General features: G+C 41.7%; 2 protein-coding genes across 2 annotated transcripts; both read right to left on the bottom strand.

The window, feature by feature from the left end:
- Window positions 1-67,541: 67,541 nt before the first annotated feature.
- On the bottom strand, window positions 67,542-119,259 carry LOC306854840 (chromodomain-helicase-DNA-binding protein 5-like; the record flags this gene model as incomplete). The annotated part of the gene is given in 41 exon segments (XM_079393088.1): window positions 67,542-67,669; window positions 70,333-70,459; window positions 70,571-70,734; window positions 72,970-73,165; window positions 73,240-73,372; window positions 74,796-74,904; window positions 75,069-75,221; window positions 76,157-76,243; window positions 76,330-76,525; window positions 76,606-76,685; window positions 77,767-77,926; window positions 78,189-78,333; window positions 81,672-81,805; window positions 81,898-81,986; window positions 82,368-82,454; window positions 82,545-82,719; window positions 84,617-84,800; window positions 84,802-84,824; window positions 84,827-85,114; window positions 87,465-87,589; window positions 87,953-88,070; window positions 88,664-88,795; window positions 90,926-91,067; window positions 91,183-91,356; window positions 91,532-91,653; window positions 94,360-94,497; window positions 94,715-94,915; window positions 94,990-95,181; window positions 95,306-95,414; window positions 97,710-97,841; window positions 97,952-98,163; window positions 98,276-98,482; window positions 98,966-99,184; window positions 99,294-99,460; window positions 99,942-100,071; window positions 100,348-100,460; window positions 100,873-101,114; window positions 101,460-101,578; window positions 101,673-101,864; window positions 108,563-108,720; window positions 118,967-119,259. Coding segments are annotated over 41 exon segments (6,069 nt in total). The 5' UTR covers window positions 119,034-119,259.
- Window positions 119,260-120,366: 1,107 nt separating this feature from the next.
- Window positions 120,367-128,291, bottom strand: LOC306854645 (large ribosomal subunit protein eL22-like). The gene is made up of 4 exons (XM_079392825.1): window positions 128,212-128,291; window positions 127,470-127,574; window positions 124,679-124,803; window positions 120,367-120,555 (listed from the first exon to the last, which is right to left on the bottom strand). The coding sequence occupies exons 1-4, from the start codon at window positions 128,221-128,223 to the stop codon at window positions 120,414-120,416; spliced, it is 384 nt and encodes a 127-aa protein (XP_079248951.1). The 5' UTR covers window positions 128,224-128,291; the 3' UTR covers window positions 120,367-120,413.
- Window positions 128,292-132,480: the final 4,189 nt, after the last annotated feature.

Genomic DNA, 132,480 nt, shown 5'->3' with positions numbered 1-132,480 from the left:
GTTCTCTTTCTGCATCAAAGTCCGCAAAAAAGTTGTAGTCCACTGCTATAGGAATATTTAATGATATTAGGTGTGACCTCTTCTAGAAAAAGAGGTAAGGGAAAAACGCTGATATTAGCAGCTCCTATTTGATCTGAGTTTTTGGTTTCAAAACGGCTGAACAGAGTTAACTTAATCCACTCGGAGTATGTTGACTGAGTTTAGCGCGTACACCACGACTTTGAAAAGCCATGATCAATGGAGTGCCAAAATTACAATTCACCATGGCAATAGCTCCCGACAAAAAGACTTCCACACACACTATGCAATACATAACTTTAAGTCTTAATCACGATGATAATATTGGAGGTGAAAACTGGCAGAACGGTAAGTAATCTTCAGCTTCAGGTAAAGCTTCAAGTGTAATAGGTTCATGGGTGTAGGCTACAAGACGTTATAAACACTTGACATTCAATATTCGTGTCTATTTCACGGTGCAGCGGCTTTTTCCACAATCTGATGTTCTTCAAATAATTAAATATTCTCTAATCCAACATTACTTAATTAGGGTAATGAAATACACATCTGACTTTTATTCAGTCAACAGCAAGGCAGAGACTCGTAAAATGAGGGGAGAACTTGCACCACTGACAAATGAAGAGATGGCCACAATACCAAGACTAAAATGAATAATTGTTGCTTTTGTATTTGTAGGAAATTAAGATGACCAAATTAATTGTGAATAATTTATTTAACAGCTGTGGTGGTTTTGGCATATATTTCACACTACCCTTCCATCTGGCATCCTTCCATTCGGAAGGCGCGATGATAGGAATATGAGTGTCATCAATGCATCCAACCACACTGGAACTCCTAAAGGAAATTCTAATTATTAGGTTACTTCAAGAGGTCGCAGCAAGGTGAACTTCATTTAAAAGTGGTACCGCTCAAATAAATATGCATGTGGACATGGCAAAATAAAATAAAATAAAATCCTGATGTAAATATAACTCCCAACAAAATAATGCAGCCTCCTCATCTAAAAGTAAAGTCGTGACGTATTGTCAAGTATTTTTTTCACATTTACAGTGTCTGCATGATTAAAATGAAAGTGGTGTGGTTATGATTTAAGGTTATGGGTTTATAGGTTATGATTGGCACTTGATTTAAGAATTTTTAGATATTTGTACTTGAAATTAGGCAAAAATCGCAGCAATAAAAGCATTTTTGCAGCATTAATGAATGAATGAGGTATTTAAACATCGCTTATGCTTTAAAAAGGGGGAGCAGACCCAAAGAAACCCTAGGTTCACAGAGTAAGATACTATGGTAACTTACAGAGAGGTTTAGTTTTGTCATTTATTGGAACTGAAAACCCTGAGTTTCCCTTTTCTGGGGTTAACAAGCTCTGAGTTTCCAACAAAGCCCACTTTCTGGAATACACCCCAGCAGGGGCGGCGTTTCCTTATGACAGAGTATGGTGGTCGCCATAGCCCAGTCAGGTGTGCCGTGGAAAATCCAAACTCGTATTTCGTTATTATTGTAAATCATTGCTATTGATCTTCCTTATGTCTGTTTGAGGGTTTCACAAATATTTAACCAATGAAAAGCATTCAAAAGAGCTTGTCACTAAACTTTGTAATGCTATGGATCCTCAAAATGTCAACTTGTAACTTCAAATGTAACTTCTAACCGCCTCCATTCAGAATGAAGCACCACGCAGCGCACACAGCCTGGAAACAGATCGCGACTTATTCGCAATGCAAGGGTAAATAATAAATAACATGTTTGAATAAGTACAGCGTTTTCTTCACTAAAACACTGTCTGTGGCCTAATGGGGCAGTCGTGGCCTAATGGATAGAGCGTCGGACTTGTAACCCGAAGGTCGTGGGTTCAAGTCGCAGGTCCGGCAGGGATTGTAGGTGGGGGGAGTGAATAACCAACACTCTCTCCACCCTCAATACCATGACTGAGGTGAGACCCTTGAGCAAGGCACCGGACCCCCAACTGCTCCCTGGGTGCCGCAGCATTGGCTGCCCACTGCTCTGGGTGTATGTTCACTACTGTGTGCACTTGGATGGGTTAAATGCAGAGCACAAGTTCTGAGTAGGGGTCACCATACTTGGCCACACACCACTTCCCTTTAAAGGCTAATGTTTTTTTTGTTTTTTGTGTGTTTGAAGAGCGGAGAAGAGTCTTAGCTTTTGCCGTCTAGCTGTAACAAATATACTTTTGTACGTTTAAAATATCCTGTGCATATAGCGCTTCATCATCTATATCATGAGATTTTGGCCAAGTCTATTAAACGACAAGAAAAACTAGGTGCCCATATAGCGCCCATATAGCTAATAACCTGTAAGTTGATGAAAGCGTATAATGAGATGCATTGCTGCCTCAGATGCGGTCATTGTAATGACAGACAAAACACAGCTCTCCGTCATTCGCTGGCCAAAAACCTTGTTAACGCCATTTGAGCTTGATTTTCATAAAATGTTAAGTGCAAGTGTCTGATAAAGCCACATACCAACTCTGACGATCCAGTGTTTAATTATTTAAACAAAATTAAAATAAAAAAATAAAAAACTGCAGCAATAGTAGCAAAACATGTGAGCGTATGCGTAATGCAGATTTTACATCAATAACATCTGTTATGTATGTATGTATACTTGACCAAATCAATTCTATAAGACTTCTGAACAGTCAGCAAACTGTTGCTTGCATGACTAGAGAATAAAACAGTAGCTGATCAGAGCTGTAACACCTGAACCTAATTATTTTGTATTACAGGTTTCCATGACAACTGATTGTTGGGAAACAACTGGTAAATGGCAGGTGCAGGCACTATAAAAGGACTAGTTCAGTACCACTAATGTGTGGGGGGTCTAACATAGTTTATATGGTTCTAGAGCGGTGTTGCTGAAGTAGGGAACTGGTATCTGTCTGGTTGGATATGGAGGATACCATTAGACGACTCTTAAGGTATGATGTTCAATCATAGTCTTTGGTTTATTTGTTTCTGTCAAATACTGAAGACAAGTCTTTTGTTTTACAGTTTTTCTCTGGCCTTTCTCGGTCTCTGTGTCCATGGTCAAATTGGAAGTGGTAAGTTTTATTCAGTCAAGTTCTACAGTATAATCCAGGTTTATCAACATGTCTACTTAATTAGTTTTTTTACCCCCCATTCCTAGCTGATGGCTTTATCAGTAGTCGAGGTTCTCCTGGATACTATGAGGCTGGTTCCCCTTTTCAGGATGTGCAATACCAAAGTTCCAGCTGGTATGGCCAAGGAGATGTATCTGATCCCATCAAGCCTCTAGAAGCCGAGTATATCCCTTACAGTGCTTCAGTTAAGGGTGTATATAGCAGTGTAAGCTATAATCCTCAAACTGGCTCTGGTCCAGTTATAAGTGTTTATACTCTTGGTTCTGACTCCAATGCTAGAAGTCAACATCAAGGCTCTCTGAAACCTTCAACTGGTAGTGGCAGTCTTGTTTCTGGTTCTGTGGTGACTGCATTGGGTACAAGTGTGAGCAGTGAGTCTGTACCCCAGCCAGCGCAGCTCATTTCTCAAACTCCATTGCAGACTTGTAATGAGTCTGTAGGGTCTAGTACCCAGCAACAAGTGAAAACCAGCTCCCAGTCCGGTGGCCAACAGTTAGCACAAGCCAGATACCAGTCTGTGGCCCAGTCCAGTGTCCAGCAACCAGCACAAGCCAGATACCAGTATGTGGCCCAACCCAGTGGCCAAAAACCAGGACAGGCCAGGTACCAGTCTGTGCCCCAGTATAGTGGCCTGCAGTCAGCACAAGCCAGCTTCCAGTCTGTGCCCCAGCCCAGTGGCCAAAAACCAGGACCGGCATGGTACCAGTCTGTCTCTCAGCATAGTGGACTGCAGTCGGCAACAACCAGCTTCCAGTCTGAGCCCCAGCTCAGTGGCCTGCAGTCAGCACAAACCAGCTCCAAATTAGAGCAAGCCAGCTTCCAGTCTGAGCCCCAGCTCAGTGGCCTGCAGTCAGCAAAAACCAGCTACCAATTAGCGCAAGCCAGCTACCAGCCTAGTGGCCTGCAGTCCGCACAAGCCAGCTACCAGTCAGTGCCCCAGCCCAGTGGCCAAAAACCAGGACAGGCCAGGTACCAGTCTGTGCCCCAGCCTAGTGGCCTGCAGTCAGCACCAACCAGCTTCCAGTCTGTGCCCCAGCTCAGTGGCCTGCAGTCAGCACAAACCAGCTCCAAATTAGCACAAGCCAGTTACCAGCCTAGTGGCCTGCAGTCAGCACAAACCAGCTCCAAATTAGAGCAAGCCAGCTTCCAGTCTGTGCCCCAGCCCGGTGGCCAAAAACCAGAAAAGACCCAGTATCAGCCTGTCTCTCAGCATAGTGGCCTGCAGTCAGCACAAGCCAGCTTCCAGTCTGAGCTCAGTGGCCAAAAACCAGGACCGGCATGGTACCAGTCTGTCTCTCAGCATAGTGGACTGCAGTCGGCAACAACCAGCTTCCAGTCTGAGCCCCAGCTCAGTGGCCTGCAGTCAGCAAAAGCCAGGTACCAGTACGTGGCCCAGCCCAGTGGCCTGCAGTCAGCACCAACCAGCTACCAGTCTGTGCCCCAGCCCAGTGGCCAAAAACCAGGACCGGCATGGTACCAGTCTGTCTCTCAGCATAGTGGACTGCAGTCGGCACAAACCGGCTTCCAGTCTGAGCCCCAGCTCAGTGGCCTGCAGTCAGCACCAACCAGCTACCAATATGTGGCCCAGCCCAGTGGCCAAAAACCAGGACTGACCCAATACCAGCCTGTCTCACAGCCCAGTGGCCTGCACTCAACTCTAGCCCGCTACCAGTCAGCACAAGCTACCTACCAGTTTGTGGCCCAGCCCAGTGTCCAACAACCACCACAAGCCAGCTACAAGTCTGAGCCCCAGCTCAGTGGCCTGCAGTCAGCAAAAACCAGCTACCAATTAGCGCAAGCCAGCTACCAGCCTAGTGGCCTGCAGTCAGCAAAAACCAGCTCCCAATTAGCACAAGCCAGCTACCAGTCAGTGCCCCAGCCCAGTGGCAAAAAACCAGGACCGGCATGGTACCAGTCTGTCTCTCAGCATAGTGGACTGCAGTCGGCACCAACCAGCTTCCAGTCTGAGCCGCAGCTCAGTGGCCTGCAGTCAGCAAAATCCAGGTACCAGTATGTGGCCCAGCCCAGTGGCCTGCAGTCAGCACAATCCAGCTTCCAGTCTGTGCCCCAGCCCAGTGGCCAAAAACCAGGACAGGCCCGGTATCAGTCTGTCTCTCAGCATAGTGGCCTGCAGTCAGCACCAACCAGCTTCCAGTCTGTGCCCCAGCTCAGTGGCCTGCAGTCAGCAAAAACCAGCTCCCAATTAGAGCAAGCCAGCTTCCAGTCTGTGCCCCAGCCCAGTGGCCAAAAACCAGGACCGGCCCGGTATCAGTCTGTCTCTCAGCATAGTGGACTGCAGTCAGCGCAAGCCAGCTACCAGTCTGTGCCCCAGCCCAGTGGCCAAAAACCAGCACCGGCATGGTTCCAGTCTGTCTCTCAGCATAGTGGACTGCAGTCGGCACCAACCAGCTTCCAGTCTGAGCCCCAGCTCAGTGGCCTGCAGTCAGCAAAATCCCGGTACCAGTATGTGGCCCAGCCCAGTGGCCTGCAGTCAGCACAATCCAGCTTCCAGTCTGTGCCCCAGCCCAATGGCCAAAAACCAGGACAGGCCCGGTATCAGTCTGTCTCTCAGCATAGTGGCCTGCAGTCAGCAAAATCCAGCTACCAATTAGCACAAGCCAGCTACCAGTCTGTGCCCCAGACCAGTGGCCAAAAACCAGGACAGGGACAGTACCAGTCTGTCTGTCAGCCTAGTGGAATGCAGTCGGCACCAACCAGCTTCCAGTCTGAGCCCCAGCTCAGTGGCCTGCAGTCGGCACCAACCAGCTTCCAGTCTGAGCCCCAGCTCAGTGGCCTGCAGTCAGCACAAGCCAGCTACCAGTCTGTGCCCCAGCCCGGTGGCCAAAAACCAGGACCGGCCCGGTATCAGTCTGTCTCTCAGCATAGTGGCCTGCAGTCAGCGCAAGCCAGCTACCAGTCTGAGCCCCAGCTCAGTGGCCTGCAGTCAGCGCAAGCCAGCTACCAGTCTGAGCCCCAGCTCAGTGGCCTGCAGTCAGCACAAGCCAGCTACCAGTCTGTGCCCCAGCCCAGTGGCCAAAAACCAGGACCGGCCCGGTATCAGTCTGTCTCTCAGCATAGTGGCCTGCAGTCAGCGCAAGCCAGCTACCAGTCTGTGCCCCAGCCCAGTGGCCAATATGTGTCGTCTCGGCCTGGATTCCAGCTCTTTTCTACACCAGAGCAGTCAAGTTATGCGTCTCTTTCCAATTTTGGTTCCCAACCCCTAGAGCAACCCAGTAATGTACAACTTGCTTCAAGCTATGATTCTGTGCAGCCTGACCTTCAAGATGCAGCCCTACTGAGCTCCCAGACTACTCGAAACAAGTACTTCTCGCCTGGCATGTTGAGGCTGTTGGAACAAGTGAAGTCATAGCTGCATAGGTGATTAACTTGTTAATTTAGCGTGTTGCTCTGGGTTTTTTTGAAAATAAATATCACTTATACAGACTTGTGGTTTCTGGTGTTTTGCTGGGTTCTCTTTCTGCATCAAAGTCCGCAAAAAAGTTGTAGTCCACTGCTATAGGAATATTTAATGATATTAGGTGTGACCTCTTCTAGAAAAAGAGGTAAGGGAAAAACGCTGATATTAGCAGCTCCTATTTGATCTGAGTTTTTGGTTTCAAAACGGCTGAACAGAGTTAACTTAATCCACTCGGAGTATGTTGACTGAGTTTAGCGCGTACACCACGACTTTGAAAAGCCATGATCAATGGAGTGCCAAAATTACAATTCACCATGGCAATAGCTCCCGACAAAAAGACTTCCACACACACTATGCAATACATAACTTTAAGTCTTAATCACGATGATAATATTGGAGGTGAAAACTGGCAGAACGGTAAGTAATCTTCAGCTTCAGGTAAAGCTTCAAGTGTAATAGGTTCATGGGTGTAGGCTACAAGACGTTATAAACACTTGACATTCAATATTCGTGTCTATTTCACGGTGCAGCGGCTTTTTCCACAATCTGATGTTCTTCAAATAATTAAATATTCTCTAATCCAACATTACTTAATTAGGGTAATGAAATACACATCTGACTTTTATTCAGTCAACAGCAAGGCAGAGACTCGTAAAATGAGGGGAGAACTTGCACCACTGACAAATGAAGAGATGGCCACAATACCAAGACTAAAATGAATAATTGTTGCTTTTGTATTTGTAGGAAATTAAGATGACCAAATTAATTGTGAATAATTTATTTAACAGCTGTGGTGGTTTTGGCATATATTTCACACTACCCTTCCATCTGGCATCCTTCCATTCGGAAGGCGCGATGATAGGAATATGAGTGTCATCAATGCATCCAACCACACTGGAACTCCTAAAGGAAATTCTAATTATTAGGTTACTTCAAGAGGTCGCAGCAAGGTGAACTTCATTTAAAAGTGGTACCGCTCAAATAAATATGCATGTGGACATGGCAAAATAAAATAAAATAAAATCCTGATGTAAATATAACTCCCAACAAAATAATGCAGCCTCCTCATCTAAAAGTAAAGTCGTGACGTATTGTCAAGTATTTTTTTCACATTTACAGTGTCTGCATGATTAAAATGAAAGTGGTGTGGTTATGATTTAAGGTTATGGGTTTATAGGTTATGATTGGCACTTGATTTAAGAATTTTTAGATATTTGTACTTGAAATTAGGCAAAAATCGCAGCAATAAAAGCATTTTTGCAGCATTAATGAATGAATGAGGTATTTAAACATCGCTTATGCTTTAAAAAGGGGGAGCAGACCCAAAGAAACCCTAGGTTCACAGAGTAAGATACTATGGTAACTTACAGAGAGGTTTAGTTTTGTCATTTATTGGAACTGAAAACCCTGAGTTTCCCTTTTCTGGGGTTAACAAGCTCTGAGTTTCCAACAAAGCCCACTTTCTGGAATACACCCCAGCAGGGGCGGCGTTTCCTTATGACAGAGTATGGTGGTCGCCATAGCCCAGTCAGGTGTGCCGTGGAAAATCCAAACTCGTATTTCGTTATTATTGTAAATCATTGCTATTGATCTTCCTTATGTCTGTTTGAGGGTTTCACAAATATTTAACCAATGAAAAGCATTCAAAAGAGCTTGTCACTAAACTTTGTAATGCTATGGATCCTCAAAATGTCAACTTGTAACTTCAAATGTAACTTCTAACCGCCTCCATTCAGAATGAAGCACCACGCAGCGCACACAGCCTGGAAACAGATCGCGACTTATTCGCAATGCAAGGGTAAATAATAAATAACATGTTTGAATAAGTACAGCGTTTTCTTCACTAAAACACTGTCTGTGGCCTAATGGGGCAGTCGTGGCCTAATGGATAGAGCGTCGGACTTGTAACCCGAAGGTCGTGGGTTCAAGTCGCAGGTCCGGCAGGGATTGTAGGTGGGGGGAGTGAATAACCAACACTCTCTCCACCCTCAATACCATGACTGAGGTGAGACCCTTGAGCAAGGCACCGGACCCCCAACTGCTCCCTGGGTGCCGCAGCATTGGCTGCCCACTGCTCTGGGTGTATGTTCACTACTGTGTGCACTTGGATGGGTTAAATGCAGAGCACAAGTTCTGAGTAGGGGTCACCATACTTGGCCACACACCACTTCCCTTTAAAGGCTAATGTTTTTTTTGTTTTTTGTGTGTTTGAAGAGCGGAGAAGAGTCTTAGCTTTTGCCGTCTAGCTGTAACAAATATACTTTTGTACGTTTAAAATATCCTGTGCATATAGCGCTTCATCATCTATATCATGAGATTTTGGCCAAGTCTATTAAACGACAAGAAAAACTAGGTGCCCATATAGCGCCCATATAGCTAATAACCTGTAAGTTGATGAAAGCGTATAATGAGATGCATTGCTGCCTCAGATGCGGTCATTGTAATGACAGACAAAACACAGCTCTCCGTCATTCGCTGGCCAAAAACCTTGTTAACGCCATTTGAGCTTGATTTTCATAAAATGTTAAGTGCAAGTGTCTGATAAAGCCACATACCAACTCTGACGATCCAGTGTTTAATTATTTAAACAAAATTAAAATAAAAAAATAAAAAACTGCAGCAATAGTAGCAAAACATGTGAGCGTATGCGTAATGCAGATTTTACATCAATAACATCTGTTATGTATGTATGTATACTTGACCAAATCAATTCTATAAGACTTCTGAACAGTCAGCAAACTGTTGCTTGCATGACTAGAGAATAAAACAGTAGCTGATCAGAGCTGTAACACCTGAACCTAATTATTTTGTATTACAGGTTTCCATGACAACTGATTGTTGGGAAACAACTGGTAAATGGCAGGTGCAGGCACTATAAAAGGACTAGTTCAGTACCACTAATGTGTGGGGGGTCTAACATAGTTTATATGGTTCTAGAGCGGTGTTGCTGAAGTAGGGAACTGGTATCTGTCTGGTTGGATATGGAGGATACCATTAGACGACTCTTAAGGTATGATGTTCAATCATAGTCTTTGGTTTATTTGTTTCTGTCAAATACTGAAGACAAGTCTTTTGTTTTACAGTTTTTCTCTGGCCTTTCTCGGTCTCTGTGTCCATGGTCAAATTGGAAGTGGTAAGTTTTATTCAGTCAAGTTCTACAGTATAATCCAGGTTTATCAACATGTCTACTTAATTAGTTTTTTTACCCCCCATTCCTAGCTGATGGCTTTATCAGTAGTCGAGGTTCTCCTGGATACTATGAGGCTGGTTCCCCTTTTCAGGATGTGCAATACCAAAGTTCCAGCTGGTATGGCCAAGGAGATGTATCTGATCCCATCAAGCCTCTAGAAGCCGAGTATATCCCTTACAGTGCTTCAGTTAAGGGTGTATATAGCAGTGTAAGCTATAATCCTCAAACTGGCTCTGGTCCAGTTATAAGTGTTTATACTCTTGGTTCTGACTCCAATGCTAGAAGTCAACATCAAGGCTCTCTGAAACCTTCAACTGGTAGTGGCAGTCTTGTTTCTGGTTCTGTGGTGACTGCATTGGGTACAAGTGTGAGCAGTGAGTCTGTACCCCAGCCAGCGCAGCTCATTTCTCAAACTCCATTGCAGACTTGTAATGAGTCTGTAGGGTCTAGTACCCAGCAACAAGTGAAAACCAGCTCCCAGTCCGGTGGCCAACAGTTAGCACAAGCCAGATACCAGTCTGTGGCCCAGTCCAGTGTCCAGCAACCAGCACAAGCCAGATACCAGTATGTGGCCCAACCCAGTGGCCAAAAACCAGGACAGGCCAGGTACCAGTCTGTGCCCCAGTATAGTGGCCTGCAGTCAGCACAAGCCAGCTTCCAGTCTGTGCCCCAGCCCAGTGGCCAAAAACCAGGACCGGCATGGTACCAGTCTGTCTCTCAGCATAGTGGACTGCAGTCGGCAACAACCAGCTTCCAGTCTGAGCCCCAGCTCAGTGGCCTGCAGTCAGCACAAACCAGCTCCAAATTAGAGCAAGCCAGCTTCCAGTCTGAGCCCCAGCTCAGTGGCCTGCAGTCAGCAAAAACCAGCTACCAATTAGCGCAAGCCAGCTACCAGCCTAGTGGCCTGCAGTCAGCACAAGCCAGCTACCAGTCAGTGCCCCAGCCCAGTGGCCAAAAACCAGGACAGGCCAGGTACCAGTCTGTGCCCCAGCCTAGTGGCCTGCAGTCAGCACCAACCAGCTTCCAGTCTGTGCCCCAGCTCAGTGGCCTGCAGTCAGCACAAACCAGCTCCAAATTAGCACAAGCCAGTTACCAGCCTAGTGGCCTGCAGTCAGCACAAACCAGCTCCAAATTAGAGCAAGCCAGCTTCCAGTCTGTGCCCCAGCCCGGTGGCCAAAAACCAGAAAAGACCCAGTATCAGCCTGTCTCTCAGCATAGTGGCCTGCAGTCAGCACAAGCCAGCTTCCAGTCTGAGCTCAGTGGCCAAAAACCAGGACCGGCATGGTACCAGTCTGTCTCTCAGCATAGTGGACTGCAGTCGGCAACAACCAGCTTCCAGTCTGAGCCCCAGCTCAGTGGCCTGCAGTCAGCAAAAGCCAGGTACCAGTACGTGGCCCAGCCCAGTGGCCTGCAGTCAGCACCAACCAGCTACCAGTCTGTGCCCCAGCCCAGTGGCCAAAAACCAGGACCGGCATGGTACCAGTCTGTCTCTCAGCATAGTGGACTGCAGTCGGCACAAACCGGCTTCCAGTCTGAGCCCCAGCTCAGTGGCCTGCAGTCAGCACCAACCAGCTACCAATATGTGGCCCAGCCCAGTAGCCAAAAACCAGGACTGACCCAATACCAGCCTGTCTCACAGCCCAGTGGCCTGCACTCAACTCTAGCCCGCTACCAGTCAGCACAAGCTACCTACCAGTTTGTGGCCCAGCCCAGTGTCCAACAAGCACCACAAGCCAGCTACAAGTCTGAGCCCCAGCTCAGTGGCCTGCAGTCAGCAAAAACCAGCTCCCAATTAGCACAAGCCAGCTACCAATCAGTGCCCCAGCCCAGTGGCAAAAAACCAGGACCGGCATGGTACCAGTCTGTCTCTCAGCATAGTGGACTGCAGTCGGCACCAACCAGCTTCCAGTCTGAGCCGCAGCTCAGTGGCCTGCAGTCAGCAAAATCCAGGTACCAGTATGTGGCCCAGCCCAGTGGCCTGCAGTCAGCACAATCCAGCTTCCAGTCTGTGCCCCAGCCCAGTGGCCAAAAACCAGGACAGGCCCGGTATCAGTCTGTCTCTCAGCATAGTGGCCTGCAGTCAGCACCAACCAGCTTCCAGTCTGTGCCCCAGCTCAGTGGCCTGCAGTCAGCAAAAACCAGCTCCCAATTAGAGCAAGCCAGCTTCCAGTCTGTGCCCCAGCCCAGTGGCCAAAAACCAGGACCGGCCCGGTATCAGTCTGTCTCTCAGCATAGTGGACTGCAGTCAGCGCAAGCCAGCTACCAGTCTGTGCCCCAGCCCAGTGGCCAAAAACCAGCACCGGCATGGTTCCAGTCTGTCTCTCAGCATAGTGGCCTGCAGTCAGCAAAATCCAGCTACCAATTAGCACAAGCCAGCTACCAGTCTGTGCCCCAGCCCGGTGGCCAAAAAGCAGGACCGGCCCGGTATCAGTCTGTCTCTCAGCATAGTGGCCTGCAGTCAGCGCAAGCCAGCTACCAGTCTGAGCCCCAGCTCAGTGGCCTGCAGTCAGCACAAGCCAGCTTCCAGTCTGTGCCCCAGCCCAGTGGCCAATATGTGTCGTCTCGGCCTGGATTCCAGCTCTTTTCTACACCAGAGCAGTCAAGTTATGCGTCTCTTTCCAATTTTGGTTCCCAACCCCTAGAGCAACCCAGTAATGTACAACTTGCTTCAAGCTATGATTCTGTGCAGCCTGACCTTCAAGATGCAGCCCTACTGAGCTCCCAGACTACTCGAAACAAGTACTTCTCGCCTGGCATGTTGAGGCTGTTGGAACAAGTGAAGTCATAGCTGCATAGGTGATTAACTTGTTAATTTAGCGTGTTGCTCTGGGTTTTTTTGAAAATAAATATCACTTATACAGACTTGTGGTTTCTGGTGTTTTGCTGGGTTCTCTTTCTGCATCAAAGTCCGCAAAAAAGTTGTAGTCCACTGCTATAGGAATATTTAATGATATTAGGTGTGACCTCTTCTAGAAAAAGAGGTAAGGGAAAAACGCTGATATTAGCAGCTCCTATTTGATCTGAGTTTTTGGTTTCAAAACGGCTGAACAGAGTTAACTTAATCCACTCGGAGTATGTTGACTGAGTTTAGCGCGTACACCACGACTTTGAAAAGCCATGATCAATGGAGTGCCAAAATTACAATTCACCATGGCAATAGCTCCCGACAAAAAGACTTCCACACACACTATGCAATACATAACTTTAAGTCTTAATCACGATGATAATATTGGAGGTGAAAACTGGCAGAACGGTAAGTAATCTTCAGCTTCAGGTAAAGCTTCAAGTGTAATAGGTTCATGGGTGTAGGCTACAAGACGTTATAAACACTTGACATTCAATATTCGTGTCTATTTCACGGTGCAGCGGCTTTTTCCACAATCTGATGTTCTTCAAATAATTAAATATTCTCTAATCCAACATTACTTAATTAGGGTAATGAAATACACATCTGACTTTTATTCAGTCAACAGCAAGGCAGAGACTCGTAAAATGAGGGGAGAACTTGCACCACTGACAAATGAAGAGATGGCCACAATACCAAGACTAAAATGAATAATTGTTGCTTTTGTATTTGTAGGAAATTAAGATGACCAAATTAATTGTGAATAATTTATTTAACAGCTGTGGTGGTTTTGGCATATATTTCACACTACCCTTCCATCTGGCATCCTTCCATTCGGAAGGCGCGATGATAGGAATATGAGTGTCATCAATGCATCCAACCACACTGGAACTCCTAAAGGAAATTCTAATTATTAGGTTACTTCAAGAGGTCGCAGCAAGGTGAACTTCATTTAAAAGTGGTACCGCTCAAATAAATATGCATGTGGACATGGCAAAATAAAATAAAATAAAATCCTGATGTAAATATAACTCCCAACAAAATAATGCAGCCTCCTCATCTAAAAGTAAAGTCGTGACGTATTGTCAAGTATTTTTTTCACATTTACAGTGTCTGCATGATTAAAATGAAAGTGGTGTGGTTATGATTTAAGGTTATGGGTTTATAGGTTATGATTGGCACTTGATTTAAGAATTTTTAGATATTTGTACTTGAAATTAGGCAAAAATCGCAGCAATAAAAGCATTTTTGCAGCATTAATGAATGAATGAGGTATTTAAACATCGCTTATGCTTTAAAAAGGGGGAGCAGACCCAAAGAAACCCTAGGTTCACAGAGTAAGATACTATGGTAACTTACAGAGAGGTTTAGTTTTGTCATTTATTGGAACTGAAAACCCTGAGTTTCCCTTTTCTGGGGTTAACAAGCTCTGAGTTTCCAACAAAGCCCACTTTCTGGAATACACCCCAGCAGGGGCGGCGTTTCCTTATGACAGAGTATGGTGGTCGCCATAGCCCAGTCAGGTGTGCCGTGGAAAATCCAAACTCGTATTTCGTTATTATTGTAAATCATTGCTATTGATCTTCCTTATGTCTGTTTGAGGGTTTCACAAATATTTAACCAATGAAAAGCATTCAAAAGAGCTTGTCACTAAACTTTGTAATGCTATGGATCCTCAAAATGTCAACTTGTAACTTCAAATGTAACTTCTAACCGCCTCCATTCAGAATGAAGCACCACGCAGCGCACACAGCCTGGAAACAGATCGCGACTTATTCGCAATGCAAGGGTAAATAATAAATAACATGTTTGAATAAGTACAGCGTTTTCTTCACTAAAACACTGTCTGTGGCCTAATGGGGCAGTCGTGGCCTAATGGATAGAGCGTCGGACTTGTAACCCGAAGGTCGTGGGTTCAAGTCGCAGGTCCGGCAGGGATTGTAGGTGGGGGGAGTGAATAACCAACACTCTCTCCACCCTCAATACCATGACTGAGGTGAGACCCTTGAGCAAGGCACCGGACCCCCAACTGCTCCCTGGGTGCCGCAGCATTGGCTGCCCACTGCTCTGGGTGTATGTTCACTACTGTGTGCACTTGGATGGGTTAAATGCAGAGCACAAGTTCTGAGTAGGGGTCACCATACTTGGCCACACACCACTTCCCTTTAAAGGCTAATGTTTTTTTTGTTTTTTGTGTGTTTGAAGAGCGGAGAAGAGTCTTAGCTTTTGCCGTCTAGCTGTAACAAATATACTTTTGTACGTTTAAAATATCCTGTGCATATAGCGCTTCATCATCTATATCATGAGATTTTGGCCAAGTCTATTAAACGACAAGAAAAACTAGGTGCCCATATAGCGCCCATATAGCTAATAACCTGTAAGTTGATGAAAGCGTATAATGAGATGCATTGCTGCCTCAGATGCGGTCATTGTAATGACAGACAAAACACAGCTCTCCGTCATTCGCTGGCCAAAAACCTTGTTAACGCCATTTGAGCTTGATTTTCATAAAATGTTAAGTGCAAGTGTCTGATAAAGCCACATACCAACTCTGACGATCCAGTGTTTAATTATTTAAACAAAATTAAAATAAAAAAATAAAAAACTGCAGCAATAGTAGCAAAACATGTGAGCGTATGCGTAATGCAGATTTTACATCAATAACATCTGTTATGTATGTATGTATACTTGACCAAATCAATTCTATAAGACTTCTGAACAGTCAGCAAACTGTTGCTTGCATGACTAGAGAATAAAACAGTAGCTGATCAGAGCTGTAACACCTGAACCTAATTATTTTGTATTACAGGTTTCCATGACAACTGATTGTTGGGAAACAACTGGTAAATGGCAGGTGCAGGCACTATAAAAGGACTAGTTCAGTACCACTAATGTGTGGGGGGTCTAACATAGTTTATATGGTTCTAGAGCGGTGTTGCTGAAGTAGGGAACTGGTATCTGTCTGGTTGGATATGGAGGATACCATTAGACGACTCTTAAGGTATGATGTTCAATCATAGTCTTTGGTTTATTTGTTTCTGTCAAATACTGAAGACAAGTCTTTTGTTTTACAGTTTTTCTCTGGCCTTTCTCGGTCTCTGTGTCCATGGTCAAATTGGAAGTGGTAAGTTTTATTCAGTCAAGTTCTACAGTATAATCCAGGTTTATCAACATGTCTACTTAATTAGTTTTTTTACCCCCCATTCCTAGCTGATGGCTTTATCAGTAGTCGAGGTTCTCCTGGATACTATGAGGCTGGTTCCCCTTTTCAGGATGTGCAATACCAAAGTTCCAGCTGGTATGGCCAAGGAGATGTATCTGATCCCATCAAGCCTCTAGAAGCCGAGTATATCCCTTACAGTGCTTCAGTTAAGGGTGTATATAGCAGTGTAAGCTATAATCCTCAAACTGGCTCTTCTGGCTCTGGTCCAGTTATAAGTGTTTATACTCTTGGTTCTGACTCCAATGCTAGAAGTCAACATCAAGGCTCTCTGAAACCTTCAACTGGTAGTGGCAGTCTTGTTTCTGGTTCTGTGGTGACTGCATTGGGTACAAGTGTGAGCAGTGAGTCTGTACCCCAGCCAGCGCAGCTCATTTCTCAAACTCCATTGCAGACTTGTAATGAGTCTGTAGGGTCTAGTACCCAGCAACAAGTGAAAACCAGCTCCCAGTCCGGTGGCCAACAGTTAGCACAAGCCAGATACCAGTCTGTGGCCCAGTCCAGTGTCCAGCAACCAGCACAAGCCAGATACCAGTATGTGGCCCAACCCAGTGGCCAAAAACCAGGACAGGCCAGGTACCAGTCTGTGCCCCAGTATAGTGGCCTGCAGTCAGCACAAGCCAGCTTCCAGTCTGTGCCCCAGCCCAGTGGCCAAAAACCAGGACCGGCATGGTACCAGTCTGTCTCTCAGCATAGTGGACTGCAGTCGGCAACAACCAGCTTCCAGTCTGAGCCCCAGCTCAGTGGCCTGCAGTCAGCACAAACCAGCTCCAAATTAGAGCAAGCCATCTTCCAGTCTGAGCCCCAGCTCAGTGGCCTGCAGTCAGCAAAAACCAGCTACCAATTAGCGCAAGCCAGCTACCAGCCTAGTGGCCTGCAGTCAGCACAAGCCAGCTACCAGTCAGTGCCCCAGCCCAGTGGCCAAAAACCAGGACAGGCCAGGTACCAGTCTGTGCCCCAGCCTAGTGGCCTGCAGTCAGCACCAACCAGCTTCCAGTCTGTGCCCCAGCTCAGTGGCCTGCAGTCAGCACAAGCCAGCTTCCAGTCTGTGCCCCAGCCCAGTGGCCAAAAACCAGGACCGGCATGGTACCAGTCTGTCTCTCAGCATAGTGGACTGCAGTCGGCAACAACCAGCTTCCAGTCTGAGCCCCAGCTCAGTGGCCTGCAGTCAGCACAAACCAGCTCCAAATTAGAGCAAGCCAGCTTCCAGTCTGAGCCCCAGCTCAGTGGCCTGCAGTCAGCAAAAACCAGCTACCAATTAGCGCAAGCCAGCTACCAGCCTAGTGGCCTGCAGTCAGCACAAGCCAGCTACCAGTCAGTGCCCCAGCCCAGTGGCCAAAAACCAGGACAGGCCAGGTACCAGTCTGTGCCCCAGCCTAGTGGCCTGCAGTCAGCACCAACCAGCTTCCAGTCTGTGCCCCAGCTCAGTGGCCTGCAGTCAGCACAAACCAGCTCCAAATTAGCACAAGCCAGTTACCAGCCTAGTGGCCTGCAGTCAGCACAAACCAGCTCCAAATTAGAGCAAGCCAGCTTCCAGTCTGTGCCCCAGCCCGGTGGCCAAAAACCAGAAAAGACCCAGTATCAGCCTGTCTCTCAGCATAGTGGCCTGCAGTCAGCACAAGCCAGCTTCCAGTCTGAGCTCAGTGGCCAAAAACCAGGACCGGCATGGTACCAGTCTGTCTCTCAGCATAGTGGACTGCAGTCGGCAACAACCAGCTTCCAGTCTGAGCCCCAGCTCAGTGGCCTGCAGTCAGCAAAAGCCAGGTACCAGTACGTGGCCCAGCCCAGTGGCCTGCAGTCAGCACCAACCAGCTACCAATCTGTGCGCCTGCCCAGTGGCCAAAAACCAGGACCGGCATGGTACCAGTCTGTCTCTCAGCATAGTGGACTGCAGTCGGCACAAACCGGCTTCCAGTCTGAGCCCCAGCTCAGTGGCCTGCAGTCAGCACCAACCAGCTACCAATATGTGGCCCAGCCCAGTGGCCAAAAACCAGGACTGACCCAATACCAGCCTGTCTCACAGCCCAGTGGCCTGCACTCAACTCTAGCCCGCTACCAGTCAGCACAAGCTACCTACCAGTTTGTGGCCCAGCCCAGTGTCCAACAACCACCACAAGCCAGCTACAAGTCTGAGCCCCAGCTCAGTGGCCTGCAGTCAGCAAAAACCAGCTACCAATTAGCGCAAGCCAGCTACCAGCCTAGTGGCCTGCAGTCAGCAAAAACCAGCTCCCAATTAGCACAAGCCAGCTACCAATCAGTGCCCCAGCCCAGTGGCAAAAAACCAGGACCGGCATGGTACCAGTCTGTCTCTCAGCATAGTGGACTGCAGTCGGCACCAACCAGCTTCCAGTCTGAGCCGCAGCTCAGTGGCCTGCAGTCAGCAAAATCCAGGTACCAGTATGTGGCCCAGCCCAGTGGCCTGCAGTCAGCACAATCCAGCTTCCAGTCTGTGCCCCAGCCCAGTGGCCAAAAACCAGGACAGGCCCGGTATCAGTCTGTCTCTCAGCATAGTGGCCTGCAGTCAGCACCAACCAGCTTCCAGTCTGTGCCCCAGCTCAGTGGCCTGCAGTCAGCAAAAACCAGCTCCCAATTAGAGCAAGCCAGCTTCCAGTCTGTGCCCCAGCTCAGTGGCCTGCAGTCAGCACCAACCAGCTACCAATATGTGGCCCAGCCCAGTGGCCAAAAACCAGGACTGACCCAATACCAGCCTGTCTCACAGCCCAGTGGCCTGCACTCAACTCTAGCCCGCTACCAGTCAGCACAAGCTACCTACCAGTTTGTGGCCCAGCCCAGTGTCCAACAACCACCACAAGCCAGCTACAAGTCTGAGCCCCAGCTCAGTGGCCTGCAGTCAGCAAAAACCAGCTACCAATTAGCGCAAGCCAGCTACCAGCCTAGTGGCCTGCAGTCAGCAAAAACCAGCTCCCAATTAGCACAAGCCAGCTACCAATCAGTGCCCCAGCCCAGTGGCAAAAAACCAGGACCGGCATGGTACCAGTCTGTCTCTCAGCATAGTGGACTGCAGTCGGCACCAACCAGCTTCCAGTCTGAGCCGCAGCTCAGTGGCCTGCAGTCAGCAAAATCCAGGTACCAGTATGTGGCCCAGCCCAGTGGCCTGCAGTCAGCACAATCCAGCTTCCAGTCTGTGCCCCAGCCCAGTGGCCAAAAACCAGGACAGGCCCGGTATCAGTCTGTCTCTCAGCATAGTGGCCTGCAGTCAGCACCAACCAGCTTCCAGTCTGTGCCCCAGCTCAGTGGCCTGCAGTCAGCAAAAACCAGCTCCCAATTAGAGCAAGCCAGCTTCCAGTCTGTGCCCCAGCCCAGTGGCCAAAAACCAGGACCGGCCCGGTATCAGTCTGTCTCTCAGCATAGTGGACTGCAGTCAGCGCAAGCCAGCTACCAGTCTGTGCCCCAGCCCAGTGGCCAAAAACCAGCACCGGCATGGTTCCAGTCTGTCTCTCAGCATAGTGGACTGCAGTCGGCACCAACCAGCTTCCAGTCTGAGCCCCAGCTCAGTGGCCTGCAGTCAGCAAAATCCCGGTACCATTATGTGGCCCAGCCCAGTGGCCTGCAGTCAGCACAATCCAGCTTCCAGTCTGTGCCCCAGCCCAGTGGCCAAAAACCAGGACAGGCCCGGTATCAGTCTGTCTCTCAGCATAGTGGCCTGCAGTCAGCAAAATCCAGCTACCAATTAGCACAAGCCAGCTACCAGTCTGTGCCCCAGACCAGTGGCCAAAAACCAGGACAGGCCCAGTACCAGTCTGTCTGTCAGCATAGTGGCCTGCAGTCAGCGCAAGCCAGCTACCAGTCTGAGCCCCAGCTCAGTGGCCTGCAGTCGGCACCAACCAGCTTCCAGTCTGAGCCCCAGCTCAGTGGCCTGCAGTCAGCACAAGCCAGCTACCAGTCTGTGCCCCAGCCTGGTGGCCAAAAACCAGGACCGGCCCGGTATCAGTCTGTCTCTCAGCATAGTGGCCTGCAGTCGGCACCAACCAGCTTCCAGTCTGAGCCCCAGCTCAGTGGCCTGCAGTCAGCAAAATCCCGGTACCAGTATGTGGCCCAGCCCAGTGGCCAAAAACCAGGACAGGGACAGTACCAGTCTGTCTGTCAGCCTAGTGGAATGCAGTCGGCACCAACCAGCTTCCAGTCTGAGCCCCAGCTCAGTGGCCTGCAGTCGGCACCAACCAGCTTCCAGTCTGAGCCCCAGCTCAGTGGCCTGCAGTCGGCACCAACCAGCTTCCAGTCTGAGCCCCAGCTCAGTGGCCTGCAGTCAGCACAAGCCAGCTACCAGTCTGTGCCCCAGCCCGGTGGCCAAAAACCAGGACCGGCCCGGTATCAGTCTGTCTCTCAGCATAGTGGCCTGCAGTCAGCGCAAGCCAGCTACCAGTCTGAGCCCCAGCTCAGTGGCCAACAGTCAGCGCAAGCCAGCTACCAGTCTGAGCCCCAGCTCAGTGGCCTGCAGTCAGCACAAGCCAGCTTCCAGTCTGTGCCCCAGCCCAGTGGCCAATATGTGTCGTCTCGGCCTGGATTCCAGCTCTTTTCTACACCAGAGCAGTCAAGTTATGCGTCTCTTTCCAATTTTGGTTCCCAACCCCTAGAGCAACCCAGTAATGTACAACTTGCTTCAAGCTATGATTCTGTGCAGCCTGACCTTCAAGATGCAGCCCTACTGAGCTCCCAGACTACTCGAAACAAGTACTTCTCGCCTGGCATGTTGAGGCTGTTGGAACAAGTGAAGTCATAGCTGCATAGGTGATTAACTTGTTAATTTAGCGTGTTGCTCTGGGTTTTTTTGAAAATAAATATCACTTATACAGACTTGTGGTTTCTGGTGTTTTGCTGGGTTCTCTTTCTGCATCAAAGTCCGCAAAAAAGTTGTAGTCCACTGCTATAGGAATATTTAATGATATTAGGTGTGACCTCTTCTAGAAAAAGAGGTAAGGGAAAAACGCTGATATTAGCAGCTCCTATTTGATCTGAGTTTTTGGTTTCAAAACGGCTGAACAGAGTTAACTTAATCCACTCGGAGTATGTTGACTGAGTTTAGCGCGTACACCACGACTTTGAAAAGCCATGATCAATGGAGTGCCAAAATTACAATTCACCATGGCAATAGCTCCCGACAAAAAGACTTCCACACACACTATGCAATACATAACTTTAAGTCTTAATCACGATGATAATATTGGAGGTGAAAACTGGCAGAACGGTAAGTAATCTTCAGCTTCAGGTAAAGCTTCAAGTGTAATAGGTTCATGGGTGTAGGCTACAAGACGTTATAAACACTTGACATTCAATATTCGTGTCTATTTCACGGTGCAGCGGCTTTTTCCACAATCTGATGTTCTTCAAATAATTAAATATTCTCTAATCCAACATTACTTAATTAGGGTAATGAAATACACATCTGACTTTTATTCAGTCAACAGCAAGGCAGAGACTCGTAAAATGAGGGGAGAACTTGCACCACTGACAAATGAAGAGATGGCCACAATACCAAGACTAAAATGAATAATTGTTGCTTTTGTATTTGTAGGAAATTAAGATGACCAAATTAATTGTGAATAATTTATTTAACAGCTGTGGTGGTTTTGGCATATATTTCACACTACCCTTCCATCTGGCATCCTTCCATTCGGAAGGCGCGATGATAGGAATATGAGTGTCATCAATGCATCCAACCACACTGGAACTCCTAAAGGAAATTCTAATTATTAGGTTACTTCAAGAGGTCGCAGCAAGGTGAACTTCATTTAAAAGTGGTACCGCTCAAATAAATATGCATGTGGACATGGCAAAATAAAATAAAATAAAATCCTGATGTAAATATAACTCCCAACAAAATAATGCAGCCTCCTCATCTAAAAGTAAAGTCGTGACGTATTGTCAAGTATTTTTTTCACATTTACAGTGTCTGCATGATTAAAATGAAAGTGGTGTGGTTATGATTTAAGGTTATGGGTTTATAGGTTATGATTGGCACTTGATTTAAGAATTTTTAGATATTTGTACTTGAAATTAGGCAAAAATCGCAGCAATAAAAGCATTTTTGCAGCATTAATGAATGAATGAGGTATTTAAACATCGCTTATGCTTTAAAAAGGGGGAGCAGACCCAAAGAAACCCTAGGTTCACAGAGTAAGATACTATGGTAACTTACAGAGAGGTTTAGTTTTGTCATTTATTGGAACTGAAAACCCTGAGTTTCCCTTTTCTGGGGTTAACAAGCTCTGAGTTTCCAACAAAGCCCACTTTCTGGAATACACCCCAGCAGGGGCGGCGTTTCCTTATGACAGAGTATGGTGGTCGCCATAGCCCAGTCAGGTGTGCCGTGGAAAATCCAAACTCGTATTTCGTTATTATTGTAAATCATTGCTATTGATCTTCCTTATGTCTGTTTGAGGGTTTCACAAATATTTAACCAATGAAAAGCATTCAAAAGAGCTTGTCACTAAACTTTGTAATGCTATGGATCCTCAAAATGTCAACTTGTAACTTCAAATGTAACTTCTAACCGCCTCCATTCAGAATGAAGCACCACGCAGCGCACACAGCCTGGAAACAGATCGCGACTTATTCGCAATGCAAGGGTAAATAATAAATAACATGTTTGAATAAGTACAGCGTTTTCTTCACTAAAACACTGTCTGTGGCCTAATGGGGCAGTCGTGGCCTAATGGATAGAGCGTCGGACTTGTAACCCGAAGGTCGTGGGTTCAAGTCGCAGGTCCGGCAGGGATTGTAGGTGGGGGGAGTGAATAACCAACACTCTCTCCACCCTCAATACCATGACTGAGGTGAGACCCTTGAGCAAGGCACCGGACCCCCAACTGCTCCCTGGGTGCCGCAGCATTGGCTGCCCACTGCTCTGGGTGTATGTTCACTACTGTGTGCACTTGGATGGGTTAAATGCAGAGCACAAGTTCTGAGTAGGGGTCACCATACTTGGCCACACACCACTTCCCTTTAAAGGCTAATGTTTTTTTTGTTTTTTGTGTGTTTGAAGAGCGGAGAAGAGTCTTAGCTTTTGCCGTCTAGCTGTAACAAATATACTTTTGTACGTTTAAAATATCCTGTGCATATAGCGCTTCATCATCTATATCATGAGATTTTGGCCAAGTCTATTAAACGACAAGAAAAACTAGGTGCCCATATAGCGCCCATATAGCTAATAACCTGTAAGTTGATGAAAGCGTATAATGAGATGCATTGCTGCCTCAGATGCGGTCATTGTAATGACAGACAAAACACAGCTCTCCGTCATTCGCTGGCCAAAAACCTTGTTAACGCCATTTGAGCTTGATTTTCATAAAATGTTAAGTGCAAGTGTCTGATAAAGCCACATACCAACTCTGACGATCCAGTGTTTAATTATTTAAACAAAATTAAAATAAAAAAATAAAAAACTGCAGCAATAGTAGCAAAACATGTGAGCGTATGCGTAATGCAGATTTTACATCAATAACATCTGTTATGTATGTATGTATACTTGACCAAATCAATTCTATAAGACTTCTGAACAGTCAGCAAACTGTTGCTTGCATGACTAGAGAATAAAACAGTAGCTGATCAGAGCTGTAACACCTGAACCTAATTATTTTGTATTACAGGTTTCCATGACAACTGATTGTTGGGAAACAACTGGTAAATGGCAGGTGCAGGCACTATAAAAGGACTAGTTCAGTACCACTAATGTGTGGGGGGTCTAACATAGTTTATATGGTTCTAGAGCGGTGTTGCTGAAGTAGGGAACTGGTATCTGTCTGGTTGGATATGGAGGATACCATTAGACGACTCTTAAGGTATGATGTTCAATCATAGTCTTTGGTTTATTTGTTTCTGTCAAATACTGAAGACAAGTCTTTTGTTTTACAGTTTTTCTCTGGCCTTTCTCGGTCTCTGTGTCCATGGTCAAATTGGAAGTGGTAAGTTTTATTCAGTCAAGTTCTACAGTATAATCCAGGTTTATCAACATGTCTACTTAATTAGTTTTTTTACCCCCCATTCCTAGCTGATGGCTTTATCAGTAGTCGAGGTTCTCCTGGATACTATGAGGCTGGTTCCCCTTTTCAGGATGTGCAATACCAAAGTTCCAGCTGGTATGGCCAAGGAGATGTATCTGATCCCATCAAGCCTCTAGAAGCCGAGTATATCCCTTACAGTGCTTCAGTTAAGGGTGTATATAGCAGTGTAAGCTATAATCCTCAAACTGGCTCTGGTCCAGTTATAAGTGTTTATACTCTTGGTTCTGACTCCAATGCTAGAAGTCAACATCAAGGCTCTCTGAAACCTTCAACTGGTAGTGGCAGTCTTGTTTCTGGTTCTGTGGTGACTGCATTGGGTACAAGTGTGAGCAGTGAGTCTGTACCCCAGCCAGCGCAGCTCATTTCTCAAACTCCATTGCAGACTTGTAATGAGTCTGTAGGGTCTAGTACCCAGCAACAAGTGAAAACCAGCTCCCAGTCCGGTGGCCAACAGTTAGCACAAGCCAGATACCAGTCTGTGGCCCAGTCCAGTGTCCAGCAACCAGCACAAGCCAGATACCAGTATGTGGCCCAACCCAGTGGCCAAAAACCAGGACAGGCCAGGTACCAGTCTGTGCCCCAGTATAGTGGCCTGCAGTCAGCACAAGCCAGCTTCCAGTCTGTGCCCCAGCCCAGTGGCCAAAAACCAGGACAGGCCAGGTACCAGTCTGTGCCCCAGTATAGTGGCCTGCAGTCAGCACAAGCCAGCTTCCAGTCTGAGCCCCAGCTCAGTGGCCTGCAGTCAGCAAAAACCAGCTACCAATTAGAGCAAGCCAGCTACCAGCCTAGTGGCCTGCAGTCAGCACCAACCAGCTTCCAGTCTGTGCCCCAGCTCAGTGGCCTGCAGTCAGCACAAACCAGCTCCAAATTAGCACAAGCCAGTTACCAGCCTAGTGGCCTGCAGTCAGCACAAACCAGCTCCAAATTAGAGCAAGCCAGCTTCCGGTCTGTGCCCCAGCCCGGTGGCCAAAAACCAGAAAAGACCCAGTATCAGCCTGTCTCTCAGCATAGTGGCCTGCAGTCAGCACAAGCCAGCTTCCAGTCTGAGCTCAGTGGCCAAAAACCAGGACCGGCATGGTACCAGTCTGTCTCTCAGCATAGTGGACTGCAGTCGGCAACAACCAGCTTCCAGTCTGAGCCCCAGCTCAGTGGCCTGCAGTCAGCAAAAGCCAGGTACCAGTACGTGGCCCAGCCCAGTGGCCTGCAGTCAGCACCAACCAGCTACCAGTCTGTGCCCCAGCCCAGTGGCCAAAAACCAGGACCGGCATGGTACCAGTCTGTCTCTCAGCATAGTGGACTGCAGTCGGCACAAACCGGCTTCCAGTCTGAGCCCCAGCTCAGTGGCCTGCAGTCAGCACCAACCAGCTACCAATATGTGGCCCAGCCCAGTGGCCAAAAACCAGGACTGACCCAATACCAGCCTGTCTCACAGCCCAGTGGCCTGCACTCAACTCTAGCCCGCTACCAGTCAGCACAAGCTACCTACCAGTTTGTGGCCCAGCCCAGTGTCCAACAACCACCACAAGCCAGCTACAAGTCTGAGCCCCAGCTCAGTGGCCTGCAGTCAGCAAAAACCAGCTACCAATTAGCGCAAGCCAGCTACCAGCCTAGTGGCCTGCAGTCAGCAAAAACCAGCTCCCAATTAGCACAAGCCAGCTACCAGTCAGTGCCCCAGCCCAGTGGCAAAAAACCAGGACCGGCATGGTACCAGTCTGTCTCTCAGCTCAGTGGCCTGCAGTCAGCAAAATCCAGGTACCAGTATGTGGCCCAGCCCAGTGGCCTGCAGTCAGCACAATCCAGCTTCCAGTCTGTGCCCCAGCCCAGTGGCCTGCAGTCAGCACCAACCAGCTCCCAATTAGAGCAAGCCAGCTTCCAGTCTGTGCCCCAGCTCAGTGGCCTGCAGTCAGCAAAAACCAGCTCCCAATTAGAGCAAGCCAGCTTCCAGTCTGTGCCCCAGCCCAGTGGCCAAAAACCAGGACCGGCCCGGTATCAGTCTGTCTCTCAGCATAGTGGACTGCAGTCAGCGCAAGCCAGCTACCAGTCTGTGCCCCAGCCCAGTGGCCAAAAACCAGCACCGGCATGGTTCCAGTCTGTCTCTCAGCATAGTGGACTGCAGTCGGCACCAACCAGCTTCCAGTCTGAGCCCCAGCTCAGTGGCCTGCAATCAGCAAAATCCCGGTACCAGTATGTGGCCCAGCCCAGTGGCCTGCAGTCAGCACAATCCAGCTTCCAGTCTGTGCCCCAGCCCAATGGCCAAAAACCAGGACAGGCCCGGTATCAGTCTGTCTCTCAGCATAGTGGCCTGCAGTCAGCAAAATCCAGCTACCAATTAGCACAAGCCAGCTACCAGTCTGTGCCCCAGACCAGTGGCCAAAAACCAGGACAGGGACAGTACCAGTCTGTCTGTCAGCCTAGTGGAATGCAGTCGGCACCAACCAGCTTCCAGTCTGAGCCCCAGCTCAGTGGCCTGCAGTCGGCACCAACCAGCTTCCAGTCTGAGCCCCAGCTCAGTGGCCTGCAGTCAGCACAAGCCAGCTACCAGTCTGTGCCCCAGCCCGGTGGCCAAAAACCAGGACCGGCCCGGTATCAGTCTGTCTCTCAGCATAGTGGCCTGCAGTCAGCGCAAGCCAGCTACCAGTCTGAGCCCCAGCTCAGTGGCCTGCAGTCAGCGCAAGCCAGCTACCAGTCTGAGCCCCAGCTCAGTGGCCTGCAGTCAGCACAAGCCAGCTACCAGTCTGTGCCCCAGCCCAGTGGCCAAAAACCAGGACCGGCCCGGTATCAGTCTGTCTCTCAGCATAGTGGCCTGCAGTCAGCGCAAGCCAGCTACCAGTCTGTGCCCCAGCCCAGTGGCCAATATGTGTCGTCTCGGCCTGGATTCCAGCTCTTTTCTACACCAGAGCAGTCAAGTTATGCGTCTCTTTCCAATTTTGGTTCCCAACCCCTAGAGCAACCCAGTAATGTACAACTTGCTTCAAGCTATGATTCTGTGCAGCCTGACCTTCAAGATGCAGCCCTACTGAGCTCCCAGACTACTCGAAACAAGTACTTCTCGCCTGGCATGTTGAGGCTGTTGGAACAAGTGAAGTCATAGCTGCATAGGTGATTAACTTGTTAATTTAGCGTGTTGCTCTGGGTTTTTTTGAAAATAAATATCACTTATACAGACTTGTGGTTTCTGGTGTTTTGCTGGGTTCTCTTTCTGCATCAAAGTCCGCAAAAAAGTTGTAGTCCACTGCTATAGGAATATTTAATGATATTAGGTGTGACCTCTTCTAGAAAAAGAGGTAAGGGAAAAACGCTGATATTAGCAGCTCCTATTTGATCTGAGTTTTTGGTTTCAAAACGGCTGAACAGAGTTAACTTAATCCACTCGGAGTATGTTGACTGAGTTTAGCGCGTACACCACGACTTTGAAAAGCCATGATCAATGGAGTGCCAAAATTACAATTCACCATGGCAATAGCTCCCGACAAAAAGACTTCCACACACACTATGCAATACATAACTTTAAGTCTTAATCACGATGATAATATTGGAGGTGAAAACTGGCAGAACGGTAAGTAATCTTCAGCTTCAGGTAAAGCTTCAAGTGTAATAGGTTCATGGGTGTAGGCTACAAGACGTTATAAACACTTGACATTCAATATTCGTGTCTATTTCACGGTGCAGCGGCTTTTTCCACAATCTGATGTTCTTCAAATAATTAAATATTCTCTAATCCAACATTACTTAATTAGGGTAATGAAATACACATCTGACTTTTATTCAGTCAACAGCAAGGCAGAGACTCGTAAAATGAGGGGAGAACTTGCACCACTGACAAATGAAGAGATGGCCACAATACCAAGACTAAAATGAATAATTGTTGCTTTTGTATTTGTAGGAAATTAAGATGACCAAATTAATTGTGAATAATTTATTTAACAGCTGTGGTGGTTTTGGCATATATTTCACACTACCCTTCCATCTGGCATCCTTCCATTCGGAAGGCGCGATGATAGGAATATGAGTGTCATCAATGCATCCAACCACACTGGAACTAAAGGAAATTCTAATTATTAGGTTACTTCAAGAGGTCGCAGCAAGGTGAACTTCATTTAAAAGTGGTACCGCTCAAATAAATATGCATGTGGACATGGCAAAATAAAATAAAATAAAATCCTGATGTAAATATAACTCCCAACAAAATAATGCAGCCTCCTCATCTAAAAGTAAAGTCGTGACGTATTGTCAAGTATTTTTTTCACATTTACAGTGTCTGCATGATTAAAATGAAAGTGGTGTGGTTATGATTTAAGGTTATGGGTTTATAGGTTATGATTGGCACTTGATTTAAGAATTTTTAGATATTTGTACTTGAAATTAGGCAAAAATCGCAGCAATAAAAGCATTTTTGCAGCATTAATGAATGAATGAGGTATTTAAACATCGCTTATGCTTTAAAAAGGGGGAGCAGACCCAAAGAAACCCTAGGTTCACAGAGTAAGATACTATGGTAACTTACAGAGAGGTTTAGTTTTGTCATTTATTGGAACTGAAAACCCTGAGTTTCCCTTTTCTGGGGTTAACAAGCTCTGAGTTTCCAACAAAGCCCACTTTCTGGAATACACCCCAGCAGGGGCGGCGTTTCCTTATGACAGAGTATGGTGGTCGCCATAGCCCAGTCAGGTGTGCCGTGGAAAATCCAAACTCGTATTTCGTTATTATTGTAAATCATTGCTATTGATCTTCCTTATGTCTGTTTGAGGGTTTCACAAATATTTAACCAATGAAAAGCATTCAAAAGAGCTTGTCACTAAACTTTGTAATGCTATGGATCCTCAAAATGTCAACTTGTAACTTCAAATGTAACTTCTAACCGCCTCCATTCAGAATGAAGCACCACGCAGCGCACACAGCCTGGAAACAGATCGCGACTTATTCGCAATGCAAGGGTAAATAATAAATAACATGTTTGAATAAGTACAGCGTTTTCTTCACTAAAACACTGTCTGTGGCCTAATGGGGCAGTCGTGGCCTAATGGATAGAGCGTCGGACTTGTAACCCGAAGGTCGTGGGTTCAAGTCGCAGGTCCGGCAGGGATTGTAGGTGGGGGGAGTGAATAACCAACACTCTCTCCACCCTCAATACCATGACTGAGGTGAGACCCTTGAGCAAGGCACCGGACCCCCAACTGCTCCCTGGGTGCCGCAGCATTGGCTGCCCACTGCTCTGGGTGTATGTTCACTACTGTGTGCACTTGGATGGGTTAAATGCAGAGCACAAGTTCTGAGTAGGGGTCACCATACTTGGCCACACACCACTTCCCTTTAAAGGCTAATGTTTTTTTTGTTTTTTGTGTGTTTGAAGAGCGGAGAAGAGTCTTAGCTTTTGCCGTCTAGCTGTAACAAATATACTTTTGTACGTTTAAAATATCCTGTGCATATAGCGCTTCATCATCTATATCATGAGATTTTGGCCAAGTCTATTAAACGACAAGAAAAACTAGGTGCCCATATAGCGCCCATATAGCTAATAACCTGTAAGTTGATGAAAGCGTATAATGAGATGCATTGCTGCCTCAGATGCGGTCATTGTAATGACAGACAAAACACAGCTCTCCGTCATTCGCTGGCCAAAAACCTTGTTAACGCCATTTGAGCTTGATTTTCATAAAATGTTAAGTGCAAGTGTCTGATAAAGCCACATACCAACTCTGACGATCCAGTGTTTAATTATTTAAACAAAATTAAAATAAAAAAATAAAAAACTGCAGCAATAGTAGCAAAACATGTGAGCGTATGCGTAATGCAGATTTTACATCAATAACATCTGTTATGTATGTATGTATACTTGACCAAATCAATTCTATAAGACTTCTGAACAGTCAGCAAACTGTTGCTTGCATGACTAGAGAATAAAACAGTAGCTGATCAGAGCTGTAACACCTGAACCTAATTATTTTGTATTACAGGTTTCCATGACAACTGATTGTTGGGAAACAACTGGTAAATGGCAGGTGCAGGCACTATAAAAGGACTAGTTCAGTACCACTAATGTGTGGGGGGTCTAACATAGTTTATATGGTTCTAGAGCGGTGTTGCTGAAGTAGGGAACTGGTATCTGTCTGGTTGGATATGGAGGATACCATTAGACGACTCTTAAGGTATGATGTTCAATCATAGTCTTTGGTTTATTTGTTTCTGTCAAATACTGAAGACAAGTCTTTTGTTTTACAGTTTTTCTCTGGCCTTTCTCGGTCTCTGTGTCCATGGTCAAATTGGAAGTGGTAAGTTTTATTCAGTCAAGTTCTACAGTATAATCCAGGTTTATCAACATGTCTACTTAATTAGTTTTTTTACCCCCCATTCCTAGCTGATGGCTTTATCAGTAGTCGAGGTTCTCCTGGATACTATGAGGCTGGTTCCCCTTTTCAGGATGTGCAATACCAAAGTTCCAGCTGGTATGGCCAAGGAGATGTATCTGATCCCATCAAGCCTCTAGAAGCCGAGTATATCCCTTACAGTGCTTCAGTTAAGGGTGTATATAGCAGTGTAAGCTATAATCCTCAAACTGGCTCTTCTGGCTCTGGTCCAGTTATAAGTGTTTATACTCTTGGTTCTGACTCCAATGCTAGAAGTCAACATCAAGGCTCTCTGAAACCTTCAACTGGTAGTGGCAGTCTTGTTTCTGGTTCTGTGGTGACTGCATTGGGTACAAGTGTGAGCAGTGAGTCTGTACCCCAGCCAGCGCAGCTCATTTCTCAAACTCCATTGCAGACATGTAATGAGTCTGTAGGGTCTAGTACCCAGCAACAAGTGAAAACCAGCTCCCAGTCCGGTGGCCAACAGTTAGCACAAGCCAGATACCAGTCTGTGGCCCAGTCCAGTGTCCAGCAACCAGCACAAGCCAGATACCAGTATGTGGCCCAACCCAGTGGCCAAAAACCAGGACAGGCCAGGTACCAGTCTGTGCCCCAGTATAGTGGCCTGCAGTCAGCACAAGCCAGCTTCCAGTCTGTGCCCCAGCCCAGTGGCCAAAAACCAGGACCGGCATGGTACCAGTCTGTCTCTCAGCATAGTGGACTGCAGTCGGCAACAACCAGCTTCCAGTCTGAGCCCCAGCTCAGTGGCCTGCAGTCAGCACAAACCAGCTCCAAATTAGAGCAAGCCAGCTTCCAGTCTGAGCCCCAGCTCAGTGGCCTGCAGTCAGCAAAAACCAGCTACCAATTAGCGCAAGCCAGCTACCAGCCTAGTGGCCTGCAGTCAGCACAAGCCAGCTACCAGTCAGTGCCCCAGCCCAGTGGCCAAAAACCAGGACAGGCCAGGTACCAGTCTGTGCCCCAGCCTAGTGGCCTGCAGTCAGCACAAGCCAGCTTCCAGTCTGAGCTCAGTGGCCAAAAACCAGGACCGGCATGGTACCAGTCTGTCTCTCAGCATAGTGGACTGCAGTCGGCAACAACCAGCTTCCAGTCTGAGCCCCAGCCCAGTGGACTGCAGTCAGCACCAACCAGCTACCAGTCTGTGCCCCAGCCCAGTGGCCAAAAACCAGGACCGGCATGGTACCAGTCTGTCTCTCAGCATAGTGGACTGCAGTCGGCACAAACCGGCTTCCAGTCTGAGCCCCAGCTCAGTGGCCTGCAGTCAGCACCAACCAGCTACCAATATGTGGCCCAGCCCAGTGGCCAAAAACCAGGACTGACCCAATACCAGCCTGTCTCACAGCCCAGTGGCCTGCACTCAACTCTAGCCCGCTACCAGTCAGCACAAGCTACCTACCAGTTTGTGGCCCAGCCCAGTGTCCAACAACCACCACAAGCCAGCTACAAGTCTGAGCCCCAGCTCAGTGGCCTGCAGTCAGCAAAAACCAGCTACCAATTAGCGCAAGCCAGCTACCAGCCTAGTGGCCTGCAGTCAGCAAAAACCAGCTCCCAGTCAGCACAAGCTACCTACCAGTCAGTGCCCCAGCCCAGTGGCAAAAAACCAGGACCGGCATGGTACCAGTCTGTCTCTCAGCTCAATGGCCTGCAGTCAGCAAAATCCAGGTACCAGTATGTGGCCCAGCCCAGTGGCCTGCAGTCAGCACAATCCAGCTTCCAGTCTGTGCCCCAGCCCAGTGGCCAAAAACCAGGACAGGCCCGGTATCAGTCTGTCTCTCAGCAAAGTGGCCTGCAGTCAGCACCAACCAGCTTCCAGTCTGTGCCCCAGCTCAGTGGCCTGCAGTCAGCAAAAACCAGCTCCCAATTAGAGCAAGCCAGCTTCCAGTCTGTGCCCCAGCCCAGTGGCCAAAAACCAGGACCGGCCCGGTATCAGTCTGTCTCTCAGCATAGTGGACTGCAGTCAGCGCAAGCCAGCTACCAGTCTGTGCCCCAGCCCAGTGGCCAAAAACCAGCACCGGCATGGTTCCAGTCTGTCTCTCAGCATAGTGGACTGCAGTCGGCACCAACCAGCTTCCAGTCTGAGCCCCAGCTCAGTGGCCTGCAGTCAGCAAAATCCCGGTACCAGTATGTGGCCCAGCCCAGTGGCCTGCAGTCAGCACAATCCAGCTTCCAGTCTGTGCCCCAGCCCAATGGCCAAAAACCAGGACAGGCCCGGTATCAGTCTGTCTCTCAGCATAGTGGCCTGCAGTCAGCGCAAGCCAGCTACCAGTCTGAGCCCCAGCTCAGTGGCCTGCAGTCAGCAAAATCCAGGTACCAGTATGTGGCCCAGCCCAGTGGCCTGCAGTCAGCACAATCCAGCTTCCAGTCTGTGCCCCAGCCCAGTGGCCAAAAACCAGGACAGGCCCGGTATCAGTCTGTCTCTCAGCATAGTGGCCTGCAGTCAGCAAAATCCAGCTACCAATTAGCACAAGCCAGCTACCAGTCTGTGCCCCAGACCAGTGGCCAAAAACCAGGACAGGCCCAGTATCAGTCTGTCTGTCAGCCTAGTGGAATGCAGTCGGCACCAACCAGCTTCCAGTCTGAGCCCCAGCTCAGTGGCCTGCAGTCAGCGCAAGCCAGCTACCAGTCTGAGCCCCAGCTCAGTGGCCTGCAGTCAGCACAAGCCAGCTACCAGTCTGTGCCCCAGCCCAGTGGCCAAAAACCAGGACCGGCCCGGTATCAGTCTGTCTCTCAGCATAGTGGCCTGCAGTCAGCGCAAGCCAGCTACCAGTCTGTGCCCCAGCCCAGTGGCCAATATGTGTCGTCTCGGCCTGGATTCCAGCTCTTTTCTACACCAGAGCAGTCAAGTTATGCGTCTCTTTCCAATTTTGGTTCCCAACCCCTAGAGCAACCCAGTAATGTACAACTTGCTTCAAGCTATGATTCTGTGCAGCCTGACCTTCAAGATGCAGCCCTACTGAGCTCCCAGACTACTCGAAACAAGTACTTCTCGCCTGGCATGTTGAGGCTGTTGGAACAAGTGAAGTCATAGCTGCATAGGTGATTAACTTGTTAATTTAGCGTGTTGCTCTGGGTTTTTTTGAAAATAAATATCACTTATACAGACTTGTGGTTTCTGGTGTTTTGCTGGGTTCTCTTTCTGCATCAAAGTCCGCAAAAAAGTTGTAGTCCACTGCTATAGGAATATTTAATGATATTAGGTGTGACCTCTTCTAGAAAAAGAGGTAAGGGAAAAACGCTGATATTAGCAGCTCCTATTTGATCTGAGTTTTTGGTTTCAAAACGGCTGAACAGAGTTAACTTAATCCACTCGGAGTATGTTGACTGAGTTTAGCGCGTACACCACGACTTTGAAAAGCCATGATCAATGGAGTGCCAAAATTACAATTCACCATGGCAATAGCTCCCGACAAAAAGACTTCCACACACACTATGCAATACATAACTTTAAGTCTTAATCACGATGATAATATTGGAGGTGAAAACTGGCAGAACGGTAAGTAATCTTCAGCTTCAGGTAAAGCTTCAAGTGTAATAGGTTCATGGGTGTAGGCTACAAGACGTTATAAACACTTGACATTCAATATTCGTGTCTATTTCACGGTGCAGCGGCTTTTTCCACAATCTGATGTTCTTCAAATAATTAAATATTCTCTAATCCAACATTACTTAATTAGGGTAATGAAATACACATCTGACTTTTATTCAGTCAACAGCAAGGCAGAGACTCGTAAAATGAGGGGAGAACTTGCACCACTGACAAATGAAGAGATGGCCACAATACCAAGACTAAAATGAATAATTGTTGCTTTTGTATTTGTAGGAAATTAAGATGACCAAATTAATTGTGAATAATTTATTTAACAGCTGTGGTGGTTTTGGCATATATTTCACACTACCCTTCCATCTGGCATCCTTCCATTCGGAAGGCGCGATGATAGGAATATGAGTGTCATCAATGCATCCAACCACACTGGAACTCCTAAAGGAAATTCTAATTATTAGGTTACTTCAAGAGGTCGCAGCAAGGTGAACTTCATTTAAAAGTGGTACCGCTCAAATAAATATGCATGTGGACATGGCAAAATAAAATAAAATAAAATCCTGATGTAAATATAACTCCCAACAAAATAATGCAGCCTCCTCATCTAAAAGTAAAGTCGTGACGTATTGTCAAGTATTTTTTTCACATTTACAGTGTCTGCATGATTAAAATGAAAGTGGTGTGGTTATGATTTAAGGTTATGGGTTTATAGGTTATGATTGGCACTTGATTTAAGAATTTTTAGATATTTGTACTTGAAATTAGGCAAAAATCGCAGCAATAAAAGCATTTTTGCAGCATTAATGAATGAATGAGGTATTTAAACATCGCTTATGCTTTAAAAAGGGGGAGCAGACCCAAAGAAACCCTAGGTTCACAGAGTAAGATACTATGGTAACTTACAGAGAGGTTTAGTTTTGTCATTTATTGGAACTGAAAACCCTGAGTTTCCCTTTTCTGGGGTTAACAAGCTCTGAGTTTCCAACAAAGCCCACTTTCTGGAATACACCCCAGCAGGGGCGGCGTTTCCTTATGACAGAGTATGGTGGTCGCCATAGCCCAGTCAGGTGTGCCGTGGAAAATCCAAACTCGTATTTCGTTATTATTGTAAATCATTGCTATTGATCTTCCTTATGTCTGTTTGAGGGTTTCACAAATATTTAACCAATGAAAAGCATTCAAAAGAGCTTGTCACTAAACTTTGTAATGCTATGGATCCTCAAAATGTCAACTTGTAACTTCAAATGTAACTTCTAACCGCCTCCATTCAGAATGAAGCACCACGCAGCGCACACAGCCTGGAAACAGATCGCGACTTATTCGCAATGCAAGGGTAAATAATAAATAACATGTTTGAATAAGTACAGCGTTTTCTTCACTAAAACACTGTCTGTGGCCTAATGGGGCAGTCGTGGCCTAATGGATAGAGCGTCGGACTTGTAACCCGAAGGTCGTGGGTTCAAGTCGCAGGTCCGGCAGGGATTGTAGGTGGGGGGAGTGAATAACCAACACTCTCTCCACCCTCAATACCATGACTGAGGTGAGACCCTTGAGCAAGGCACCGGACCCCCAACTGCTCCCTGGGTGCCGCAGCATTGGCTGCCCACTGCTCTGGGTGTATGTTCACTACTGTGTGCACTTGGATGGGTTAAATGCAGAGCACAAGTTCTGAGTAGGGGTCACCATACTTGGCCACACACCACTTCCCTTTAAAGGCTAATGTTTTTTTTGTTTTTTGTGTGTTTGAAGAGCGGAGAAGAGTCTTAGCTTTTGCCGTCTAGCTGTAACAAATATACTTTTGTACGTTTAAAATATCCTGTGCATATAGCGCTTCATCATCTATATCATGAGATTTTGGCCAAGTCTATTAAACGACAAGAAAAACTAGGTGCCCATATAGCGCCCATATAGCTAATAACCTGTAAGTTGATGAAAGCGTATAATGAGATGCATTGCTGCCTCAGATGCGGTCATTGTAATGACAGACAAAACACAGCTCTCCGTCATTCGCTGGCCAAAAACCTTGTTAACGCCATTTGAGCTTGATTTTCATAAAATGTTAAGTGCAAGTGTCTGATAAAGCCACATACCAACTCTGACGATCCAGTGTTTAATTATTTAAACAAAATTAAAATAAAAAAATAAAAAACTGCAGCAATAGTAGCAAAACATGTGAGCGTATGCGTAATGCAGATTTTACATCAATAACATCTGTTATGTATGTATGTATACTTGACCAAATCAATTCTATAAGACTTCTGAACAGTCAGCAAACTGTTGCTTGCATGACTAGAGAATAAAACAGTAGCTGATCAGAGCTGTAACACCTGAACCTAATTATTTTGTATTACAGGTTTCCATGACAACTGATTGTTGGGAAACAACTGGTAAATGGCAGGTGCAGGCACTATAAAAGGACTAGTTCAGTACCACTAATGTGTGGGGGGTCTAACATAGTTTATATGGTTCTAGAGCGGTGTTGCTGAAGTAGGGAACTGGTATCTGTCTGGTTGGATATGGAGGATACCATTAGACGACTCTTAAGGTATGATGTTCAATCATAGTCTTTGGTTTATTTGTTTCTGTCAAATACTGAAGACAAGTCTTTTGTTTTACAGTTTTTCTCTGGCCTTTCTCGGTCTCTGTGTCCATGGTCAAATTGGAAGTGGTAAGTTTTATTCAGTCAAGTTCTACAGTATAATCCAGGTTTATCAACATGTCTACTTAATTAGTTTTTTTACCCCCCATTCCTAGCTGATGGCTTTATCAGTAGTCGAGGTTCTCCTGGATACTATGAGGCTGGTTCCCCTTTTCAGGATGTGCAATACCAAAGTTCCAGCTGGTATGGCCAAGGAGATGTATCTGATCCCATCAAGCCTCTAGAAGCCGAGTATATCCCTTACAGTGCTTCAGTTAAGGGTGTATATAGCAGTGTAAGCTATAATCCTCAAACTGGCTCTTCTGGCTCTGGTCCAGTTATAAGTGTTTATACTCTTGGTTCTGACTCCAATGCTAGAAGTCAACATCAAGGCTCTCTGAAACCTTCAACTGGTAGTGGCAGTCTTGTTTCTGGTTCTGTGGTGACTGCATTGGGTACAAGTGTGAGCAGTGAGTCTGTACCCCAGCCAGCGCAGCTCATTTCTCAAACTCCATTGCAGACATGTAATGAGTCTGTAGGGTCTAGTACCCAGCAACAAGTGAAAACCAGCTCCCAGTCCGGTGGCCAACAGTTAGCACAAGCCAGATACCAGTCTGTGGCCCAGTCCAGTGTCCAGCAACCAGCACAAGCCAGATACCAGTATGTGGCCCAACCCAGTGGCCAAAAACCAGGACAGGCCAGGTACCAGTCTGTGCCCCAGTATAGTGGCCTGCAGTCAGCACAAGCCAGCTTCCAGTCTGTGCCCCAGCCCAGTGGCCAAAAACCAGGACCGGCATGGTACCAGTCTGTCTCTCAGCATAGTGGACTGCAGTCGGCAACAACCAGCTTCCAGTCTGAGCCCCAGCTCAGTGGCCTGCAGTCAGCACAAACCAGCTCCAAATTAGAGCAAGCCAGCTTCCAGTCTGAGCCCCAGCTCAGTGGCCTGCAGTCAGCAAAAACCAGCTACCAATTAGCGCAAGCCAGCTACCAGCCTAGTGGCCTGCAGTCAGCACAAGCCAGCTACCAGTCAGTGCCCCAGCCCAGTGGCCAAAAACCAGGACAGGCCAGGTACCAGTCTGTGCCCCAGCCTAGTGGCCTGCAGTCAGCACAAGCCAGCTTCCAGTCTGAGCTCAGTGGCCAAAAACCAGGACCGGCATGGTACCAGTCTGTCTCTCAGCATAGTGGACTGCAGTCGGCAACAACCAGCTTCCAGTCTGAGCCCCAGCCCAGTGGACTGCAGTCAGCACCAACCAGCTACCAGTCTGTGCCCCAGCCCAGTGGCCAAAAACCAGGACCGGCATGGTACCAGTCTGTCTCTCAGCATAGTGGACTGCAGTCGGCACAAACCGGCTTCCAGTCTGAGCCCCAGCTCAGTGGCCTGCAGTCAGCACCAACCAGCTACCAATATGTGGCCCAGCCCAGTGGCCAAAAACCAGGACTGACCCAATACCAGCCTGTCTCACAGCCCAGTGGCCTGCACTCAACTCTAGCCCGCTACCAGTCAGCACAAGCTACCTACCAGTTTGTGGCCCAGCCCAGTGTCCAACAACCACCACAAGCCAGCTACAAGTCTGAGCCCCAGCTCAGTGGCCTGCAGTCAGCAAAAACCAGCTACCAATTAGCGCAAGCCAGCTACCAGCCTAGTGGCCTGCAGTCAGCAAAAACCAGCTCCCAGTCAGCACAAGCTACCTACCAGTCAGTGCCCCAGCCCAGTGGCAAAAAACCAGGACCGGCATGGTACCAGTCTGTCTCTCAGCTCAGTGGCCTGCAGTCAGCAAAATCCAGGTACCAGTATGTGGCCCAGCCCAGTGGCCTGCAGTCAGCACAATCCAGCTTCCAGTCTGTGCCCCAGCCCAGTGGCCAAAAACCAGGACAGGCCCGGTATCAGTCTGTCTCTCAGCAAAGTGGCCTGCAGTCAGCACCAACCAGCTTCCAGTCTGTGCCCCAGCTCAGTGGCCTGCAGTCAGCAAAAACCAGCTCCCAATTAGAGCAAGCCAGCTTCCAGTCTGTGCCCCAGCCCAGTGGCCAAAAACCAGGACCGGCCCGGTATCAGTCTGTCTCTCAGCATAGTGGACTGCAGTCAGCGCAAGCCAGCTACCAGTCTGTGCCCCAGCCCAGTGGCCAAAAACCAGCACCGGCATGGTTCCAGTCTGTCTCTCAGCATAGTGGACTGCAGTCGGCACCAACCAGCTTCCAGTCTGAGCCCCAGCTCAGTGGCCTGCAGTCAGCAAAATCCCGGTACCAGTATGTGGCCCAGCCCAGTGGCCTGCAGTCAGCACAATCCAGCTTCCAGTCTGTGCCCCAGCCCAATGGCCAAAAACCAGGACAGGCCCGGTATCAGTCTGTCTCTCAGCATAGTGGCCTGCAGTCAGCGCAAGCCAGCTACCAGTCTGAGCCCCAGCTCAGTGGCCTGCAGTCAGCAAAATCCAGGTACCAGTATGTGGCCCAGCCCAGTGGCCTGCAGTCAGCACAATCCAGCTTCCAGTCTGTGCCCCAGCCCAGTGGCCAAAAACCAGGACAGGCCCGGTATCAGTCTGTCTCTCAGCATAGTGGCCTGCAGTCAGCAAAATCCAGCTACCAATTAGCACAAGCCAGCTACCAGTCTGTGCCCCAGACCAGTGGCCAAAAACCAGGACAGGCCCAGTATCAGTCTGTCTGTCAGCCTAGTGGAATGCAGTCGGCACCAACCAGCTTCCAGTCTGAGCCCCAGCTCAGTGGCCTGCAGTCAGCGCAAGCCAGCTACCAGTCTGAGCCCCAGCTCAGTGGCCTGCAGTCAGCACAAGCCAGCTACCAGTCTGTGCCCCAGCCCAGTGGCCAAAAACCAGGACCGGCCCGGTATCAGTCTGTCTCTCAGCATAGTGGCCTGCAGTCAGCGCAAGCCAGCTACCAGTCTGTGCCCCAGCCCAGTGGCCAATATGTGTCGTCTCGGCCTGGATTCCAGCTCTTTTCTACACCAGAGCAGTCAAGTTATGCGTCTCTTTCCAATTTTGGTTCCCAACCCCTAGAGCAACCCAGTAATGTACAACTTGCTTCAAGCTATGATTCTGTGCAGCCTGACCTTCAAGATGCAGCCCTACTGAGCTCCCAGACTACTCGAAACAAGTACTTCTCGCCTGGCATGTTGAGGCTGTTGGAACAAGTGAAGTCATAGCTGCATAGGTGATTAACTTGTTAATTTAGCGTGTTGCTCTGGGTTTTTTTGAAAATAAATATCACTTATACAGACTTGTGGTTTCTGGTGTTTTGCTGGGTTCTCTTTCTGCATCAAAGTCCGCAAAAAAGTTGTAGTCCACTGCTATAGGAATATTTAATGATATTAGGTGTGACCTCTTCTAGAAAAAGAGGTAAGGGAAAAACGCTGATATTAGCAGCTCCTATTTGATCTGAGTTTTTGGTTTCAAAACGGCTGAACAGAGTTAACTTAATCCACTCGGAGTATGTTGACTGAGTTTAGCGCGTACACCACGACTTTGAAAAGCCATGATCAATGGAGTGCCAAAATTACAATTCACCATGGCAATAGCTCCCGACAAAAAGACTTCCACACACACTATGCAATACATAACTTTAAGTCTTAATCACGATGATAATATTGGAGGTGAAAACTGGCAGAACGGTAAGTAATCTTCAGCTTCAGGTAAAGCTTCAAGTGTAATAGGTTCATGGGTGTAGGCTACAAGACGTTATAAACACTTGACATTCAATATTCGTGTCTATTTCACGGTGCAGCGGCTTTTTCCACAATCTGATGTTCTTCAAATAATTAAATATTCTCTAATCCAACATTACTTAATTAGGGTAATGAAATACACATCTGACTTTTATTCAGTCAACAGCAAGGCAGAGACTCGTAAAATGAGGGGAGAACTTGCACCACTGACAAATGAAGAGATGGCCACAATACCAAGACTAAAATGAATAATTGTTGCTTTTGTATTTGTAGGAAATTAAGATGACCAAATTAATTGTGAATAATTTATTTAACAGCTGTGGTGGTTTTGGCATATATTTCACACTACCCTTCCATCTGGCATCCTTCCATTCGGAAGGCGCGATGATAGGAATATGAGTGTCATCAATGCATCCAACCACACTGGAACTCCTAAAGGAAATTCTAATTATTAGGTTACTTCAAGAGGTCGCAGCAAGGTGAACTTCATTTAAAAGTGGTACCGCTCAAATAAATATGCATGTGGACATGGCAAAATAAAATAAAATAAAATCCTGATGTAAATATAACTCCCAACAAAATAATGCAGCCTCCTCATCTAAAAGTAAAGTCGTGACGTATTGTCAAGTATTTTTTTCACATTTACAGTGTCTGCATGATTAAAATGAAAGTGGTGTGGTTATGATTTAAGGTTATGGGTTTATAGGTTATGATTGGCACTTGATTTAAGAATTTTTAGATATTTGTACTTGAAATTAGGCAAAAATCGCAGCAATAAAAGCATTTTTGCAGCATTAATGAATGAATGAGGTATTTAAACATCGCTTATGCTTTAAAAAGGGGGAGCAGACCCAAAGAAACCCTAGGTTCACAGAGTAAGATACTATGGTAACTTACAGAGAGGTTTAGTTTTGTCATTTATTGGAACTGAAAACCCTGAGTTTCCCTTTTCTGGGGTTAACAAGCTCTGAGTTTCCAACAAAGCCCACTTTCTGGAATACACCCCAGCAGGGGCGGCGTTTCCTTATGACAGAGTATGGTGGTCGCCATAGCCCAGTCAGGTGTGCCGTGGAAAATCCAAACTCGTATTTCGTTATTATTGTAAATCATTGCTATTGATCTTCCTTATGTCTGTTTGAGGGTTTCACAAATATTTAACCAATGAAAAGCATTCAAAAGAGCTTGTCACTAAACTTTGTAATGCTATGGATCCTCAAAATGTCAACTTGTAACTTCAAATGTAACTTCTAACCGCCTCCATTCAGAATGAAGCACCACGCAGCGCACACAGCCTGGAAACAGATCGCGACTTATTCGCAATGCAAGGGTAAATAATAAATAACATGTTTGAATAAGTACAGCGTTTTCTTCACTAAAACACTGTCTGTGGCCTAATGGGGCAGTCGTGGCCTAATGGATAGAGCGTCGGACTTGTAACCCGAAGGTCGTGGGTTCAAGTCGCAGGTCCGGCAGGGATTGTAGGTGGGGGGAGTGAATAACCAACACTCTCTCCACCCTCAATACCATGACTGAGGTGAGACCCTTGAGCAAGGCACCGGACCCCCAACTGCTCCCTGGGTGCCGCAGCATTGGCTGCCCACTGCTCTGGGTGTATGTTCACTACTGTGTGCACTTGGATGGGTTAAATGCAGAGCACAAGTTCTGAGTAGGGGTCACCATACTTGGCCACACACCACTTCCCTTTAAAGGCTAATGTTTTTTTTGTTTTTTGTGTGTTTGAAGAGCGGAGAAGAGTCTTAGCTTTTGCCGTCTAGCTGTAACAAATATACTTTTGTACGTTTAAAATATCCTGTGCATATAGCGCTTCATCATCTATATCATGAGATTTTGGCCAAGTCTATTAAACGACAAGAAAAACTAGGTGCCCATATAGCGCCCATATAGCTAATAACCTGTAAGTTGATGAAAGCGTATAATGAGATGCATTGCTGCCTCAGATGCGGTCATTGTAATGACAGACAAAACACAGCTCTCCGTCATTCGCTGGCCAAAAACCTTGTTAACGCCATTTGAGCTTGATTTTCATAAAATGTTAAGTGCAAGTGTCTGATAAAGCCACATACCAACTCTGACGATCCAGTGTTTAATTATTTAAACAAAATTAAAATAAAAAAATAAAAAACTGCAGCAATAGTAGCAAAACATGTGAGCGTATGCGTAATGCAGATTTTACATCAATAACATCTGTTATGTATGTATGTATACTTGACCAAATCAATTCTATAAGACTTCTGAACAGTCAGCAAACTGTTGCTTGCATGACTAGAGAATAAAACAGTAGCTGATCAGAGCTGTAACACCTGAACCTAATTATTTTGTATTACAGGTTTCCATGACAACTGATTGTTGGGAAACAACTGGTAAATGGCAGGTGCAGGCACTATAAAAGGACTAGTTCAGTACCACTAATGTGTGGGGGGTCTAACATAGTTTATATGGTTCTAGAGCGGTGTTGCTGAAGTAGGGAACTGGTATCTGTCTGGTTGGATATGGAGGATACCATTAGACGACTCTTAAGGTATGATGTTCAATCATAGTCTTTGGTTTATTTGTTTCTGTCAAATACTGAAGACAAGTCTTTTGTTTTACAGTTTTTCTCTGGCCTTTCTCGGTCTCTGTGTCCATGGTCAAATTGGAAGTGGTAAGTTTTATTCAGTCAAGTTCTACAGTATAATCCAGGTTTATCAACATGTCTACTTAATTAGTTTTTTTACCCCCCATTCCTATCTGATGGCTTTATCAGTAGTCGAGGTTCTCCTGGATACTATGAGGCTGGTTCCCCTTTTCAGGATGTGCAATACCAAAGTTCCAGCTGGTATGGCCAAGGAGATGTATCTGATCCCATCAAGCCTCTAGAAGCCGAGTATATCCCTTACAGTGCTTCAGTTAAGGGTGTATATAGCAGTGTAAGCTATAATCCTCAAACTGGCTCTTCTGGCTCTGGTCCAGTTATAAGTGTTTATACTCTTGGTTCTGACTCCAATGCTAGAAGTCAACATCAAGGCTCTCTGAAACCTTCAACTGGTAGTGGCAGTCTTGTTTCTGGTTCTGTGGTGACTGCATTGGGTACAAGTGTGAGCAGTGAGTCTGTACCCCAGCCAGCGCAGCTCATTTCTCAAACTCCATTGCAGACATGTAATGAGTCTGTAGGGTCTAGTACCCAGCAACAAGTGAAAACCAGCTCCCAGTCCGGTGGCCAACAGTTAGCACAAGCCAGATACCAGTCTGTGGCCCAGTCCAGTGTCCAGCAACCAGCACAAGCCAGATACCAGTATGTGGCCCAACCCAGTGGCCAAAAACCAGGACAGGCCAGGTACCAGTCTGTGCCCCAGTATAGTGGCCTGCAGTCAGCACAAGCCAGCTTCCAGTCTGTGCCCCAGCCCAGTGGCCAAAAACCAGGACCGGCATGGTACCAGTCTGTCTCTCAGCATAGTGGACTGCAGTCGGCAACAACCAGCTTCCAGTCTGAGCCCCAGCTCAGTGGCCTGCAGTCAGCACAAACCAGCTCCAAATTAGAGCAAGCCAGCTTCCAGTCTGAGCCCCAGCTCAGTGGCCTGCAGTCAGCAAAAACCAGCTACCAATTAGCGCAAGCCAGCTACCAGCCTAGTGGCCTGCAGTCAGCACAAGCCAGCTACCAGTCAGTGCCCCAGCCCAGTGGCCAAAAACCAGGACAGGCCAGGTACCAGTCTGTGCCCCAGCCTAGTGGCCTGCAGTCAGCACAAGCCAGCTTCCAGTCTGAGCTCAGTGGCCAAAAACCAGGACCGGCATGGTACCAGTCTGTCTCTCAGCATAGTGGACTGCAGTCGGCAACAACCAGCTTCCAGTCTGAGCCCCAGCCCAGTGGACTGCAGTCAGCACCAACCAGCTACCAGTCTGTGCCCCAGCCCAGTGGCCAAAAACCAGGACCGGCATGGTACCAGTCTGTCTCTCAGCATAGTGGACTGCAGTCGGCACAAACCGGCTTCCAGTCTGAGCCCCAGCTCAGTGGCCTGCAGTCAGCACCAACCAGCTACCAATATGTGGCCCAGCCCAGTGGCCAAAAACCAGGACTGAACCAATACCAGCCTGTCTCACAGCCCAGTGGCCTGCACTCAACTCTAGCCCGCTACCAGTCAGCACAAGCTACCTACCAGTTTGTGGCCCAGCCCAGTGTCCAACAACCACCACAAGCCAGCTACAAGTCTGAGCCCCAGCTCAGTGGCCTGCAGTCAGCAAAAACCAGCTACCAATTAGCGCAAGCCAGCTACCAGCCTAGTGGCCTGCAGTCAGCAAAAACCAGCTCCCAATTAGCACAAGCCAGCTACCAGTCAGTGCCCCAGCCCAGTGGCAAAAAATCAGGACCGGCATGGTACCAGTCTGTCTCTCAGCATAGTGGACTGCAGTCGGCACCAACCAGCTTCCAGTTTGAGCCGCAGCTCAGTGGCCTGCAGTCAGCACAATCCAGCTTCCAGTCTGTGCCCCAGCCCAGTGGCCAAAAACCAGGACAGGCCCGGTATCAGTCTGTCTCTCAGCATAGTGGCCTGCAGTCAGCACCAACCAGCTTCCAGTCTGTGCCCCAGCTCAGTGGCCTGCAGTCAGCAAAAACCAGCTCCCAATTAGAGCAAGCCAGCTTCCAGTCTGTGCCCCAGCCCAGTGGCCAAAAACCAGGACCGGCCCGGTATCAGTCTGTCTCTCAGCATAGTGGACTGCAGTCAGTGCAAGCCAGCTACCAGTCTGTGCCCCAGCCCAGTGGCCAAAAACCAGCACCGGCATGGTTCCAGTCTGTCTCTCAGCATAGTGGACTGCAGTCGGCACCAACCAGCTTCCAGTCTGAGCCCCAGCTCAGTGGCCTGCAGTCAGCACAAACCAGCTCCAAATTAGAGCAAGCCAACTTCCAGTCTGAGCCCCAGCTCAGTGGCCTGCAGTCAGCAAAAACCAGCTACCAATTAGCGCAAGCCAGCTACCAGCCTAGTGGCCTGCAGTCAGCACAAGCCAGCTACCAGTCAGTGCCCCAGCCCAGTGGCAAAAAACCAGGACCGGCATGGTACCAGTCTGTCTCTCAGCATAGTGGACTGCAGTCGGCACCAACCAGCTTCCAGTCTGAGCCCCAGCTCAGTGGCCTGCAGTCAGCACAAACCAGCTCCAAATTGGCACAAGCCAGCTACCAGTCAGTGCCCCAGCCCAGTGGCAAAAAACCAGGACCGGCATGGTACCAGTCTGTCTCTCAGCATAGTGGACTGCAGTTTGCACCAACCAGCTTCCAGTCTGTGCCCCAGCCCGGTGGCCAAAAACCAGAAAAGACCCAGTATCAGCCTGTCTCTCAGCATAGTGGCCTGCAGTCAGCACAAGCCAGCTTCCAGTCTGAGCTCAGTGGCCAAAAACCAGGACCGGCATGGTACCAGTCTGTCTCTCAGCATAGTGGACTGCAGTCGGCAACAACCAGCTTCCAGTCTGAGCCCCAGCTCAGTGGCCTGCAGTCAGCAAAAGCCAGGTACCAGTACGTGGCCCAGCCCAGTGGCCTGCAGTCAGCACCAACCAGCTACCAGTCTGTGCCCCAGCCCAGTGGCCAAAAACCAGGACCGGCATGGTACCAGTCTGTCTCTCAGCATAGTGGACTGCAGTCGGCAACAACCAGCTTCCAGTCTGAGCCCCAGCTCAGTGGCCTGCAGTCAGCACCAACCAGCTACCAATATGTGGCCCAGCCCAGTGGCCAAAAACCAGGACTGACCCAATACCAGCCTGTCTCACAGCCCAGTGGCCTGCACTCAACTCTAGCCCGCTACCAGTCAGCACAAGCCAGCTACAAGTCTGAGCCCCAGCTCAGTGGCCTGCAGTCAGCAAAAACCAGGTACCAGTACGTGGCCCAGCCCAGTGGCCTGCAGTCAGCACCAACCAGCTACCAGTCTGTGCCCCAGCCCAGTGGCCAAAAACCAGGACCGGCATGGTACCAGTCTGTCTCTCAGCATAGTGGACTGCAGTCGGCAACAACCAGCTTCCAGTCTGAGCCCCAGCTCAGTGGCCTGCAGTCAGCAAAAGCCAGGTACCAGTACGTGGCCCAGCCCAGTGGCCTGCAGTCAGCACCAACCAGCTACCAGTCTGTGCCCCAGCCCAGTGGCCAAAAACCAGGACCGGCATGGTACCAGTCTGTCTCTCAGCATAGTGGACTGCAGTCGGCAACAACCAGCTTCCAGTCTGAGCCCCAGCTCAGTGGCCTGCAGTCAGCAAAAGCCAGGTACCAGTACGTGGCCCAGCCCAGTGGCCTGCAGTCAGCACCAACCAGCTACCAATATGTGGCCCAGCCCAGTGGCCAAAAACCAGGACTGACCCAATACCAGCCTGTCTCACAGCCCAGTGGCCTGCACTCAACTCTAGCCCGCTACCAGTCAGCACAAGCCAGCTACAAGTCTGAGCCCCAGCTCAGTGGCCTGCAGTCAGCAAAAACCAGCTACCAATTAGCGCAAGCCAGCTACCAGCCTAGTGGCCTGCAGTCAGCAAAAACCAGCTCCCAACTAGCACAAGCCAGCTACCAGTCAGTGCCCCAGCCCAGTGGCAAAAAACCAGGACCGGCATGGTATCAGTCTGTCTCTCAGCATAGTGGCCTGCAGTCAGCAAAATCCAGGTACCAGTATGTGGCCCAGCCCAGTGGCCTGCAGTCAGCACAATCCAGCTTCCAGTCTGTGCCCCAGCCCAGTGGCCAAAAACCAGGACAGGCCCGGTATCAGTCTGTCTCTCAGCATAGTGGCCTGCAGTCAGCAAAATCCAGCTACCAATTAGCACAAGCCAGCTACCAGTCTGTGCCCCAGACCAGTGGCCAAAAACCAGGACAGGCCCAGTACCAGTCTGTCTGTCAGCCTAGTGGAATGCAGTCGGCACCAACCAGCTTCCAGTCTGAGCCCCAGCTCAGTGGCCTGCAGTCAGCACAAGCCAGCTACCAGTCTGTGCCCCAGCCCAGTGGCCAAAAACCAGGACCGGCCCGGTATCAGTCTGTCTCTCAGCATAGTGGCCTGCAGTCAGCGCAAGCCAGCTACCAGTCTGAGCCCCAGCTCAGTGGCCTGCAGTCAGCGCAAGCCAGCTTCCAGTCTGTGCCCCAGCCCAGTGGCCAATATGTGTCGTCTCGGCCTGGATTCCAGCTCTTTTCTACACCAGAGCAGTCAAGTTATGCGTCTCTTTCCAATTTTGGTTCCCAACCCCTAGAGCAACCCAGTAATGTACAACTTGCTTCAAGCTATGATTCTGTGCAGCCTGACCTTCAAGATGCAGCCCTACTGAGCTCCCAGACTACTCGAAACAAGTACTTCTCGCCTGGCATGTTGAGGCTGTTGGAACAAGTGAAGTCATAGCTGCATAGGTGATTAACTTGTTAATTTAGCGTGTTGCTCTGGGTTTTTTTGAAAATAAATATCACTTATACAGACTTGTGGTTTCTGGTGTTTTGCTGGGTTCTCTTTCTGCATCAAAGTCCGCAAAAAAGTTGTAGTCCACTGCTATAGGAATATTTAATGATATTAGGTGTGACCTCTTCTAGAAAAAGAGGTAAGGGAAAAACGCTGATATTAGCAGCTCCTATTTGATCTGAGTTTTTGGTTTCAAAACGGCTGAACAGAGTTAACTTAATCCACTCGGAGTATGTTGACTGAGTTTAGCGCGTACACCACGACTTTGAAAAGCCATGATCAATGGAGTGCCAAAATTACAATTCACCATGGCAATAGCTCCCGACAAAAAGACTTCCACACACTATGCAATACATAACTTTAAGTCTTAATCACGATGATAATATTGGAGGTGAAAACTGGCAGAACGGTAAGTAATCTTCAGCTTCAGGTAAAGCTTCAAGTGTAATAGGTTCATGGGTGTAGGCTACAAGACGTTATAAACACTTGACATTCAATATTCGTGTCTATTTCACGGTGCAGCGGCTTTTCCCACAATCTGATGTTCTTCAAATAATTAAATATTCTCTAATCCAACATTACTTAATTAGGGTAATGAAATACACATCTGACTTTTATTCAGTCAACAGCAAGGCAGAGACTCGTAAAATGAGGGGAGAACTTGCACCACTGACAAATGAAGAGATGGCCACAATACCAAGATTAAAATGAATAATTGTTGCTTTTGTATTTGTAGGAAGTTAAGATGACCAAATTAATTGTGAATAATTTATTTAACAGCTGTGGTGGTGGTTTTGGCATATATCTCACACTACCCTTCCATCTCATAGCCCAGTCAGGTGTGCCGTGGAAAATCCAAACTCATATTTCGTTATTATTGTAAATCATTGCTATTGATCTTCCTTATGTCTGTTTGAGGGTTTCACAAATATTTAACCAATGAAAAGCATTCAAAAGAGCTTGTCACTAAATTTGTAATGCTATGGATCCTCAAAATGTCAACTTGTAACTTCAAACGTAACTTCTAACCGCCTCCATTCAGAATGAAGCACCACGCAGCGCACACAGCCTGGAAACAGATCTCGACTTATTCGCAATGCAAGGGTAAATAATAAATAACATGTTTGAATAATTACAGCGTTTTCTTCACTAAAACACTGTCTGTGGCCTAATGGGGCAGTCGTGGCCTAATGGATAGAGTGTCGGACTTGTAACCCGAAGGTTGTGGGTTCAAGTCTCAGGTCCGGCAGGGATTGTAGGTTGGGGGAGTGAATAACCAACACTCTCTCCACCCTCAATACCATGACTGAGGTGAGACCCTTGAGCAAGGCACCGGACCCCCAACTGCTCCCTGGGTGCCGCAGCATTGGCTGCCCACTGCTCTGGGTGTATGTTCACTACTGTGTGCACTTGGATGGGTTAAATGTAGAGCATAAGTTCTGAGTAGGGGTCACCATACTTGGCCACACACCACTTCCCTTTAAAGGCTAATGTTTTTTTGTTTTTTGTGTGTTTGAAGAGCGGAGAAGAGTCTTAGCTTTTGCCGTCTAGCTGTAACAAATATACTTTTGTACGTTTAAAATATCCTGTGCATATAGCGCTTCATCGTCTATATCATGAGATTTTGGCCAAGTCTATTAAACGACAAGAAAAACTAAGTGCCCATATAGCGCCCATATAGCTAATAACCTGTAAGTTGATGAAAGCGTATAATGAGATGCATTGCTGCCTCAGATGCGGTCATTGTAATGACAGACAAAACACAGCTCTCTGTCATTCGCTGGCCAAAAACCTTGTTAACGCCATTTGAGCTTGATTTTCATAAAATGTTAAGTGCAAGTGTCTGATAAAGCCACATACCAACTCTGACGATCCAGTGTTTAATTATTTAAAAAAAATAAAAATTAAAAAATAAAAAACGGTTTAGATGCCTTCTTTAGATGGTGCTCTAAGATTTAAATCAGATTGTAAACCCTCAATTCATCATTTTTAATCTCAGAGAGTCTCTTCTGGTTAAATAAAGGTTAAATAAAAAAATAATTGCAAGAATTCGCATACTGATGTACGGATGTACAAAATTTGTCTGTGACTTCATTTTTGATGCAGGTGTGTGAATGTGTTTTGCACCATATTCACTGCAGCAATAATAGCAAAACATGTGAGCGTATGCGTAATGCAGATTTTAAAACACTAGGCTTCACAAATTTGGCTACTATTTAAGATTTGCAGAGAAAAACATGCAAAAACAAATGGAAGTCCGTTTCCGCCATGCAGGCTATGAAGAACACAATGCCTTATTGTCTCGCGATTGTGACCATTTTATCTTGCAGTTGCGAGTTATTTCTCACAAATGTAACTTTTCTTCCCATTTCCACACAATTGACAAAAAAACCCTAACTTTAAGATAACTCGAACTTCTGACCTTTTACCTCACAATTCTAATACTCACAAGTCAGATATTTTTTCTCAGACTTGCGAGTTTGTCTCAAACTCATTACTCAGAATTGCGTCAAATAAACACAATGTTGCGATTTTATGAGTCAAAATTGCGATATGCAAAGTCGCAATTTTGAGAAGAAAAATCAGAATTGTGAGATAAAAAGTCCATGTCAAAATATCAGTCAGTCATGTCATCAGTAATCTTTCCCACAGGATAAATGATCAGTGTCATTGTATGGCACGTGTTTGAGGCACATCTTTTCTCTCAGAAGCTATACATAACTCATGTTTTAGGCACCTTATGTTCATGCAAGACAATGAGAGGTCTGTCTCACGATCTGTCCGCATGCTGCTGTAGGTACGGTATATCTTTGTCATATCAGTGCATCTGTCAGCAATGTTATTGCTATATTTCTGCATTTTGCTGACACTTTTATACAAAGCTACTTACAGTGCACTCACAGTATATCAAAATATGAGTTCTTTGGACAGTTTTCTATTATAGTTTGTATATACCAAAGTATTAATTTGTGATTCGTAGAATAGGATTTGTGCACCTGCAATGAAGGATTCAAGAAGGTGTAACTGTTGTGTTGTGTTTGTGGGAGAGAAAAAAAATATACAAGTTTGCAACTTTTGTCTGTGACTTCAAATTTACGCATGTGTGGCTATTCTCTACAACAACAAATTCCGCTGTCACAGACGCTTAGTTGTATTGCACCAAAAATACCTCCATAGTCTCACACCCTAGTGGCCTGCAGTCAGCACAAGCAAGTTAACAGTCAGCACAAACTTGCTACCACTCTCTGCACCAGCCCGGTGGCCAAAAACCAGGACAGACCCAATACCAGTCTGTCTCTCAGCCTAGTGGCCTGTAATCAGCACCAGCCAGCTTCCAGTCTGAGACCCAGCTCAGTGGCCTGCAGTCAGCACCAACCAGCTACCAATTGGCACAAGCCAGCTACCAGTCTGTGCCCCAGCCCAGTGGCCAAAAACCAGGACTGGCCCAGTACCAGTCTGTCTCTCAGCCTAGTGGCCTGCAGTCAGCACCAACCAGCTACCAATCGGCGCAAGCCAGCTACCAGTCTGTTCCCCAGCCCAGAAAGGCAGGGGGGCCTGAGTGAATATGCTGTCCAGGGGACCCCGAATCTTTAGCGGTGCCCCTGGTTATAACACAATGAATATATGTGCATAATGAATCTTTCATATTGTCTACAATTCATGTGTTATAATGAGAAGATTCTTGAGCACGCAAATTTCAGCTCTGCACTCCTGACTGAACATTGTGTTCCAGAAATCAACATTGCTCAACACAGCAAACACGTGTTATAGCCTTAATAGAAACTCTGCCTACGCCCCACGCTTGTTGATAGTTTTTATTTTTTTCTTGTTGCTTTTGTGCAATAGATGAATAACAATTTACTTGTTTTAGATATTTTATGTTTAGATATTTCTATTTTGCGAGAGTCCCGTGAATCATTTTATTCTCCCGCATGCCGCACACACACGAGAGTCTCCCTGCTTTCAAACATGCCCCCAGATGTCTGCGTCACGATGTGGGGAGATTTTCATAACACCGCCCAAACGTATACGCAATGAAAGAGGGCGTGATTTTTATTCTGGCTGTGGTAGTGTTGCTGCCGCCGGCGCTATGTCGTGGAGACGCTGTGTTTTGTTGTGAAAGTACTTTGTTTGGGCTTCCAAAAGAGGACACAACTAGAAATCAGTGGTTAAGTTGTATTTACAACACCGTTCCAGATCAGTACAATGCAAATATTCGAGTGTGTGCAGCACATTTTACGGAGGACTATTGCCTGAACCTGGCAGGAGAGTAGCCTACAATGCTTGCACAAAAGCTGTTTCTATAAAGTGGGGCAATTCCAACTTTGCAAGGACAGTCTGGCGCTTCTGACTCAGAGCCTGTAAGTATGTTTCTGCTACTGATGATTCAAATGCGATTTTTGAGCAGTATAGAGTAGTGCTTGTTGTTTGTCGTTTCTCCAATCACAAATGGAGACATGGTAATGTTAAAAAAGACCGTATAAGTCATTATAACATTTCCGTCACAAGGCCAATCACAACGCACTGGATAGCTGGCCAATCAGAGCACGCCTCGCTTCTCACAACGATGAGCTTCGTAAAAATCGGCACGTTTCAGAAATGTGGGGCATAGAGGAGTAACAATAATGTACAGTATATGGAAAATAATGTTTTTTTTTTTTACTTTAAACCACATAAACACATTGCATTACACCAAATACACAAAATATTGTTCTTTTTAGCAACGTCATATGACCCCTTTAAATCATTTCATATGTCAGTATTCAATGTTTTATATAAAAAAAAAAACATTAAACATCTGTAATTGCAGGTTAAATGCATTGATATCCCCTCTGAGCTACACTGAACTGTGTAAATAGCGGATTCCAGAAATGTTTTCTTATATTGGAATCACACTAAGTACTGGACATAATGAATGTGTGATTGTAGGAGAGCTGACATTATCCAACTTTGAGAGAAAAAAAAACACGAGAGTCCAAAAGCATTCACTGCACGATGAAACCTATTAGAATACAGTTAGAATGCCCTTATAATTACAGCAATGAAACAAAAAATACCCATGTATGAGTTTTTACGTTTTTATATTCATTGCATAATTACGTACTTTTCTGTACATCAGCACATGTGCAAGCTGGCTGCAAGCACAAATGTGCTATTAGTTTTAACAGTGCATAGCAACGCGTTGTTTCATTCTGTGAATGAATCAGTTTTTGAACAAATCGAGTGAGCCTGTGATTCAACGGTCCTTTCAGATGGTCTCACTTGTTTAATTTCTATTGAATCAGCCGTTTTGAACGAATCGTTTGATATGAATGATTCCGTAAGTAATTTATTAAAACATGGACTTGCTGCCACCTACTGGCGGTTTTATTGTCATCATTATTTATCCATGACAGACCTAAATTAGCCAAGGTGCCAGCACAAAAACACACTCAGCAAAATATTGTTTAAATCAAGCATTCTGCGTTAGTTCAGGCAGGCCTCGTAGTCAGTCTCTGCTATTAGCTGATTGGAGAAATTCAAACCTGGCCCCTATCAGCTGATCTGACTACCAAGCTTCTCAATTGGCAAATCTCAAACAGGGTGCCTTACTTAAACCCGGCTTCCGTCTGCTTGCTTTGCTGCTTCCACTGTATGCTGCTTGCAGCCCACCTCCTCCCCATCTCCTCCTTTAACTTGTGTTTAACTTAATGTCATTCTGTTGTCATTGTTGCTTGCTCTGTTCTGGGTTTTTTTGTGCTACTCTCCTATTCCTAAAATAGGAGGGTTGCCCCTGAAGTGGCTGCTGTTTCCCTGTCTTGGCTTTCATGAAGCTCATGAAAAGTACAGGGAACTTGGAACAGAGCCATAATGCCAAATGTAACTTTAGTAAATATCCCAATAAAAGTTGACTTAAAGGCTTGTCTATGGTATTCTTTCTTTACTTAAGAGGTCCTGACTGAATTATCAATATTGACGAGTGTCAGAAGTCCAACCCCACCTCTGTGCGGTGACACTCGGAAAATGCTCAAGTAGGGGATAGCCTGTCTAACACCAAGCATTTCTGCAGACCCTGTTGATCTTCTCCTGGAGTCATTTAACTCAAAAGTTAAGAATGTTATTGATGATATTGCTCCGATAAAGGTCAGCAAGAAGACTGGCTGACAAAAATCAGTTTGGACAAAATCAACAGCAGTTCAGAGCATGAAAAGACAAAGCAGAAAAGCTGACCGGATGTGGCGGAAGACGAAACTCGAAATTCACTACAGCATCTATAAAGACAGCCTTCATGCTTTCAATATGGAACTAGCCACAGCTAGACAGACTTTCTTTTCAAACCTTATAAACAGTAACTTAAACAACACTCGCACTCTTTTTGCGACTGTTGAGAGATTGACAAACCCCCCAAGTCAGATTCCCAGTAAAATGCTCTCCGACAGCAAATGCAATGAGTTTGCTTCCTTCTTTTCTGAGAAGATCAATAATATCAGAAAGGAGATTGGCACATCCTCAAGTTATGCAGAGGTCACACAGATTCGACCGCAATTTCAAAAAGAAGTGACTAAGTGTGTTTTTAAAAAAATTGATAACAAAATTTTGGAAGAAATAGTACAGCACCTTAAATCTTCAACCTGCTATCTTGACACACTTCCCACATCCTTTTTCAAAAATGTGCTTAACTGTTTAGAAGCTGATCTCTTAGAAGTAGTGAACGCCTCACTTCTTTCTGGACGTTTCCAAACTCCCTTAAAACTGCAGTTGTTAAGCCCTTTCTGAAAAAGCGCAATCTTGATAACACCATGTTGAGCAGCTATAGACCCATATCAAATCTTCCTTTCATAGGTAAGATTATTGAAAAGGTAGTTTTTAATCAGCTGAACAACTACTTAAACTCAAATGGATACCTGGACAATTTTCAATCTGGTTTCCGAGCACATCACAGCACAGAGACAGCACTCATTAAGATAATAAATGATATTCGCTTCAATTCTGATTCTGGCAAAATATCAGTGCTGGTACTACTAGATCTTAGTGCTGCGTTTGACACTGTCGATCATAACATACTTCTAGAGAGACTGGAAAACTGGGTCGGGCTTTCTGGGATGGCACTCAAATGGTTCAGGTCATACTTAGAAGGGAGAGGTTATTATGTGAGTATAGGAGAGCATAAGTCTAAGTGGACGGCCATGACATGTGGAGTCCCACAAGGCTCAATTCTTGCACCGCTCTTGTTTAGCCTGCATATGCTCCCACTAAGTCAGATAATGAGGAAGAACCAAATTGCCTATCACAGCTATGCTGATGATACCCAGATTTACCTAGCCTTATCTCCAAATGACTACAGACCCATTGACTCCCTCTGCCAATGCATTGATGAAATTAACAGTTGGATGTGCCAGAACTTTCTTCAGTTAAACAAGGAGAAAACTGAAGTCATTGCATTTGGAAACAAAGATGAAGTTCTCAAGGTGAATGCATACCTTGACTCTAGGGGTCAAACAACTAAAAATCAAGTCAGAAATCTTGGGGTGATTCTGGAGACAGACCTTAGTTTCAGTAGTCATGTCAAATCAGTAACTAAATCAGCATACTATCATCTCAAAAACATTGGAAGAATTAGATGTTTTGTTTCCAGTCAAAATTACATTTTGACTGGAAAAATGTACATTTACATTTACATTTAGATTTACATTTAGTCATTTGGCAGACGCTTCTATCCAAAGCGACTTACAGTTAGGGAATACAAAAAAGTGATTCATCTTGAAGAGGCAATCAGACAGAGGAAGTGCTCGTAACACCAAGTCTCAGTCATTGTTCAAATAAGTACAAGCTAGTAAGGGAGGGAGAGAAAGATAGAGGGAAAGAGTGAGTGTTTTTTTTTTGTTTGTTTGTTTTTTTAGTTTAGGATGAAGTCAAGTACTGCCGAAAGAGATGAGTTTTCAGTTGTTGCTTGAAGATTTACAGTGACCCGGCATTCCGGATAGGGGTGGGAAGATTATTCCACCAGCCAGGAATGGTGAACGAGAATGTTCTGGAGAGTGATTTTGAGCCTCTCTGTGATGGTACCACAAGGCGTCGCTCACTAGCAGATCTCAGACTTCTGGAGGGGATGTAGGTTCGTAAAAAGTGAGTGGAAGTAGGAGGGTGCTGAGTCTGTGGTAGTTCTGTATGCAAGCATCAGTGTCTTGAACTTGATGCGAGCTGCCACTGGTAGCCAGTGCAAGGAGATGAAGAGAGGTGTAACATGCGCTCTTTTGGGCTCGTTGAAGATCAGTCGTGCCGCTGCATTCTGAATAATTTGTAGAGGTTTGATTGTGTTTGATGGCAGACCAGCCAGAAGAGCATTGCAGTAGTCCAGTCTAGAAACGACAAGGGCCTGGACAAGAAGTTGTGCAGCATGCTGTGTCAGAAAGGGCCTGATCTTTCTGATGTTGTGTAGTGCAAACCTGCAGGATCGAGCAGTCTTTGCAATGTGCTCTTTGAAGGTCAGCTGGTCATCAAAGATTACACCAAGATTTCTGACCGAAGTTGATGGGGTAATCATTGATAAGCCTAACTGAATCGTGAAGTCATGCTGTAGAGTCGGAGTGGCAGGGAAGACAAGAAGTTCCGTCTTTGCCATGTTGAGCTGTAGGTGATGTTCTTTCATCCATGTCGAATACCAATTAAAAATGGTTATGGAAACTCAACGATCAGCGAACCACGAGGATAGCCCTTGGGTAAAATCTGCGGAGGGAAGCAATAACTCCATTCACGACCAAGGGGGGTAGAGAATGAAGCTAGTAAAGCGAATGTTGCTGACCCCCAAACATCAAACTCAGATCGGGACCTGGAATGTGCGGACCCTGTACCAACTGGGGAAAACTGAACAATAAGCCAGGGAAATTAAGAGATTACAGCTAGCAATCATTGGAGTGAGCGAAATGCGATGGACAAACTTCGGAAAGACACAGCTCACTACTGGAGAGACTTTCCTGTACTCAGGACCCAGAGATGAGGGAGAGAACGTAGCCAACCACGAAAGAGGAGTTGGCCTCCTACTGAGCAAGGAAGCTGCAGCAGTACTGCTGGAGTGGGAACCTTTATCAGAAAGAGTCATCAATGCCAGATTTGATTGTAGGGCGTTCAAAGTGACCATCATCCAAGTGTATGCGCCCACAGACGATGCCGAAGACGAAGACAAAGATGCTATTTACCACCAACTCCAAGCAACTTTGCAAAAGATAAAAAGGAGAGACATCAACATTGTCATTGGAGACTTCAATGCCAAAGTTGGTACCGAAAACACAGGAAAAGAAGACGTCATGGAGAAAGAAGGCACGGGGACTTCAAATGAAAGCGGAGAACGTTTGATAGAGATGTGCCAGGCAAATGGATTGTCAATAGGAGGAACCTGGTTCCCACATAAAGAGTGCCAAAAAGTTACCTGGATTTCCCAAAATGGATTGACCGAAAATCAGATCGACCACTTCCTTGTGAGCAAGAGGTGGAGATCCTCGCTTCAGGATGTACGGGCCAGGAGAAGCGCAGATATAGACTCGGATCCGGGAAGAATGGGAAATAATCAATAGCGTGCATCTAGAAACATGCAAAGAAGTATTTGGCAAAACACAAAGACATTGGAAACAATGGATTACAGAAGAAACTTGGAGAACAATTGAAGAAAGAAGAACAGCAAAAGAAGAAGTCAACAAACCAAAGACGAGACTGCAGAAACAGAGTGCTATGGCGCACTACAATGAGAAAGTGAGAGATGTGAAGCGGAAATGCAGATCAGACAAGAAGAAATATATTGAAGGGTTGGCAGATGAAGCGGAAGATGCAGTAAAGATAAATGACATCAAGAAACTATATGATATTACAAGAAAAATGAGCGGAAAGAAAAACAACCCAAACAAAACCAGTGCGAAGAAAATAAGGCAAAATATTAAGTACGCAAGAGGAGCAGTTGTCGAGATGGAGAGACAAAAGTGAGCCGTACCATGCAGTGGAAAAGCGCCATGTGTCACTCAGAGTGTCTATCATCGGCCGTTTTATGCGGACCTCACAATCACAAACTCACCTGTCTGATCATTAGCCAGAGGTTATGACTAATACTATTTAATAGGTCGCCCATGCTTACCATTCTTTAAATAGTAGTTCTGTTTAGCCCCCTACAGTTACCTATGTACAACTTAGTTAAAGCTCAAACAATAATCAGAGGTTATGCTAGTACTATTTGTCTAGCCCCCGATAGTTATATAACTACGTACAACTTGAATAAAGCTGAGACATTAATCAGAGGTTATGCCAGTACTATGAAATATGTAAATTTTTCTATAGTATTTATATCTAGACACCAATAGTTAAAATAACTACGCACAATTTGAATAAAGCTCAAACAATAATCAAGGGTTATGCTAGTACTGTATACCTAGCCCCCGCTAGCTGATATAACTACGTACAACTTAAATAAAGCTGAGACAATTAACCAACTGTTATGACTAGTACTGTGACTATAGCCCACCATAGTTAATGCAACTACATAACTAAAGTCAAACAGTTAGTCAGAAATCTAGAATCTCACCTGATGTGCCCCATGCTCCATATAACCTGAGATCTAGTATGGGCTTAACCCTGGGCGCAGATTTGCAAAAACATACGCCTTACTCTACTTGAGAAAATAATTTCAGAGCAAGTCAGAATAATATAAAATGTGACAATCTATTATTAGTCAGGTAAAATGTATTATGAATTGAATTTATTTATTTGATCAGGGACAATGCACAAAAAACATTAGTCTAAAAAAGAAGAGATGTCATGTGCCAGGTTATAGCAAAAAATGCTAATTGCCAATTACAATCAATTCAGGGATAACCATTACAAGACATCAAATTCTCAAAGATAAATCTAAGAGTAAAGGATGCATACCTGACTTCAGAAAGATACATAGTAGGCCTATGGAATGTGTGGACACACTCCACACTACGGGCTCATCTGGCTACAGAAGCTCCCTGATCTTCTCGCAAGACTTCCTTATGTACTCAGACCAAGACAAACATCCCCCAAATGGAGACAGGAACTAACAATCGGAATTTGCATTGGTCATTGGTTAAATGTTGGAATGGATGTCTGTATGTTAATACACTGTGTGCATATTGTCCGTATCTCAGAAGATCAAAATGTCTGAGGTCCTTAAAATCTTACAATAGTCAACCTCATTTCTTAGAGTACAAAGTATGACCATAGTTCTTAAAATTCAAGATTCAAGATTCAAGATTTTATTTGTCACATACACAATTATACAGAGTATATCCAGCAGTGAAATGTAGGTCAGGTCTGCTCCAAGGACAGTGCAATTATATAGAATACAAATATTAAGAAAAATAAAAGTAGAAAAAAATAAAAGAATAAAATAAAATAAAAGATAAAAAATATAAATATAAATGTGCAGATTAGTATGTTGTTGACTTAAATAGTAATAAAGAGGAATGTGCAAAAAAATGTGCAAAAAAGTTGTACAGGGTATTTAAATAGCAGCAATATGAGGTAGAGAAAAATTATGAATAGCTTATTGATATGGTGATATTTACATGGAGTCAAGTGATGTTATGACACAGAGTTAGAGTTTAGGAGCCTGATGGCCTGGGGGAAGAAGCTCCTCCTAAGTCTCTCAGTTTTTGCCATCAGGCTACGGAAGCACTTACCAGATGGAAGCAAAGTGAATAGACGGTTACCAGGGTGATTTGAGTCCTTGATGATTTGAGTCCTTGACAGCTCTATTTTTGCAGCGTTTGAGGTAGATGTCCTGCAGAGAGGGGAGAAGAGACCCTGAGATGCGCTCAGCTAAGCGCACAACTCTCTGTAGTGCTTTGCAGTCCTGATTGGAGCTGTTTCCATACCACACTGAGATGCACTGAGTCAATACACTTTCTATGGTCCCTGAAAAGAAAGTTTTCAGGATTGCTGGTGAGACCCTGAATTTCCTCAGCTGTCGCAGATGGTACAGTCTTTGCCTGGCTTTCTGAACCTGTGTTTGGATGTGTGTAGTCCAAGTCAGGTTCTCGGAGATGTTTACACCGAGGTACTTGAAGCTACTCACCCTCTCCACAGGGGTCCCACTGATCATAAGAGGAGTGTAGGGCTGCTGCTGTCTCTTCCTAAAGTCCACGATCAGCTCTTTAGTTTTGCTCACATTCAGAGAGAGACAGTTGTCCTGGCACCATGATGTGAGTCTCTCTACCTCATCCAAGTATGCGGTCTCATCGTTGTTGGAGATGAGGCCCAGAACCACAGTATCATCAGTGAATTTGATAATAGATGTGGAGCTGTGAGAGGACACGCAGTCATGCGTGTAGAGAGAGTATAGAGCAGGGGACTCAGGACACAGCCCTGTGGGGCTCCTATTTTCAGAGTGATGGAGTTTGAGGTGAACTGGCCAACTTTCACCACTTGAGGTCTGCCGGTGAGGAAGTCTTGAATCCAGTCACAGAGTGAGGAGTTTAGGCCGAGGTCTGTGAGTTTAGAAGCCAGCTTGATGGGGACTATAGTGTTGAAAGCTGAGCTATAGTCAATGAATAGCAGCCTTACATAATTCCCATTGTTGCTGTCCAAGTGTGTGAGGGAAGAGTGGAGGACGTGAGAGATGGCATCGTCAGTGGATCTATTTGGGCGATAGGCAAACTGAAGAGGGTCCAAAGTATCAGGGATGGAGGAGCAGATGTGGCTCTTTACAAGTCTCTCAAAAACCTTCATGACTATAGATGTGAGGGCAACTGGGCGATAGTCATTCAGGCAAGAGGGTTTATTTTTCTTTGGCACGGGGATAATGACGGATTTTTTGAATGAGGTGTGAACCACGGAGGTAGCAAGGGACTCATTAAAGATGGTAGTGAACACACCAGCGAGCTGATCGGCGCAGGACCTCAGAACACGGTCGGTTATCCCATCAGGTTCGGCTGCTTTCCTGACGTTCACTTTCTTTAGCGCCCTCCGAACCTCATCCTCCGACACGGTGATTACAGGATCATCGCTGCTCTGCCTGCTGCTTCCTGACGCACTGGACGGCAGAGACACGCCGCCGCCGTTGCAATCGAAACGGCCGTAGAAGATGTTTAACTCGTCGGCCAGCAACGGATCTGCTCTCACCTCTGCGGAGGATTTGTTTCCGAAGGCACAGCTGGTCCTCAGTACCTGCCACATCCGTCGAGAGTCATTGAGCTGGAAATGAGACTCAATTCTCTCTCTGTATCTGTGTTTAGCGGCTCTTACTGCGCTTCGGAGATCATAGCACGATGTTTTGTACTTGCTCATATTCCCTCATATATTCATTCATATATTGTTTGTTAACATCCTGACGCTGCCTTTGCCATCACGTTGAAATGGCAAACTACATCAATATGGGTCCAAAAAAAAAAAAAAAACTTTCTCTAATGACAGCCCTTTAAAAGTAACCATGTGTTCTGAATCTGATTATTTTGTTTTTCCAAGGATTATCAACATTATCAAATTATCATTATTTTCAGTAAACTTCGAGGTGTGCAACTGATGCTGTTGTTTAATATTCAATGTTTGGAGAAGCTCTTTTCAATTCTCTCCATAGGAATATTACATTAATTATTATTTCATAGACACGTCTTATTAAATCTAATTATCTAGGCAATTAAATCTAGTAAAACTATATTTTAAATAATCTCTTTTTTTTTTTAATGCATTCATTATGTAAGACAGAATATACAGGTGCTTGACAAAGTCAGCTTTTCCTGTGATGAGGGTTGTGACACCTGAACCCAATAATTTTATATATAAAAAAAATAAATAAATTAAAATAATTGTATATTACAGGTTCCCATGACAACTAATTGTCAGGAGATTGGTAAATGGCAGTTGCAGCAGGCACTATAAAAAGTCCAGTTCAACAACATTATGTGTTGAGGGGCAGGGGTGTAGCCATCATTTCAGAAGTGAGAGGGTACAGAAATGTTTACTATGTAAAACAACTGCTTTCTATTTGAATATATTGTAAAATGTAATTGATTGCTGTGATCAAAGCTGAATTTTTAGCATCATTACTACAGTCTTGTCACATGATCCTTCAGATATCATTCTAAAATGCTGATTTGCTGCTCAAGAAACCATTTTAATTATTATTAATATTTAAAACAGTCGAGTACATTTTTTCAGGACTCTTTGATGAATAGAAAAATCCAAAGATCAGCATTTATCTGAAATAAAATGCTTTTGTAACATTATACAATATAGCATTCAAAAGCGTATAGAGTCAGTATAATTGTTTTGGAAAATAAATTAATACTTTTATAAATGTTGTTATTCTGAACTTTCTGTTCATCAAAAACAACTGAAAAAATTATACTAAGCTGTTTTCAACATCATAATAATAATAACGTTTTTTTTTAGCAGCAAATCAGAATATCAGAATGATTTCTGAAGGATAGTGTGACTGGAGAAATGATGCTAAAAATTTAGCTTTGAAATCACAATAAATTACATTTGAAAATATATTCAAATAGAAAAGAGTTATTTTAAACAGTGAAAATATTTCACAATTTTACTGTTTTGCTGTAGGCCTACTTTGGATCAAATAAATGCAGGCTTGCTGAACAGAAGAGACTTCTTTAAAAAACATTACAAATTTTATTGTTCCAAAAACTTTTGACTGGTAGTGTAGCTTATAGGCAACTTTAATTTTTCTCTTATTTCTAGCTTTTAATTGGCTTAGAAATCAGATACACTACTGGACAATAACCAATAATAATGATTTTTTTTCTATACTACAAACACTTTTTTATCACATAATAAGGCAGAATAGTTTCTATACTGCAATGAATGCTATGTCAATTAGCACTGCATTGTTCATATACTTTATTACCTGGAGATGACTTGAAAAACACAAATAAACCATATATTGTTACAATCGTACTGTATGTTTAATATCTTCCTGTTTCCAAATGTTTCTGTTTTTATGTAAAAACAACTGTTTTCATACAGTGATAGACACATTTGTCCATATTAGGAATTTCCTGGTAGGACTTTCTGCGCGAGAGCGCCCTCTGGCTTTGAGTATGAATGAAATATGCACGGAGCGTTTAACGCTCAGTGATGCTCATCTCGCCTTATTCTGGGTCCGAATAAAACATCATGTCATGCACATGACTCAGAGGGTATTCTGGCTCTGGTCCAGCTATAAGTGCTTATACTTTTGGTTCTGACTCCAATGCTGGAAATCAACTTCAAGGCTCTCTGACATTTTCAGCTGGTAGTGGCAGTCTTGTTTCTGGTTCTGTGGCAACTGCATTGGGTACACATGTGAGCAGTGAGTCTGTATCCCAGCCAGCACAACTCAGGGTTACACTTTATTTCGATAGTCCACTTTAGACATTCTACTAACTATAAGTAACTTTATAACTACATGTGAACTAATTCTCATTAATTTGCAACTACATCTACTAACTCTTAGTAGTGTAGGTTTAGGGTTGGTAGAATAAGTTGACATATACTTGCAACGTTTCTAATAGTCAGTATGTTGTATGTTGTGGACCCATCAAAATAACGTGTTAGAAGATATTAAGGAGAGAGTCTACTAATACTCTAATGACTGCTAGTTGACATATAGTTGCAAAGTTACTTACTGTTAGTAGAATGTCTAAAATGGACTATCGAAATAAAGTGTTACCCAGCTCAGTTCTCAAACTCCAGTGCAGACTAGTAATGAGACTGTAGTGTCTAGTATCTAGCAACTAATGCAGACCAGCTCCCAGTCCAGTGACCAACAGTTAGCTAAAAGCCAGCTACCAGTCTGTGGCTCATCCCTGTGTCCACCAACCAGCACAAGCTGGCTACCAATCTATGTCCCAGCCTAGTAGACAACCAGGACAGGCTCGCTACCAGGCTCCATCACAACCCAGTGGCCTACTGTCAGCACAAGCCGACTACCAATCTTTGTCCCAACCTAGCGTCCAACAACCAGCACAAGCTGGCTACCAGTCTGTGTCCCAGTCTAGTCCCAGTCTAGTAGACAACCAGGACAGGCTCGTTACCAGGCTCCATCACAACCCAGTGGCCTACTGTCAGCACAAGCCGACTACCAATCTTAGTCCCAACCTAGCGCCCAACAACCAGCACAAGGTGGCTACCAGTCTGTGTCCCAGCCTAGTAGACAACCAGGGCAGGCTCATAACCAGGCACCATCACAACCCACTGGCCTACAGTCAGCACAAACCAGGTACCAGTCTGTGTCCCATACCAGTGCCTACAGTCAGCACAAGATGGCTACTAATCTGTGTCCCAGCGTCCAACTACCAGCACAAACTAGATAGCAGGCTGTATCCCATCCCAGTGGCCTGTGGTCAGCACAAGCAAGCTACCAATCTGTATCCCAGCCTAGTGGACAACCAGGACAGGCTCATTACCAGGCTCTATCACAACCCAGCAGCCTACAGTCAGTACAAGCCGGCTACCAATCTGTGTCCCAACCTAGCGTCCAACTACCAGCACAAGCTGGCTACCAGTCTGTGTCCCATCCCAGTGGCCTGCAGTCAGCACAAGCAAGCTACCAATCTGTATCCCAGACTAGTGGACAACCAGGACAGGCTCGTTACCAGTCTCCATCACAACCTAGCAGCCTACAGTTAGCACAAACCAGGCACTAGTCTGCATCCCATCCCAGTGGGTCGCAGTCAGCACAAGCCGGCTACCAATCTGTGTCCCAGCCTAGCATCCAACTACCAGCACAAACCAGCTTCTAATCTGTATCCCAGCCTAGTGGACAACCAGGACAGGCTCATTACCAGGCTCTATCACAACCCAGCAGCCTACAGTCAGTACAAGCCGGCTACCAATCTGTGTCCCAGCCTAGCATCCAACTACCAGCACAAACCAGCTACTAATCTGTGTCCCAGCCTAGTGGACAACCAGAACAGACTTGTTACCAGGCTCCATCACAACCCAGCAGCCTACAGACAGTACAAGCCGGCTACAACCTAGCGTCCAACTACCAGTTAAAAAGTTGAATAAAGTCGATATTTAGTTTTCTTTGCACACAAAAAGTGTTCTCGTCGCATCATAAAACTCTGATTGAACCACTGATGGTAGATGGACTATTTGTACGATGTCTTTCACACTTTTCTGGACCTTGACAGTGTTAATTACTTGGCAGACAATGGGACAGTCACAAGCCTCCCGGTTTCAATCCAAAATATCTTAAATTGTAGTTCCGAAGACAAACTAAGCTTTTACAGGTTTGGAACGACATGGGTGATTAATGACAAAAAAAAAACATTTTAGGGTGGAGTAACCCTTTAAGACTGTGACAGTCTGGTACTACAGTGCCCTCTTTTCTAAGACCGTTCACACACAATGCAAAAACGTGACATAAGTTCTCATTAATTAGTTTCCCACAGGGTTTAACATTCAAATTAGAAGCAAACAATGGCCAAAAAATTAAAATAAAAATCAGACACATTATTGGAGAGAATTTATTAAAACATTAAACAAATACACTGAGTACAAAGTGAAATGATGGTAGTTCACCTATCTTTTTTCCATATTCTTATCTCTGCAGAATAACAATCCCGTTTACTCTTTTTCTCACAGCTGTTTAGAAACCAAGACAAAGATCCCTCTGGTCCAAGGTAATCTGAAGACATCTCACATGCTGTGCATTCATTGCACCAAAGGTGTCTTGGCCAGGGTCTTTTGGTAGCTTTTGAAGCCTAGTGTGTATTTGAATGAAAAGACTTCTAATATTAGACTGAAGCTTTTTAAATACTTCATACATTCATTTTGGCTTCAGTTTGACTGCATTTAAATGGAGCTTAATGTCAATATCAATACTGTGATAAAAAGTACAAATGAAATGGTGTAAACGCATCACACAGGATTAAAACAAAACTTAATTTCACAACACATTTTATGCTGCTGGCTCTCACTTTATAACCTTGGATTTAAGGTCCCTTGACTCTTGAGGCTGTCTTTGTTTTTCATTGAAATCATATGAGTATTTTTTTTTTTTTTCTAGAGCAATTGTGTGTGTGAACCTCTTAACTGCATTTTTTTCTTTTTCCACATTCATAGTTTACACAAAAATGATCATCTTGAACCCCTTAATTTAAAACTACTTCAAAAGAAGCTATGGTCACGTTTACGGTCAGCCATGAGACTTTAGTGCCATTTACATTGATGCTGCAGATGCAGAAAACAAACAAAATACTTAATCTACATTAATTAACATGATTTATACCACAGACTGAAACTGAGTTTACAAGTTAGGTTTCTACTGTGTTTGAAATGGCCCATAGGAGATGCCGTTTCTATGGTCACATCCGATCTCCATATAAAGTGCGCTGCTTAAAAACACAGTTACACAAAGCATTTTATTTCAAATTGAAACAAAAACAATCCATATCCACACCACTTATGGCACCAGAACTATCATGCCAATACTATCCATAAGCTTGGCCTAGAAAAACCGACACACTTAGGGTCCAAGTTTTCAGCAATTCACAAAATGTCAAGCAAAATGCATCTGACAATAAAAGGCTGTGATAATAATAATACAAAATGTGGAGAATTAAGTTTACAAATTATAAGCATCTGAATGTGAGGAATTCAGGAACATGGTAAAAAACAATGCACAAATATCCCTGTGGAGCAGAATTCCAGAAATTAAAAACGGAAAAATTCCAGACATGCTGTTGATTGTATGAATATAATATAATAATTGTATTTAATAATAATAGAATATAATTTTGGCTCGTCCCTCACTTTGTAAAATCAAACAAAATGTCTTTACAAAAATGCATTGTACCAGAAATGTGAAACTTGTATTGTGTTGAAGCACCTACATGACTTATTCAGCTAAATGTAAACATTTAAAAAGTTCAAATTAAATTAAATCGAATTTATATAAAACAACTGAATATACAAAATTGTGAGACTGCAATATGTAAACCGAAAATTCCAGGCTTATAAAATGATGGGCAGAGTTTGTTCCATGTTAAAAGTCTGTACAGTTACCCCATATATCTCCATTGCAAATTAATTACTGTAAATGCATTTTGCTTTGTTTTTTTACAAACCGAGGGACATATCAAAATATTTTTTTGCGGTATTCAACAGCTTGCCAGATGATGTGAATAGAGTTCACGTTGCAAATGAAACATTCCATTTAAGTAGTGTTTATATTTTTTCAAGATATTCAAAGTATCAGCTCCTAGTTCATGAAACATTCCATTTGCCATTGATTTAATACTGCTCTATCCTTTAAAAGGTGCAATCTGTAATTTTTGTTTAGTAAGTATTATTTAGTAGGTCATGTGATCTAACACGAGGCAGCCCAACTCTATGTAAATAAGCTTTTCCTTAGGCTACTGCTAATTTTAAGTGTACACTGTTTTAAATGAGTTTCAAAACTTTTTTCAAAATTAAAAAAAAATTATACTGAGCACCTCTCAGTATGAGAGTGAGGCAACACTCTTTCTTTTTAAAGGAGAATGTAAACTAAAAAACAATCCAGCACAATTCAAAATGCAAATATTAGTGGTGACATACTGTAAAATCATCTGATGTTTTCCAGAGAAAATGACAGTCATTGCACTATTCTGTGTTTAGATGCACTACACAGCAATAACCTGCAGAGGCAGCAACGATACACAATCCATGAGCAGAGCCAGGAGTAAAGCACAGGCTGTAGAGGTGGGACGTCCGGTTCTTGAACTGGCCAGGAACTAACTAGTAGCACCTCCAGATGGCTCAACATTAGCAGAGATGAAAATGTCCTTCATGGTCATCAAGAAAAACAAGCCATGATGTAAAAATAATTATTCTAATAAAAAAAAAAAAAAACTAAAAAACTCAAGAGGACTGTCAGTACTATGGTGCCCTCTTCATAAGCGTTCTTAGTCTCTCCTTAATCGATCAAGACTTTCATATTGCAGAAGTTAAAAAAAGAATGAAAGAGAAACTGAACTCTACTGAATAAAACTGACAGGCGCGTACAGGTACAGATTCTGAAAGACAAAAGTGCAACTGATAAGGTTTGCTGTTTAATATTCATAGTTTGGAGGAGTTCTCCATGGTTTTGTCTGTAGGTTTTGTACAGAAAGAGGACGGAACAGCTGCGTGCTAGTCCTCAATGCATATAACATCGCTAGGTTTGCCTGATTTTAAATCAGGGGTGGCCACATCTCGCAGAGCATCACTGGACTTCTTCTCCAGGAGGCTGGCTGGGGCTGGAGGTCCGTTTGAGGACACTAAGAAGAAAAAAACAGCAGCATTATATTTCTATATATTAAACCTATTTAATAATTGTCTTTTATTAATCGTCTTATTCTCAGCCTGCCTGCCCACAGTGTTATATTAGTATTATTTTTATACTATTATAGAATGTATTCATATTTTGATTTAGCTTTTTTTCTTGATATTTCAGTTTTAGTAATTTCGTTATGTGCTTTGTTAACTTTATTTCTACATAGCTTTAATTAATTTTATTTTAGTTTTAGTACTTTAACTTAAACATTTATTTCAGTTTGTTATTTTGTTTTAATTTAATTTAATTCCAGTAGTTTTCATTTTAGTTTTAGTTACCAAAAAATTTAAAAAGAAAAAAAATCACTGAATTTGTCAAAGTTCACTTGGTAGTAAACTAGATATTGATGTAGATATATATGCTCTAGTTTATTGTTGGTATCATCTGTTTCAGATAAACCAGCTATTTTGAAAATTGTATGGGTATTGTTTGGAATGACATGAGGACAGAGCTGGGTAGATTACTATAAAATTGTAATCCGTTACTGATTCCAAATTACATTAAAAATTGTATTTAACACACATTTTAGGTAATATAATCAGATTTCTTTTAGATTACGTTTGGATTACTTTTGACCTAACTTGTTTATCACATTGATTTTTAACAGGATAATCTTGTACCATAATGATGTAAAAAAAATGATGTAAAAAATACAAAGAGTGAGAAAATATATTCCTTTCAGTGTAATAAACAACATGAAGTGCATTAAACCATAGGCGGAGCATGTGTAAGGCTGGGCAAGGCTTAGCCTTCCCCTGGCAACAGGTCTGAAATTAACAGGGGTTTGGGGCAAAAATGTCACCAAATTGGACAAATATGCCCCTGTAATATTAAACAAAATCTATTAAGGATGTCGCGAATGAAGTGAAAATGAAATGAAAAGTGTCAATTGCGGCATTAAATATAGATCTGCTAATGGTGCATTAAATTATGCGTTTTTACAGCTTTCCACATTATATACAATCACACACGATTCTGTGATTTATATGAGCGTGCTTAAACTCACGCTAGAATGAAGTCAGTCATGTTCTTTGCTTGCTTTTTGTATATAATTTATGTGCTGTTTGAATAACCATGGACATGAAAGCGTTATAATTAGTAACTTAAAATGTTTTTATTAAATTATGATCACGTTATATACAAGTTTAGTCTTTTAAAAAATATTTTGTGACATGATACCCATTTCTAGAAGCCTTTTTTTCCCGCCATTGAATAAAAAAAAAAAAGGTAATTGGACTTTTTATTTCACAATTCTACTTTTTTAAGTTTACATCTCGCAGTTCTGACATTTTTTCTCAGAATTCCGTGATATTTTTTCTTGCAATTGCGAGTTATATAATCAGAATTGGGACTTTATATCTCGCAATTTGAGTTCATAATATCTCATAACCCTCAAGAAAAAAAAAATCTGAATTGTGAGAAGTCAGAATTAGCAATGAGATATACAGTAAACTCGTAATTGAGATAAAAGTCGCAATTACCTCGTTTTATTTTTATTCAGTGGGTACCATATGTGCTTGCCTAAATGATGGGTTATGATTTGCGCGTTAATAGATTACACTAACATTAGGCAAATTTTAGTAACGCTGCTCAAAGTTCAATGCAAAGGGGGATACTGTCTTTTACAGAATTGCTGATTGGCCACCCCTTTAAAGTAAATATATCAGGTGAAAGAGGTTCAGATGACAAAAAGTTTGAGAATCTCTGCAAAAAGAAATATCAAGAATTTGTGCATTTTAATGAGTTTGAAAGACAAAAGCCTTTCAATAATACATGGTTAAATAACCTACTGAGTGATAATTCAAATAAAAATGAATGTGTTCATCAGTAGTTGATGCAATGTTGAAACATTTCTTAAACCTGAAATTATTTTTTTGTAAACCCATTGGTCAAATGCTGTGTTGCACTTGACTAATGACTGATCTCTGTGTGAATGCCCACAAAACTGGAATTTCTAAGTGTATTTTAGAGGTAAACTATCTTAGAAAGGAAAATTTAAAAGATAAAGAGGACTTAGAGAGAATAAATAAATGATGAATAATTTAACTGCTATCGTGTGAATAATATGTAATCATGTAATCAATAAAAAAGTAGCTGTTATCTGATTACGAGTATTACTCTAGTTCTTATTTTTGGAATCTGATTACGTAATCCAGATTAATGTAATCAGTTACTACCCAGCTCTGCATGAGGATAAGTAAAGGCCCGTTCACACCAATGACAATAACTATAACAATAAAAATATAGTTTTAAAAATCATTTAAAATTTAAACGAATAGCAGAGTCCACGCAACAAATAGAACAAAAACAACACAAAGAAATGACATGGAATCCCTTTCAAAACTATTTTTTCCAGTTGATAAATTCTGAGTCAATCAGAGCTTGAGCATTTAAAGCAGCAGACAACATAAATGCAGCCCATACTTAAAATAAACAGTTCATTATCGTGCTTTGGTGTGGATGCTGATATAGTGATCACTACAGTTATCATCTTGGCCTTAAATGATGGCAGAATGTTCAATTTTGAGAGAACTGTTCCTTTAACCAGACCACTAGGTTTTTGATTACTATGTGCTCTTCATTTCAAAGCTAATGTAGACCACTAACCGCTGACGTACGGCCCCAGGGGCATCTGGCTGTAGTTCACCATCGCAGTGCCTCCAGGTCCACGGAACCCTCCGGCGAAACCGCTATTATACATCTGAGAACAGCTGAAAGAGCCCTGAGGGAAAGGCTGAGGGGAGATGAAACAGAACATTCTTATATGAAGGTTCATCCACATGAGGCCCATCTATTATTCATCTTATATGGATTACACATATGGCAAAAGACAAGTCACGCTGACCTGCTGAGGTGGCGGCTCGTTGCCCCGGCTGGTGAGTCTGCTGAGGATGCCCCGCTCCGACATCTGGAGCCGGGCGGACACAGGTGGGACCCGCGAAAGCATGGAGGGCAACCGCGTCACATCAGCCTTCATATCGCTTAACAGCTCCTCCAGCTGATTCAACACTGAACATCAAAGAAAAAAGTTTTTGTTTTGAAAGAAATTAATGAATATTCACTTTGCTAAAATTATAGTATTCATTATTGCTAAAAGTATTCATTATTCAGCTAGTGTAACATGGGGTTTGGGTCTTGTTTCTTGTTTAGGTTTTCTGGGGCCTGTACCATGAAGCTGGATTAGCTGGCTAGCCAGGAAAATTTCAGTTTAGTTTGCACCAATCCTGGGTTTTAGGTAAAATGAATGTGGCTTGGCTTTTAGCTGCGTTCATTGCCATAGTAACATACACTCCACAGCTAACCTGCTCCGGGGCAGGTTATGTTCTGAGTTAGAGATCTCAAACTGATGAAATAAGATCATTTCTTTTATTTGTCCCCTTTCATGATCAAGTATTTTTTTCATTGTCAATGCATTTAAATTAATCATATTCTTCAGTCTCTTAACCTTTAGCAAAACCTTTAACCAAGGCTCGTGATTGGCTGTTTGCCAGTGATGTCACACATTCACGTGCACATGCTCCACAAACTCAGGATCAAAGGATCAAAGATGAGTTGACAAAGAAAGTTGATGATCAGCATAATAGTCATGTCGTGATTGGTTGCTTTAGTCATGTGCCTTGTTTCCCATTGGTTGGCTTGTGTCATGTGACCCTTATTGTTTGGTATTTATAGCCCTCGTGTAGCCTTTAGGCTTGTTCGACTTCATTCGGTGCCGCAAAGATCGGTTGCCACCTGACAAAAGCAATGCATTCTGGTTGGAACATTTGTCCGACTTTGATCGGCGCTGCAGCCACCTTACGATCACATGTGCCATCAAAGTACCGCGAGAGTAAAACGAGACCAGCTGCTGAGGTCAGGCGCTGCAGTTGCTCAAAATCGGCTTCGAGAGCCTTGATGACGACACTTTATTCTCATTGGTTAGATTCTGTGATAACAAGCACAAAGTGTGTTTATTCTAACAATTCAATTCCAATAATGCATTTTTATAACAGTAAAAGCTTTTTTAGTGTAGTAGCACTGTTATCTTGAGTCATTTTGATCAAAAAACACTGATAAAAGCATAATATATATATAAAATATATACAAAAAATATATACCCCCACTTTATCGGTATTTAGTAGCCTATATGTTTATGCTGAACTTTATTCTTGAACAGATGATGCTGTATTAAGCAGTATATAAAAAGTGTTTATGCTGCTCATAAAAACGTTTCTGTGTATTTGACATATATTGCATTTAATTAATTTTATCTGTGATAAGAGTATGCAAACACTGTGAGAGTGTCACTACCGGCAGCAGAAAGTTTCCGACTTGACATCTACGCTTTTAATTCCTCCCCGACTGCAAGTGGGTACACTCACCAGCCGGTGGCAGGCTAGTGTAGTTCATCTCGAGCAAGCCTTTTGTCTCTTGTCGTGTATTTAATGTATTAACCTCTGTTTGGTGAGTTGTTTCATGTCTGTACTTAAGTCAAGTCAAGTCTTTGTGTTTTGTTTGGATTTTGGATTTCGCACTGTATAATAAAGCTGCACTTGGATTCATCTACAACTTGCTGTTCAGTGGACTATCATTACAGCTAGGATATATTAAATTGATTAAGGCACAGTAAAAACATTTATAATGTTTTAGTTTTTCAATTAATCAAAGAATCCTAAAAAAAAAAAAAAAAAACATTCACAAAACTATTAAGCAGCAAAACTTTTTTTTTTTTTTAGCATGGATGCATTAAGTTGATCAAATAGGTAGTAAAGACATTTATAATATTACAAAAGATCTCTATTTCAAATAAAGGATGTTCTTAGAAATTTTCTTTTTTTAAACTATCCTGGAAAAAATGCATTACATTAAGCAGCACAACATAATAATATTGATAATATTAATAATAATAAATGTTTCTTCAGCAGCAAATCAGCATATTAAAATGATGAAGGCTCATGTAACATTGAAGACTGAATAAAGGCTGCTAATAATTCAGCTTTGCCATAATAGGAATTAATTACATTTTAAAATATATTATGACAGAAACAGTTTTTTTAACCATATTACTATTTCACTATATTGTTGTTATAACTGTACTTTTGATCAAATAAATCCAGTTTTGGTGAGCATAAGAGAATTAACAAATTGTTTGAACGGTAATGTACATTTAATTTATGTTCAGTTGATGAAGCTATTGTTAATAACAGCAAGCAATATGGGGCAGTTCCAAGCATCAGGGTGTTTATTATATTTTTAGAAAATGACCTTTGTGCAGCACAGCATTGGCTGGCCTGTTACCAGCCAGTGACTCTTTGGAGAGGTGTTGATGGGACTCAGCCAGGCACTCCACCTCTGTGAAACGTGTGTTGAGGGCCATGGCGGGGTGACTGGGATCCTGAGTCATATTCAGGTATGCTGCGCGCCGAAGCTGCTCCTCAATTACCAAAGCCTGTTCCAGGAGCTAAAATGTCAATGAAGAATGTGTGAATATAAAAGATTATTTTGAATTAATTAAAATAAAACAATAACTTGTACCTTAAAACGTCTGGCAAGAAATTTATTCTTCATTTCTAAGTAGTTCCCTTTGTGCATTTCAGTCTTGAAAGGCTCATTGAGGATGGCGTAGCGTGGGTCGTTCTGAATGTCCTGCCAGCGGGCATAGCCATGTCTAAGAGCAACCTGGTTAAGGATTTGCTTCATATACTGAAAATGCTCAACTCACAATTACAATGAAGCACACAACCTGAAGTGGCAAAGATCTTGTAGTCGAAAAAAGCACTTTAAAGAATAAGTTGAGCAAACTATTTTTGAATATACTGTATATATATATATATATATATACAGTGGTGGCTAAAATGATTAGAACACTAGTATTTTCACCAGCTAAAAATGGTTTAAAGTCAGTTATTTCTATCTTTTGCTGTAGTGTGTCAGCAGGAAATATCAATATTCATTTTGCCATTAATTGCAATAATCCAGTGAGATTTTTGTTTGACAACAGCCAGTGCTCCACACAGAGATCTGATCTGATCATCATCCAGTCTGTCTGGAATCACATGAAGAAGCAGAACAAACTGAGACAGACTAAATCCAGAAGAACTGTGGCAACGTCTCCAAGATGCTTCAAGAAACCTACCTACGGAGCTACAGTACTGTTAAAAGTTTCAAGCACTTGTGTAAAAATGCTGTAAATGAGGATGCTGTCAAAAATAATGTCATAAATAGATTTTCTTTATCAATTAACTTCTATAAACTAAATTAAATCAACATTTGGTGTGACCATCCTTTGCATTTAAAGCAGCTTCTGCCCTAGGTGCACTTGTGCATTGTTTTTCAGGTAGCTTTGCAGGGAGGTCTCTTGAAGCAGTTCTTCTGGGTTTAGTCTGTCTCAGTTTGTTCTGCTTCTTCATGTGATTCCAGACAGACTGGATGATGATGAGATCAGATCTCTGTGTGGAGCACTGGCTGTTGTCAAACAACAATCTCACTGGATTATTACAATTAATGGCAAAGTTAATGTTTGGAAATGTAAACTGATATTTCCTACTGGCACACTACAGCAAAAGATAGAAATAACTGACTTTAAACCATTTTTAGCTGGTGAAAATACAAGTACTAATACTATTCTAATATTTTTATTTATTTATAAAAAAAATTTTTTGGGGGGGGGGGGGGGGGGGTGGGGGGTACACACCATTATTTAAAAGTCTGGGGTCAGAAATAATTTTTTTTAATAAACTTTTATTCAGTTTATTCACATTTACTTATGCATTGAGTTTATCAAAAAAGTAAAAACATTCATAATGTTACAAAATATTTATATTTCAAATAAATGCTGTCCTTTAGAACCTTCTATTCATCAAAGAATCACTTCATGACCAATTGAAATTTTTGGTCTTGTAATTCTCCATTCTATTTATTCAAACAGGCACATCACAATCATTTATGTTCACAACTTCATAAAAGTCCTAAAGAAAAAAAAAGAAATCAAAAGTAAAGAAAAGAACAAAAACAACAGAATTTTTTTTTTTTTGATATTATTAAAGGAATAAGACAGCTCAAATGCGCAATGGAAGGAACAGTTAGGATACGTTACGATGCCAGCTAGCAGCCAGTAGTCATGGCGACGGTGCCAGATGTCATACATTTTGCCAGATGACACAGCTGCGCGTTCCTCATTCTGCCACAGCGTGTGTAATTCTGAACACACATAAACACCCATGCACATCCATGCATTCTTTATCTCTCTTATCATTCAGCAGAATTTTTAATGGGCTGTCCATGATACAATACGTGACCAATGTGTTGACACCCGTTGAAGCGAGACAGCAAATCAGGACAACGTCAATAAGACTACAACTCACCTGTGAATCCTCCATCTGCGATGTTAAACATGAAACGAGTCTTAATGCTGTTCTTGTCATCTCTGTGGCTCTCATCCACATCGTCCCTCATGTCTTTCTCTCCATTCAGTTGGTTCTCAGGGGGGTCTTCAGATTTGAAATCATCAGGAATGGCTGCAGAAACAACATAGTTTGACAAAGCAGAGGGGTTGGTACTGTACTTTCCATGAATAGGGTACAAATTGATGTTTAGTTCATTTTTTAAGCCTTAAATCTTTTTATTATTAAACTGACATATAAATCTTATTCCAATTATTATTATTTTTTTTTAGCATTGTCAACATGTGTCAAGCTTTCATATATGGGAACAATACATTTATCAATAAAACAGCTTTATTTTATATTTGATCATTTATCAAATTTATATTTATTTTCTAAATGTTGTCTATTTCATTTTGATGTCTGTTTAATTTTTAATGCTAGAAAAACACACACAAAAGAAAAAAATCATCTAAACTTAAATACTGTTTGGTGACAGAGATTCTCTGCATAAAAATTGCACAGAAACTGAATAAAACAAAACATTTAACAAACAACATTTTCTGAAGGTTGAGCACGTCCTTTTACTGATATTTACATTTGTTGAAAAAAAAAAAAAAAAAAAAGAAGGTTTAGGCCCAGTTTTGTACCCATTTAGTTGAAAGTGTGTTTTTTAAAGCTGCAGTTCGTAACTTGTGGCACTCTAGCGGTTAATAAACAGAACTGTGTGCGGAAGAACATTGTAGCCGGAGCTACTTCTCTCTATTTATGTCTATGATGAATCACGCAGGTGCCAGGCTACTCCGCAGCGGTGCCTACCTGAACCAGTCTAAAACAGACCGAATATAAACACTTTTTATAGGTGTACCGCAGTGATCCAGGACAAGCCAAAAACACGCTTTGGAAAATGGATTCATGGTGTACTCGCATATTATACAAATTTTGAACACAAAAAAGTTACGGACTGCAGCTTTAAGGTGCCAATCTGAGGATAAAATGGATCTGGAATCTCGACCGCTCCTTTTATTCTGTTTCTGGAAGTATAATAAACAAATACCACAAATACTGACCTGGTTTTTGCTCCTTATCATCTATTTTTGCTGGGCTGGGTTTATTTTCCCCTCTCTCCGGAGAAGTTTCTTTCCCTTTACCACAGTCTTGAACAAACAAAATATTTTGTTTATTTTGTTTATTGAGAAAAATGTTTTATAGAATCATTATACGCATGAACTAGAACCCTCACCTAAAGGTGTCTGATTGGCTGACTGCTCACTAGGTTTATTAGGCGGCTGTGCTTGATTGGACGATGGCTCTGAATGAACAAGAGGGGTGTCATTCTTCTTGCTCTCTTCCATTCCTTTTCCTTCTGGACTTCCGCTTTTTGGTTCTTCTCCCTCATTGGTTTTCTCTGGTGCAGTGGAGGGTTCTGGCATAACTGGCTGTAAAAAGACAGATTTCAATAAGGACAAGAGAAATAAAAAACAGAAAAAAAGATATTTCTGGTTGACTTCAGTCTTACCTCAGGGTCCAGCGATTTGGTACTCTCTGGTTCTGTAATCTCCTTGTCTTCTTGAGAACCGGACACTGACTCTGTCTTTTCTGTAAAAACAAATGTTACTGTCTGGTTAACCACAAACAACCAGCATTTCATTGAGTAGTGCACATACACACACACACACACTAGGGCTGGACAAATTTCATGATTCGATCTGCTTTTGATTCCCAAGTTTGCGATTCGATTTCGATAGGATTCAATATCAATTATTTTGAATTATATATCAGGTACAGTATATGGCAAATTTTCTCAAGGGAAAAAAACTAATGCTGTAAAATATACATGAGACAGGTTTTAATACTAACTTTACAATTACATAATTATATTTCTACTCCAATTTGTTTTTTGAAATATAAACATTTAAATGATGGCTGTCATATATAACTTGACAAATTTATTGAATAAATATTGAAAAACAGTAAAAATTATAATGAGTATGTCATATGGTGCATATATTCAGTCAAATGTGGTAAATGTGACGTTACGATACATTCTATTGTTTACAAGCTGTTACATTGACTTCTTTCAGCGGTTGAAACACCGATTGAGTGACAGATTTTATTGTTTGAACACTGTAAAACAAAATGACAGAATTTGAAATCTGAGGCTTTGTCTCATATAAAAAGTGGCAAAACAAAGCTTACTGCGATTTATTGGATGGGAGGCACGCAATGTTCCGTTCATTAATTGAAAACTGGCTTGATTAGTCAATTTTGGGGATTTAAGAATCAATATTGTTTTGTAAAAATGAGAATCGATTAAAAATTAGAAATTGATATTTTTATCCAGTCCTAACACACACACACATACACATGTTGGTATTGGTGGTTTACGGGACTCTCCATAGGCGTAATAGTTGTTATACAAACTGTATTTTCTATCGCCTTACACCAACCCTTCACCTGAACCTACTCTTTACAGAAAACTTTGTGCATGTTTAGATTTTCAAAAAAACAAAAAGCAAAACACCATTTATTATTTTCTAAGCCTTTTGAATTACAGTACAGGGACATAGGCAGTGTCCTCTTAAACCACCTTCACATTGTAATACCTCTGTCACACCCATGTCATTATAAAACTTTGTGTCCTCATAAACCACCCAAACCAGTGCACACTTTCACACACCTGAAGGAACAGGTGTGCTGGGTTGAGTCGGAACCGGACTGGCAGGAACAGGCGTATTGGGGTCCGATGAGACACTTTCAGTAAGTTTTTTCAGCTCCAATCCCACAGGAATCAAATCTGGTGTACTAAACTTCCCATTCACATGCTCAAACTCCTGAACCTATATACACACATTCAAATTTCGGTAGTGTTTTGTGTCAAATTTAATCAAATTTAAGCTGCTATTTTATTATTTTATATATATATATATATATTATTTTATACAAAATAAGTTTAAATACTCAATTAAGTACATAATGCCATAGAATATTAAAGTACATAATTTTAATTAATCATAAATAAATGAATCAACGTTAAATTAGATATTTATATCCATCAAGTTAAAAACCAGTGCACATAAAATGCAGTAAGTAGTTTATCACCTTCTTGCGGACCAGAGACATTACACCGATCCGGGTGAGAACATGTTGGCGGGATAGGCCTTCCCTTGGGACTCCATCTGCAAATGTCTCTGCTCCATCTGGCCCTGGCTCACACAGGTGCCTCATGAACAAAGATACATAAGCCCTGAAAAACACACAAAGACCAATAAATGAAAATGTATAATATACAGTATCTCACAGAAGTGAGTACACCCTTCACATTTTTTTAAATATTTTATTATATCTTTTCATGTGACAACACTGAAGAAATGACACTTTGCTACAATGTAAAGTAGTGAGTGTACAGCTTGTATAACAGTGTAAATTTTCTGTCCTCTCAAAATAACTCAACACACAGCTATTAATGTCTAAACCGCTGGCCACAAAAGTGAGTACACCCCTAAGTGAAAATGTCCCAATTGGGCCCAAAGTGTCAATATTTTGTGTGTCCACCAGTATTTTACAGCACTGCCTTAACCCTCTTGGGCATGGAGATGCTCAATAGGGTTTAGGTCTGGAGACATGCTTGGCCAGTCCATCACCTTTACCCTCAGCTTCTTTAGCAAGGCAGTGGTCGCGGCATAGCCTGGTAATACCAAACTCTGCTACTTCGCTTTGCTTCGTAGACAGTCTGGAAGGGCATAATTGACAAGCGTTTACTTTCTCGTGGGGGGGCTTGTCTGAAGTTTAAAATCATTGGTGTACCCTTAAGCCAGTCACATAGCGTTTGGTTATGACGTATGTTATGCGCCGGCTCAGCCGCCTTGAACTTCCGCTGTAAACTCAGGTATGCGGCGAAAACAAAACCTTCGAGCGAAATACCAGAGTGAAGATGGCTGTAAACGACTTTTGCAGATTATGTGAAGTAAATCTGAAATTCCCCTCCATGATTTCTCGATCATCGATCATTGCACACAGACCGAGGTTTGCTGCCTCCTTAACCTGATCGTCCATGAGAGCAACCAAGGGGGACACAATCACAATTATCGCCTTGCCGGACTTTGGCCTCAGTTTCTCGCTGACAATCGGTAACAGTTGATAAATTAAACTTTTCCCAAAACCTGTCGGGAGTAGGGCCACAACATCACCTCCATTCAAAATGTGAATCAAACATTCTTCTTGTTCGGGCTTTAGTTGGCAAATGCTGGGAATATTCTCCACAACAGAGCGAATAGCATCCCGTGTCTCCATGCACTGACAGGCTGACCCCCCACCCCTTCAACCTCTGCAGCAATACTGGCAGCACTCATACGTCTATTTCCCAAACACAACCTCTGGATATGACGCTGAGCACGTGCAATCAACCTCTTTGGTTCGAAAATGAAGAGGCCTGTTCTGAGTCCTGTTAAACCGCTGTATGGTCTTGGCCACCGTGCTGCAGCTCAGTTTCAGGGTCTTGGCAATCTTCTTATAGCCTACACCATCTTTATGTAGAGCAACAATTCTTTTTTTCAGATCCTCAGAGAATTCTTTGCCATGAGGTGCCATGTTGAACTTCCAGTGACCAGTATGAGAGAGTGAGAGCGATAAAACCAAATTTAACACACCTGCTCCCCATTTACACCTGGGACCTTGTAACACTAACGAGGCACATGACACCGGGGAGAGAAAATGGCTAATTGGCCCAATTTGGACATTTTCACTTAGGGGTGTACTCACTTTTGTGGCCAGCGGTTTAGACATTAATAGCTGTGTGTTGAGTTATTTTGAGGGGACAGCAAATTTACACTGTTATACAAGCTGTACACTCACTACTTTACATTGTAGCAAAGTCTCATTTCTTCAGGGTTGTCAGATGAAAAGATATAATAAAATATTTACAAAAATGTGAGGGGTGTACTCACTTCTGTGAGATACTGTATATATATATATATATATAGGGATTTCCCCCCTCTGATTTATGCATCCCTGCCTCTGCTGATTTTTTTTTATCCCGCGATCTCGCTCCGAGGTACTTCTGAATCAAATGATTCGCGATACACGATCCGATTGGAGTGCTTAGAAACAGTGAATCATTTTGCGACTCAATGGTTTAACTGATTCTGAGTTTCAAAAAGCACCGTTGATAGCTACTATGTTCTGTGCTCGCTTTCTCTATATAATTTATTTGTTGCTTGACTAACAGTGGAAATGAAATAATTACAAATAATAGGCCTAACTTACAATGTTTTTAATAGATTGTGATCACGTTAAATACAGTTTCCGTCGTATTAAAAACATTTCATGACATCACACCCATATGGTACCTAGTCAACACGTGAGATCACGTGATGATCACAGGGACATCACACCATTCTCATACGGTGATACAGTGTGAGTAATATGGGAGCTCATTGTGAATTCAAAATGTTGAGCAGGTTGAGAGGAGGAATTTCAAATATTGGTCACTGGGTATATTCTACTTCCTGTTTCTCAACACTATCACAGTGATTTCACAGTGCTCTCACATGATGAGCTCATGAGTGCAGCCCAGCTAACAGATTTATATTATAAGAAACTTCTCCAAACATACAACTGACTTCCAGACACAGCCTTAGATGAAATCAACTGAAATAAAAGAAGACATTAAATCTCTCATTATCTCAGCAGAGAATGATTAAACAACTCCACAAACAGCATCACCAGCTCCACTCATTACTAACCAGACTGACTTTATTTCTGACATCTACAAAAGCGCTTATTGAGAATTAGATGTTTTATTGTTTTGTTTGATGTTACCATCAAAGTAATTAGTGTTTGCTTTAGTTGGGCTCTTGACCCTTGACTTAATACCAAAAAGAGATTGCAACCAGGTGATATTGGTTTGTTGTAGCTGATGATAACAAAATCATCACCTAGATTATGATTATGTTATTAATCTAAACTTTTTAATTGTAACAGCTCTTTGATTATACAGTATTGGATCAAGCAGTGTAATCATTTATGAAGGATTTTAAAAGCATGATCAGTCACAAACATTTTGAACTACGGTGTCATTTAAAAACATAGAGAGAGATTGACTAGAATCGGTGTATGAATCTCAACAATGGTGACAATCAAAAGCTTCATGCTGCAATTCATGCTGGGTATCTAGTCTCTGTGCAATGAGTACACTTTGACCTTGCATTGTGACCATAGTATGAGCTCACACTGAGGGCGCTGTGAGATTACACTTTTAGCTCACTGTTACCTCACATTGTGACCACATCATGAGTATCCTGGGAGATCATGGTGAGATCACTGTGAGATCAAATTGTTGACTGGGTAGCCTACACAGTCTGCCTAAAAAGACGGGTTTATGATGTGCGTTATTAACAGATTAAACAAACATTATTTTACTTTGGCTAAAGCCCCCTTCCCTTCAACCTATGGAGAGAGAAAAAAGTTTTCAAAAGCAACTCCCCTCTGCTTTTTTCACAAATCACACCCTATATATATATATATATATATATATATATATATATATACACACACACACAAACTATAACAGAGAAACACACATACCTGAACTCCTTCTCACTTTTTCCTCTCAGGTCACGGACCAGCCAGTGAGAGTTGAAGGCATCTTGTGGGGGCATACCCCAGCGCATAATCGCATTCAGGAAGGCTTTCCGCTGCCGGGCGTTAAATCCCAAAACCTGAAATCCCAAAGGTAAATAGCCAAAGCTTCACCTAAAGCAAGGAATTATGCACAAACTCTCTCTTTTCACAATATTGTAAGAAGATTTACCTCTATGTTTCCACTAACTCTAGCCAGCAATGGTGGCAATGGTTTGTCCCGATCGCTCTTCAACTGCCTGCGAGATTGTCTGCGTCCTCCTGGAGGTGTGTACCAAGTGCAATGAAAGTCAGTAAGATTTTTTTATGTTTTTGAAAGAAGTCTCTTATGCTCATCAAGGCTACTCTTAATTTATAAAAATGTGAAATATTATGTGAACTAAATTTAAAATAACTGTGGTCCATTTTAGTTTTAGTCATTGCTCCAGTCTTCAGTGTCACGTGATCCTTCAGAAATCATTCTAATATTGCTGATTTATTGCTCAAGAAACATTTCTTTATTTTTAATTGATATATTTTAATATTTAATGCATCCTTGCTGAATATAAGTATATATTTCTTTCAGAGAATAAAAATCATACTGACCCCAAAGTTTTAAACATTAGAGTGCATGTGTGTTTATACATATATAATGATGCCTACCTTCAGGACGTTCCTCAAAATCTTCATCCTCATCCTCAGACCCAACGGAGTACTCAGATTGATTATCTGAAAGATCATCCCGCCACTCTGAGAACAGAATTGAGATGGAATGTTTGTAAACTCATATGCAAAGTTCTATGCTGCTTTATAGCACAGTCAGCATTTGTGTTTGGGTACCTTGGTCCTCCTGAGAGGCATCATTATAGTTGACCTGTTTGCGGATGCGTTTCCCTTTGCCCAGGTTCCGGGCCAAATCCTCCTGCTGCTGCTCATAATGGTGCCTCAAGAGCTTCTCCCAGTAGTCTGGATCAACGTTCTCTTCCTGCTTAATAATCTCCCTCTGGACCTCTTCCTGCGAGAACACACACACAATGCAGATTATATATCACGGGCCTATTATTGACTTCAATTAATCTCATTAAATTTATTGTAAATTAACAATAATTCTAAACATCTGGGATTTGTATATGAGATAATATAATTATTTTTTGCAATTATCTATTCACTTTATGAAGTTGGATGGAGCTTTTCCTTTATAATGCAGGGTTTTGTTCCAACACAGACAGATACCTTACAAAAAGGACTGTGGTGGTACAATGGTACAGTGATGGTATCAGATGATTCACAGTACACTGATATTATACTAAATGATTACAATATGCATATACCATGGTATTCCAAGGTACTTCAAAGCATACTATGCATACAAAATCTTCAAAATTTGACCTTTTGGACTTAATGTCAATTAATGTCAATCTGCTATTGCTAAAATCTGAATTTGTTTGTTCTGACAGCTGTGCATCTACATGGATTGTTATAGTAAAGATGTTTGCATCAGCACAATCCCTGGAGATTTTCTCATACATGTCTCATCATGTCAGTGTGAAATGTCAGTGTGAAATGAGGATGGAAAACTGGAAATTTTCCTTTTGCCCATGTTTATAATGACACCTCCCTTCAGGCGCATAAGAGAACAAGTGACATTTTACACATTCATGTACAAAACCGCTGACACTCACTCACATAGTGAATGTCACAAAAAAGAACAAGAGAGTGAAAATGAACACATTCGAACAAAGCTCCAAATGTTGTGTACTTTGTAAGACATTACATAACGCTCAAAATTTTGGGTCAATAAGATTTTTAAATGTTTTTGAAAATATAGGTTATATTTATTTGATAAAATACACAAAAATACAGTAAAATTGTGTAATATTATTACAACTTAACATTTTTATCTATTTAAAATGTAATTTATTCCTGTGATGGCAAAGTGGAATTTTCAGCATCTTCAGTCTTCAGTGTCACTTGATCCTTCAGAAATTATTCTTATATAGAACGGAAAAGGAAAGGAGGTGACTTGTGGCCAAGTATAGTGACCCATACTCGGAATGTCACCCATCCAAGTGCTGCGCACACACGTGCACACACACACAGAGCAGTGGGCAGCTAATGCTGTGGAGCCTGGGAGCAGTTGGGGGTCCGGTGCATTGCTCAAGGGTCTCACCTCAATCGTGGTACTGAGGGTGGAGAGAGCGCTGGACATTCACTCCTCCCACCTACAATCCCTGCCAGACCTGAGACTCGAACCCACAACCTTTTGGGTTACAAGCCGACTCTCTACCATTAGACCACAACTGCCCCACAAAGTGGTATGCTGATTTGCTGAACAAGAAACATTTCTTCTTATAATCAAAGTTGAAAACAGTTGTGCTGCTTAATGTGGTAATTTTTTTCCAGCACACTTTATGGACAGAAAGTTCAATATAAATATAAATCTTCTACAACATTATAAATATATTTACTGCCAATTTTGATCAATTTAATGCATCCTTACATAGTATTAATGTCTTACAAACAAAAATTGTACAGACCCCAAAATTTTGAATGGTAGTGTACGCATCAGGTCAAATTTTGATGAAAAACAAAAACAACAACAAAAAAAAAACAGGTTAAACATTGCATCAGAAGTTTTTTGTCATTTCAGACAACAATCTGATTGCCTGCCTGAACAAAGCCATAGTGATGCTGCCCCTAAACACAATACTAACTCCATTAACAAACAACAGTCCAAGAAGCTTTTGTGAAAAAGCTGAAACTTGCCCAGCTATGCCTTCTTGAGCATAGAAGAGTGAAAGGAAAGGTAGTCTAAGGTATTAATTTTGAAAGGATTGACTAGCATTCATCTTTGATCCCTTGTTTAATAGAAAAAGGTATGAGGAATAGACAGTAAAGCATATGTATCTCACCTCTCCATCCTCCTCTCTCACAACATACTGAGCCACCTTGAATGAGCTCAGGTACTCGTTCATGTTCTGGATCTCTGTGTCTTCGGTGGCATCCTGGCTACGGTCCAGCAGTTTGGAAATGGCGTTATCATCGTAGTGGATCACACTGCCCTCCTCTCCTTCTTTATTATCTCCAGCTGAAGAGATTTAGGACATGAGCTACTGGAATCCACAAAGTGTCAAAATGTTTATCTTAAACCACTTCAGCTCACCCATCGTTCTGGCGGCTTCCACATCATCTTTAAAAAGCTCCTCAGTGCCAAACTTGAGGATGTCGTCTAGTTCCTGTTTGGACATGGAGCCCGTCTTAGAGCCCAAGCCGGGACGCACCACCAGATGGGTTAGCATCATCTTTCGCTTGGCTACCTGGGTAATACGCTCCTCTACGGATGCCCGAGTTACAAAGCGATAGATCATCACCTTTTTATTTTGCCCGATACGATGTGCCCTGCTAAATGCCTGCAAGGACAGAGAGAAAAGACAGATGAAGAGAAAGTGAAAGAAGAACACAGCAAGGAAAATAAAATCAATGATTAAATAATAGAGAGCTATAGATAAAAACAGCCACGTAGTTTGTAATATAATGTCTATCTTTAACACAATGTATCACACACACATACATATATGCTTCACTTTAAACAGCTTCACCCTATGGAAAAATAAACATACTAAAATGGATTTGAAATACATTTATTTAATGAATTCCAGAAATGTTGGGATGTATTTTTTATTTTATTTTTTTATAAAATGAAAACTAAAAGAATTTTAAATCACATGAGCCAATATTTTATTCACAATAGAACATAGATAACATATCAAATGTTTTACAATTTACAATTTTTTGCACAAAATTAGCTCATTTCAAATTTGATGTCTGCTACAGGATTCAAAATAGTTAGGATGGAGGCATGTTTACCACGGTGTAGCAACTCCTCTTCTTTTCAAAACAGTTTGAAGACATCTGGGAATCGAGGTTATGCGTTTCTGGAGTTTTGATGTTGGAATTTGGTCCCATTCTTGCCTGATCTAGGTTTCCAGCTGCTGAAGAGTTCCTGGTCTTTGACGGATTTTTTGTTTAATGATGCGCCAAATGTTCTCTATAGGTGAAAGATCTGGACTGCAGGCCAATTCAGCACCCGGACTCTTCTACTACGAAGCTGTGCTGTTGTAATAGCTGCATTATGTGGTTTTGCATTGTCCTGCTGAAATACACAAGGTCTTCCCTGAAATAGACGTCATCTGGAGGGGAGCATATGTTGCTCTAAAACCTTTATATACCTTTCAGCATTCATAGTGCCTTCCAAAACATGCAAGCTGCCCATACCATATGCACTTATGCACCCCCATATGAGATGCTGGCTTTTGAACTGAACGCTAATAACACGCTGGAAGGTCTCCCTCTTCTTTAGCCCAGAGGACACGGCGTCCGTGATTTCCAACAAGAATGTCAAATTTGGACTCGTCTGGCCATAGAACACCTCCACTTTGAAACAGTCTATTTTAAATGACCCTTGGCCCACAGGACACGATGGTGGACCATGTTCACATATGGCTTCCTTTTTGCATTATAGCGCTTTAGTTGGCATCTGCAGATGGCACGGCAGATTGTGTTTACTGAAAGTAGTTTCTGGAAGTATTCCTGGGCCCATTTAGTAATATCAATGACAGAATCATGCCGATGAGTGATGCAGTGTCGTCTGAGGGACCGAAGACCACGGGCATCCAACAAAGGTCTTCGGCCTTGTCCCTTCCACACAGAGATTTCTCCAGTTTCTCTGAATCTTTTGATGATGTTATGCACTGTAGATGATGAGATTTGCAAAGCCTTTGCAATTTGACATCGAGGAGCGTTGTTTTTAAAGTATTCCACAATCTTTTTACACACTCTTTCACAGATTGGAGAGCCTCTGTCCATCTTTAATTCTGAGGGACTCTGTCTCTCTAAGACATCCCTTTAATAGCTAATCATGTTACAGACCTGATGTCAATTAACTTAATTAGTTGCTAGATGTTCTCCCAGCTGAACCTGTAGCAGGCATCAAATTTGAAATGAGCTCACTTAGTGGATAAAAGTGTAAAATTTCTGTTTAAACATTTGTTATATTCCATTTGTTCTATTGTGGATAAAATATTGGTTCATGTGATTTGAAAGACTTTTAGTTTTCATTTTATTCAAATTTTAAAAATGTCCCAACATTTCCGGAATTCGGGTTGTATACTACAAATACGTCTACATATTCATGTACTTAATAAAAATACCCAGCAATTGCACTTTTGGTATACTAAATTGGTATACCTAAAGTCTGCTAAATTGGAACAGCTAATTTTGTACTTAATGCACTTACGGTACAAGTAGTGCCGAGGTCCAACTAAAGATACACTGAAGTATATTTGATTGTGTTAAAGTGGAACTATTGCAAGTATACTTTAGGTACACTTTAAATATATTGCATTTAAAGACCGTTATTATTCAAAGATCATACAGTCCTCATCAAATATAGTGACATTAAAACACATTTTAGACTTTATATTAAGAATAGTGCGTTGTGCACTAGTACTAAAAAAAAGGTTTTATCAGTAAGTCTCGAGCGATATGTTAGTAAATATGTTCTGAACTATACTTATAATTTATAAATGTATAACTTATAAACAATAATTTATTTTAAATATATAACTTTTTTTTCTAGGTATATTATTTTTTGTTAGTAGCTTGTAGTCCAACTAAATACTTTTTAAAAGAGTACTTTAACTACTTAAAATTTTAAGTCACCATTCAAAGTAGCTTCTCCAGCACTGGTGTTTGCATTACCTGAATATCATTGTGTGGGTTCCAGTCAGAGTCATATATGATCACTGTGTCTGCGGTTGCCAGATTGATACCCAATCCTCCAGCACGTGTTGACAGCAGAAAACAGAACTGCTGAGCCCCGGGTGCTGCACACAGGGTGACAGACAGTCAGTATGAATGCGTTAGTATCCACTACCTTGCCGCTGTTGCCTCTGGCTTGCTTAGTTGGGGACACTTAATTTCCAGAGATATCGTCGACTTGATTGCACAAATAATATTAGAACTGAACTGAGCTGGATGATGACATTACTGAATTCAATGGTGAACTGCCTTTAACTGAAAATGGAGTGTTTACTATTGTCCTTTTGCATTACCGACACACTATTTTCCTATTTGATACTGTAAAGCTGCTTTGACACAATCTTCAGTGTTAAAAGCGCTATATAAATAAAGGTGACTTGACTTCACTTGACTTGACATCACTGCAGCTTCACTGCTGGCATCCTCACCGTTAAAGCGATCGATGGCCTCCTGTCGCAGCCCCCCTGTGATGCCCCCATCAATACGCTCGTATTTATACCCCTCAAACTCCAGGAAGTCCTCTAGCAGATCTAGCATCTTTGTCATCTGAGAGAGGGATCAACAGTGTAGGATAAGACACAAACATGAGGATAACAGAGATATCCAACAAAGGGAAAAATGGCAGCATTAAACACAATGTTAAGCAAACTCTGCTTGCCAGCTCATACTTAATTTCATCTATGCGAAATAAAACAACATGAGGGGACAGAAACACAGCTCACTCTTTAATGAAGTTTAAAGGACTTACACATACAACATGCCATAACATTAATATGTATGTTTATTTTCAAGCACTTGGGAAATGAAAGGGTGGCAAAATGTCCTCATCAATGTCCTCACTTTACCTGTGCCATTCATCAAATTAATGGATGCAGTGATTCCACAGGCAATTTAAAATGGGAGGGAAAATAGTCTAAGGACTAAACAATAAAGCGGAGATAAATATAGGCCCCGCCTTTGCATTTGTCAACTCCATTTAAAAGATGAATGAGCTCTGCTCTTATTTTCTATTCACAGTTTACCATCTAATTAATCTTCCACTGAAATAAAGGCAAGACCGCCACATATTTAAGTTTTTTTGTTGTTATTCACAGGGCATTCTAAGCTCTAAAAGAGAGAATAAGTACCATACACTATACCTGAGAGAAGATGAGAACCCTGTGCCCTTCATCTTTCAGTTTTTTAAGCATCTTCTGAAGCAAGGTGAGTTTTCCTGAGGATTTCACCAGGAGGTTGCCATCATAAGAACCATTGGGTAAGACTGGAGCTTCCTGTATACATAAAAATGAAAACATACAAAAGACTTGACAAATGTTAAAGGTGCCATAGAATGCATTGATACAATATTTTAAATTGTTCTCTGATATCTACATAGAGGCTATGTGGCTTAGGTAAGGGCAAAAAAATCTCCAGAAACGATTTTACATGTCCATTTACAACCCTAGGATTTCTCCCTAGAATGAAACGGTCTGTTATTGGCTTATTTGGCAGGGTAATGAATAATAATGAGCTCTGCTCTGATTGGCTGTTTCACAGTGCTGCTCAATGCTGAGCTCTGCTCTGATTGGCTGTTTCACAGTGCTGCTCAATGTTGAGCTCTGCTCTGATTGGCTATTTCACAGTGCGGATTTCAGTAGCTCACAGCAACAAGGAAACACAGGGAGGAAAATATATATTTCAATACTTTCTCTCGGAATTATATCGTCCGGTAATTATACTGTATATAAAATACGGACATTAGGGAGCTGCTATTAATATGCGGGGTATTGAAACTGCTTTTGTACGATCGGTCGATCACGTTATAGTTTCACTTTCGCTTTCAAGATTCGCGACCGCATGAACTCTGTTTATACTATGGAGCGACAGTACTTACCACACATTACAAGATCAGATGCTTGTCAGTGGTGCTCAGGATCTGTAAATCATTCTCCATCAACCTCATCTCTCCTTACTCTGTTTATGTGGTAAGTGAAATCTTATGTACTGCAGTGTAACAGGCTACCGCTAGCAAGGAGCTAACCATGTCCCTTTAGTGGCTCGAGTTATTTTAGAAGAACGCGTTATTTACTTTTTTTCCGTGAATACAGAATACAGACACCAACCCATCCCTGCACATCGCATCCCCTGCACAGCCTGGAACATAACATTTATTTCCATGGTCTGCCATTTTCGCTGTTGTCTGCGCTTGTTTATTTACAATACCTGCAGAACTTCTGATGATTCGGCTATGTAGGTTCGGCTGGCAGCTGGCCTCGTACAAGGGCGGGTTTATGCAAATGCTGGGGGCGTAGTGATCCAGACTGTTACATCACAGTTGGTGTTATGTTCTGATTCGCCTGTTTTTCAGTGGTCTTTTTTATTCACGATATTTACATAAGAAAGAGGAAACTATGGTGTTTGAGGCTCACGGTATGTCATTTCCATGTACAGAACTGTTATTATTTAACTATGCCGAGGTAAATACAATTTTCCATTCTATGGCACCTTTAATTAAATATTCAAGTTGTTTTATTGACTATATTATAGACAGTTCAAAATTTGGGGGTTTTAAAATTATTTTTATGATACTCACCAAGGCTGCATTTATTTGATCAAAAGCACAGGAGACAGTAATATTGTGAAATATTAATCATATAATTCTAAATTACAGTTTTCACATAATCCTTCAGAAATAATTCTAATATGCTTATCTGGTGCTTTTGTAAAATAGCTGTGATGCTTTATATTTTTGTGATTTTCTTTGATGAATAGAAGATCTAAATGAACAGAATTTATTTGAAATAGAAATCTTTTGTAACTGTCACTTTTCATCAGTATAATAAGCAAACTTTTGAATGGTAGTTTACTTCCAATTTTATGTTTTGTTACAAGACACCATCTGCAGCAACCGTTAAATCATCTCAGAAAACAAGAAGACCTCAGTGTCTATGATATTCTGGTTCCTAGATATGGCTCATGTCCCTCCAGTGTAAGTATGAGATTGTTTTATAATCCACCAAGTGAATTATATTAATGCAGGAAAGCACATCTCTTTAAGCCACTTCATTTGGGGTCTCAATCACATCTATAATTTTGAAAAACCCTTAACTTCAAGTATAAGCAACAGTAAAAGTGGTGCTTGCCTTAGCAAACATTATTAATAGTCAGCAGGCAATTTCTAAGAGTAAACAACTTCAAAACCACAGAACTTTTTGTCCTTGAACATGAGAATGTAAGATAAGGCCGGTATTATGCATCAAATTCACAGCAGACATAAGAAACAATACACTCAATAAAAAGTCTTTAAATAGATCTTATAAAACAGAAAATGTATTTCCATTACATGTGCTAACAATAAACCACTGCAGTGATATAAACTGTGGGCCTGCCCTCCACATTTTCTCCTCCCCTCCCCTCCTCACCACTGCAGCCACTGGAAACAGGTAGGGATGGTTACAGCATTTCTTCAAGTCCATCATGATGTTAAGAAGAGACACCTGGTTCCCTCCTCCCTTGGAATTCAATGCCTCAAAGTTACGTGTTAAAATGAACTTGTAGTATTTCCTGTGAAAGATAAAAAAAACATGAAATTATCTTGCATGGGAAACCATGAAATAGTGATAATAAATTGATGTTTATTCAGTAATTTAGCATTAGGAACAGAGAATTTAGGACTGACTTCTGCATTGGGCTGAGCTCTACTCGCACTATAAGCTCAGTTTTTGCCGGCATGTTCTTAAACACATCTGCCTTCAGTCTCCTGAGCATGTGTGGCCCCAGCAGGTCGTGTAGTTTCTTAATCTGGTCCTCTTTCGAGATGTCCGCAAACTCCTCCAGAAAGCCCTCCAGGTTACTGCGTACAACAACATTTTCATTTGGATATAAGAGGAGATAGAATTCACTTCCATCAAATCATATGAAAAACATGTTCCAATCTAAACCCTGCAATCGCTCTGCAGGGGATCATTATTTTACGAGCGGATCTACAGTATGAATCACCAGGTGAATCATGCAGTCTGCAATCTTACTTGAAGCGCTCCGGGGTGAGAAAGTTGAGCAGGTGAAAAAGCTCTTCGAGATTGTTCTGCAAAGGGGTTCCAGTCAGGAGCAGTTTATAGTAGATTTTGTAGCCGTTCAGAATTCTGAAAAACTGAGCATTGATTTATTGATTATTAAGTATAGATTTAATAAACTTATTTATTAAATCTATTAAGTAACCATGACATTTCTATTATATTAATAATAATATTACAATATAAAGTGGGGTCAAAAGTCTGAAACAATAAAAAATATCTGTTTTCATTTCACTAAAATGTTAAATTTTTCAATTTTCCTTACATTTCATTCAATTTCCCCAAATTCCTATATCTAAATTTCTTATGTTATTATTTTGAACAATGTACCTCAAAACAAACATAATATATATAAAAATTAGGGCTAGTAATTTAACGTGTCGATTAATTAATTATGGTGAAAAATAACGCGTTAAAAATTATTAATGCATTTAACGCACTTGCACCACCCCAGACCTATGTGGGTCATCTGACTTTTCATACAGTTGATTGATGACAAATATGAGGCAGGGCAAAAACTCACTGCATGATGGAGCCTAGAGAACGGAGTTAGAATGTTCCTAAAATTCAAGATATGGGGCAAAAATGCCCCTGTTTGAGTTTTTGTCTCATATTTATAGTTAAGCAATATCACACGAACAATAGGCTAAGTGCAATATCACACAAGTGCAAATGTGATAATGATCTTATCTAACAGTTCAGAAAGTAAGAAGTTAATATTGTTATTTTAGACACAGTGTTGTCTGTTTTGCTCAATTTTGCCAACGAAAATATAAAGCTAAACTGTTAGTCTCCGAGCAACACACAGCGGCATTTCATTTCTTAATGCACGTTTTGAACAAACTGATCACACACTGATCGGTCTGATGATGATGATCCGCTTCATGTCGAACAAGCCTAATGATTCAATGGACCATTCATAAAGAACCATTTACTTCACTCCTGAATGAATCAGCCATTTGAACGAATCAAATGAATGAATAAATGACTCGATGACTTAATCATTAAGACATTTACCACCACCTACTGACAATTTTAGTTTATTATTTAGAGTATCATTTAATTAAGGAAATAATTTCATATTTCCATAGTAATAATAAAATTAATTATTAAAGGTATAGTTCACCCACTCAAAAATGACAATTGAGTCATCATTTACTCACCCTCATGCTCCAAAAGAGTAATGTAATAAATTTAATAAATTAAAATGTAATAAATTTTATCAAACAAAATATTTCTTGCTGAAGCTACTTTTTGTAATGTCTGTTTGATGACTTACACAACAATCACTTTAAATTATCTTTAGGGAGTAATTATATATATATATATATATATATATATATATATATATATATATAAATATAAAACACTGTATATGTGACCCTGGACCACAAAACCAGTCTTAAGGATTAATTTTTTTAAATTTAGATTTTTCCATCATCTGAATACATAAATAAAGCTTTCCATTGATGTATGGTTTGTTAGGATAGGACAATATCTGGATGAGATACAACTATTATGAATCTGGATTCTGAGGGTGCAAAAAAATCTAAATATTGAGAAAATCACCTTTAAAGTTTTGATATATTTACAGTAGGAAATATACAAAATATATTCATGGAACATGATCTATAGATATATATATATAATTTTATATTATTATATAGATTTATTTTATTTTTTTAACACTTCATAATTGTTATTAACGGGCACCTAATATGCAAAATCCACTTTTACATGGTGTTTGGACATAAATGTGTGTTGGCAGTGTGTGAACACAACCACTCTACAATGATAAAAATCCACCCACTCCTCATTTTTTAATCCCCTTTAAACCAAATCAGTCTCACTAGGCTTGCCGTTTTGATTCTCAACGCAGTGTGACGTCACATTTTAGAGGGCCGGGTCACAGCGGCTGATTGACAGCCCTTCATTGCTATAGTTTCCGCCCTCAGCGGTTACACTGTCCTTCATTTCTCCGTGCTCGAGCAGCTGTAACGCCAACAATGTCTTGCTAGCAATCCTGGTGCTCTGTGTTTGGATGTAAGACTGAACATAAGAGTCTTCATTTTCTCCCAACATCTGAGCTGCTGAGGACACTGTAGGTTGCTTTCATTGTGCAAGGTAATACGCCTCAAAATCTACCTAAATATGTGTATCACTCCAGACTCCTTTGTGAATGTCATGTCCTTATAGTGCTTAGCGTTTTAAACGTATTTGTGTGCGTTCGTTAAGTATTTTTAACTGATCAGCTCTTGTGAGATTAGTTTGCGCCGTTCATAGTGCGAGATTCGTTCGGTAGCGCGGTTGCGCGTCTCGGTCAATTGGTCCGCGCCAATGACAGGTCAGCGCGGCACGAGCTCTGTAACATCGCGCTGTTTCATCCCACTTTCAATGCATTTGACTTCCCATATGTATGGCTGAGCACTGGTTCTCTCGCTTTCAATTATGTTGCTTCTACCAGCTGTTTATTGCTGTAGACGCGACGCCCTCTTCTGGAGACAGGGTGGGAATATGCAGCTCATTTGCATTTAAAGCCATACACTCTAAAACAGCTCTTTTTTTAGACACACCCCAAAAATAAAAATTTCCAGCTGTTATAATAAATGATCTGTGGGGTATTTTGGGCTGAAACTTCATAGACACATTCTGGGGACACCCAAGGTCAATATTACATCTTGTAAAACCTTGACACCCAAGGTCAATATTACATCTTGTAAAAGGGGGCATAATAGGTGCCCTTTAATATGATGATGTCATACATTTTTCCTTGAGTTCTGTACCTTTGACTGGTTATTCTTCAGTCGGTGGGCTTCATCCACAACCAAACAGGCCCAGGTAATGGAGCCAAGTATTGCCTGATCAATGGTGATCTGTTCATATGACGTCAGCAGGACATGAAACTTTATCGTTGCGTCCTTCTGTGATGAGAAACTCTAATCAGAAATAATGCACTTCTGAATGAAACCTTTCAAAAGTTAGGATGCTTTTAAATTGTTTGGACACTGAAATATGTAATCAGGTATCAGTTAAAGAATTACATAAATGAGCTTTGGTTTTGGTGAAAAATACTGTTTGAATGGGACACTGAATAAGGCATCAAAATGTCTATCAGGTTAGTCCACAGCACTCTCTCACCTTCATGCGGAAAACCTTGCGACCTGATTTGATGGTGCTGTCCTCGAAGGTAAATTCATTCTCACGTATGACAGCCCTGCTGTCTTTGTCCCCTGTGTAAGTCACAACATAGAAACCCGGAGCCCACATCTCAAACTCTCTCTCCCAGTTGATGATGGTGGAGAGTGGCGCACTGACCAGAAACGGCCCTTTGGAGTGACCCTGAAACAAGCAACTCAGTTACAGTCTGATCCCTCTCAAATGCATTTTAAAGAAAGTTCAATTGGTGCCCAGACCTCTTTGTAGAGTGAGTACAGGAACACTATCGTCTGCACAGTCTTGCCAAGCCCCATTTCATCAGCCAAGATTGTGTCGGTTCCTTGGGCCCAAGAGAATCGCAACCAGTTCAGGCCTTCCAGTTGGTATGGGTGCAAAGTTCCCCCTGTGTCATCAATGTACCACGGCTGCTGTTCAAACTTGATGGTAGGCTATGACCAATGACACATACATAGGAGAGAACGATAACTGAAAATATAGCTGAAAAAGTGTAAAATCATAAAGCAAACTAAATTCAGCCATATATTCATCAAGCAAAATAGCAATTGCACTCACATCCACAACTGGAGTGTCTGGTGGAGGTTCTCTCCTCTTTACTTCCTCTTTCAGTCTCTTTCCCTTTCTGAACAGCAGGGGGTGATGGCTTTCACCGAGCACCTGATCCCTGGTAAAATTAGAGTCAGTGAGTGTATGGCACTTTTCACACAATTTATGTCCCATTTCTTTATTAAAGGTGGGGTATGTCATTTTCCAAAAACGCTTTAGAAAACTGAGTCGGGGCAGAGTACCAAAACAAACTTCGAGAAATAGAAAGATAGAGATGGCGGATTAATAAACAAAAGAGGAAAACGTCTGAGGAACGATAAGGCAAGAAGTAGGACCCGTGTCAATATCGGATCAGCTTTCCAGCACTGGAGAGAACTCAAGGAGTGGAAGGCCTGTGATCGGACGGCGAGGTTGCTTTGGTTCTTCTCGATAGGTGAGTAACACCGTGTCTACACCGGACGCGGTGCGCCGCTGGACACGATAAAGTGACCGTTGAAAATCATTTGAAATTTGTGTCAGCACGTCATAAATAGAACGCGGCAGCAGTTTTCTATCGGGGATTTGTCGTACCCAACCGCGCAGCATCCAGTGTACACAGCATCACTGATTATAATGACTTCTATAGTATTTTGCCGCGCCGCTTGCGTCCGGTGTAGACATGGTCTAACATTGGTTTTGCTTTGTTTCACAGAACTAATCGTTGCCTGGGTTGCGTAGGCTACGCATGTGTGGGGCGGAGCTATCAAAATAGGGGCGAGACTAGTAGGGGCGTGTTTGTTTTGGTGATTTCATATATCAACATTGACTTCCAGAAATAGCTTATAATATTTTTTTTTCTACTTTGAGAACTATTAGGATGCTAGCATGAACCTAGGATGAAAAGTATAAATATATTTGCAATGTAATTTTAGGGAAAAAATGTTGTATCTAATTACTAGGGCTGTCAAAATTAACGCATTAATAACGCATTAACACAAAATTAATTTTAACGCCACAAATTTTTTTAACGAGTGATTAATGCAGTGCGCATTTTCTGTTTGACCCATGGCCTAGAACGTAGCTGGAGAAATGGAGATGCACAGTGTTGCCAACTTATATATATATTTTTTTTTCCCAAAAAAGCACCTAGAAATAAATCTAGTGGCTTCTTGGACAAACGTTTTTTTTTAGTTTCCGAGACTCGCCAGTACTGCCGCACGAGCGCAAGATCTTGCTTTCCCAGCGCACACATGCCTCTCTCTCTCTCTGCATCTGCTCTGTTCAGCGAGTGACTGAGAGGAGCAGCGCTTTCAATTAAAACAGATATTATGTTGCTTCTCTAAATTTACATGCAAATATAGCCGAAATCACAGCACAGCAATTTTCTTTATCTTATGTGTATCTGATTTCATCAGACGACGGCTCGATTACAAATCAGGATTTTTGTGCAGATTAATATCTTGGAAGGGAGAGCTGGCTATGAAGTCTTAATGGGTCGCGTTTCGGTCACTATTTCATATTCATTCCATTGTCTGACAACAGAAACAGTAAAAGATATCAATGAAAACTGTTTTATTGAGCATTTAGCTGAATCAAAATACAGTATGTGTATTACAAACAAATGTAATAATAAATAATAAATGTTTATTTTGCATGTTCAAAAGTGAGCTGCCCTGTTGTGCGAACATCTTAACAGGCTTGTGTAAGTAAATTTCTCAGTGCAAAGAAAGAGAAGAAATGGGAACCTGGTATTTCTATGTTGTTTTTTCATGTGTCTAATAGACATGAACAAGTTCTTTGAAAAACATCTATGACCTTTGAAAGATGTCTAGTATTCATGCTCTATGTTGACTATGGTTTCACTAATAATAAACACACATTTGCATAAAGCATCCATATTTGTCCATGCCCATGTTGATTTGAGTATTTAAAATTCGAAAAGTATTAATTTAAGATGCATTTAGAACAGATAAAAATGTGCGATTAAGTTGTGATTAATCACAATTAAATATTTGAATCCCTGCTTATTATAAATGCCGAAATTAATATTACAATACATATACAATATATACATATAAAATGTTGCTCATAATACTGTTCAATATATTAGAAAATGGTATGAAATACTACTTGGCCACTTTTTAGAGAATGAATTAACAATTTTAATTGTTGGTAAATAGGTTTATTAATTACTATTAACCAACATTTAGTCATAAACTAGCTACTAACTAGAGAGAGCTTAACTTAGGCTAAACATTAAACCTATTACCCATTCTGGAATTTCTTTGTTTTCTGATGATAAACATTTTACTGACCATTTAAAAAATGCATTTAGAAATGCTTCAGGCACTACGATATTCAATACCATCTTCATGGAAAGCTCTGAATGTGTATTTGTGCTCATTTAAAACAACTTGAAATTTAAGTGGCTTACCTATGGTCCCAGTAGGCTTGTTTAAAGCAGTCATAATCTGGGATGTCAAAGTCATCAGCCTCCCATGTGCACTGATCGTACGGCAAATCTCTCCACTTAATCAGGTAGTGTACATCTCCATCCTTATCAAAACTTAAATTTACACAACACAGTCTTAAAACATATAATTATATCATAATTTTCTGCATGAAAAGTATGTTGTCTGAAGTATAGCATTAGCACTAGACTGTGGTCCACCGTACCTGTGGTTGATGATCCGGTGAATTATCATCCACTCCAGCTTGATGCCGTAACGGTAGAATCGTTCCTCCATGGCTGCATACTGAGGGTCTTTGCTCCTCCTCTTCTCGCTGTTAAGTTCCTCCTCCCCAGAGCCATAGTCGTATGGTGGTGGTTCGTCCATGTCGTTCTTCCGCTGGTAGTTACGGTACATTACTGTGTGATATAGCTCCAACTGTATCAAGGGAAAGAAACAGAGATCAGAGATAAAAGCACAAGCCAAGAGAGCATGCATGATTTAATGATTTAACAAAGCTGGCTCTGTGGAGGTAATGTGGGAATCCCACCTGTAGTTCGCTGACCCAGGAGCAGTGCCAGTAGGACAGCCCAGCCCATTTCACAAACAGCTGCCTCTCTGGACGACCCTTCAGCGGTATTTTAGCCAAACCGTCCATCTTCTCTCCATCTCGCCCAAGAGGAAACTCAGGTGGTAGAGGAGGATCGCTCCACGCCCAGTGCAGAATCTTCTGGACCTTCCCTTTTAGCGGGGGACACTAGAAAAAATATGGATGCACAATATTCAAAACAATACATGCCTTTATTTGGGCTTTATTTATAAAACTGCACTAAATTGATCTAAATTCATTAAAGAAAATGTATATTCATCAAAGAATCCATATACATTTATCATGGTTCCCATAAAATCAGTAAGCAGCATAACTGTTTTCAACTTTGATAATAACAAGAAATGTTTCTTGAGCACTAAATCAGCATATTAGAATGATTTCTGAAGGATCACGTGACTCTGAAGACTAGAGCTGTTGAAAGTTCAGCTTTGCCATCAATGGAATTAATTAAATTTTAAAATATAACTTTTAAATTCTAATAATATTTCACAATATGACTGCATTTTTTGGTTAAATAATAGAGCCTTAATGAGAATTAAAAATGTATTTTAAAAGTTTAGTATTATTTTCAGCTATTTTAAAAACTTCAGAATGATTTGAACCGAACCGACCTATGCAGACGTTTCTCACCATGCATCGTGGACACAGCCATTCTCCATTGGGAATTTCAGGAAGTGGTGGGTTGAGACAGTGGATGTGGTAGGAGGAAGGGCAGGTGTCACAGCACAGCAGCTCTCCTCCGTCCTTACACACTCTGCAGAACTCCATGTGGTCATCTTCCTCCTCACCAGCAACCTCGTCTTCCTCCTCCTCGTCATCTTTGGCCTCCCACTGAATGCCTTCTTTTTCCTGAGAGATGAGGCAGTAAACTGTCAGTCTGAATAGCACAGGTTCTGTGGTCTTGAATATACTATAGTGTGTTATATGCTTGTGGTGAAGCAAGGAGGGATTTCCTCACGCAGTGGGGGCAGCTCCATTTGCCCTCGGGGGCTTTCTCCAGTTCTGGATCCAGACACACCAGGTGATATGCTCTGGGACAGGTGTCACATAGAATGATCTCTCCTCCCTGCTGACAAACCTCACAGTAATCTTGATGGTCTGTCTCGTAGCCGTCTCCATCCTCTCCTACATTAACAATGGAGTTTAAAGAGAAACCTAAATGGTTTATTGAACAGAAGTACTGTGGAATTTCAATACAAAACACTTTACAATTTTAACAACAATATTTCAATAGAGAAACGCTTTGATTCTGTCATCTAAACTTACACTACTGTTCAAAAAATTCAGTATGTTTAAAAGTGGTTTTATTTAGCAAGGACACATTAAATTTATTCTGTTCTTTTGAACTTTCTGTTCATCAAAGAATCCTTGAAAGAATGTACCATGGTTGACACAAAAATATTAAGCAGCACTGTTGTTTTCAACTGTGATAGCTAATCAGCATATTAGAATGGTTTCTGAAGGAACATGTGACACTGAAGACTGAAGAATGGCTATAATAAAATATAATTAAAATATTAATAAAAACTATAATAATTCAAAATATTAAAATAACACTGTTGTGAAAGGTAGTGCAATAATATAATAATAATAATAGTAAATTCACTTTTTCTTTTTTTTCGTCCTCGGCGGGCTGACTTCTTTTTGGGTGCCGCTGAAGTGTCTGAGCGTACAGAGGCACTGTGAATGCTGATGTCATCAAAGTCTGAAAAGTCATCCAGGAAATCCTCCTCACTCTGAGTAATAAGACAGTTTATGCAAAAGGCACAATAAGTCTTCATCAAAAATGAAAAGGTCATAACTTGGAAAACAACTTCAATAAGAACCCAATAAAACTGGGTGGAACAAGAACAATGGGGAAGTATATCTATACAAATGATCCATGAATTGTTCTGGGAAGTGGAAAAGCTAAAAAAATTATTTGATTCTCTCTCAATTGAAAAGCTATGGGGCATCTTTCCATGTGATACACATTAAGCCCTAGAAAGATTTCAGTAAAAGCATGTTCTCACCGAAGAGCCTTTTTTCCTTTTTCCACCCTGGCCTGCTTTTGATTTGGACTTCTTCGGTTTCCCTTTCTTTTTTGTTTCTTTCACTGACTTACTTTTTTTTCTAGCACCAGGCCCTGCAATGCAGTCCAGATGAGATAAACAAAACAGAAACTTTTTTTTTTTTGGGAGATCTGAGAACAATACTCCTTTCTTCAGACATACATAAAACACATTCTACATTTGCAAACCTGTATTTTTGTGAAGAAGCTAAACTCACATATGCCCACTTAAAGCTAAATTATAAAATATTTTGATGTTAAAATATTTCCTATAATATTCAGCATCAACTAGGATGACATTTTTAAACTTTTAAGTATGAAAGTTACACTAAAGCAATTGTGAGAGTGAAAAACCAAACACATTTGAATAAAGAACTGCCAGCAGCCAATCATTAATCATGTTACATGCAGTATGTAAACAATGTAAAAACCTTCACTAACTGCTTTGGAAATCTATATAAAATCAACAAAAAGAAGATGACGTTACCCTTTCCCTCTTTGGTTTTGGCTTTTTTGATTGGGCCAGATGGTGAGATCTGTTGTATATTTCTAATACAGATGGGCGGAGCCACATTGACAGTTTCCACAGCAGCAGCTACGGCAGCCGCTACAGCAGTTGCAGAGGTGCCTTTGAAAGGGTTGTTCGCACTGAACTCTCTCCACTTTGCTCCAAGCACCGTCATCATTTTTGACATGGGGATCTTGGGGTTCTTCTTAGCAATGAGGGGCCTAACCACAGAAAAAAAGATTTGTGACCAATTTTAAAGCAATAAGGTACGAGAGGCCATGCATTGTGGTCATTTTGCCTCAAGTACTGATTGATCTCAGGCATGAATCAGAAATCGGAAGCATATACTAAAAGAGTCTCTATCAAATAAAATAGTATGCTGGTTACATTGTGTGGGTCTGACAGTACATCTTGTTTCAATGCCTGTTATTAGAAAACCTGTCATCATAATGATATTACTTCATACAGGCATTAGCATTTGCCAGAAGGAACGTTTTAAAATAGAACAAGACATCTTGACAGCAGGGCAATAGAATGTCCATGTAGAAGGAAAACTGAAATCCTACCTAAGAAACTGGCTGAAGGCTTTGTAGTTGGTGATGGTTTTATAGTCGTCCTCTGAGAAGGCATACTGCACATCTTCAAGACCCCACTCTTGCATCAGCTGACAGGATGACTTTGGCTCCTGGTGTCACATGAGAAATTGTTATTCATTTACAGTCTAATAGAGTATATAATAGAGGCTAATAGAGCATAATAGAGCATTTCTAAGTGAGAACCTTCAAGTTTCCATCATCGTCATCATCGTCGTCCTCATCATCATCTTTCTTTCGCTGTTTTGTTTTCCTCTCCTTCTTCTCTTTGGGCTTTTTCTTTTTCTTCTTCAGGGTGCTGTAGGTACTGCTCTCACTTCCTGACCTGTGACCATGATCCTCTCTGTCTGAGATGTCATTTAGCCCACTTGGAATCCCCTGGGAGCACAGACAGAGACATTATAGGAAAAGAAGATGGAGCACTCATGTAAAAAAAAAAAAAAAAAAGGAGAATTATGGGAGCCTTTCAGTAAAGAGCTAATCTCCTTTTTGGTGGAATCTGCACATACACCTTAGCTGGTCTCAAATGAAAACTACCTTTCAGTTTTTTGCATGATTTTAGCATGAAGCATAATTAATGGTACCATTAATGTCAGATTTTATTGCTGATTTGATGTTATTGAAACTTGAGCGTAACAAACAAATTTCCCCATTCATAGTAGCAAGTGTACATTTATTACCATAATGGTAACCTAAACGGCTCAGGTTACTCAACGTAGCCTTGGTTCCCTGAAAGGAGGGAACGAGACATTGCGGAATCGCTAGGGGAAATCCCTTTCTCTGAACTTTCCTAAAACCTCAACGTTTCAAACTATTGCGTCGCAATAGCCAATGGCGTTCGAGCGCTGCAATAATGGCTACTATAAAGGTGGCGCCGAGTGCCATATTTCCTCAGAACTGAGTGACAGCTACTCATGACCCTGAGGATATTTTTTTATGCAATGTATCATTCCCTCCTTTCAGGGAACCAAGGTTACGTTGAGTAACCCGAGCCGTTTAGGTTACCATTATGGTAATAAATGTACACTTGCTACTATGAATGGGGAAATTTGTTTGGATAGTTCACCCAAACATAAAAATTCTATCATTAATTACTCAACCTCATATCATTCCAACCCAGTAAGACCGTGATTTATCTTCGGAACGTTTCTGGGTCTGGGAACATTTCAGTTACATTGTTGTCTATGCAGGGTCAGAAAGCTCTTGATTTCATCAAAAATATCTTAATTTGTTTTCCGAGACTTATACACCCTCATTCCTAACAATATGATACCCAATCACAATAGTACAGCGGCCATGCTGAGATCGCCAAACACTTTGTGACTCCAATAAACACACTATAAACATTGCTTTTCAATGGGCACCACCTGTGCGCGTTACAAGTTAGGAGTGCCCTTGAAGTGGCCATTGATAATGCCCTCGAAACACTGGGCCGTTTTATAGCTTCATAACAGCTGGAACAGGGCAGCCTGTGCTTTGAATGTGTAACACACCACTCCCAGATTTGGGCACTTGTCACATTAGAAAAAAAACTAATTTGAAACTAATTTTACTGCCGACCGGTCTTCGATATGGCGCTCCTCTCGCATTGGGAACAGGTGACATTACCGCCACGAGTTTAGTACCATAGCTGGCTCAGGCTCAATGGCAGAGGCTGGGGTAGATAACCATTGTTAATTTGCGCTGTGCATAGAAGAAGAGAGCCGAAAAAGTGGTGCATTTTGGGTTTATATGAGGCAGGCCACTTTCTAAGACAGGGGGCTACCTATACTGTGCCGCTGTCTCCACTCTGTTCATGGCTGGCCGCTGCTCTGAAGTAAGGGACTGTTGGTATCGTGTGAATGAGCAATCGAGTGACTAGAACTTCTCCGTGCACTGCACACAGCAGGCTGCTGCTTCGAGGCAGGGGGATGCCTGTGTCGTGTGAATGAGGGACTGTGAACCTCTGTAAATCTCCTCTCATAAGCAGCACTGTCCGTGCCGAGGCCAATTTCCTGCCAACTTCAGATCCCGACTTGGGGTGAGGAGAGGCTTGATACTTGAGTACCGAGGGTAGGCAAACTTGCGTAGTACTGCATCTGCGTGGGGCAGCCCAGATAGAGAGGCAGCAGATATTCATCACGAAGAGTAGACATGAGAAGTTTGGGTCAACAAGGGGATGCGGGAATTGGCCCATCGCAGGCTTCCGCCTCCATGGCTTGGCAGTGGAGGGGAAAAGAAGTGCAGACAGCTTTTCCACCATAATATAAAAGATGTCATACTCACTGGAACACTCCAGGGAAAGGCAATCCAGGCACTGTCCACTGGAGCATTCCTTCAACAGCGAGAGATAGGAAGCTTTATAGCTACATGAAGGAGGAAGATTCTGAAGTAATATCGCGCGCCGCCTTTATAGAGTCAGATGGGTGTTTGAACACCTTGGATATGCAACGCAATAGCCTTCAAGAAAGTTTGGAGAAAGGGATTTCCCCATAGAGATTACGCACTGTTGAAAGACCGTCTTGAAAGGGAATTGATGTTTCATAATGATCCATAAATATTTTTGTACTTCTCAAAACAACAAAAAAGATCTATTGTGTTTTGTGCCATTGCTTTAGCAAAGCACCTTTCAATCAAGCTAAAACCAAAATTGCGATATAACTTAGTGCGCTTAGCAAACCACAAAAGGCATTGTGTTTCAGAACGAAGAGCAGCACTGTGTTCATTTACACGTGTGTGCTGTTAAACATGCATTTGGGAATGCAACATGTGCCACTTATGCTTTATTTTCACATTTGCATAATCAACATTTTTGTGGACAGATGATCACAGCAATTCACTGGATTTTTCACTGGAAGGTTTCCTTTGCAGTTTTCCACCAAAATAAAATCTCAGCTCTTGCAAGTGCAAAAATTAAGACTTAAGTATTGTAATTTTACCATTGTTATGAATACAGTTGTATTACAATATATAATTAATAATAATAATAATTATAATAATATTTTAGAAACATTTTGTATATTTTATCAGAAATATTTTACTATTGTAATAAAACTGGGGGCATATTACATCTTAATTTTTTAATTCTATTTTATCTGTTATGTAAACATGGTGATTTCAGTAAGGTCCTCATTTATGACAAAATAATTATTACAGAACAGCATTTCCTAAGTGAATTATCTTATCTTAACTACAGATAGGAAAATGGTATTACAGAAGCATCCTAACTCAACAAATAAATCTTAAAAACTGTCTAGGATAACCCCACTGGTGTCCTAACTTCAAACTTTTGGAATCCAATTGCAAAAAAAAACAAAAAACACATGACATTAGCCCTTTTAATGAATGCCATTACATTTATTAATTATATATGCCAAAGAGAAGTGACATTTGATGGTGGAGAGACTTTTGGATAATGTGTTGTGCTCTGATGATAAAATACTGGTAAATAATTACAGACCTCCGCGACACATGATTTTTCATTTAGTTGTGCCAAGATTTCATTTAGTTGTGCCTCACAGGACTGAAGTGCTACATATAGACAGACATATAATCCTATAAATAAAGAAATATATACATATAGTCTATATACAGTATATATAGTTGACCAATTGCGACCAATGTTACAGAGACCAATGCACCGTCACGAGCATTATTATCATTCTGCAAGTTAAAAGTACACAGTTGTTTCTCCATTTTGGTTTTATGTTTACCTCAACAGCTCGTTGCGCATAGTTGGTTGTTTGGTAACAGACCTGACAATTAATTATCGAACTCGATGGAGCGGTTTAAGATTTCTTAACTAAACATAAGATAATATTTTGTAAATTAAGAATCCTAAATCAAGTTAAGATTTGCTTATGTAATACAAATTTGTGAAAAATCCTTAATTAAATGATCATATTTTAAGACTTAAGATAGGAAGTTTCTGTAATATACCCCCCCTGTACTTTAAAATAAAAAAGATGATTTAAATATTATGCTTACTGTAATATTTAACACCAACAATAATAATATAATGATGTAATTAATACTATAATTTACCCAATCATAAAAAAAGCCTGGAAGTGTTGCCAAGATCGTCACCAAGTAAACTGGCTTGTCCTCAAGAGACTTTTGTGCTGACTTATCAAAAATAGTGCTATAAACTTTATAGTGGATCATTTCAGTTTTTAGGAGCAAAAATATAACTGTACTTGTAAGAGGCATGAAACAGAGTTCCTTCTAATTGGGTAAGACCTCACATCCACAGACATTAAATAAAAACAGGCTTTTACTATGGCCTAACTATTGATTAATGTAAAATCAACCCCACATTTTCAATAAAGGAAAAACTAGATCATTATAACACTATTATTAGTAACATCTGGAGGCAGGGAAACCAAACAAAATGATCTAGGGAACACACATGTTTCAGTGGGTGAATTACTCTCTGTTTGTGTATGATTGGAGAATGCCTGTTGCTGTGTTGCAGCTGTGCACTGGCTGGCAGACGTCTCTCCGGCGCAGGGTAGGCCAGCACTGCCGCAGAGCGCACAAGCTCCACCGGCAGCAGTTCTGAGTTGCCATGGAAACCAAACTGTGCAGTGTTGGAGGTGGGGGGTTGGTGTAGGGGGAGCTCTCTTTACTGCAGCAGCCAATGGAACAGCGCCATCCAATCAGACGCGTTTGCATAACGAGCTTGTTATGGAGAGTCAATGGTTGCAGTGCCTGTGTTATAGGGCCCGTCTAGACAAATCTCAATCACGTACATGGGGGAGGGAGAAAGTGAGAGAGGAAGGAATAGGGAGTGAAAAACGAGGGGTGCTCATGCAAGAAGCAATGAGTAGAACCACTAAAGAGCTTCGCAGCTGGAGCTGAAAGGTCTCCCAAAATCTAAACCACAATTTTCTGACATTGATCCCATGTAAATAATGTGCCACAAAGACGTTTTCAGGCTGACACCATCCTACAGTTGTTCCCTATTTAAAAAATGCAGTATTTAAAGGGAGTGTTTGGCTAAAAATTAACATTCTGTCATTTACTCACCTTCAAGATGTTACAAACCTGTTTGAGTTTCTTCTGTGGAACACAGATTATCCTTTCCAGGCATAATATATGGGTTCTTCTAAGATATTGGTTATTTTGTATTGTGACCATTCACAATATATTTTAATGTTAAATCTCACTTGATGCTACTTAGTTTTGTGACCTGCAGCGGATTATTACAATATCAGGCTTTTCCACACACATAGTTATTGTATTGCTTTACAAGTTGAAAAATAGCAAATGAGTTAAATGAACAAAATACAACTTGTTTATTAATTAGTCTGTCTTAATTGTATTTTCTAGTAAAAATATATAAACATATTTAAAACAATAAATATATTCTGAAGAATAATCACAGTATATCTGCAATACATTTCAATTTATAAATGCTTTAGAAGTATGTTTTATTATTAGTGTTAATTCATGTTAACTAACATTAACTAAAATAACTTATTTCAAAAATTTCCAAAATCTTCTTTAAACATAAAACTAACTACATTTATTTAGGTTTATGCTTCTACTATTAATGTCTTAATATCTTCTGACTGACATTTCAATATTTTGTCTAGAAAACAACACAAAACTTTACAAAATTGTCAGACTTTTTATTTTGCAGTGCTTGTTACATGTATGCTACTTTTTTGTCCTTGTTATAGTTTGACAGCCCCAGTAACTATTAACTTTTTTAGAATGTATGGAGAAAAAAGCAGCGTCAACTCACTACCGCAGAAGAAAGTCAGTCATTCGTGCTTAGAACCACATGTAAGAAAATGAGGAAAGAATGTGCATTTTTGGGTGAACTATGCCTTTATTTGCTGTATTTTCTGTGGGAAAGAACTGCAAAACAGTGTCAGGCATCTTTTTTCCCCAAAACATCTTCATCTTCAACAAACCAGACCAGAAAAAACGCTCATCTGTACTACTGAAATGTCACTTATCATTGTTTACATCTGACAAAGCACCAATTCTCACTCTGCCGTTACAATCCCTAGACTCTCCACAGTCTATCAGGCTCCGGCACAGGTGGCCGGCTTTGGCGAGCTGAGCTGTTAGACTTGCGGGCAGCAGAAGGTCAGGCGGCAGTTTTGACCCGCATTGATTTGAGCCCGTGTCTGACACAGCACTGCAGGGAAAGCATGACTGACACCAAGCAGGGCTCTTAGCTGCTGAGGGGAGACCTCTCTGCCCTCTCCACGGCACATTTACCACCGCTGAGAAGGAGGGAGGGTTGAGAGAAAGACTGAATCTGTGCAAGGAGGCAGATAAAGTGAGAGTGGGCTAGGGAGGAGAAAGAGAGGAATCCCTCTCATTATCTCAATGGTAAATATAGTCAGCTGGGGGGACTGTGACCGACTGACCTGTCAAACATTTTATCTCTCGCCAAGGCGCAGAGAGAGGGAGCTGACTGGAAAAAGGCTGATCGGTAAAAAAAAAAAATACAACAAAATACCCCTAGGTGAGGCAAGCTGTTTCATACTGATCATTCAACTCATATTTATGCCACAGCCTTGCAGACAAAAGCACACCTGACCTTTTTTTTAATGTTTTTTTTATGAGTACTGTGATGTAATGTAGACTGAAGTCAGATCAGGGCACTACTTTTTGTGTGGATGGTCTAATATCAGCCTAACTTTTCTGGGAGGGAGTTTACGTGTTTGGAACAACATAAGAGTAACAATAACTCAATTTTCATTTTTACATTAATTATCAGTTGAGTGTGTGTTGAACCCCATTCATACAAAAGATAAAAACAAAACAAACAAAAAAACATTGGAAGATTCAGTAATGAGAAGTTGAGCGAGCAAGTAGTATCTGACTGAACTTTAGAACATACTGAACTATTTGAACTTGACCTGCCCAGGTTTTCACATCAGAAATCTGGTGACACAGTTACAGTAACGGATCACGACTGATCAATACAACAAAGATTCCATAAATGCAAGAAATGCACATTTACCCTAACAAATCTATGCCACATGAAAATAACTGTAATTATTATGATGATGTGATGACAACATCTATTTCATCCATGCTTCAATCAATTAGATAGCAATTAAAAGGCTTCTTACCTCCTTCTTCTTCTTTTTCTTAACTTTGGGCTCCTTTCCCTCCATTATCTTGCTGGGTTTCTTCTTCTTATGCTGTTTAACCGAATCATCCTCAGAGAAGAACCTCTCTAAAGGTGACAGGGGAACACTCCTCCGACGGTCACCTTCCTCATCCTCATCTGAGAAATAACACAAGAGGTTCACACTTATGATCTATCTATCTATCTACAGTTAGGTCCATATATATTTGGACACTGACACAATTTTCATAATTTTGGATCTGTATGGCAGCAGAATATAATTTAAATAAAACAATCAAGATGAAATTGTAGAGCAGACATTAAGCGTTAATTCAAGGGGTTGAACAAATAACATAAAATGCTTAGGAATTACAATATTTTTATACACAGTCCCTCCATTATCAGGAGCTCAAATGTAATTGGACAAATAAATATAATCATAAATATATTTTGTTGAGAATCCTTTGCAGGCAATGACCGCCTTAAGTCTGGAACTCATGGACATCACCAAAGACTGGGTTTCCTCCTTTGTGATGCTTTGCCATGCCTTTACTGCAGCTGACTTCTGTTATTGTCTGTTTGTGGGTCTTTCTGCTTTTAGTTTTGTCTTCAGCAAGTGAAATGCATGCTCAATCGGTTTGAAATCAGGAGATTGACTTGGCCATTGCAGAATATTCCATTTTGACCTTCAATAACTCCTGGGTTGCTTTTGCAGTATATTTTGGGTCATTTCCACTTGTACTATGAAGCGCCGTCCAATCAACTTTGCTGCATTTGACTGAATTTGGGCAGAGAATATTTTGCTATCAGGGATCACTTTAACCAAAAATTTTCTGTCATTTATGTAATTTTTTTAGCAGTGAAGGAAAAATCTGAAGGCTGTCCGTCACTTTGACAGATTACACTGAGGGTGATCTATTTTAATTTATAACTGTAATTCCCACCCCTGTCCAGTTGTTGGCGAGTGCGCTCCAGTGTACCAGCAGAGCATGGGATCATCAGCTCCAGAACAAAAATAAAACTGTCATGAGTCTTTTGCTACGCGTTTGATTACGCACAGGCGAGTATCCACTAGTAAAGCGAAAGAGATGATCAGTTCAGAGCGCTGTCGCTTCGCTTGATCTGAGGTGTCTGCGGTGATCTATCATGCCATATTAAAGCGCGCCAAAATGGTATTTATTGCTTGAATTTCCTAATATAATGGACAGAAATTTAAATCTGAGACTTTGTTTCATATCAAAAATAACAATGCACAAAGCTTAGCCTATTGCAAATTATTAGATGGCAGTCACACTATATGTACGGTTAATCAGGTTGATTTTAATTTCAGCTGTCCAAAGAATGCTTTTCTAGAAGCAGTCAAGCTTTTTTTTTTTTTACAAAATCTAATCTGGCCTTGTTTGCACCTTGTGGTGAACCCTCTGTATTTGCTCTTGTGAAGTCTTCTCTTGATTGTACACTTGATTTGACTACTATACCTAATGAAGAGTGTTCTTCTCTTGGCTGGATGTTGTGAAAGGGCTTTTCTTTACCATAGAGAGGATCCTCCAATCATCCACCAGGCATTTTTATGTTGCCAGAGCACTCTTCTTTTTTTTCTCAGAATGTACCAAACTGTTGATTAGGCCACTCTGAATGTTTCTGCTATTTCTCTAATGGATTCGTTTTGTTTTTTAAGCCTAACAATTGTCTGTTTCACTTGTATGATTCATGTGCTGAAGATCCACATGATGTGGGTTCACAGCAACAGCTTCCAAATGCAAATGGAACACTTAGAATCAATCCCAGACCTTTTACCTGCTTAAATGATGTAGAAATAACTAAAGTTATGAAACATGAAACAGCTTTTGAATCATCTGTCCAATTATAGTCTCTTGAAAAAGGGGGGAGGTACTAATTAAAGAGCTATAATTCATTAACTTTTCCTCCAATTTTGTTGTGAATACTCTCAAATTAAAGATCAGAGTGTGCACTGTAGGATATCAGAGCGAATCAGACAATTTAAAATTTGATCAGAACATCGAAACATGAGGAGCCGAAATTCCACAAAGATGCCCAGGATAACAAGACAACCGATGCAATAAATCAGATCCCTAGCGCCATGAGTCTAAAGCAAGCTAACCAATCACCTCTATCACAGAACAGTTTACAACATTAACACAAAAAGAACAATCAACCAGAAAGGCGTAAGTGACATTTTTGGTGAAATGGAGATATATATACATCAAATGAAAGCTCTTAATGAGCTATTTCTACTGGCAAAATTACTGTCATCCATGAGTGTACCAATTTGTATTATAAACAACTGAAATCAGTACACAAAGTCAGATCAAACTATGGTAATTTTTTTGTTTTGACTCTCCTGTAAAGTTGATGAAATGTCACTTACACCCTTCTGGTTTCACCCCTCGAATTATTGATAATCCCAACTCAGGAAGGAGATTGTCAAATTTGGGGCAAGTAACCAAGATTGATGGTCAAAGACACAGCACATCATGACCAAAATCATTAGTAGAGACATTGTTGGGTGGGTTCCCCCACCCAGGACAAAACCCAGACTGAGAAAAGCCCACCAGGAAAGCCCGCTAGTTGACTTGCTTTGATCCGGACCAAATACAATGTTGATTTTTTTTGTTTGATGTGGTTCGCTTTCACAGTGCCCTTTTTGCAAGTGAACCAGAAATTGTAAACAAAACCACACGTGTGCTAAGGTTATCCGTTCATTGGACAGAAATTCTCAGGCAGGGAAAAACAGGAAGTGCAAAAACAGGCTAATCATGGAGATTTTTTGTAGCGAAATTTTCATTCTTTTACTGATTTGCTGTTATGAATTAAAAATGCAATATTAAGAAACTTATGAGCATCATATGAGACAATGTCATACAATGTTGTAATTACGACTTGCCAAAAAAAAAATCTATAGATGTGAAATACTTAAAGCATATCAAAATATTAGTTTAAACTTTTAACCAATATAAATGTGCGCTATTAGGCGCATATCCAATCGTTTGTGTGGAGAGTGGAAGCTGAAGGGCGCTTTAGGACATCAGTGGAAACAAATTAAATACGCCGTCATTGTTGCTCATAAAGGTACGAATAATGCATCGTTTGGAACTGTAAAGGGTTTTTATTTGTGTGCACTCACAATATCAAGAAATTCGTTGTGATTTTCTAAAACAAAGAAAACTAAGATGCGCTTGCCGTCCCGGTCTTGAAAAGGAGCGCTTCACAAAAATGAACCGAAACTCAGTGAATATTTTCCTTTCAGACATGATGAATATATCTATAGAAAGCTTTGAATTACTACAAAACAAAATAATTCATATCCAAAACAAAAACTTTTTCATTATAATCCGTAAAGATGCATTTCCTTCTAAAGGCGTGTCCAATAAGGAGATGGCAAGTCAGGATTTTTTAACTTCATCTTTGTGACACTGACTCAAAAAACACTAGTTTATAAATAAATAATTCAAATATATCCTTACTATTTCCATCAGACACATTCATTGTAACTTTTGCTGGGGCTTTGTGGCAAGCTTTAACCTATTTAATGCGCTCATGTCACGTTGCTATGTGCTACGGTCACGAAACCTCATCATTTGCACGCATTTTTAAGCATTACGGTTTAAAAACAAGTGATTTAAGCTATTGAAATGCAAACAACAGCACTATATGCACGAGCTGTGTGTTTCTGAGCGTGCTTTCTGCAATTGTGTAGGATTGAGGCCGGTTCATATTCACACCTTAAACGAACCGTACCAGAGTTCATTTGGAAGCGGACCGAGACCACTTCTTCAGCTGGGTCTCGGTGCAGTTGTTTAGTCTGCACAAGAGTTCGATTGCTGTATTCACACCTGCCCAAAAGATCCGCACCAAGAGGAGAAACGAACTTGAGTTCGTTTCAATCGAACCAAACAAGACAGGTGTGAATACACCATGAAATTCCTTATGAGACCTTTTCTCTTTGGCCTTCACAGAACATATTCTCACGTCCACAGAATGGCACAGAAACTGTCTTTTATGCACCAAAATCATCTTAAAAGGACTTATGAGCAACTAATGATTTCTATGCATAACTCCATATTATGTATGTAACCCACACATTTGACTATCATGTCCTAATCACTCATTGTGTATGTCTTTTTAATAACTATTGAATAGTCTAAGGGTTTATATTCATGTTTGGTATGTATGAGTGTGCAAATTCTTGCTTGAAATGTTTCTTCCAATCAATTCTTTGTCAAATGTATCATATTCTGGTTATAGAAATCATGTCCAAAATTATACTCTGCAGGAGCGGGAAAATTTGGACCATGTGACTAATAAGATAACATGTTGATTTATGGATTGGAAGGAGAAACAGAGCAACACCCCGAGCTAAGACAATATTTAATTGGTCAACACACCATTTTGGGATGTGTCCAAAAGCCCAGTTAAAAACTCAGGACACCGTCAAACCATGCTTTTAGCTTTTTGCGTTTTGTCTTTTCTTGCCTTTTGCCACAACGTTTTGACACTGCTTTTTAGTGCTCTTTGAGCGTGCTCTGGCTTACATGCCAGCTGCTAACACCACGACGAGAAGAAAAACCACCTAGTCTCATTAGTTCTAGTTTCTTTTCTTTCCGTTCTAAGTGAAGTTTGCCGCATAGTCCAGCTCTGACTGCACCCGCTTCAAACTTCAACCAGCAACTGACTCCGAAACTATTTGTCAGCCAACGCCCAAGATATCACTTCAACGACTACTGAACTTCCAACCAATCAGCAACCATGGGAAACCCCTTTCTACATTGACAACTTCAACAAGGAAATCCCCTAAACAAGCAATGCTAGTAGCTACCTCCAGATTCTAGCTGAGCAGGTGTATTTAATATAAATTTTAGCCTAATTGAGAAACTCAATGCAAGGGTTAAATAGGTGATTGATGGTTGTTCAGTTCTATGCAATAGCACATATTGCTATAAACTTGGGATTTCACATTTTCATTCTCTTAAACTCATCCTTTCCTCAGTTTCTCTCTTTCTGCAACTTGTGTGAATGTGTGAATACGTGTGTTCATGTGTTAGATTAGTTTACATGTCTTAGAGTTATTTATATTGAAAAGAGAAGTATCTTGTGATTACAAGTTAATGTTTTAAACTGCCAGTCTTGTTAATATCCAGTGCAGAGTTGATGTTATACAGCTTGTTCAGTGAATCGCTGGCCGACTCAGTTATCAGCCGTAAAACAGTGATTCTGTCCAAATTCAATATAAAATCATAAATGATTCCCTTTGAGCTAAATTGACCTGTTTCACTTACAGCACCTATCTATCTCTTTCTGTCTGTTCTGCTGGCTTTGCCTGTGAAGAGAAGGCTCCTTCACTCCATTAGATGAAAAGCAAAGATTTTTGTGGACACACTGAAAGGGGAGCGAAAGGAGAGAGGTGAGGTCTCTGCTACCTGCTGAACTGTGAATCTCTTACTGTAAACAAAAAACTACTGTCTGGCAGCACATATTCACTGTAACACTTCAATGATGCCACGCTGTCAAAAAGGCTAAGCGCAAGGGGAAAAAAAGACATCAGGAAGGCATCGTCTGCAACCGGAGCACTACAGTGCAACTCCTGCCGCCTGTCTATCGGCAGCTCAGACGGCGGCCTATGAAATATGCAGCGCGTGTGGTGGAGTCAATCAGCTAAAGCCCTGTCCCGCGGCCCACCGCGCCCCGTGGGAGCTGCCGGAGATGGGGCTTTCCCAGCCTCTTGGATGCTATCCTCGAAATCCACTTAACCCTCATTTAGCTGCCACTGTTTGAGGACTTCAGCTCTGGTGACAGCAGCCCCTGCACGGTTCAAGCCTCGCTTGCAGCCCTATAGGGCATTTTGAGTATTTACTCAAGTAAAATATAGAGCTCCCCATCTCTCTGTCAGCCGCTGGGAGGTTTTTTCTTATTTCAATCTTCTGCAGCACATAAACAGAGCAGTTGCCTGCGAGATGACGGATATTTAGGGCAGTGCGTCTGCAGTACATCTCACAGGGAGGCTCTTTCATGTCGGCAGAATATGTCTGCTGCCTGCCAGGCGCATCAAGCGCACATCTCGTCTTCATTCATGTCTCACTTACAGTCGTGGTGATGCAACACAGCACTCTAGAAGTGAGGATATCTGCCAAAGGTTTTACATTGTCAACTTACTTTTAAGATCTTTAGATTTTGTCATTGTGAAGATTCATATTTTTTATCTATATATGCATAGTTTGAAGTATATATCTTTTTTAATATTAAGACATTTTATCCTATTCTTTTGATCTTTTTATTCAGTATATGCATACTAATAAGCTGAAGTATATATATATTTTTCATTCAAATCAAATTCCAATTTAATATGCAAAGAAAATATATGAATAATAAATCATCTGTAGCCTGATTTGCCCAAAACTGTAGCTCTATTTCTGCATCCCGGACTCGCTGTAATAGGTAGTCACGTTTTGTGCCCATGCATGTTCCCGAGTAAATAGAGCCTCGGCCAGGAACCGCCAGGTGTTTAAAAGCTGTGCTGCTGCCATTCGCTACTGGTAGCGGGCCTATGTCACGACTGCAGCCACACATTTGTGTGTCAGCTAGGCACAGACATTAGGGTAAATTTGACCTTGCAACAAGGGCTGGGTCAGTGCCGCACTCCATTAGAGATGGGATTCACGTCCGGTCTCGCTGGTAGGAAGAGGGATGTTTACAGGAAAACGCATTAGCTGTCTGACAGACTGCGTATGTTAATAGTGCCCCCACCGTTAATGTGATGAGACAGCATGGTTGGAACACCCCCTCATTGAGACCTTCAAGTTTTATAGGCCGTGTCTATCTTTCTGAAAACTATATCCATTCTCTAGGTCTCAAGGCTGATTCACAAACCTTTGCTCTGCTTTGCAAAAGATACAGTGGCAAAAATTGCAAGTACACAAGCAAAGTAGTCTAAAATTAATGTCCTAATAACCTATAAAACAAGAACAAAGCCACTGTAATTGAGTTTAGATGCTATAATTATTTTATTCCAGCATGCATATGCTACACTGCAGTAATTTGTTGGTAAAATTTGCAAGATGTTTTAATTTGACACACACTGTGGAGTCTGATGCAGAGACTGATGACACATAGACATAAGCGTGTGATGCAACGATGATTTACATGCATGCACAAACTCTAGCAAAAAGGAAGGGGTGTCAGCTTTCACAGTGCAGCTTCCCAAAATAGCCCCCACCGAACAAAGCAGCTCATGATAATCTTTCAGTTTCAAAGATAAGACTATGTAAAAGAAAACCAGACTTCGAATGGTGGAAATCAAGAAGGGGCAGAAAACACTCAAATGACTTTGGCTCAGCTTCACCCTAATGCGTCCTAATGAAGATCCACATAAAAAGAAACTCTTGCTAGCATTGTTGGGTTATGACGAATGAATGAAACTGCACTAACAAGAACAAGGCAGAAAATATAGAATGTTTTTCATTATGACTATGCTAATTCTTTTATTTTGAGAATGACTAGTAGTCCACCAAGAAAATTCTATCATTTACTCAACCTCATGTCGTTCCAAACCTGTGCGAGTTTCTTTCTTTTGCAGACAAAATTGTAAAGAATTTTTTGAAGACATTTGCCAATAGAATTCAAGTCAGTGAGGTCTAAAACAACATTTTCATCCCATGGACAAAACACTGAAACAGTTTTCAAAATATCTTAATTTTTTGTGAATCACATTAAAATAATTAAGTTGTACAGGTTTCAAACGATGTGAGATTTGGTAAATTACAGAACTGAATTTGTGGGTAAACTATCCATTGAATCTGCTATTGATTTTGCAAATCTTTAGGAAAACGCCTCTCTGGAGCCTCTCCACTCCTTTCCTCCTGACAGGCACACAAGGAATATGGACTCAAGTTGTAACAATTTAAAACTAATGGATTAAAATGTGCATATCTTAACAGAAGCGATGCACATCCATTAATCATATCCAATGGAGGTGAAGTAACATTAAAACCATGCAATTATTGAGCATGCCACATTTTTTTCATCAACATTTTTATAAATCATCTGTTTGTCTCTTTACATCCGCGGTTAGGGTATGCACTATTGATCCCTTCATTGCTCCTGGCTGGGGGCAGCAGTCATGTGTTTCTTCAGTGTTTGGATCATGCAGTGAACAGTCTTGATTGCAAATCTCACTTTGATATCCTACAATACAAACTGCATTTTCAGTATACATCCTATTACTTTACTTATGCATGTTAGATTCACTATAATTAATTTAAAATATGCTTTTTCTTTATAGATAAGCTCAAGGTGAACTGGATTGATGGTATGGGAATTATTATGCGATGGTTTGCAATTAAATAAATTTAATAGCTCATTTCACATCTTAAAAATTTGCTAAATTTATTAATCTCACCAAAACATTCATCAACTACCTCGTTATAATTTCAGCAAAGGAACCCGTGAAGGTGTTCTGGCCTGCACTCAAAGCAATCACAGTGAAAGGGACTAAACAGCATAACCCAAAATCCTGGCCAGTCCTGCACTGCATAGATTTCTCATTTTTAGCACATGCGGGGGCTTACTGTCTACACAGAAAGAGCAGGCTGGCTCATGAATTATTTCTCAATTATTAATTCTTCTGCATATTGCACATTATTTCAAATCGTTTGCAGCCCTCAGCAGCGTTCATCTCAGCCATGTTACCTTACCGCCTCGTAAAAAAGAAGGTAAATACGCGATTGGGGTGAAAATGAGATACTTGTGCCCAGGTCTGTCACGTGATTAATTCACGACTAATTCAGAGGCAGCCTGTGAGCGAAAAACTATAAATGTATGGATTTTATTGAACTGAGGGCTGTGAATATATAAAAGGCATGCAGGCAGAACAGTCTTAACTACATGGCTTCTCTATTACACCACTGAGAACCCTGCTCTCACAACCAATGGAGACCAATCTATCATTAAAAAAAAACAATAATAATAAGACTGATGAGGTGCATGCCCTTCACCTAAACAGGAAGCATAAACAGAGTGAAATCATAAGGATACAGTAGTCACCAGCAGCGATTAATCCGTTGATAAGGTTGGCTTTGGAGTTAACCTTGAATGCAAATGGAAGCATAATAATTGCCTTCATATTGCCTAAGAAAGATATATGCACCATCAACATAGAGTGTCACTTTTCAACAACAATTTTATGTAAAGCAGCTGTTGCACAAAGCATCAGTTTCATACATTCATTTAAATTAAGCAAAGGCTCTTATTTTAGCAAACACTCCACAGGTCTACACTGTAGAAAACATTTGATTGTAACAGAAAACAAATGTAAAAATAGTACACTTGCTAATCTACAGTACAACCACACACTTAATAACTAAATACATACGGTCAAAGATATTACATTTTATTATAAATGACTGAAAATAAGTCAAAAGTATTTAAAATTGTCTTTTAGTCATTTTGTAATTGATAACTACAGACTAAGCAGGACAATGCTGATAAACTCTATCAATAGAAGTGCATTTTACAGCAACAAACACATTAATAATAAATCAGCTATATTGACATAATACAATGTAATGCCACATACCTTTAGGAAGCCTAAAATATAAAATCACCAAACCTATAAAATCATAGTAAAGTTCTAACAGTCAGTTTTTACTGTAAATTTAACAAACCTTTTGTAAGATACTGTGGAGGCTGTCTTGGCTAAAGTCTGTGCCCCTCAAACAGACCACAGAGGCAGTGGATCATTGTAGCTGATGTTTTCCTGTCACACGTGGCTCTATCAAGCACATGCACTACTTTTACAAGACACAGTGACCACAGAGTAGCACTATCACCATCAGCTCCTCAGAGAAATACCATAACACCTTTTCGAGAAACTGATTGTTTGTTTAGATCAGTTCTAAACAATGCATAAATCCCCACAGCTCCGTCTGGTATACTATTTTTACAACGAGACTGCAGCATTGCCATGCACCAGACTTTATATTAAAACAGTCCAGCAGATTTAGAAATCATTGTGCACAGTGAGCGCAATATCAGAGCAGCCTGACTGGAAAGAGAGAGAGAGAAAAAGACAGTGGGTGCATGCATAACTCATTTATATGCAAAGAAAAATGCGGATGATGTTATACGAACAGCTACAGAGAACGATTTTATCTCAAAGAGAATCGCAGACAGATGGTCCGCCGGTGGACAGGCGCGCGTTAGTGACTCAAATACAGTCGGACAGTGTGCTGTTATTTTTGGACGAACAGTGTCCGGAGTGAGAACAGAAGCTATTGAGACTATAATAAATCGCACGCGCGTCAAGCCCCTCTTCCTCCGCATTCAACTAGGCGTAGCAGCGCAGTTGTGAAGGGCAGAACTCCCCCCCCCCCGTGACTCTTTAGCCCCTCACCTGGCACGTCGTCTTCAAAATCCATATCGTCTTGCCCCTCATCTTCATTGCTTAGCGATCCGGGCATCTTTACCGCATAACAAGAAAATCACATCCGAGATACAGGAATAAAGTCCTGAAACTTAACCCTCTGAATGCCCAGATTTTCAGCCTCAAAAAGAGACGTCCACTGAAGGTGAGGCTAATTTTCTTTTAATATGCTCTCAATAAAATAAAAGATGGCTGCCCGGTTTAAAAAAATAAATTTCTCCCTCTTCTCTAACCAAATCCTCCAGCCTGAAAATAAGAAAGAGACAAAAATGGAACACACATGCCCAGATTGTGACGTCTGGTCGGTTGCCATGGCAATCCATCCCATAGTTTCCCGACACAACTAGTTAGTGCTCGTCGCCTGGTCACCGGCTTAACTAGTAGTGAGAGCGGCGGTGGTCGCATTGCCCTTTTCCCGCTCAAGTTCGAGGAATGTGAGGTTATACAGGGAGACATACGGGAGAAAGTTGCCTCTCAATCGAGGGAAGAGCATAATAGGAGCTGGAAAAAGGATTTTGTTGTCCTGCTTTTTTATTTTACTTTAAATTGAGGTCGGACGAATTGAATATCCAAGGTCACGGCTGAACGTACATCTTTGTCGACTTTGTTTAGAGATATTTTAAAGGGACTTAAAGGTACAGTTCACTCAAAAAAAACAATTGCCACGCTCTCCAAACCTGTATGACGTGTGTCCCACAGCCTCAGTCACCATTCGCTTTCATTTAATTTTCTTGACATAACACTGAAAGTAAACGGTGACTTGAGACATTCTGCCTCATTTTGGGCGAACTATGCATGGTGAAGACACATTTGTGTAAATTATACTACTGGGGGGGGGGGGGGGGGGGGGCTGTACGACGTGATCAAGCCAGACAAAGGCATTTATAATAACCTCCGCTACACAATGCAGGAACCCTACAATCATATAAAACCTTACTGAAACGAACAAAACTAAATTGCATAAACTGGACCAAGCAGATTTGCTTGGTCTCCCAGTCTAGTTCTTATGACATTAAGCTGGCCCAAGCAGTTGAGCCCAAGCTCGGTAGACCAACTAAAACTAGCAACCATTTTAGACTGGTATAGATGTTTCAGCATATCATGCAGGTTTTTCCCGATTAAAATAACTCTCTGAACCCTATGAGTGCACAAACTTTGTTGCTATGGAAATTATTGGTTCTGTCTGACTGGTGGTAGATGAATCCTATATGCTTTAGTGCAGTAAAATAAATAAAGACTTCTTTGGCTCTAAAAATAGAAAGAAAATGCACAATTATAAATCAAATGGATTTATCCAGTACCCTCTTTTCCTCCCAGCAAGACACAATGTTTTGAACATAATGCAATGAACACACCAAAAACAAGGAAACTGATTTCTTTTGAAATTTTATTGAATTTACAAAAGAGTGGCATGGATTTAATCTTCATCCTCCTCCTCCTCATCCTGGTTGATCTGGAAGTAGCGCAGTTCATAGCTCTCCTTGGTGTTCGCTACTACACGCAGCCAGTCACGCAGGTTGTTCTTCTTGAGATACTTCTTGGTAAGATACTTCAGGTACCTGCAAACAACAAACAGTCAAGTTTTAAATATTCCATATTGTTGCAACTGAGTTTCAAATGAGATAGTAATACAGTAAACACTAATAATACCAGAGATGTTTCAATGTGCATTCAAAAATTACAAATGCAGGTAATACCGAACTCACTATAAATATAGATACAGGTTTTATAACTAACTGTTCTGTATTCACACCACTTGGCTTACTGGGTAAAACAAAAGACCCTTAAATTCTGCCTTGTGTAACAATCACTATAGTTATCAAAAATATCTTAATTGAAAAGCACATAAAGACTCCAATTATAAGGTGTAAAATTAGTAGTAGTGGTTCTCCTAGCAGCTTTTAAGGACCTTCTCATCAGATCTTGCTTCTCAAAAAAATATTCAACAACAAAGTAGTAAATGACATGCCACAACACTTTCTGAATAGAGTTCATGCAATATTACAAAAGCAGCAACAACTAATTAAAAATGCAATGTCTCAATAGCCTTGCACGAAACTTCACAAGTCAATAAACAAAAATCATAGTAATGTGTCCTAGTAGTAATTCCTAGCCAAGTCACATCTGAGCAGGTGAAGTAGATATACAGGTACATCTAAAAAAAATTTGTGATGAATATCATGAAAAAGGTCAATATTTTGTCACTCATTTCAGAAAGTGAAACACATCATATAGATTCATTACACAGAGTGAAATATTTCAAGCCTTTATTTCTTGAAATTTTGATGATTATGGCTTACAGATAATGAAAACCCAAAATTCAGTGTCTCAGAAAATTTGAATATTACATAAGATCAATAAAAAAAGGATATTTTAAACAAATGTCAAGCTTCTGAAAAGTGTGTTCATTTCTATGCACTCAATACTTGGTTGGGCCTCCTTTTGCATGAATTACTGCATCAATGCGGCGTGGCATGGAGGCAATCTGCCTGTGGCACTGCTCAGGTGTAATGGAAGCCCAGGTTGCTTTGATAGCGGCCTTCAGGTCATCTGCATTGTTGGGTCTGGTGTCTCATCTTCCTCTTGACAAGACCCCATATATATGGGATTCAGGTCAGGCGAGTTTGCTGGCCAATCAAGCACAGTAACACCATGGTCATTGAACCAGCTTTTGGTACCTTTGGCAGTGTGGGCAGGTGCCAAGTCCTGCTGGAAAATTAAATCAGCATCTCCATAAAGCTTGTCAGCAGAAACAACCATGAAGTGCTCAAAAATTTCCTGGTAGATGGCTGCGTTGACTGTGGACTTCAGAAAACACAGTGGACCAACACCAGCAGATGACATAGCAGCCCAAATCATCACTGACTGTGGAAACGTCACACTGGACATCAAGCAACATGGATTCTGTGCCTCTCCAGTCTTCCTCCAGACTCTGGGACCTTGATTTCCAAATGAAATGCAAAATTTACTTTCATCTGAAAAGAGGACTTTGGACCACTGAGCAACAGTCCAGTTCTTTTTCTCTACAGCCCAGGTAAGATGCTTCTGACAATGTTTCTGGTTCAGAAGTGGCTTGGTAGCCCTTTTCCTGAAGACGTCTGAGCGTGGTGACTCTTGATGCACTGACTCCAGCTTCAGTCCACTCCTTGTGAAGCTCTCCCAAGTGTTTGAATCAGCTTTGCTTGACAGTATTCTCAAGCTTGCGGTCATCCCTGTTGCTTCTGCACCTTTTCCTACCCAAATTCTTCCTTCCAGTCAACTTTGCATTAATATGGCGGTGGTGATGGCGCAGTGGATAAGACACATGCCTTTGGTGTGAGAGACCCGGGTTCGAATCCACTGCGAGACACCAATGTGTCCCTGAGCAAGACACTTAACCCCCTAGTTGCTCCAGAGCGACCTCTGACATATATAGCAATTGTAAGTTGCTTTGGATAAAAGCGTCAGCTAAATGAATAAATGTAAATGTAAATGTAATATGCTTTGATACAGCACTCTGTAAACAGCCACACCTTTCAGTAATGCCCCTCTGTGATTTACCCTCTTTGTGGAGGGCGTCAATGTTCGTCTTCTGGATAATTACCAAGTCAGCAGTCTTCTCCAATATTGTGGTTTCAAAGAACAAGATACCCGGAATTTATACTGTAGAGATGGTCATTAATCGAAACTCAAATGTAAATATTCTAATATTTTGAGATACTGATTTTTGACTTTCATGAGCTGTAAGCTCGAATCATCAAAATTAAAACAAAAAAAACTTTTGAAATGTTTTACTTTACATGTAATGAATCTAAAATATATGAAAGTTTCACTTTTTGAAAGAAGTTACAAGAAAAAAAAATACTTTTTCACAATATTCAAATTTTTTGAGATGTACCTGTATACAAGGAGCAACTTTCAAAATGCTTTGCTATGTCCAAAACACTAATAATAAAGCTGGCACAGAAAAAATCCTTTCCCATGGCCATGGCTTTCATGCGTTTAATAATAAAGCTCTAAGTAACCTGTTCCAGTAAGCAGACAGGAATTCAGCAACAAATGAAATGCATGATTATAGTCTATATAACAAAAGAAAAATAATAAAAATAATAATAATTTGAGCGTACCTAAATAAAAACATACATTTGAACGCAAGCTGCAAGTACGCTTCAGTTCATCATTAAAGAAATTCAGGACAAATGTAAAAACCTCAAACCATTAACAGAACTGGCAGTACAATACTGTGCACTTTCAATTTGCAAAACATGTGGGCTGTTGTTAGTCACAATGACGTCTTGCAAACTCTGCACGTGTATGATTCAACAGCATTCTGACTGTGTGAACGGACTCGGACTGATTTATGGAGAGGAAAATCTATTCAATTTAGACTACTAAAACTGATATCAAGATGGCAGACAATTTCTTTAGGCATAAATACTTAAAATACATATTTCACCTTTAATAATCAAACATTTTACAACATCACTATACAGCAGTGAAACAACAGCTTTCCATTATGCACACAGCAAGAAAAATAAGACACTTTAATCTTAAAGTGTCCCTATTATAGATTTTTGAAAATGACCTTTAATGCAGTGTATAACACAGCTCTAAGTGAATGAAAAGAAAACATCCTTTTAAAAAGTTTTAAAACTGAAAGTGCACCGTGCATAAAGTTATTGCCTCTCAATAGAAAGAGTCGACTCTGAATTATTGAAACGAGTCGTTTTTAAAACGAATCCCAAGTCATTTCATTTGAAGTCGACGTGAAAAATTTGCATATTGCCCGCCCACTTCATTTGAGAGTCGTTGAGCAAATAAGGTAAAAGTAAATGCATAAGACAATGAAAGTGTTTTTTGACCTTGCATGCATGTCAACCTGTTGTTAGGGACTCCCAAAACCAAAATATGAACCTTTCATTACCCATAATAGAGGCACTTTAAAGGGATAGTTCACCCAAAAATAAATTCTGTCATTAATTACTCACCCTCATGTTGTTCCAAGCCCATAAGGCCCACGTTTATCTTCGGAACACAAATTAAGATATTTCTGATGAATTCTGAGGGCTCTCTGACCCTCCCATAGACAGCAAACATACTTCCACGGTCAAGTGCCAGAAACGTAGCAAGGTTTAATAAAAGTCATTATTTTTGTTTTCTTCGCACACAAAAAGTATTCTCGTAGCTTCATAAAATTGGCATGTAGCATGTAGCAAGGACATAGTTAAAATAATCCATGTGACAGTGCTTCAACCGTAACTTTATGAAGCTACGAGAATACTTTGTGTGTGCAAAGAAAACAATAATGACTTTATTAAACCTTGCTACGTTTCTGGGCCTTGACCGTGGTAGGACCCTTGCTGTTTATGGAAGGTCAGAGAGCTCTAGGAATTCATCAAAAATATCTTAATTTGAAGATGAACAGAGGTCTTACGGTTTTGGAACGACATGAGGGTGAGTAATTAATGACAGTTTTTGTTTTGGGTGAACAATCCCTTTAATCAAAATTGCACTGGAAAAACAGCAAATGGATGATAATGGCAATAAACTTTCAATTTTGTTTTTCTGTTTGGTAATGCATAAGCTGAATTACTCCATTCCATAATCTTAATGACAGCTTCATTTTGACTTAACTAAAACTTTAATATTATAGTCAAAGAAATAACAGTTCACATGCATTTGGATCTCTAATCTCAGACTTACCTCTTAGAGAACGGGACCTCAGATGTCACTGTGATTTTGCTCTTGCTCCTTTCAATGGAGACCACGCCACCACCCAAGTTACCAGATTTACCATTTACTTTGATGCGCTCCTGAAGGAACTGTTCCTGCAGAGACAAAATGCAGACATGCCAAATCATATAGAAATATAGCTAAAAAGCCATAAGCCCATTCTGACCCTAGTGCAGCTGTGATACAATTAACAGTTATTGTTAGCAATTATTTGGGGAGAAAATATTTTATTATTTTTACTTCCACTTAAAAAAACTAAGAAAAAAAATCAGACTAGACCAGTGGTTCCCAATCACGGATTTGCGCTGCCTGCAGCAACATACAGATATCATATACCTCTTTAAATAAATCATTAAAATTCACACCTTTAATGCCCTTTGAATGGAACATATACACTCGTTTCGAACAGAAATCATGGCGGAATATCCGGTGATGTCCACTTCGCAGGGCACTTAGTCAAATAGAACAAATTCGTACGTGATGAGAGATACATACGAAATATGCAGAGCAGGGGGGCGCGAGGATGTCCATCTACAGGAGCCAATAATGATCGAGTCAAAATAAGATGATCGATATTATTTAGAGAGTTACTTTAGTTTGGTCACATCAGTGGTGTGCGGTAGCGTTTTAAAATGAGGAGGCTGTTATATGCCATGTACGTATGTATGTACGTATGTATGTATGTATGCATGTATGTATGTGTGTGTATATATACACCTATATATTTTCTTGGTTAAATAAACATTACATAAAAAGAGATTACTACATTACATTATTTGTATTTTATTTAACATTTTAAATAATTATACATTTCATAGTGTTGTATGCATTTTTACATTTAATCCAAAATAATGACGAAAGGCAGTAACAATTTGAACAATATTTTGGAAAGACTTAATTCGGCTAACATTAGTTAACGAACTAAGAATGAACAATTCTACAGCATTTATTAATCTTCATTAGATTAATAGTAGCCTATAGTATTTTCTTGTTCAGTATTTTCTTTGCGATATGCTATTTACACTAAATGCAAATAACTATGGATTCTATTTACAGTGTGTTAAAATAGCAGGATTTTCTGCTATGTATACTACGGTAATTCCAAATAGTGGCAATTATCTGCACCTTAGTATTGTAGAACATTATAAAACAGTATGCAATAACATTGAGTGTAAATTATCATTTTAATTCAAATTATTAAATGGGACAATATAAGCCCTCCCTACACCTCCCCTATGTGATATGAGATTTGAAAATGGAGGAGAAAAAAAAAGAAAGTTTGGGAATCGAACCCGGGTAGATCACATCAAAAATGACTTCGGCACGCGTTTTACTATCTTCGCCACTGGACTTGTTAACGAACATTCGTCTTTTTGTAGTAACATTACATTGATGGGCAGTTAGTGTAAATAGCTTCTGCCAACAATTGCGGCATATTTGCACAGTGTAATAGACACACTGTTTTTAAATAGTGAACTGATGTTCAGCTGTTCTTTTTAAGTCAACTTATTTTCGAGTCATCGTTATAAAAGCCCTGTAAACACTGTCATAGGCATGAAGATACGTCTTTCATTTCATCAAGTTGAATGCTCACTAACTGACACGGTCATCACGTTTTCAGGCCATTTCAAGTTTTATTTTGACGTGACACATAACAGTGATATCTCTAAGCGGGTAAGTTGTTTACTTAATATTTAGTCAATAATGCCATCATTTTCTTCATTCAGGCCGAGAGCTCGCACGAAAACAAGAGGCTGGATTTATCGCATGAACCAATCACATTCAATAATAACCGACCATATCCAATCATATCGCGATGGAGGCATTTCTGCGCAAAAGGATGGCACGAGTTTGTGTTTTCAGTTAAAGTGCGCAACTGCGTCGCTTTTACAAGCATGAATTAGGTTACTACGTTGCATATAGACCTTTTTTTTTGCCGCGATTATCATTGTAAATGAATACACTGACAAATAAAGAAAATTGTTAGAACTTAAATTTAAGATTTATACTGGGGCACAGTAGATTTATACAGGGGCACAGTAGATTTATACAGGGGCACAGTAGATTTATACAGGGGCACGTGGCACAGTAGATTTATACAGGGGCACAGTAGATTTATACAGGGGCACAGTAGATTTATACAGGGGCACAGTAGATTTATACTGGGGCACAGTAGATTTATACTGGGGCACAGTAGATTTATACCGGGGCACAGTAGATTTATACTGGGGCACGTGGCACAGTAGATTTATACTGGGGCACAGTAGATTTATACTGGGGCACGTGGCACAGTAGATTTATACTGGGGCACAGTAAATTTATACTGGGGCACAGTAGATTTATACTGGGGCACAGCAGATTTATACTGGGGCACGTGGCACAGTAGATTTATACTGGGGCACAGTAAATTTATACTGGGGCACAGTAGATTTATACTGGGGCACAGTAGATTTATACTGGGGCACGTGCCCCAGTTAAAGGGGTCTAGTGATGCCCCTGGAAGAAACTGACAAACTACTAAAAGTTAGTTTTGTTATAGCGTGTCATTCAGGGGTAGTTCAATCTAAAATGGATCTCAATGATAGAACACACAAAAAAAAAAAAAAAAAAAAAAAAAAAGCATTAGTCTCAAAAAAAAAAAAAACAGCTTTGCATGTGTACAGTTTAGCAAAACACCCAAAATGGCTGTTTAGTCAAGTAATCTGACTGGAGATTTCCAGTTCTGTGTGCACTCTGCATCAGATGATCAGTTTCTACTTACAAAGTTAACAGCATCCATGATGCCATCCTCCACAGGATGGGTGCAGTCCAGGGTGAACTTAAGGACCTGCTTTTTCTTTTTCCCACCCTTGGTCACCTGCTTTTTCTGTAAGATTCAAAAAGACACATATGGATGAAATCAACGACAATCAGTGGTGACAGTAAAATAATCGCAAGTGCTGAATTAATGAAAATACATCTACACTAAAGACAGGTTTCTACTATCATTCATCAAAATAAACTCCAGCAAAACTGGAATCTGACAGTATAGGTGACAACGACCAACGATTACACACATTTAAAGGCAATAATTAAATATATTTGAAAACGTTGGGGAAAGTATGAAATTAAATCTTCAACGCAGCCATATCCTTTTTGGGCTAAGATAGCTTCGTGGTTTCGAGTCTTTGCTGGAGAAACTGATTTATAAACAAAATACCAAAGACACAGTTCGTCTGGATTTTCAATCAATAAAGTATTCTCAAAAACACGCAGTATATCCGCGTCGGTTCTATGGGAAATGCTAATCAGCTAACGGCTGGTTGCTACAACGTGGTTATTAACGAGCAGGCCTCGCTCCAAACAAACGCTTTAAAAAAAACAACCCTGATACACATATGCGTTCATTAACCAAATTAATCAAAGGCCCAATGGTTAAGCTTTAATCCCCACTGGTTTCTGCAGGCCTAGAGGTACGTGACACGCTGTATTTTATCGTTTTTCTAAAACTTGCTCGTACTCACAATCGGGGCCATGGCCGACAGTTTGGCAGAAAGGGAGAGGAGAAGGAGCGCATGCGCATTGAGAGCTTCCTGTTATAATCTATTCCAGATCTAATCGATAGAATCCGTTATGCGGAGATTGATTCGTACAATCACTGGATCATGATAATATCCATTTCATTGCACCTAATCTTGTCTAAATATGTTTTTGAGTAAAAAATTAGATGAGTCTAAACAAGACTTAACCTATATACAAAATCGCTCTTTAAATGTAATTGAGATTAATTGTTTACATAGGCCTGTAAGCACTTTAAATTATAAAATTGTTAATTTGTAATATATTACTAATATTAAAGAGAGATAATAAGTATATATATATATATATATATATATATATATATATATATATATATATATATATATATATATATATATATATATATAAAATATTTTTGTATGTATATACATACATAGATGTGTACTGTATACTTTTTTCTTATTTTCTTTTTCTTTAGTGTTGTTTTGGTTTTGTGTGTTTTTTTTTTAATATATAACAACAATGGCGGGGTGTGTGTGTGTGTGCATGTTTATGTGGTTTATGAGGACACAAATTTGTATAATGACATGGGTATGACAGAGGTATTACAATATGAAGGTGGTTTATGAGGACACTGCCTATTTCCCCGTAATTCAAAAGGCTTAAAAAAAAAAAAAACATGCTAAATGGTGTTTTTTTTGAAAACCTAAAAATGCACAAAGTCTCCTGTGAGGGCTAAGTTTAGGTGTAGGGTTGGTGTAGGGCAATAGCACACACAGTTTGTTCAGTATAAAAACCATTACGCCTATGGAGAGTCCCCATAAACCACCATGTGTGTGTGTGTTTTTGGTTTTTATATACCGGTGGGGACTTAAACCTGAATACACACAGACTCATGGGGACTTCTGTCACGGTGGGGACCTAAATTGGGTGATGGCGCAGTGGATAAGACACATGCCTTTGGTGTGAGAGACCCGGGTTCGAATCCACTGTGAGACACCAATGTGTCCCTGAGCAAGACACTTAACCCCTAGTTGCTCCAGAGGCGTGCGACCTCTGACATATATAGCAATTGTAAGTCGCTTTGGATAAAAGCGTCAGCTAAATAAATAAATGTAAATGTAAATTGAGGTCCCCACGGGTACAAAAGCTTATAAATCACACAGAATTAGGTTTTTTGAAAATCTAAAAATGCACAAAGTCTCCTGTGAGGGCTAAGTTTAGGTGTAGGGTTGGTGTAGGGCAATAGAATATATGGTCTGTACAGTAGAAAAACCATTACGTCTATGGAGAATCCCCACAAGGATAGTGAAACACACACATTGTGTGTGTGTGTGTGTGTGTTAAATGCAGAGCACGAATTCCGAGTATGGGTCACCATACATGTCATGTCACTTTTACTATATAGTAGTATTTTGCATAGTAGTAGTAGTATACAGAACATGAAATATACAGAAAATCTGAAACTTCTTGAAAATATTAACATATTACCCTCTTTTTGTAATAACAATAACTGAAGAGACCATTGTTATCCCATTGCACAGAGTAGAATTATTTTTGCTGCCCTCCTACCAGGGTTCACATGGATCTGGTTTCTTTACCTTTGGCAATCCCCTCATTCTCTTGTATCCAGCTCCCCTCCCCTCTACCACAGTCAGCTGCTTGGCATCAGGCTCCTGTTGAAGAGTCCCAGCATTACTGTCATTCCGGCTGTAGATATGGTAGAATACAGATGGTAGAATAACACATAAAAACAATAGTGGAGAATAGCAATATTGTATTTCTCTCAGTTCATGCCCCTTGTACTCCTGACCCTACTTTTTTCTCTTTTTTGTCAACCTATCTCTTGAAGTTTTCAGATTTTGAAATTGTATTGGGTGCAGATATGAATTCTGTAATGTCGCATTTCCAAGATAGATCTGGACCAAAGGAATCACACTCTCAATCTTTGTGTTCTGACAAACTTCGGCAATGTGTATCCTCATCCTTGTTGGTGGATAGTTGCCATTTGTTAAATCCTTCTGCTAAGTCTTTCACTTTCTTTTCTGCTACTCATAAATCCTATTCTCGAATTGACTATATTTTAATTTCTACTTCTTTATCTTCAGCTGTTCGTGATGCCGATATCTGTTCCTTATCTTTGTCGGATCATGATGGAAATTGTGCAGATTATCTTTGATCCCTCGGCAATCTCGTTCCACTAGATGGTGATTTAACCCTAAATTGTTACAGGATGAAAATTTTTGCAGTCAATTCAGAAATAAATTTGCTGAGTTTATTGAAATTAACCAAGGTTCAGTGGATGATCCTCGAACACTTTGGAATGCAGTTAAAGGATATATAAGGAATAACTCAATTTCATTTCTTTCCTTCGGAAAAACCAACACAAAAAGATAGTTGAACTGGAATCACAGCTCCAGAATCTGACTAGAGATAATCAGCGTTGTTTCTCAGATAATCCACTCAGTAAAATCATGGTGGTTGGGTCCGAACTCAATTCATTACTGAGATCCAAGGCAGAATTCCTGATTCAAAGATCCAGGCAGAATGATTATTTTCAAGGGAGTAGACCAAGCCCCCTTTTAGCCCTAAGATTGCGCAACAGTGAAAAGTTTGCTAATATTTGAGCAGTGAAATCCCAATCTGGGCTCATTATGACAGACCCAAAAGACATTAATATTGCCTTTCACTCTTTTTACTCTAACCTCTATACTACTTCTGCTGATGGTAACCCTGACTCTTTTGCATCTTTTCTGTCCAACCTTGATTTGGCTGTCAGATTCAGATTCGGAAATACCTGGCTGCAGGGGCGTCATACACTCATTATTTTTGAGGGGGCACGAGTTGGGGGGGGTTCGTCATGTGACATACAGCAGCCAACAGCACTTATGTTTTATGTTTTCCTTTTTATTTGAAACATCCCCGAACGCATCATGAAATATTTTGATTCTCACCTTTATAGATTATGTTGATCTATAGTGGGCGACGGTTTATCCATATAAATTGAAGCATCTTGTTTTTTCCGCTTAGGTAGTGTAAATTCCATTTTGGTCCCATTGTAACCCACCTCCTCTCCACATGGAGGGATGTTGAAAGACGTCCACAACTAGCTAAAAAAATGGCATATGCATTTTACTATTTTCCACAATAACCTTTTTTCAGGCAGTACTCCATTTCATTGTCCGCGATGGACTCATAGTAAAGTAAACACTCTGGGAGATATCTATGATGATAGTGGTTTAAAATCCTTCCAGAATCTTAAAACTCAATATAATCTGCCAGGCACCTCCTTTTTTATGTATTTACGCATTAGATCAGATCACCCTTTGCGCAAACTAATCCTTCCTTCTGAAGAATCTCCCTCCTCTGCTTCAGTCATCTATCTCTTTCTTCTTGAGCATTCATACAAACCTTTATCTATTACAACTGTTTGGGCTAAGGATCTTAATGAGGATGTGCATGTTTTATTTTGCGATCAGGTATGGGGTATGTTTAAATTGTCTTCTAAAAACCCTAATCACCAAATGATTCATTGGAAATTGCTGCATAGGGTTTACTTGACTCCAATTAACTGTTTTCTCCTAAGTGTAATCTCTGTTCCCAAGGAGTTTTTGCATTTTGTTTGGGAGTGCCCCTCTCTCATTATCTCGATGGAACTCTCTACTTCTCGTATACATGGATCTAACGTGAAAACTGTTAATTCATGGCATTCAGCTTTTAATGTTGTGTCTTATTTTCTAAAATCTTTGTAAAAAAAATTTTTATTGTTATTTGTTTATCTATTAATATTAATTAATACGTTTATTATTATTATTTATTTATTTTATTTATTTATTTATTTATTTATTTATTTATTAAGTCTACCAAAGGGTGGGATGGGTTTTAAATTTGTACAGCTGCTTTTTGTTTTGTGCTACTGTTCCACCACAAAATAAAACTCAATAAACAGTTGTTAACAAAAAGAGAATATCATAGCACTATTTATTTAACAATAAATGTATAAAGCACACAGTTAATGTTAAAGCACTAGCCTGTCAAAAGTAAACATTCAACATGTGCACTATATGAAATTTAAGGTGTCATGCAGAGATCTATATCTGGTCAGACTGAGCTTTCTTCCACTCTTTTTTTGTGTTATATATCATGCAAGCAGTTCTGGTTCATTTTAATTATGTTTTTATTTGTCAATATTTGCCTCTTATCTATTTTAAAACTTGCCAGGAAAATAAGTGCTTCTATAGTGTTATAATTGC

This window comes from Barbus barbus, assembly GCF_936440315.1.
Source record: "Barbus barbus genome assembly, chromosome: 35".
NCBI lineage: Eukaryota > Metazoa > Chordata > Actinopteri > Cypriniformes > Cyprinidae > Barbus > Barbus barbus.
This window is presented reverse-complemented; position numbering and strand designations above follow the sequence as displayed.

What these genes read in the sequence shown, in the direction of transcription:
- LOC306854645 (XM_079392825.1), bottom strand. An exon ending in TCATGGATGCTGTTAACTTT is followed by an intron (nt 124,804 to 127,469) that starts GTAAGTAGAAAC and finishes TTGTCTCTGCAG; the next exon opens with GAACAGTTCCTTCAGGAGCG. An exon ending in GAGGTCCCGTTCTCTAAGAG is followed by an intron (nt 120,556 to 124,678) that starts GTAAGTCTGAGA and finishes TGTTGTTTGCAG; the next exon opens with GTACCTGAAGTATCTTACCA.